The sequence below is a fragment of the Protomyctophum parallelum genome (genome assembly GCF_964188405.1).
Source record: "Protomyctophum parallelum genome assembly, chromosome: 2".
Taxonomy (NCBI): Eukaryota; Metazoa; Chordata; class Actinopteri; order Myctophiformes; family Myctophidae; genus Protomyctophum; species Protomyctophum parallelum.
In genome coordinates, this window is record NC_139699.1 from 13,673,303 (window position 1) to 13,813,408 (window position 140,106).

The 140,106-nt window shown below is 42.0% G+C and overlaps 6 protein-coding genes across 9 annotated transcripts in view; 1 reads left to right on the forward strand and 5 right to left on the reverse strand.

Annotated features, from left to right (window-relative positions):
• smyd3 (SET and MYND domain containing 3) overlaps nt 1-8,075 on the reverse strand; it is a 40,645-nt gene extending 32,570 nt beyond the window's left edge. The window contains exons 1-3 of the mRNA XM_083791729.1: nt 7,904-8,075; nt 1,037-1,100; nt 838-945 (exon numbers count right to left, since the gene is read on the reverse strand). Coding sequence (XP_083647855.1) covers nt 838-945; nt 1,037-1,100; nt 7,904-8,073 — 342 coding nt within the window. The 5' untranslated portion in view covers nt 8,074-8,075. The remainder of the gene's footprint in view (nt 1-837; nt 946-1,036; nt 1,101-7,903) is intronic.
• Nucleotides 8,076-15,926: 7,851 nt separating this feature from the next.
• ano9b (anoctamin 9b) lies at nt 15,927-41,388 on the reverse strand. Of its 3 annotated transcripts, XM_083791476.1 has the most exons (25): nt 41,197-41,388; nt 33,268-33,327; nt 32,484-32,609; nt 30,979-31,118; nt 30,568-30,617; nt 29,255-29,313; nt 28,731-28,810; nt 28,406-28,540; nt 27,730-27,823; nt 27,015-27,075; nt 26,285-26,367; nt 25,579-25,683; nt 24,784-24,948; nt 23,953-23,989; nt 23,627-23,738; nt 23,417-23,471; nt 23,169-23,266; nt 22,390-22,586; nt 20,880-21,032; nt 19,871-20,015; nt 19,592-19,714; nt 18,805-18,898; nt 17,192-17,304; nt 16,966-17,106; nt 15,927-16,034 (listed from the first exon to the last, which is right to left on the reverse strand). In XM_083791476.1, the coding sequence occupies exons 1-24, from the start codon at nt 41,215-41,217 to the stop codon at nt 17,076-17,078; spliced, it is 2,337 nt and encodes a 778-aa protein (XP_083647602.1). In that variant the 5' UTR covers nt 41,218-41,388; the 3' UTR covers nt 15,927-16,034; nt 16,966-17,075. The 3 variants fall into 3 exon arrangements, with proteins under 3 accessions (XP_083647602.1, XP_083647603.1, XP_083647601.1); XM_083791477.1 differs by lacking the exon at nt 16,966-17,106 and having other exon boundaries at nt 18,805-18,892; XM_083791475.1 differs by lacking the exon at nt 16,966-17,106.
• Nucleotides 41,389-45,733: 4,345 nt separating this feature from the next.
• Nucleotides 45,734-79,250, reverse strand: LOC310855088 (paired amphipathic helix protein Sin3a-like). Its single transcript, XM_083759966.1, has 23 exons — nt 79,055-79,250; nt 72,964-73,194; nt 72,234-72,419; nt 71,214-71,320; nt 69,467-69,788; nt 68,882-69,142; nt 68,527-68,679; nt 67,972-68,130; nt 65,010-65,096; nt 63,268-63,386; nt 62,460-62,670; nt 61,645-61,761; nt 60,003-60,241; nt 58,403-58,586; nt 57,628-57,899; nt 57,000-57,119; nt 56,388-56,674; nt 55,815-55,984; nt 54,821-54,994; nt 54,432-54,524; nt 53,847-53,941; nt 50,817-51,033; nt 45,734-49,180 (listed from the first exon to the last, which is right to left on the reverse strand). Exons 2-23 carry the CDS (start codon nt 73,168-73,170, stop codon nt 48,962-48,964), a joined length of 3,999 nt encoding a protein of 1,332 aa, XP_083616092.1. The 5' UTR covers nt 73,171-73,194; nt 79,055-79,250; the 3' UTR covers nt 45,734-48,961.
• A 6,185-nt stretch (nt 79,251-85,435) lies between these two features.
• On the forward strand, nt 85,436-86,233 carry LOC310876726 (UMP-CMP kinase-like; the record flags this gene model as incomplete). Its single annotated transcript, XM_083790348.1, has 2 exons — nt 85,436-85,451; nt 85,611-86,233. 2 exons carry the CDS (start codon nt 85,436-85,438, stop codon nt 86,231-86,233), a joined length of 639 nt encoding a protein of 212 aa, XP_083646474.1.
• A 17,972-nt stretch (nt 86,234-104,205) lies between these two features.
• taldo1 (transaldolase 1) lies at nt 104,206-121,413 on the reverse strand. Its single transcript, XM_083758089.1, has 8 exons — nt 121,168-121,413; nt 110,787-110,910; nt 110,526-110,633; nt 109,831-109,962; nt 108,701-108,876; nt 106,821-107,018; nt 105,574-105,719; nt 104,206-105,055 (listed from the first exon to the last, which is right to left on the reverse strand). The coding sequence occupies exons 1-8, from the start codon at nt 121,271-121,273 to the stop codon at nt 105,023-105,025; spliced, it is 1,023 nt and encodes a 340-aa protein (XP_083614215.1). The 5' UTR covers nt 121,274-121,413; the 3' UTR covers nt 104,206-105,022.
• A 3,619-nt stretch (nt 121,414-125,032) lies between these two features.
• On the reverse strand, nt 125,033-132,601 carry crabp1b (cellular retinoic acid binding protein 1b). 2 transcript variants are annotated; one of them, XM_083760001.1, is made up of 4 exons: nt 132,464-132,601; nt 129,727-129,905; nt 129,213-129,326; nt 125,033-125,255 (listed from the first exon to the last, which is right to left on the reverse strand). In XM_083760001.1, the coding sequence occupies exons 1-4, from the start codon at nt 132,531-132,533 to the stop codon at nt 125,202-125,204; spliced, it is 417 nt and encodes a 138-aa protein (XP_083616127.1). In that variant the 5' UTR covers nt 132,534-132,601; the 3' UTR covers nt 125,033-125,201. The 2 variants fall into 2 exon arrangements, with proteins under 2 accessions (XP_083616127.1, XP_083616128.1); XM_083760002.1 differs by having other exon boundaries at nt 129,711-129,905.
• Nucleotides 132,602-140,106: the final 7,505 nt, after the last annotated feature.

A 140,106-nucleotide genomic window follows, 5' to 3' on the forward strand; every position in this document is an offset into this window, starting at 1 on the left:
AGCTAGACGTACCATATTAAAGGTGATCCTAGCAGATAGACGTACCATATTAAAGGTGATCCTAGCAGCTAGACGTACCGTATTAAAGGTGATCCTAGCAGCTAGACGTACCGTATTAAAGGTGATCCTAGCAGATAGACGTACCATATTAAAGATGATCCTAGCAGATAGACGTACCATATTAAAGGTGATCCTAGCAGCTAGACGTACCATATTAAAGGTGATCCTAGCAGATAGACGTACCACATTAAAGGTGATCCTAGCAGATAGACGTACCATATTAAAGATGATCCTAGCAGCTAGACGTACCACATTAAAGGTGATCCTAGCAGATAGACGTACCATATTAAAGGTGATCCTAGCAGATAGACGTACCATATTAAAGGTGATCCTAGCAGCTAGACGTACCATATTAAAGGTGATCCTAGCAGATAGACGTACCACATTAAAGGTGATCCTAGCAGATAGACGTACCATATTAAAGGTGATCCTAGCAGATAGACGTACCACATTAAAGGTGATCCTAGCAGATAGACGTACCATATTAAAGGTGATCCTAGCAGATAGACGTACCATATTAAAGGTGATCCTAGCAGCTAGACGTACCATATTTAAGTTGATCCTAGCAGATAGACGTACCATATTAAAGGTGATCCTAGCAGATAGACGTACCACATTAAAGGTGATCCTAGCAGATAGACGTACCACATTAAAGGTGATCCTAGCAGATAGACGTACCATATTAAAGGTGATCCTAGCAGATAGACGTACCATATTAAAGGTGATCCTAGCAGATAGACGTACCACATTAAAGGTGATCCTAGCAGATAGACGTACCGTATTAAAGATGATCCTAGCAGCGAGGCGGACGGAGTCACTGGGGATCCTGGGTAAAAGGCTCCGCAGACACTTACACTCTCTCTTATGGGCAGACCAGGCCTGTTTCTGAAGAGATAGGAGAATGGTTTAGCGCACGCAGGCAGGCGCACACACACACACACACACACACACACACACACACACACACACAGTGTACCTGACAGGCAGTGTTGCAGTAGTAGGCCATCTTGCACTGAGAACATCTCAGCAGGGAGTCTCGCCTGAAGGAAGACACCAGAACTCATCAGAAATGTTCTAACCCAAAACGCAGTTTATAGTTAAGGGACGTAGTAAAACAACGACCTGGATGCACTACTGTACTCAGCATGTACAGTAAAAATATCATATTATTTTGCTAGTTTTATTTATAATAATCATTTCTTCTTCTGTTTTCTACATGAATATAACCACATTATAACCATAAATTATGAAATTGGAGTTAAATGCTGCAATTTGTAAAACATAAATGGCAAAACAAAATATGACTCCTAACGTGGTTGAAGTGGGACTCATAAAATGTCCCTGGGACTCATTTCTAAAAGAACATCCCTGCATCCTGGGACTCATTTCTAAAAGACCATCCCTGCATCCTGGGACTCATTTCTAAAAGACCATCCCTGCATCCTGGGACTCATTTCTAAAAGACCATCCCTGCATCCTGGGACTCATTTCAAAAAGACCATCCCTGCATCCTGGGACTCATTTCTAAAAGAACATCCCTGCATCCTGGGACTCATTTCTAAAAGACCATCCCTGCATCCTGGGACTCATTTCTAAAAGACCATCCCTGCATCCTGGGACTCAATACATTGACAACATGTTTACATCACTGATCTAAAAGACCATCCCTGCATCCTGGGACTCAATACATTGACAACATGTTTACATCACTGATCTAAAAGACCATCCCTGCATCCTGGGACTCATTACATTGAAAACCTGTTTACATCACTGGGAACCCCTTTTGGTGTTTTAAGCATTAAGTACTTTGAAAAATAGCAGATCTACAAGCTCATACCCAAACTTGTAGGTCTGCTATTTCTTTTAACTAAAATATTTGCTTCTGGGGGGTCCCTGGAACAAAATATATTCAGATGGGGCTCGGCGGCCAAATACAGATAATCTTGGGGGTCCTTGACATGAAATAGTTTGAAAGAACCACTGACATAGAAACATAGGGTTTTTCAGAATACTGTCAGGACATTCGTGACAAAATTTGACTGAGAGACTGCCATTTGAAGTTTTTCTTCTTAAAGCAGGGAATCATAGCTTCAAATTGACATATTGGTTGTTCAGTTTGGCCCACCAGTTTTGGAGATACGGCTTATAGAGTAATGTCTTGCAGAGAAACAGCAAGTTGAGAAAACAGGCTTGAAAGGTTCACTTCTGTGGACTCTAACATTACACCTAGCTACATGTTTAAGCATTTATTTCATATTTATATGTCTTCTGTTTAGCTGTTGAAAAATAGCAGATCTACAAGCTCATAGAGCGCCACCGAGTGGCGCGCCACGAGCTTGTAGGTCTGCTATTTTTGAGAAATCGTGAAAATGTGGCGCAAATCATTGAATATTTCAGAGCTAACATTTATTTTTATTTTTTTATATATTTTTTATCCCACGATTTTGTAACCCATTTTTCACCCCTGTGTCAATGATCTAATGTGATCCTGGGCTCTACACACCCTCCACCAACCTAGTCCCCATATATGGGGGACAAGGGGAGAGCAACAGACTTGAACTCATGCTTCCTTCATGCCTGAGTGTCCAAGTTGCTCCTTTACACCTGACGGCTGGCAGGGGGGAGTTTCCCTGGTTGGACGTAGCGTGTGGAAGGAACACGTTATTCCAACCAGTTCCTTTCCCCTCCATCAGGCGCCCCGGCTGGCCAGGGGGAGGCAGAGCGAACATTTTTAACTAAAATATTTGCTTCTGGGGGTCCCTGGAACTACATATTTTGAGATGGGGGTCCGTGGCTCAATAGAGATAATTCTGGGGGTCCTTGACATGGAAAAGGTTGAGCACCACTGACATAGAAACATGGGTTTTCAGAAAATGTTTAGGATTTAGAAGCCTTTTTTATCGACCTCAGTCCAAAATGGGTTAACAGACAGACCAACCAGGTCAATAACTACCACTTTCATTTCTACTTGCAGAAAAGAGATTTCAACCTTACTACTACTTTTTACTACTAGGACTTATCAGAGGAAATTATGTACAAAAAAGGTTTTTTTGCAAATAGTATGCACATTTATAATAATTATTAAAATAACTTAATCATTTACATTTGGGGGATATCTTTCACAATAATATATTTTTCACCCATAGATGTATGATTTCACCTGCTATGCAGCACAGTGAGGCTGAAACGACCAAAGAGACATGCTGCCACCTGGTGGTGGAAATATGAATCTGAAGTGCAGAGAGATCTCTGGGGAGTTTCACAGCATGAGCTGAAGCTCTTAAGAGTATATTATACTCTAAGTATATACTCTGAGTATAATACTATACTGAGTATATATCTCAGAGTATATACTCTAAGTCGAGTATATACTCTAAGGCTTAGAGTATATACTCAACCCAGCCAGCCACACACATAGCTCCGTAAGGGAGTATCTTCAAAAAACTGAAGAGGCTACTAGAGATTGGAGAACCTGATTTGGACATGATCTGATGCAGGACAATATTATGTCACTATGACAGAAAGAGAAGATGGGTCTGGCCACATTCATTCACCCCATAATCTCAGTGTAAATTGGGGAATATGTTGACAATAGTCGACAGCTCTGCCGATTAATAATCGATTAATTGAACCCACCCCCCATATTAATCAATATCAGATAAAACGTATAAGATTTTATATTATGCACATGCCATGGTCATGGTCATGGCCATGGTTATGTAACCATTATATGTTGAGTGCATGCTTTGATGGTTAGTTTTATAATCAGTTTTGATGAGTAAACCTTTGTGGAGATCTTCTCAGTTCTCATTGTATGCTAGTTACTGCCATTCAGGATGGAAATTGACATCCATTTGGATTTGGGGAGAAGTAGTTTCATAAGGGGCTGGTATGAAGTACTTGATATAAAGAGAACATGTCTAGTCTACACTCTACTCTACCTGCCTTCATTTCATTTGATTGTCTGTCTGGCAGGCACTTAACAAGCGATCGTTAACTGTGTCTGTTAGAGAGAGGGGCAGAGAAGAGTGGCTTTGCTCAACTTGATTTATACTTATATTCGCCACTCTGATGAAGGTACATGTTCGATATATCATGCAGCCTTACTTATTAGCCTATATTTTAGCGTGTGCAGGCCAACCTGCACACCATGGGGTGACAGACAGGACCTTCTGCACAGGCCAACCTGCACACCATGGGTGACAGACAGGGCCTTCTGCACAGGCCAACCTGTATACCATGGGTGACAGGGCCTTCTGCACAGGCCAACCTGCATACCATGGGTGACAGACAGGGCCTTCTGCACAGGACAACCTGCACACCATGGGTGACAGACAGGGCCTTCTGCACAGGACAACCTGCATACCATGGGTGACAGACAGGGCCTTCTGCACAGGACAACCTGCATACCATGGGTGACAGACAGGGCCTTCTGCACAGGCCAACCTGCATACCATGGGGTGACAGACAGGGCCTTCTGCACAGGACAACCTGCTCACCATGGGTGACAGACAGGGCCTTCTGCACAGGACAACCTGCATACCATGGGTGACAGACAGGGCCTTCTGCACAGGCCAACCTGCATACCATGGGTGACAGACAGGGCCTTCTGCACAGGACAACCTGCATACCATGGGGTGACAGACAGGGCCTTCTGCACAGGACAACCTGCATACCATGGGTGACAGAAGGGCCTTCTGCACAGGACAACCTGCATACCATGGGTGACAGAAGGGCCTTCTGCACAGGACAACCTGCTCACCATGGGTGACAGACAGGGCCTTCTGCACAGGCCAACCTGCATACCATGGGTGACAGACAGGGCCTTCTGCACAGGACAACCTGCATACCATGGGTGACAGACAGGGCCTTCTGCACAGGACAACCTGCTCACCATGGGTGACAGGGCCTTCTGCATAGCTGCCCCTGATCTGTGGAATGCTCTCCCCGCACAACTGAGAGCGCCACAGTCAATCAACTGCTTCAAGAGAGGACTAAAGACCTACCTATTATTATTATTTTCGACTGAGGTCGATAAAAAAAGGCTTCTAAATCAAAACATTTTTCTGAAAAACCCATGTTTCTATGTCAGTGGTGCACAACCACTCATAACAACGAAAAGTCGAAAACAACAACAAAGTATCTCATAACAACATGTCTACAGTGGATTTTTAAGACACAAAAGCTCGGCAGATTGAAAGAGGATAACTCAAGCTTGGCCTAGAGCTGCAATGAGTTTAACGTTGTTTAATACAAGCAGATCGCAAACGCAAATTGGATGAGTGGGGAGTCAATGGAGGGTATTGCAACTCTACATTCATCCCATTATAAGAAATAATCTAGAGTTGCAAATTGCGGCTAAGTATATTCGTACGTGTCTTCCGTGAGGAAGAAGCCCAACAAACCCACGGTGAGGCCTTTAGGAGGGCCATTCAAGCCTCAAGCGGAGCCTGCGGCACCACCAAGGGCAAGGTGGAGCCTGCGGAACCGTTGCAGCTTGAGAATCCACCATTCCTGAATAAAGTGCCTGGTGCTGGGAGTCTGGTGCAACGCACAGGGCCTGACCTGGTGAGAGCAGGAGTAGACCTGGTATGAGGGGCCCGGACAGGTGTCAACCCACAGAGCCTAGTCCTTCCATGTGCCAGAATGGTACCTCCCCGTCCCGGCAGAGTAGTTCAGGAGGAACGGATTGTGTGGCCCTGGTTTTTCCCTAATGGGACTTATCGAGGGTAGCTACTGGGACGTAAGTCCAGACTTGATCACTCCCGGCTGGGTCACCTGAGTGAGGGGTATGATGTTGCGAGACCCGAAACCCCGATGACCTTGGGATACATCACTGAGGATACGTCCCAGGTGCATCCATTTATGTATGTATTTTGTTATAGTACGTCTCTTAATGTTTTGTAGATTCTGAAGAGCAAAAAAATCACATATGGAGTCCCACAGGGCTCTGTATTGGGTCCAAAGCTATTTATTATGTACATAAATGACGTCTGCGATGTATTGGAACAAATGAGCTGCGTCTTGTTTGCTGACGACACTAGTCTGTGCTGCTCAGGAAAACACCTAGATCAGCTCTTGGTTACAGTTCAAAATTAGCTTACAATATTAAAGAAATGGTTCGACATTAATAAACTGTCACTAAATTTAAATAAAACTAAATTCATGATTTTCAGTAATAGATCAATTAACAGAGAGGCTAAAATTATGATAAACAAGTGAGTGTTTGAGAATAAATTCTTAGGTTTAATTATTGACAGTAAACTTAATTGGAAACCGCATATAAATAATCTAAGGACAAAATCTAAAACCATTTCTATAATGTATAAAGCTAAACCTATTCTAAACCAGAACTCACTATATATGCTGTATTGCTCCCTCGTACTCCCATACATCAATTACTACAAAACAACTATCCAGCCAATATTTCTACTTAAAAAGAAGAATTGTCACGCAATCTGATTATTACGCACCAACCAACCCATTATTCATTCAATTAAACACCCTAAAACTCCAAGATATAGTAGATCTAAATACCGCAATAACAATGTATAAGGCACACAATCACCTGCTCCCGAGCTGTATCCAAGAGCTGTTCTGGCCTAGAGAGAGCCGCTACAGTCTAAGAGGCACTTCCATTTTCAAACAAATAAATACTAGAACAAACATCAAAGAGAGGTGCATATCGGTCAGAGGGGTCAAGCTGTGGAATGGATTAGATGATGAACTAAAAAACTGTAGTACAATGAATAAAATAAATAAATTGTATAGATCAAAAATAGTAGATACATATAGAACATTGATATGATGTTTTGTTTTCTCGTTTTGTGTTTTGTTTTGTTGTTTTTGTTCTTTTTTGTCTTGTTGCTGTTAACTGTATTGTCCTGTCTGTCTTTGTTTTTGTTTTATGTTATGTTTGTTTGTTTTGTTTTCTTGTTTTTTTCCCTTCTGCTGTTTGCTTTGTTGTATTATTTTACCTATGAAAGCCATTTATTTGTTAGAAGGGTAGGCACTATAAGCTTAGGCTTCAGCCTACACCTTTTTGGTCAATGTTTCTTTTGCAAAAAAAAGCAGGCACTGTATTGAGTTGTTTTAATGACCAAAGTAAATAAATAAACTAAACTAAACTTTTGATGAATTGAACAAGGTGGACCCTCTTGTAAACAAGTGTAATGCTATATGGTGCTGTCCACTCACAGTTAACAGTTTTTTAGTATTGAGTTGTACTTGAAATGTACTGTAATTCTGCAAACTGTTAATAAATCAATCAATCAATCAATCTGTTGTCTGAGACACAGACAGCATAGTGTTGTCTGAGACAGACAGAGACAGACAGGATGTTTGTCCTAACAGACTAAATTATTTTCGCTCTATATGCCACCAAAATGTGGAACGCCCTACCAACAGTCATTAAGACATGTGAATCCCTTGACTCCTTCAAAACCGCTCTCAAAGGGCACCTACGGACGGCTGCAATTCGAAACTGGCCCCCGTAAAATCTGAATCCCCCCACCGCCCCCCCCCCCCCACCCTTTTCCCCCCACTGTATAAGTTTATTTTCCCTTTATGATGAATTCCTGTTCTGTTCTTTGACTATATAGAAGTGTCTATTTGTACGTCTCTAAATGTTTTGATGAATTGAACATGGTGGACCCTGTTCTGCAAACTGTTAATAAATATTTCAATCAATCAATCAATAAAAGTGATATCAAACGTGTGCAGCTGCCTCGTTACTTGAAGAAATAACAGTTACACAGACAGACAGTCTTACAGACAGACAGGCAGGCAGGCAGGCAGGCAGGCAGACAGACAGACAGACAGACAGCCCCACAGCCTGTCTCACCGTGTGAAGCAGTGGTGACAGACATGCTTGGCCAGCCTGTTGGACACACAGCTGGCGAGCGGTTCGGCGGCGTAGAGCAGCTCTCCCGCTGCGATTCGCCTCGTCGCCCGCAGTCCGTTCCCTTTCGCTCCCGGACTAGAGAAACGTTCTACTTTAGATCTACAAGACATGGTCCTGGTGGTCCTAAAGCTCTAGAATGGTCCTGGTGGTCCGTGTGGTGGTCCTAAAGCTCTAGAATGGACCTCCAATGTGAGTGATGCACGCATACGCATACATCATAGAGTTATTATTATTATAACTCTATGGCATACATAGATAGAGGGATGCATGCACGCGAAATCCACTGTTTACTTCCGCGTCGGACGTCCGATCAGCGTCATGACGTCACAAACTGCCCTAGCTCTGGTCCATAGTAGCCTGGGGTAAGGTAAACCCCTCAATGTGTCCAGCAGGGGGAGTGGTTTTACCAGGCTCTAAGGTCCATAGCTCCAATGTTTATTGTTATAAGGATCCCCATTAGCTTTTGCCTTGACAAAAGCTAGTCTTCCTGGGGTCCGACACAGACAAACATTTAACATTTAACAAAGGCAATACTTACAATTGTTTACAAACACTAACTCAAAATAAAACATAGTACAAGAAAATATAAAATAAGAAAATAAAAAACATAGGAGAAATAAAAAACATAGAAAAACATAGCAAAACAATCACTTTCAACAAATTATACATTTGAATAATTATTTTTCCCAGGGTTACTGCAGTATGGTTTACAATCATAAGGTGTTCTTTTATTAACTTGATTTTAAAGATTAATTTTAAAATCAAGTTAAAAGAGTGTGTTGCATTTAGAGCAGCACATTGGCCCCCGTCAGATTTTACGGGGCCAGTTTCGGCTAAACTAATTATTACAAGGTTTCTTCGACTATGCATGCACCTCTTGGTACGACAAAGAATAAATCAGGCCTCAGTGCGCGCCTTCACTCACTCTTTTGTTGGCCGTTCGGGGCGATATGGACACATTTTGATTGATTGATTGAAATATTTATTAACAGTTTGCAGAATTACAGTACATTTCAAGCACAAACTCAATACAAAGACTGTTAACTGTGAGTGGACGACCCAATTAAGCATTACACTTGTTTACAACAGGGTCCACCATTTTCAATTCATCAAAACATTCAGAGACGTACAAATAGACACTTCTATAGTTAAAGAACAGAACAGGAATTCATCATAAAGAAGTAAAAAGGGAAAAGAAACATATACGTTGGGGGGGATTCAGATTTTACGGGGGCCAGTTTTGAATTGCAGCCGTCTATATAGATATATAAGATATATAAGGAGTCAAGGGATTCACATGTCTTAATGACTGTTGGTAGGGCGTTCCACATTTTGGTGGCATAGGAGCGAAAACTAGATAAAGTGCCAATCGGCACAGGTCTCCACCAGGATTCTTCCTCAGCCTAGTGGGAATATGCGTGCACAGTTTCATCGCAATCGGACGCTGCCGAGTTGTGGCCATTTGCTACTCCTGAAAACTGTAGGAGCCAATCGTGGCCAATCAGGATGGAATATGAGAAATCAAACAAACCTGTGTTGATCACATGACTATGGAGATCATGTGTACCGATTTGCGTGACATTTGGATAAAATCTGAAGGAGTAATAATAGAAAATGTGTTTTACATATGTGGGCCTCCTGGTGGCGCTATAAAGAGCAGATGTGAAAAATTCCAGACAAGGGTTTTTCCTTGGCCTCTAGGGAGTTGGCATACAAAGTGATCCACAGATTTGTGCAGTTAGAGGTAAAAACACTTTTCGGCCAGTTATAGCGCCACCTTGAGGCTGAGTTGAAATTGTTCATGTGGCATTTCGTCCTCGGCCTAGTGGGAATGTGGGTGCACAATTTCAAGGAAATCACGCGATGTGTTCATGATTTGCAGCATTTTGTTTGAAACTGAGCACTCCTGTGAACTTTGGAAGCCAATCTTAACCAATCAGGATGGAGTCTGAGAAATCTGAAAGACCGGTTTCGTTGAATGGCTGTAGAGAGACTGTGTACCAATTTGCGTGATGTTTGGACAAAATCTGTAGGTGTACTGTGCAAAAAGTTGTTTTGCACAAAGCGGCCTCCTGGTGGCGCTATAACAGGCCGTTCTGGAAAGTTTGGGGCAGAGGTTCATCGTTGGCATCCAGGGAGTGTGTGTGCAAAATTTGGCATCGACCGGGTTAACGGTGGCCGAGATTAGCTACTAACGGACGGACGGACACACGCACACACACACACACACACACACACACACACACACACACACACACACACACACACACACACACACACGGACGGACGGACGGACGGACGGACGGACGGAGTGCAAAACATACTCTCCCCACATGCCTTCGGCCTGGTGGAGACAATAATTTAGTCCCTTGTTTGTGCCGAATCTGGGTTGTACATTGTTGCCTCCTCCACGCAAAAATAAATAACTACGTTATTGGAAGCTATATTTCGTAGCACATTATGTTTAAATCAAACAAATGTCCTTGGGTCTGGAGTTGGAACATGTTCTGTGTCTGCTCTCTGTCTGCGTGGAGAGGGACATGTTCTGTGCCCACAGATACCTCTCTCTCTAGTATTAATTCAGTGTCTCTCACCCACAGATACCTCTCTCTCTCTATAGTATTAATTCAATGTCTCTCGCCCACAGATACCCCTCTCTCTCTCTAGTATTAATTCAGTGTCTCTCGCCCACAGATACCTCTCTCTCTAGTATTAATTCAGTGTCTCTCGCCCACAGATTCCTCTCTCTCTAGTATTAATTCAGTGTCTCTCGCCCACAGATACCTCTCTCTCTAGTATTAATTCAGTGTCTCTCGCCCACAGATTCCTCTCGTACACACACACACGAACGCACGCGTGTCTGTCTATATCTCTCTCTCTCTCTCTTTCTCTCGCTCGCTCGCTCACATGATGTGCATACACGGCGCACACGTCTCTCACTCGCACACACACACAGGCCAGGGAGAAGGGCCTGTACAGTACAGTACAGTACCACTCAGTTCAGACGGGTCGGATTTTCATTTTTTGTCGTCAAAAGATCATGAAAACAAATGTTTTGCATGGTTTTGAGTGTGTGTATACCATAGAGTTATATAGCCTACTCTAAGGTGTATACCCCCCAATTTGTCAGAATCAGAAATGAGTTTAATGGAAGGTTAAGAGAACAGAATATTAAAGGACAACCAACCAATGGGAAAGGAATAGATCAGTGCTTATCTTTTTTATTTATTTTATTTACTTTTAGCTCTTACTAGCATATTTCTGTTAGCCTAAATAATGACAATTCACCTCAAATTAACAAATTAAACGAAGCCCTTTAACAGTCAATATTTCATTTCAAGTGATGACACAAATAAATGAGCAGACAAAATTGGAACTGGAACACTATAAAAAAATAAGTTGATAAATTAGAATTTTCTCCTGATTGACTGAAATACTGTCACCTGAAAATGTTTATTAAAGAGCTGGAGAGACCAGGAGAGCCCTGCAATTGAACAAACACTCTGTCTATGGCAATGATTAGAATAGTGATTAAACCTTTAAACAAAAAACTTTTAGTTTTAACAAAAAAACATTTTACTGTGTAGTGTTTTTGTGTTTTTATATCAAAAGTCATTTTTCTTTTTTTAATTACTTCCTGAAAATGAAAATGTGCTGCGTGATGATGTGTCGAGACCCACATCGATAAAAGCCAATACAATTGAAGCTCACCAGTTTGATTCCCATGCTTCATTGTTGTCCTCCTCCACAGCTGAATTGTATTTTGTATTGTATTAAAGGGACACTCCACCTTTTTTGCAACACTGGGCTCATTTCCTTCCTGGACTACAATTCCCATAATGCTTTGGTGCACTTCTCTTCCTTGTGGATAGGCTGAGAGCTTTGATTGATTGATTGATTGATTGAAATCTTTATTAACAGTTTGTAGAATTTACAGTACATTTTAAGCACAAACTCAATACAAAGACTGTCAACTGTGAGTGGACGACCCAATTAAGCATTACACTTGTTTACAACAGGGTCCACATTGTTCAATTCATCAAAACATTTAAAGACATACAAACATTTAGAGACATACAAATAGACATTTCTCTGTAGGTAAAGAACAGAACAGGAATTCATCATATGGGAAGCAAAAAAGGGAAAAGATACTATATACAGTGAGGGAAAATGGGGTGGGGGGGTGTGGGGGATTCAGATTTTACAGAGGCCAGTTTCGAATTGCAGCCATCCGTAGGTGCCCTTTGAGAGCGGTTTTGAAGGAGTCAAGGGATTCACATGTCTTAATGACTGTTGGTAGGGCGTTCCACATTTTGGTGGCATAGGAGCGAAAAGAATTTAGTCCCTTGTTTGTGCCGAATCTGGGTTGTACATGGTTTGTTGCACTCCCTCTGGTGTTGTGGGTGTGGACTTCGTTTACATTAAGGAAGTATTTAGACAGGTACATGGGTATCTTGGTGGTGTATCGAATCTTGTGGACCAGACCCATTGCAAGATGCTGTACTCTGTCGTCGACCCTAAGCCATCCCAGCCTGTCAAAGTGGGCAGGGGTGAGGTGGGTTCGGGGGGTGAGGCCAAGTAGGAGCCTGACCAGTTTGTTTTGAGAGGTCTGGAGCCTTGTTTTAAGGGCCTTTGAGGTGCTGTGGTACCAAGAGGTGGATGCATAGTCAAAGAAACCTTGTACGAGGGCTCCTGTTAAGGTCTTCAAGGTGTTTTTGCTGACCAGTGAGGAGATCCTGTAAAGGAATCTTGTTCTTTGATTGACTTTTTTGATTACGTTGGTGGCCATTTTATCACCGGAAAGATTGGCCTCCAGGATGGAACCTAGGTAGGTAATTTCATCTTTTCGTGTGATAATATTGTCACCCACTCTAACCAAGAAGCCATCTGCCTTGCTGAGTTTACTATTTGATCCGAAGAGGATGGATTCAGTTTTTCCCAGGTGTAAGGATAGTTTGTTATCAGCGAGCCAGGTGCAGATTCTACCGAGTTCAGAGCTGAGGGTCTTTTCAACCTGCAGTTTGTTCCTGTCCGAGACCAGCAGTGCTGAGTCATCTGCGAACAGGAACAAGTTGCAGTCACAAGCTGAAGTCATGTCGTTAACATAAATTAGGAACAGTAAAGGCCCTAGTATGCTTCCTTGTGGGACGCCACAGCTCACTGGGAGGGGAGGGGACAGTGTTCCGTTCACCTCCACCATCTGTTCTCTCCCCTCCAGGTAGGATTGCATCCAGCTCACTGATGTGCTATCAAAACCAATAGCTTTAAGCTTGTTAACCAGTATGGAGTGGTTCACGGTGTCAAAAGCCTTTTGGAGGTCCAGCATGACCATGCCGCAGTATTTTCCAGCATCCACCTCGTGTTTGATGTGGTCGCTCAAATAGAGGAGGCATGTGTCAGTGGAGTGGGATGTTCTGAAACCAGATTGGAACTCGTACAGCAATTTATTAGTGGCAAGATACTTTTCAACCTGTTCATAGACTATTTTTTCCATCACTTTCGAGATGGAGCTTAGAATAGAAATAGGGCGGTAGTTGCCGGGTTCTAATTTACTCCCTTTTTTGTACAAGGGGGTTACTTTGGCCAGTTTAAAATCTTGGGGGACCTGTCCCTGTTTGATGGAGAGGTTAACTATATGGGTGATGACTGGAGCTATGGAAAAGGCTGAGTCTCTGAGAACATGTAGTTCAGGAAGTAAACAGTGTCTGTCCATGACATCATGGACAAGCTTGAATGGATCTAAAATATCTAAAACCACATATTACACGCAAAGACCCCAGGAAAGTCTTCTAAATCTTCTAAACGCAAAAAGGGTGAAGTGGCCCTTTAAAAACAAAAGTTAATTGACCTGCATCCTTAGAGCTGGGAGCAACAGCCTTGACCTAGAACTTAAGACAACAGCACCACACGGTGGACACTTACAGGAAAATGAAGGTCAAATCTGCAGTGTTTTGGAAAGTTTCATATAGGCCTACAACTAAAGAAGCAGCAGTGGTGGAAAAGGTACTCACATTTTACTTGAGTAATACTGCAATATGCTAAAAAAATCCGAAATTCAAAATGTACTTGTTTTTCAAATGTATAATCCTTTGAAAATAGTAGATCTACAAGCTCACAATGTGTCACATCACGATGCATTGTGAGCTTGTAGGCTAGATCAGCAATTTTCAAATGGTCTAAATGTATATGACTGAAGTAGGTAATAATTATAATGTAGGCCTATGTTTTGTAATAATCAAAATCTATAAAGAAACTAAAGTTTGCAAATAAATGTAGTGGAGTACAATATTGCCGTCTAAGATTTAGTGTAGAAGTAAAAGTATTGAAAATTTGGAGTTACTCAAGTAAATCAGATGCTGAAAAGCAGATGGATGAGGTTGACTCCCCAAAAAACCCTGCCAAGATCAGCAGAGCTTAGCGTTTGGGAAGAGTGGAGAAGAGATCCAGTAGAACTAAAAGACAAAGTAATTGGTTGTATCAGGGTGCATGTTGCACTCTGAAAAAAGCAACACATTGGGCTGAGCTTGTAGATCGGCCATGTCTGTCTGAGAGGAGGAGTTTTCATTAACGTGAAAACAATGGCTTTATAGCATGCCAACTTCCCAGGAAGAGAAAGCCTGCAGTTTCTATTAGCTTGGAATCTCCATCGATGAGGTCACTGGTCTGCGGGTTCTTTTTGGTTATTAGTCCTGAGCCAGAGCTCCAAAATTGGAGTTAATTATGAATTGAGTGGGAAAAACTATACCTAGGCTATATTAAATTGTTTAGAGGATCAATATAAGTAAATGAATATATGATAACCCTTCCACAGTAGTAGCTTTTTCAAATGTTTTGCATATTTTCCTATATAATGCCTCATTTGCATATTGAAACGTTTAAAATGTGTAATACAATAAATCATTGTCTTCATGCAAGTAGTTTCATGGTGATAACAATCTAATATAGGTATGGTTTTGCCCACTCAATTCATAATTAACGTTCCAATTTTGGAGGTCTGGCTCATGGACTAAGAACCAAAATGAACTGAACCGATTCCCATTGGGAACCAACCTGTGGAAAAGGGGTCCGAGTGAGTAGACATTGCTGTACCAATAAATATGGTTTCCATGCTTTTCAAATAAAATCAAATAATTTTATGGTACATTCTTATGATGAAAAGGGCTGAGGTGCTCCTTTAAGTAAAAGTACAATATAGAAAATACCCTGTCACGAGTAAAAGGCCTGTATTAAAAACTTTACTCAAGTAAAAGTACAAAAGTATTGGCATCAAAACATACTTAAAATACCAAAAGTAAAAAGCACTTTAAAAAAAAGTTCTTTAAAAAAGCACATTAATTCACAATTTCTTTTTTCAAAGATTCGGAAAAACAACAGATCGACAAAGCTTGCGACGCGTCTCAGCGTGACAAGTTGTGAGCTTTTAGATCTGCTATGTTTCCCCGTGCAACCCTTATTTTGAAGGATCCAAAAACCGGAACTGAATGAAGCAGAAATGCAATCTGGGACCAGGAAAAATCTTTGATAAAGGCATTTGAAAGGAACAGAAATAGTGGGTGTGGATGCATGCGGCAATCAAGATTATTTTTGTTTACATCATCACCTAGCAAACCAGTGCTAATGTAGGTAGTATTACGATTCGATCGATCATAACCACTATCGAGGACCAATAATTGACAAGATCTATGCCAATGGCGAGTGCTCAGATGAATTCAAAAGACGTAGATCTACGCCAATGACGGCAAGTGTGATTAATGGGTCGCAATCTTAAAATCAACCGCTTTGGTAGCGGAACTAGGCCTGGAGAAACAGAGGTGTGGTGACCGCAACAAAGTGGCATTTTGACATGTGTAGTTTCAGTCTTTCAACATGCAGAGGCAACAACTGTCTGTCTGTCACAAAATGGCCGGCTGTTCCTGTGACGTTCCGGAAACAACGGTTTGTGTTCAGGCTCCGTCCACGTTTCTAAACACGCCAGTCTGTCAACGGACCAATCCCAGAGTGGAGAGAGGTTGGACCAATCGGAGTGCAGGTCGCCTAGACATCTGTAGACTTCATTTCACGCTTCATTTCACTAAACACACACACACACACACACACACACACACACACACACACACACACACACACACACACACACACACACACACACACACACACAGTCTTATAATGGATAAGAGTCTGACAAATGCAGACTGCACTTTGATAATACATAGCATAGCATAATAGGTATTAGCCAGTCAGTCTTTTTCTCCCCAATTTGGTCGTAATGCCAACTGATTTCTCCCCACAAACATTTCTGTGTTGTCACTGCTATTGTATCCTACTCACTCACCTGCCAGTGAGGAGCCCTCACCGGGAGGACATAGAGCCTGCATCCTACTCCTCCCGCCCAACACTCCCTGCTGAGAGGCTCCGCCCCCTGCCCATAGGAGCACGTGCAGTGACAAACATCACACTCCTCTCCCGCCCGGCTACCCTCCCCCGAACACAAGCCAATAGGGTATATTGTCTTTAGGAAGCCAGACCAAAATACATTTTACTCTTATGTACCTGTACACGAATAAAGTACAGATGTGCGTGCACCTCTTGACCATTACACGAATAAAGCACAACCTTGAACCTTGATATGCACAGCAGTCATTTAGGAAAGAACTCTTCCTACTTCCAGACCCCTTCCCTACTTCCCTTACAGGTGTTACCGATGATATTAATTAAGGCTCTGTTCCATTTAGTGTACAGCGATTCGCAAACCAAATAACCATTTTGTACACTATCAAAGTTACACAATACACACCCATATGGGGCCATTTGGAACCCACTCAAGGACACTATGAGACCCACCCACTGGTGTAGCAGAGTGTTTCCAGTGAGCCAACATGCACAATAGCAGCACCCTGACTATGTTTGACCAGAATGGAACAGAGCCTTAATTAGTATCATCGGTAACACCTGCGAAGGAAGTAGGGAAGGGTCCCGGAAGTAGGAAGAGTTATTCTATATACCCCATTGTTTGATGGTCGACAAAGCGGATGCACCGCGGTGGATTCAAACCCACAACTTCCGTAGTGGTCGGCAGGCACTTTACCACTGTGCCACCCGAGTGAGTGCCCAGTCAGTCAGTATCCATCCATCCATCCATGGATCTAAAGAATAAAGTTATTTAACACTTCTCCTTCAGTCGAGTCAATTTGTTATTATTACATCATGAATGTATTTAATAATACCAACCTTAGCTCCTCCTTCAGGCGTGTCAGTTTGTCCTGCAGTTTGCAGTTCTTCACTCTAATTGGACTGTTGGGTACGAACCAGGCAGCGATGAACTTACACACTACCACCACATGCTGGCGATAGAGAGAGAGAGACACAGGTTAACTTATAACCACCAATATGCTTGTGGTAGAGAGACAGCAATCTCAAGTAGAGGGTCGCTGGACCTCACTTTGTGAACCACTACAAATAATATGTAAGCAATACTGTGTATGCACGATTACTTTTGTTTTTATCCAAAACCCCAATGTATTGCAGCTTTTGAATATTTCATCATATGGCGGCCAAGTCTATGGGATTTCTTTATCTTTATTTAGAGCACTTATAACATCATATCCTCAAAGTCCATAGACTTGGCCTGCAAACGTTTGTTTAGAGCACTTTAAAGAGCACTTTAGAGCCAGCCAAGTCTATGGACTTTAATGTTTGTTTAGGGCACTAAATGACGACGTAACACCAGGGGCGGCGAATCGGCGATATAGGCGAGGCAGGCGAGGCAGTCGCCTCAGGGCCCGGGAGGGTGGGGGGGCCCGGCCGGCCGCTCCGATGCGTGGTAGTAAACTGTATACTCTCTCTCTCTGGCTCTCTCTCCCACAAACACGCTGTTAAGTTACCGCAACTAAGACTACATTTCCTGTCGATAATAAGCAGTGTAAAATGTAGTTCATTGGGAGTTAAAGGGAGACGCTTTATTGTGAAGGGCCCTTCACGGCGCACGCAGGAAATAGAGGGTTTAACCTGGGCTGCACGTTAGAGTACTAAAATAGATGGATTTGCTCCGGTCTGTCCGCTGTGGCTGTATACAGTTGTTAGCCCTGCTCTGCAATCGCCTGATAAAGTTGAGTTTTGATTCTTTGAACAGTCATAAACAAGGCATAAAATTACCACAGGCAAAAGAGGGCAAGATAGATGGAGTAAGGTGGAACACAAACACAACAGCAGCAGCTCCATCCACATGCACTGGAGGTGAGTGAAGTCGCATGAAAGGAATACCAAGACAACAACAGTAACCTAATCATAAAGATGGACGGACATGCCCAAGTGAACTTTATCACTTGAATTGAAACATTAAGAGACTATTTAATCAACTTTCCCGAATCCCGAAGCTGTCCCATTCATCACAGCCATGTACAGACGGCAGGCACAAGTGAGTAGCATCTTGCAATCTTGTTTAAAAAAAATAAAAGCGTAATGGTGGGTTTCGGACGTGTCTACAGCCTTCCTAATAGACACAGACCGAGTAGATTCCAACCCTAGTGAGTGTGGCGCCCAGTGTGTCAGGCAGGGCCTATAGCACTGTTTCCCAAACTACCGTATGAGTTTGAGGGTCACGTTGTTGTGAGAAAATATGCCCACATTGTGAGCTTGTGTTTTCACTCGTTTGGATCCCGGGGAGACATAAAATGAATCTTTTGGGTCTGGAGATAAATTGTTTGGAAACAGTGTGTCAGGTATATAGGGGCCCTGTGGCACATATCATCCATACCACAGGTATATTTGGGCCTCAGTGTATATATATCATCCATACCAGGTATATACGTAGGGGCCTCAGTGTATATATCATCCATACGTACCTCAAACAGAATGACGAAAGCAAAGCGCACAGCCAGGATGGTCCAGTACTGAGACGTCAGAGTGTAGTCCTCGCTATTCCTGTAGTCTCTATAGCTGCGCACACACACACACACACACACACACACACACACACACACACACACACACACACACACACACACACACACACACACACACACACACACACACACACACACACACACACACACACACACACACACACACACACACACACACACACACACACACACACACACACACACACACACACACACACACAAAAAATACCAAAAATCTGTACTTTTTTCATATAATTTCAATCCACCACACAAGTAATACAGTGAGTAACAACATAGGTAAATGGAACCTGTAAACTTCAACTTATAATTAGGTTCACCTGCTATTCAGCCAGCTCTTTTTTTTCTTCTCTATCTGACAAGGTAGAAACAGTCATTAAGACATGCAAATCCCTTGAATCCTTCAAAACTGCTCTAAAGGGCACCTACGGACGGCTGCAATTCGAAACTGGCCCCCGTAAAATCTGAATCCCCCACCCACCCCTTTTCCCCCTAACTGTATATGTTTCTTTTCCCTTTTTTACCTCCTCTATCATGATTTCCTGTTTTGACTGATGAATTAAAAATGGTGGTCCCTATTGTAAACAAGTGTAATGCTTTATGGTGTCGTCCACTCACAGTTAACAGTTTTTGTATTGAGTTGTATTTGAAATGTACTGTAATTCTGCAAACTGTTCATGAATCAATCAAAGGTGGTGGATGAGCTCACCTGCACTGGGTGACGTTGGCTCCCTCCTCCGTGACCATCTGAGCGGGCAGGAAGTCCTTCCGTACGGCCGCGTGCGACATGAAGGCTGTGGCCAGTGTGTCGTTGATGTAGCCCTCCATGCAGCTACACACACACACACAAACTTAGTGACATTTTAGTCATCTGAAATGTTTCCTGGTTGTGAGTTGATGTGGATTGAAAAAGTGGTCAGTTTTACTAGGTCTAGAGACGGTCTAAGTGGTGTGTGTGTGTGTGTGTGTGTGTGTGTGTGTATATTACTCTGAGGTGGAGGTCCCATTAGCACAGGGTCCGTAGCGGTATCGATAGACCAGACGTGGTATGAAGTCAGACGACCACCCGATGACCAGACCATTGGCGATGACCGCCAAGACCCCGATGGCCTCCAGAACCTTGGTCCAGATACCTGCAGGCCAGGGAGGAAATAACACATTTAATGGAGTAATACACCCCAAAATATTGCCTATTTTCTATCTACACACCTCATGAAGCCCATTATTTGGCCAACAATTTGATGATAGGCAGAGTCTCCGGTAGGACCCTCAAAGAGTCTCGTACTGACCAATGGCCCGGTCATATTTATGCATGTATATGAGTAATACAGAGTCCACTGTACCCATATTGGTTGTTATGATTCTAAGGCATGGGCTCCACTGAGTGCATCGCGTTGCGTTTGGACAGCGTCAAAATTGGTGATGCCATCCAAACGCAACCGTTGGCAGTGGAGCACTGATTAAAAAGGGAACATTCCCTGCGTTGACGGACGCCCGATGGCTGGCCTGAGTAACTGTTAGTGCTTTGAATGTTTATCTTGGAAAGCCATGGTGAGTAATCAAAAACACAGCCTACCTCTGTGTTTCTGTGTCTGTCTGTGTGTTTCTATGTGCAGGGCGTTGCTGAAAATGAGCACTTGTGCTCATCTACTACCTTGGGTAAAAACTTCTAGACTTCAGGACGGTCCTGAAGTCTAGAATACTTTTATTTTATTTTTATTTTTTAATTATTATTTTTATTTATTTTTTACCCAAGGTAGTAGCTGAGCACAAGTGCTCATTTTCAGCAACGCCCTGCACATAGAAACACACAGATAGACACAGAAACACAGAGGTAGGCTGTGTTTTTGATTACTCACCATGTCTCCTTGACAAAAACAACATCAGGTGTATTCGGGATGCCAAACACGCACACGCACAAACACAAACACACACACGCACAAACACAAACACACACACGCACAAACACAAACACAAACACAAACACAACGCCTCACCGATGTCGTTGGTCTTCTTGGGCACTAGGCGGCGCTCCAGGCTGACCATCTTGATGGCGTCCAGACGGATCTCAAACACATTGTTGAGGAGCGCCAACAGAGGAGCCAATGGGAACGCAGCCACGAAGATAGTGGCGAAACTAAACTGGACCACTGAGAGAGAGAGAGAGAGAGAGAGAGAGAGAGAGAGAGAGGAAAGGTAAACTCGATTCACTACCTCTTAGGGCCGATTCCTACTCCTATTTTAGAGCTGAATAAAAGTCGGTTCGGCTCTGTAGAGCCTACAATGTGACGTCATTTGAGGTTCGGGGGGGGGGGGGGGGGGGGGGTACCGTCCTAAAGTCGGCTCTTTGGTGCTACTGAAAACTTCTGACGAGCCAAAGTGGTATTTACGGTCCCGTTCGGTGGTGGCGCGCGGCCCTTAGCGTAGTATGAGTATGAATCGGCCCTTAGCCACTGAAAAAATGATTCCCCCCCCCCTCGTTTTAAGAAAGCAGAGACGCAAAAAGCACGAGACTTCTCTATTACTGCCCATGGAGGTGTGTGTAATCACATACCCAACCTGCCCATATGCTGTTGTATACAATACGCCTACTTGATGTTTTGTACTCATACCTGACGAAGACCCGCAAGGGTCGAAACGCTGTACCAAATAAAAATGTTCTGGGATTTCCTTTTTATTATTTTGTTTAGACCTATTGATCCTATAGTTTCAACGTACAGCTCGTTGCATAGTATATTGTTTAGACGATGCTAGGTTCATTGTTTACCTGATATCCTGTAGTTTCAATGTACAGATTATTTATTATTTTGACAGTATATTGTATTGTTAATTGATTTTAGACCAATGGTTCTCAAATGTTTTAGCCCGTGACCCAAAATAGAAATTTTATGTCGGGACCCTAATTAGTGAAAATAGTAGATCATACAAAGCTTGTAGATCGGCTATTTTCACTTTTCTTTCTGCATATTATGTATGTGTTTACCTGTGATCCTAGTTTACTGGGGTACTACACTACACTGTCTCTCTGCATATTATGTATGTGTTTACCTGTGATCCTAGTTTACTGAGGCACTACACCAGGGTACCCCAATAGGCGGCCCGCGGGCCATTTGCGGCCCACAGAGCGCCCCCTTGTGGCCCATGAAAGAATTTCCAAAAAAAAACAAAAAAACTTTTTTTTTTTTTTTTTTTTAAGGGTCCCAGATATAAATGGCATTAAATGGGGGTCAGTAGCCTATGCATGTCAAACTGGGCATCCTTTTCAAATGGGGTCTTGCCCTGAAAATGAATTTTCAGGGTAAGACCTCGACCTCGCGCGTGCAGACTCGGCCCCCAGCCTGGTACGCTAGTCAAAATATGGCCCTTGAGGAAAATTAATTGGGGAACCCTGCACTACACTGTCTCTCTGCATATGCTGATGTATGTGTTTAGCTTGCTTATTGTAGTCACTCTGGATAAAGAACGTCTGATAAACAACCCATCAGTGTGTCTGGTCATGTGACGTACCCATCTCCAGGAACTCGTTGAAGAGGCTGAAGGAGTTGACGTCAGCCAGGTGGTAGTTCCTCAACCAATCACGGAGCTTGCAGATGTCACATGGCTCCACAAGGCCGTTCTCGTCGCGGCACGCCTTCCTGTAGCAGTGGCCGCACTTCCTCTGCATCTTCGTGGCCGTTTTCCTCCGGAAGAAACTCTTCAGCCAACTGAGAAAAAAATGCATGTCTAAATACACGTATGCATACACTTAAGGCCTATTCATAGTCCAGTTGTGTAGTCCAAGATGTGACCACCGAAAACTACAACATGACGTCACGTCGCTCGCGGTGGTCACACAACAGACAACACACCTTTCGGTGGTCACCGCTTCACAGAAAACTGTGCTATTATATTATTATTATATTCAGAATATAACTTGTGACTAATCCTAACCCAAATCATGCATGTATTCCAAACTATCCCGATTCAAACGGTATATACCACCCCTCTTGCTTTGTATCTTTGTGGCTAGCTTCTATTGAAAATGAATGGTTATCTTCATGTCACTGGCTTCCATTGAACATGAATGGTAGCCTGGTAGCTTTCCATCTTCATGTCACTGGCTTCCATTGAAGATGAATGGTAGCCTGTAGCTTTGTATCTGCCTGTGTGTGACCAAAATGTTATTTTCCTAGACAGTCCTAGACAAATGTGTACTGGCACCTGTGTGCATTTGGACCACCTTTGTCAACCTTTGAGGTGTGAATAAGACTTTTGTTTTTGGAACCACATATTTCAGTAGTACTCACGGCCCGGTGTACTCAAAGATGTTGTTGAGAGTCTGTTTTAACAGCATGATGACAGCCATCTGGATGAAGAGATCTGTGAGGCAACCACTGGGATGACACTGAGGAGGAGAGCAGGGGAGAGGAGAGGATGAGGAGGGGAGGGGAGGGTGAGATAAGAGGAGGGGGAGAGGAGGAGAGCATAAGAGAGAACATGAGAGGAGAGAAGAGGAGGACGGGAGGAGCGGAGAAGAGAGAGATATCTAACTCACCTCCTCTAGTCTCCATTTAGAAATGCGTACGTAGTTCCCTGGATGTCCATTGATCCTGTAAACACATGACATACTATCATTGTACAAATTATTAGTGTACCAATTCTGTGACCACTTTAAGTAACTTAAAAAATTAAATAAAACAAATTAAGTACAGTACTACGACTTGAGTGCATGTACTTAGTTATAGTTTCCACCACCATACCGTACCTGCCCAGGAAGAAGGCCACGTAGAAGAGCGAGGAGAAGAGAGTGAAGAACTGGAAGGTGAACATCTTCACCGTGAAGCTCCTCTCTGTGGCGGCGAACGACCGAGTCCCCTCTGAAAAGACACAATGCAGCAATCAGACATTAGAGGTCACTGTTTGACGTAGACGACCAACAACATTGGCATGAAACAGTGTGGGAACCATTGACTTAGAAGGCAGAATAGAATCGGCCTCAGGTCGGGTAAAGGGTAAAATGGGTAAAAAATGTTACACAGTGAGAAAAAAGCTGGAGAGGTGATCAACATGTTTTGTATTTCTCAGACTCACCAAGTTCGCACAGCTTGAAGGCTACCCACCTGTTCACCTAGACAGACAGGAAGACAGACAGAAACATCATCCAGTGAGACACGTTTAAAAATAGGAACGCACTTCTCACACTCAGGGCCAAATTAGCCATTGGGCCAGTGGGGCCGTGGCCCAGGGGGCCTTGGCTCCCAAAGGGCCCCTGGCCCCAAGGCCCTTCAAGGAAACTGGATCGCACAGAACTGGTTTTGAGGCCCTGAAATTGGCCATTGATTTAGTAAAATGTAGGTAAAAAAGATGATAAAAAGTATTAAAAACACAAAAAAAATACATTTTTTTCGTGCTCGCGCACTATGGGAGCCCCAAAAACATTAGCGGCCCAGGGGCCCTCGTGGGGGTTAATCCGTCCCTGCTCACACTACTTCTCAAGAGTATTGTGCAGGTGCATTTGTTTCCATTTTGGTCCGTGGGGGGTTACGCCGCTCTTCGCCTTCAGAGGGAAAGAAATCACACTTGTGTGAAGTGAGCGGTGCCTTTCATCACAATGATGAGGTCTGATGATGTCAACAACATGATGTCACAGACATTTCGTGCTCAAACGGACATTCCATGCTCAAACGGACAGACAGACAGACAGACATACAGTACAAAGCTATATGCATTGGATCGGCTGCACCGCTCCAAAACTGTAAATACTGAGCTCCCTGCGGGACAGGCCAACTGTCGGTGCAGCCACCTACTGTAGCTGCTCCGCCCACAGTACGGTTCCGTTCCGTCCCCGGTGTAGCCCAGCCATCAGAGTCACAGGGGTGACCTGGATGGCGATGTAATGGTGATGTCATAGTGATGTCATACCCGGGTCATGACCTGGATGGTGATGTAATGCAGCACGGCGCCCAGCATCACTGCCATGGTGTTGGCGTGGTCCCTGATGAACTCTGACTCTGACTCTGACAGCAGGGGGGCGCAGACCACCCGGAAGACCACCAGAACATGGGCCAGACCTATGATCAACACCAGCTACGCACGCACGCACGCACGCCCACGCATACGCACACACACACAAACACAAAGACAGCTAATTTAATTTGATGCTCCATATCCATACGAGTAACATTTCAGGGGTGATTTGTTATTTTTCTAACACAGTTCTTAATATAAGGGGATCTAAAATACCCCTGCGGGGATTACAACACAGAATATAACCCCACCAACCAGTGAAATAGCTCCCTCAGCGGTGGCCGAACGGTTTGCGGAGCGGTCTTGATATCGGCAGGTCGCTAGTTCGTATCACCGGACCGGCACGTTAAAATGACCACCGCTGAAGTGCCCTTAGGACAAGGCATTGAACCCCTACCATGAAATGTTCTATGAGCAGGGCCTGGCTGTAAACAAGTTCTTGAGCTTAGTCCAGTTACCCTGGGTAGTACCTTTCCTTTCCTCTGACGGCAGGACTTCTGTGGTCTATTGGTATTATCAGAACTACTTACAGTAAATGCATCAAAGGAGATAACTGTGTACAATTTCAGATCTTTTTGTAGAACCACCATGACCTACCTAAGGTGTGTGTGCGTGTGTGTGTGTGTGTGTGTGTGTGTGTGTGTGTGTGTGTGTGTGTGTGTGTGTGTGTGTGTGTGTGTGTGTGTGTACCATTGACGTGACCAGCACTAGGACCATGGTACTGCGTAGGTAAGAGTGTTTAAACTTTTTTGGTTGACATGCTGGATCGTTGACCACCTCCAGGATGAGTTCCTCCTGGAAAACACACACACACACACACACACACACACACACACACACACCCTATTAAGATCACATAACTGAATTTCTCTCACCCTCCGTTGCGTAGTACTTCTTGTGTTTACGTTCGACTCTGTAAGGCACTTAAGACCTGAGGCCTATTTCTACAAAATAATGTCTTCTAAATCCTAACAGTTTTCTGTAAAACTTATGTTTCTGTGACTGGTTCTCAAACTTTTTCAAAGACACACAAAATTATTATACAGTATGTATTTGGATTTTGGCCGCTGACCCCCTTTTCAAAATAGTTTGTTCCAGGGACCCACAGAAACAAATATTTTATTTAAAAATGTTCCCTTATATATATATATATATATATATATATATATATATATATATATATATATATATATATATATATATATATATTCAAAGATTTGCATAATTTTGGTAACTAATGTGTCTTGAGAAAAGTTGTTGACATAAAACAACATCACAGTGGCAGAAAATTAAATATGTGGATGTGATCTACCAGTGTTAAATCCTGAAGAAAAAGATGTTATGCAGACAGACAGACAGACAGACAGACAGACAGAGACAGACAGATAGACCGTACCTCCTCTTCACACCAGTCATAAACCTTCCATTTGGCCACATATAAGGCTCTGTGTCTCTTCCATAATTCTAAGAAAAATGTGGCTGTGGACAGAACAGACAGATTTTGAAGAAAACTTAATATTTAGTTTTAGTCATATCTTAGTCATCTGAAATGTCTAGTTTTAGTTGACCAAATATCATAAGGTTTTAATTGACTTGAATGCTGAAAATAGCTGATTGTGAGCTTCTATTTATAGAGCTCAACACCCGAGCGCAACCACACATAAAATGATCTCCTCACCACTACCCTGACGTTTTAGTCTAGTTTTTTAACTGTTGACGAAATTGGCGATAGTCTGCGAACATTTTTCGTCATAGTTTTAGTCGACGAAATGGAGGTGAGCAGTGTACAGGAAATAATGAGTGCACAGAACCGTGACACTGAACCTCATACTGAGCTATGTAAAACCAGATGTAGGCCAACTGGTCAGATATCACATCAGATGAACATGTTATCTGATATGCAGAATAACACTTAAGCCAGGTCATTATCGCTGCACTGCACCTTTGAGCCAGCAGATGGTGCTGTCTCTCTGTAAATGCAGACATGGCAAGGGAAGTTTATGTGTGCTTACACATCAAGCAAAGGAAATAGAAATTATACAATGACATCAGGATGCATAAAACAAAAGATGTAAAAATAACAAATAAAATAATAATAATACATTGATAGCCAGTGACACACTCACCCCAGATGGCCATAAACATGGCGAATGCTACAGTGCCTTCGTTGTCAAACAGAAGGCTGACCTGCATAGATGAAAACGCATGGTGTCAGTGACAACACTACACACACAAGAGGTCATGTACACTAACACTACACACACAGGAGGTCATGTACACCAACACTACACACACAGGAGGTCATGTAAACCAACACTACACACATTTTTGTGTTTGTTTTTTTAGGTATTGAAAAGTTCTTAAAAGTCAAATTGTCACTTTACTGTCCTCTGGGGACCCTTCAAAATTCTCTACAGGCAGGTGTTCGGGTGAATTTAACCCGGGTTTAGTGGTAAAAGAAAAATCCCATACTCCCACAATGGGCAGTTGATTAAATTATCACTGGACCATTCTAACAGGAATGGTTGGAAGTTCCCAGCTCAATTACTATTATGTTTTTGTTTTGAATGTTCCCCTTTCCCCCCATGCCATGATGTTTTTTTGTTGTTGTTTTATTTGGTGAATTTTTGTGAATTTTATGTTGACATATTAAAGAAGAATACCTCAAATTTCCACGTATTGTTTAATATTATTTTGATGAGAAATATAAAATATTCCCAGGTTTAGTGATGGTGTGACAACATAATGGTTTAGTGTTCTAGTGTTAATGCAACCACGTGTGTAGAAGGGGGAAAAAGGAGCGGGCCTACTACAGGGCCCTGGAGGACTCCTGTCCTGTACCTTGGCATATGTACAGGTGTCCGACAGCTTCCAGACGTTACACCTCTTATCACACCTGGGACACATGATGATGTGTGTGTCGCACACCTCCTTTCTGAACACACACACACACACACACACACACACACACACACACACATGAATAATTGTGGCCTCCTGGTGGCCAATACTGTAAAATTTGGAAGCCAATGTTTTTGCCGATTTGCAGGATTTTTGACAAATCTGAAGGAGCAATATAAAAAATGTGTTTTACAAAAGTCGGCCTCCTGGTGGCGTTAAAAAAGGGAGATGTGAAAAATGTAGGTCAAAAGGTTTTTCCTTGGCCTCTACGGAGTATGCATGCAAGCTTCCTGCAGATCGGTGCATTTATAGGTAAAAATGTTAATCTGCCTGTTATAGCGCCACCATGAGGCTGGAATTGGCATCCAGGGAGTGTGTGTGCCGTTTTGTAGCAAACAGGCCAACACTGCTGGAGATTAGCTGGTAACAGACGTACGTACAGGGTGCAAAACATACTCTCTCATTTTACCATTTACAAAAGGGAACCGTCACTGGTAGTGTATATTATAAAGTGTTTGTGTGTGTGTGTGTGTGTGTGTGTGTGTGTGTGTGTGTGTGTGTGTGTGTGTGTGTGTGTGTGTGTGTGTGTGTGTGTGTGCGTGTATACTGCACGTACATTAAAGGGTTGGTATTGAAGAAGGCCAGTCCGTACAGAAACACGACCAAACCCAGAACAGCAGCAGGAACCAGTAGCTTGGTGTACCACCCCAACCACAGGTAGTACAGAGCCACCTTCTCCCCGAAATAACTCCTACGCACGCACACGCACACACACACACACACACACACACACACACACACACACACACACACACACACACACACAGAGAGGTGACAGCGAGACAGTGACTGACTTGACATCCCAGACACTGTTGTTATAAAAGGTGACAGTAACTAACTTGACATCCGAGACACTGTTATAAAAGGTGACAGTAACTAACTTGACATCAGAGATGGGTTGTCCCGCAAACAGTCCAGACCACCGGGCCCACTTCTTCTTTAGATCCTTCTGCTTCCTCCTCTAGGCACCACAGAAGAAGAAAACAAACAGATTCAATACATACACACACATCAAATGCTCTTAACTAACCACTTGAATCTTGGAGGGTTATTAACTTATTATCATCATCTTATTATAGAGCACCGGATCCAGTCCGGGTTTTCTTCCCAATAAAATGGACAAATCAACAGGAAGATAACATCTGGGTCACGTTTTATTCCCCCATTCTGAATTCCCATAGATGCGTTTCATATTGTATCATATAAGAACTGTGTTAAAAGAATAACCAAATGAGTCCGGAGGTTTTACTCATATGGATATGAAGCATCAACTGATGGTGAGGAAAACACTGACAAAATATAATAACATTTCCGACAGAAACAGACTGTATCTGGCGACTGTGACTGACTATTGCAAACGATACAGAACCACCTTCCTGACAATTATGCTCATTATTATTCTCACCTCATGCAGACAGAACATGGTCTCAAACACATCCTTCTGCAGCAGTTCTTTTAGGTTCTCTGAGAAAAACACATGGCACATAGCAGATATTCAGCCTGGTGGAGGTATTAGCCACTTGCTTATTCTGGGGGAAATAATCTGTGGAAAATCTACAAGCTCACTAGTCACAACACGGCACGTTGTGAAGCGTGTGTTGTAGATCAGATATCTTCTGTAATTTTTCAGACTAAGTAATCCGTATTACCAATAAAAAAAACGAAACAATAAAACAAACTAGAAAAAGTGCCCTTCCGGGCACAGGTCTCCACCAGGTTATCCACAGATCTGTGCAGTTAGAGGTAAAAACACTTTTTGGCCAGTTATAGCGCCACCTTGAGGCTGAGTTGAAATTGTTCATGTGGCATTTCGTCCTCGGCCTAGTGGGAATGTGGGTGCACAATTTCACGGAAATCACGCGATGTGTTCATGAGTTGCAGCATTTTGTTTGAAACTGAGCACTCCTGTGAACTTTGGAAGCCAATCTTAACCAATCAGGATGGAGTCTGATAAATCTGAAAGACCCGTTTCGTTGAATGGCTCTAGAGAGACTGTGTACTAATTTGCGTGATGTTTGGACAAAATCTGTAGGTGTACTGTGCAAAAACTTGTTTTGCACAAAGCGGCCTCCTGGTGGCGCTATAACAGGCCGTTCTGGAAAGTTTGGGGCAGAGGTTCATGGTTGGCATCCAGGGAGTGTGCGTGCAAAATATGTCATCGACCGGGTTAACGGTGGCCGAGATTAGCTGTTCACGGACACACGGACGGACGGACGGACGGACGGACACGCGGACGGACGGAGTGCAAAACATACTCTCCCCACATGCCTTCGGCCTGGTGGAGACAATAAGAACTAAAGTAAAAACTACAGCCTTTTCCAGAAAATAAAAATCACACCCGTGTGAAGTGAGGCGCGGGAATATTAAAGTCTAACTCATGTTGATTAGGTGATGTAATGGAGCATTAAACGCCATTAACAATAAAGAGACAATATGACGTAAACGACATTTGTAATGACGGCTATGGACGTTTTTAGCCCAAGGAGTGTTTTTCGTGCAAAACTAATGCTTGCAATGGATTCAGAATCATCTAGTTTGACACATCACATGCTACTTGAACTACTAGAACAATTTTCCTTATATAGGTTGTTAATGGTAACCCAACTTCCAGCAGCGGTCAAAAATTCCTTTTCTTTCTTTCTCTCTCTCTTTCTTTCTTTCTATCCCTTGTTTGTCTGTCTATCTGTCTGTCCGTCTGTCCGTGTGGTGGGGACTGACCTCCAGTGTTGATGAAGGTGTGGTGCAGGATGAAATGTACAACTCTTATTCTGGAGGAGACAAGGAGACACATTAATCACTTTAGGACATTTGTAATATATTTCAAATAACAAATAAGACCATTAATGTGTCAAAAGTAACCAACAAACTATATGAAATTGTCAAACAGTGGAAAAGTGTCAAATATTACTTAAGAAAGAGGCATGAAACTTTTATGTACAGTAGATTTTGTTGAAAAAATTTGTTGGCGGGTCTTGATGGAGTTGCCTGATTGTACACTGCGTGTCGCAGTTTTGTTGACAAAATTGTCATTATATTTAGTCATAGTTATCATAGGTTCGTTTTTATTTAGTTTTTGTCATTTTAGATGACAAAATGAACACTGATTGGTGGGTGCATATTATAACCTACCGTGTAGCGTGTGGTACCGCCCCCTTCTGGTCGTTCCTCCAGTTGCAGGCGTCAGAGACCTTCAGCAAATACTTGTATTGTTCAAACACATCGTTGGGAGCAAGCACTCCATAGAACACTTTGTCTTCATGAAGAATCGTCTACACACAATTACAATTTAGGCATTTAGCAGGCGCTTTTAATCCAGAGCGATTTACAATAAGCAAGAACAAAAACATGGTAATACATCGTATACAATAGTCATCATGAATCATACGTAAGCTAAGAACCTAACAGTGGTATATCTAACTATATATGCATGTGTATACTATAGAGTGCTATGTGTAGACAATACTAGACATAGCACTCTATGCAAAGGCTCAGCTTACGTAACTTAGATAGCATTTTATGTAAATGCTATCTGAGTTACATTAGCTGAGCCTTTGCATACGCTTGTAAGGTCGTCGAGGCTAGGGCAAGTGCTATGGCTAAAGGCTCATACATAGTCTGGATTTTCGGTGGTTAGGTGACCACTACAACATGACGTCACAAGCCGTGGTGAAGAGCAAACCACCGCCACCGCTCCAGCCCTTCTCTCTGTTTTTACTCACCACCGCTCAACGCTATTTCAGCTCCGGTGGTCAGCTCACCACCGGAGCGGTGGTCACCTCACCACCGAAAATCCAGACTACTAATAGGCCTTTAGATGGAGTCTGAAGAGGTGGGTTTTCAGACTACGGCGAAAGATTGGGAGATGGTCTGCAGTTCTGATTGCAATGAGAAGTGCATTCCATAGTTTTGGAGCCAGAAGGGAGTTTGGGACGTGAGGAGCGTTGTCCCGGTGTTTCTCATTATACAGGTATACTGTAAGTCAAAAGGGAGACATCGAAGAGGAAGGATGGATGGGGAAGGATCAACATATGGAATGTCAGAACAGGTTCTAACATATATCCATATATTATATGGATATCTAAGGGTTTGAGGTCAGATGTAGAGTTTCTGGCCAATATTGATGACATCAGGGATCTCCATATATTGGCTTAACTGCGACAGCAGCTCACAATTACTTTGACATCAGGGGCTCCACATCTCCATCCCTGATGATGTCACATGATGTCACGAGACCTGGGCACCATATGCAGCTGCGGTTGCAGCCAATAGCACCGTCGTTTACGGTATATTTTCGGGACTGGAAGTTAAAAGATGGCGGATCTGAATTTGTCAGGAGAAAAGGGCTTTAAAGCAGTCTCTTTCGTCCAGTCCATATTTTGTATAAGTCTATGATTGAAACTTGAAGCTAATCTTTGGTGAAAGGTTAAATAATGTGAAGATAGCCGATCTACAAGCTCACAACGCCTGTATATAGTCTTACAATGTATGTTGGTTTGTTTACCGTTGAGTGAAAAAACGATGTTGCACATTAAGCTAATCGTCTGGGGACCCCCCAAAAAACATTTGGGAAGGGGTCCCGACCCACAGCTGGAGAACTGTTATACGATGGAGGATAAGCACTGCTTCAGACTCACGGTGACTTTCATGTTCTTCTTCTGCAGCTTTTGGATGAAGTCTTTCTGCCGCTGAGCCTTGAGGGATTCCACCTTTTCATCCAGCTTATCAGCAACCAGCACATAGTCATATGACATCTGTGTGGGCTGACAGACAGAAAGGCAGACACAGACAGGACATGTTATTACCCAAAACGTATATTATACAGAGAACACGTGTCCTGAGAGTCGTCCCAGCCTGGAGAATAGACTTTTACCAACACAAAACAGCCTTTGTTTGGGTGAGTAGCGAAGTAGTTTTCTTTATTTTTACTAAAGTCGGAGCCCACACACAGCAGTGGACTTTTCTGTCCATGTGCAGCAGAGGAGCTCCTGGCAGGGGGTTAGAGAAAACATGCTACCACTCTGGACCAGGGTTGGCTCATTTGGGCCACAGCCAGAGCCCTTTCTGGTGGTTCTGGACAACCGCCTATCATCTGACCAACTCGACAGTGGGCACTGCACTCCGTCGTGTCGTCTACAACATGTGTGGCGAGATACGTGGATTACACTCACAGAGTACAGACACAGGGACTCAAGGAGGGGGGGGCTAGGGGGGCTTGGCATATCCCCCCCCCCCCCCCCCCCAGAAACCCAATTGACTGACTTCTATGTTCACCAAAATGAATTAGCCCCCTCTCTAAATAGCCAGCCTCCCCCATAGTCCCCCCAGTCACAGTTTTCTGGAGCCGTCACTGACATACATACCACAGAGAATCTGTGTATTTATTTATAAGATATTATTTTGTGTGTGTGTCTGTCTCACCAGAACAGGAAGTAGAGGTTGTCCATCTTTACGTCTGTCCCACAGCTCGATATCCTCCTCCTACAGATAGACAGACACAGTCAACACAAATGATAGACATGCTATTCACACACACACACACACACAGAGAGTGAGTAGCGAAGTAGTTTTCTTTATTTTTACTAAAGTCGGAGCCCACGCACAGCAGTGGACTTTTCTGTCCATGTGCAGCAGAGGAGCTCCTGGCAGGGGGTTAGAGAAAACATGCCACCACTCTGGACCAGGGTTGGCTCATTTGGGCCACAGCCCTTTCTGCCTTTCTGGTGGTTCTGGACCATCTCCTATCATCTGACAGACACACGCACACACACACAGGCACACGCGCACACACACGCACAACTCTTTTTTTTTTCACCCAGTGTCAATTAACTATGGTAATCCTTGGCACTACACTCCCTCTGCCAACCTGGGGAGAGCAACGGACTGAGCTGCTTCTTTTCACCTGACAGTGGGGAGTTTCCCCGGTTGGACATAGCGAGTGGAAGGAACAAGTTAATCCAACCAGTTCCTTTATTTATAGATTTATAATGATTCTAATGACTGAACAAGCCTTCAGTCAGATTATATAGTGTTATCTCTTTTGGGTGGAATTGAATTGAATTGATGTCCAAAACCGTAAACAAACACAAACAAAGTTGATTCAGACAATATAGAGCATCACCAAAACTCATGTGGTTATATTTTTTCATAAAAATGTTAGATTCCTGTTGATTTTACTATTTGAAGATCTGGATCCGGATCCACGGATCCAGTCCGGGTTTTCTTCCCAATAAAATGGACAAATCAACAGGAAGATAACATTTTTATGAAAAAATAAAACCACATGAGTTTTGGTGATGCTCTATATTGTCTGAATCAACATTGTTTGTTTACGTACTAAAAGAGTGACTTTGAGAGCTGTTTTAGCTACAATGTAAGTCAATGAGGAGCATATTTTGAATTATCAATTTCTAATCACTGGAGCAGTTATTTTTTATTTCTTGTCCACATTTGGAGTTGCATCATGGCAAAGTAACTACACAACCCAAACCTCAAAAAAACTGGTCTTACCCTTTAATTTACAAAAAAAACATAAAAACGTTTGATAAATTGCGACACAAGATATGTTCATTCTGTATCTTTAGCTACTTCAACCTTAGCATCGCATCGCTATTCTGAATCAGAAATAGCAGATCTACAAGCTCAGAGCGTGACATAACATGACACGTTGTGAGCTTGAAGATTGGATATTTTCGCTACTTGTGTGACAATGTAGTATGAAAGAGATAAAAAACAAAGTCTAAATAGGGACAAGACATGTGAGGTTTCTGTCCTATTGTGGTGATAATGGACAAACGTGTGTTTATCATAGGAACAGTTATTTTGCATTATCATTATGCAAACACCACTTGAATTCAAATGTGTTCTATACCACATGTGGTAATCCGGCACTAACTGAGGTAATATGAAAATGATGGTGAGGTAATTCTCTCACTGAGCTGACAAGAACTTCTCGTTCTCATATAGTATAGTGGTGGACAAAGTGAGTTTAACGTTGTTTAATGCACTCAGATAGGACTTCTCTGTTTGGATGTATGGGCTGTCAAGGTCCCAAAGTAGTTTTCTTCCGCCTCTTTCCTGCATAACTTCCGGGTATGATGACCACACGCATACCCTCTAGAAGGTCAGCCTTATGTTGCTTACATCACTGTGTACGATAAAGTCAGCCTTATGACAACATCAAGCCCCCCATCATTTGTCAACAAAATCAACTGTAGATATAGCTGACTAAAATCTCATATTTAGTCGACTGAAACTAGACTAAAACTAAAGCTTTTCAGATGACTAAAATATGACTGAAACTGGAGAAGAGTAGGACTACACTAAATCAAAATGTGCTCTCAAAATTAACAGGAGTAAATCATGAAGACCATTCTGGTAGGAATAAGGAATAATAAATAAATAATAATAAAGCATAAACTAGGATATTATGCATTATGCATAGTCATGTGTCATATCCTTGTCTGGAAAAAGTAATTTAAATCACAGTCATAGTGTGGTCTTTATCCATTAGAAATGGATTATTATTGCATCTTTGATGTATTTACAAACTGAACTCCCTGGGCAAACAGTAACTTCTAGGAAAGTCTGGATGGCAATCGAGGAACGTCGTGACGCTGGAGACTGGAGACAGCAACCAAGGAAGCTACAGAACGTACAAATGAGCAATACCACCAGAGTCTCCCGAGAGGAGAGGAGGAAGAGACTCGCTAGGACAGATTCAATGACAACAACGACAGTGACACAGACACAGAGACGGCTCCCTTGACTCAAATACACCGAGTAGGCTAAGGCCAAGTGTGGACAAGGATCCTAGGCAGGAAGCAAACCATAGTCCTAGAGACCTCTCAGTGCCTGCAATCCCAAAAGAACACACAAGGCAGAGCCTCCTGTTGGCTCCGGCATAAGACTGCACCTGGCCGGCAGGGCACTGCTCCATGGATGCAGTGCCCTGTTGGCCGGGTGTGGCTGATGCGACAGCTGGTGCTGGTTGCGCCTCTGTGATGGGGGAAGCCTGGATGAGAGGGGCAGTGATTTGGCCAGTTACTGCTAGACCCGCCAACTGGAGAGTGTAGTGGTTGAGGGTTGAAACACAAAAAGGTTGGAGACCACCTCTCTTCCAGGCCAATGCTTTATCCATTAGGAATGGATTATAATCGCATCTTTGATGTATTTACAAACAAAACGGTCTGCTACATAAAGTCATTGTGAGTTTGCTTTTTTTTTTGCAATTATTTGAAGTGGCAATGGTGCTCCCAATTATATTTTAGGTCGCACAGATTAAGATTTCAAGCCCTGCGCTGCGTGCAGTAGAAATGTGTGTGGGAGGTCCGAGATTCAAATCCCGACTAGGGCATAAAAGTTACAGGTTGCAGCTTTAACCCATGAAGACCTGAGGCAGAGTCTACAAATGCCTGAACATGTTTTGTGCCAGGGATGTTATGCTTTATAGAGCAGGATAAAGCATTTGTGGTTTGTTTTTTCCAGTTGAGGTTCAAAACAGCAAAAGGGTAAAACATGCTTATGTTATGCAACACCCAAGATTTGAACCCAAGTCTCCTGTGTGGTGGGACTAAACATCTAGGGATGGAAATCCCCCACTTGGCCTGGGGGGAGTCTGATATTTGGCTTTTGGGATTCAGGATGAGATTCTCTGCTACCCCCATTTGCCCTAGTTTTTGATTGGCGCTAGCCCCTCCTATAAACAGCTATAGTGTAGATTCTGTCTTAACACAAACATTAAATGCCATTGACAATGAATGGCGAATTTACGTCATATGTGTCTCAGTGTGGTTCTAAAAGTGGAATTGCCCCAGGGGTCCTTGGGGGGGTTCGGGAACCCCCAGGGGTCCTTGGGGGGGTTCCCCAGCAAAATGAGTTAATATAGCATCACAATCAGTTTAAGCAACCCACTTATGACGAGAACCCCTTTTGGGGTAGTTGTTGCTATGTACCGTCGTATGGTAGCCTATGTAGTTACATAGCTTTGTGTGCATGTCTGTCTGTCTGTCTGTCCGTTTAGCATGGAATGTGCTCAGCTGATTGGCTGAGCACGGAATGTGATGTATGATGATGATGTATGATGATGAGATCACCGCACCTCACCTCACTTCACACAGGCATGATTTTTGAGGGGCGCTAGGCGCTAGCCCCTCAGGTTTAATGTTTGTTTTTAGTTCAATGTTTGTTTTAAAAATGCCATTGACAATAAAGAGAATTTAATGTTTGTTTTGTCACCGTTTGTTTTACATCATCATTACATCACCTATTCATAGCAATTAACATGAGTTAGAATTCCCTCATCGATGTTGTAAGATGATAAGAGCGCCCCTCACACAGGTGTGATTTTTAATACATCATTATTTTATAGTTTCATTTTTAGTTATGCTCAACTATGGGCGTTCATTTACCAAAAAAAACACAAAAAGTTTGAATTTGGAGATAAGAGGTTTTTGCCTTCCTTCTAGTTTTCTGAAAACCGTATGTTTACTATACATAAATATAATCTCAAATGACAAATGCTAATGAAATAAACTGGTTTATAATGTTCAGTGAGGTTAGAAGCTCTCTCATGCTTTAGTCCAACAGGTCCTGACTCGCCCCGAACTGATAAACAAAGCTCACTTTTCATCTCTTTGCTTCTGCAGTTTCAGCCTTCTCCAGCAGTCAGTACTGACATCACAATTTACAATGTAGTCATTTATCAGACGCTCTTTATCCAGACTGTCTTACAATAAGCAAGATAAACACTTACACAGAATGCAGAGAGACAGTGTAGTGTCTCAGCAAACTAGGATCACAGATAAACGAAGAACCTGGCATCAGTCTAAACAATATACTATAAAAATAATAATCTGAAGGTGAAAGTATAGGATACCAGGTAAACAATGAACCTCGCATGGGTCGAAACCAGCTAGGGTCTTCAACGTTTTTCAGGTCAAGGACCCCTTAACTTCTTAGATAACTTAGTTAGTTCTTAGATAACTTATTTAACAGCTCGGAAATTAATGTTTTTGTTTGTTTTGTTTACACATGATCTTTTCTGTTAATATGTTGGATTTATGTATTTAACCACTTAAACTCTCAACAGCTTTCTGCAACGCCATGTGAGCTTGTAGATGGGATATTTTCGGCTAATGTCCTCCTCAGAACAAGGATGCTAGGGTAATAACAATCTGTTGAAACTACAGGATACCAGGTAGTGTACACAATGAACCTACTATATACTGTAGCATCAGTCTAAGCACTGTAAGCAACATTGTGGTCAAGAACGAAACACCTAAAGTAACAAAAACATGAGAACCTGCTTCCACAGGTCAGTAGACCTGTGGAAGCAGGTCTGGAATGTCATCCTTTCAACCCATTTATGACATGAGGCCCTTCATAAAGTGATCTACTGTGAGACGTGAGGCCCTTCATAAAGTGATCTACTGTGAGACCACGGTGCCCTTGATGCCACTGTCGCCCCGTACAGTGTACCAGCTGATTTCACCCTTTTCTCCTTTGCTTATATAATTTCCCATCAGTATGGGACAATCAAGACAAGAGGTGATCAAGAAAAAATATCTAATCACCCACACACAAACATGTCGGTCAAAATGTTGATTGAGAGATACCTGCCAACCAGTGCCAATTATGCTTTTAAAGTGACGGTACACAAATGAACCAGTTAACAGTTAGAAAAGTACTTTATTTGAAGGCCGTAGTAAAATCTAGTGCAAAGGGTATTTTTTGGTTAAATAAATATGCATTTTATGTTTATTTAGCTGAAGAGACATGGAGGGTTTATCGTAATTATTACAGTACTGTTATTGCACATTAATGAATAATTGTCAAAAATGCAAAAAGATTTTAATTTAATTTTAGATGGTGGTCAGCCACAAACTCACATCGGGCCAATAAGAAAAATTGTCATCTCACTTCTTTCCACAAAATGTTAGAAAAGGCTCAATACTGGTCTTAATACCCGCTCAATAAGCAGGATCGATAAGTTGCTCATTATCAATAAAAATTAAGGAGCTCCATCCCTAGTCCCGGGCCAGGGCATGGACCCCAGCATATCTTGAGATGGGTCCGCGCCCGGCGGCCAAATACATATAGTTTTGGGCGTCCTTGACATGAAAAAAACTGTATGCACCACCGATATAGCAACATAAGTTTCTCAGAAAACTGTTAGGATTCGCGCCACATTGTGAGCTTGTAGATCTGTTATCTTTACTAGTTTGGGTCCGAGGCAAATGTCTCTTTTGGGTCTTGACTCTTGAGCTAAAAGGTTTAGGAAGAAATTCAGTATAGTGTGTATAGTTTATTTTTATATATATATATAATATATTATAATATAGACCTATATACTGTTTAGACTGATAATAGCTTCTTGGTATATCTATGGCTATGATCCTAGATTACTATCTATGCATTTGTTGTACAGTATTACCTCGTGTTTACCCTGCTTACTGTAAATCACTCTGGATTTAGAGCGTCTGCAAAATGCCTAAACGGTAAATAATTGTGAAGTACTGCGTGGAGTGAGTCACTTACACACTAGGTTATATATAAATAGCCTTTCACTACTTCTAAAATATAACTGTAAAGAATTTATAGCAATGGAGGTACGTACAGTAATAAACCATGTTATCAGTGTTGAATCCATGTCAGGACAGAGTCAGACTGAAGCTTCCACACTGGACCTTTAGCCTGGGTGTGTCAGACAGACAGCACACAGAACCCGTTTACCTGCATGTTCTGCAGTATCTGTGACTGATATTAGCTGTTTACCAATACACACTATTCTATTCAACCCTAAGAAACTAGGTTTTAGGCAGTACTGGGCATGGAAGCAAACACACACACACACACACACACACACACACACACACACACACACACACACACACACACACACACACACACACACACACACACACACACACACACACACACACACACACACACACAACCTTATACAAAGATCTCTCTCTCTATCACAATCAATAAGATGCATCCCAATGTATCATATTTCGTGAGATCTAGTAAACACACACTGACCATGGTCTAGTCACTCACTGAGAGTTTACATGTCTCCTGGTATGGGAACCGAGATAAAACAAGCTCACCCAGGTAGTCAACCAGGCTAGTAAGATCTTTGGAGACAAACAATTCCAACTTCAGGACATAGGCTATACAACCGCCAAAAAGCAATTCAGATTTAAATCACTCCACCCTCTCCGCCCTGAATCTGACCCGTTATTACCATCAGGCAGGAGGTTTATAAATAGTTAGCTTACACATGTTTCATGATAAATGCATTTTATGATGTAGGCCTATTCCCATGCTTTTTTGTTCTTGCTTAATGTAAATCGCTCTGGATTAAGAGCGTCTGCTAAATGCCTAAATTGTAAATTGTATAAGCATGTCATTAGCAAAAAAAGGGTTAAATACAAGACTTTGTTTGTGCCAACTGTAGTGGGCATTTTAAATAAGAAAATGATTAAATAGCTCTACCACCCCCATCCCTTCAGCCCATGATCACTGTTACTGCATTATGGGAATGCATTTAGCATTTTGAATGGACAATTGTCTTTCTCTTTTACCTTTATCTTATCTATTTCCACATGCGATTTAAATGCAGTAGCCTAATGTAGGATTAAACTGGCCAAAAACATTAAAATATAGCGTTTGAAATGCCTATAATGCAATAGGTGTGTTCAAACAAACAGTTCAAGCACATTGTCTTGTGTTACAAAAACTTTTAAAACAATGATCAAACAAGACAATATAGCCTATAATGCAATAACAATAATGAATTGTGTCAGAAACAAGAGCTATAGGCAACAACAACGACATATCGATCTTAAATGCCACAGATTAAATTAATATAATTAATTAATATAATCTGATAGATATAGCCAATATGGTTCACATGACGCTCGTACTTCAAGAGCCATGTTTAAGGGCTTTTTGGGTGGATTAAAAACAGCTGTTAAAAGGCGATTTAAAACTGGTTGGGTATATTGGTTACATTTGAACACTATATATTGGTATTGGTTACATCTCACAGTTCAGATCTGTCCGGATTTAGGTTTAAGGCTTTTAAATACAGAACTTTGTAGTTGTTTTAAATGGTCAGCTATAAGTAATGACAAAAAGGTGAGTATGTGAATACCAATGATAGTACCAATGATATTTCAGGATATTGTTACATTGTTTCGGTACTTTGGTGTTTAAACTTTAGCATTCCTACTTCATCTAGTGTAAACTCTAAACAAACAATCTCTCTCTCTCTCTCTCTCTCTCTCTCTCTAGCTCTCTTTCTTTGAAATCGAAATAATAACAATGGAAAACAATTCTTACCTCTGGAGTTTTGAAAAACATTTCGGGTGTTTTGGAGTGGACGGATCACATGCAAAGAAATAAGAAAGCAGCACTCATCATAATGATAAAAAATAAACCTAATAAGGTCATATTAATTAATTAATTGGTCATAATGCCATCATAGTCTGCTATGCTCCGGAATGTTTGAAGACTTTTTTATTAGAAACAACTTCCGCGTGTCTGTTGACAATGTGTGAAGCGTACACATGACGTCACGCATGCAAATATACCTGCTGCGGTGAGTGTGATGATGATCTCACATCTCACCTAGACTAGACTGGATGTGACAACAGCGACACTTGGTGGATGCAGTAGGAACTGCATCACTTATATTCTTCTGAAGAGATCATTCGTTGATTGTGTGACTTGGAAGAAATCGAAAATGAAATACATTTTGTCCATTATATTTTTGTAAAATGTAATTTATTCGTGTTACGTCAGTTGGTTGGTTGGTCACCCCAGGCCATGACCATATTATGGTCATGCACCATGACATCACATGACATCATGACACCAGGGATGGAGATCCCTGATGTCATCAATATTAAGCCCATATATGGGAATGCCCATATATGGAGATCCCTGATGTCATCAATATTGGCCAACAATTCTACATCTGACCTCAAACCCTTAAATCTCCATATATGGAGCTGACCTGTTCTGCAGTGGGGTAAAAGTATAATATTTGCCTCTGAGATGTAAGGAGTAGAAGTATGGGCCTACTAATATGTCAAAAATGGAAATAATCAAGTAGAGTACCTCATAATTGTACTTAAAAGTACATGCACTTGAGTAAATGTACTTGTAATTTCCCCATCACTGGTCAGCAAACTCAGCATGTGAAACTGTAGTCACTGGTGAGCTCCGACAGAATGAGCACACCATCATTTTCATATTGTCCCTCAGCTAGTGATAGATTACCAAATATAGTTGTGCATAACACATGGGAATGCATGGGAAGCCAAGTGGTGTTTGCATAATGATAATGCAAAATAACTGTTCTGTGAAAGTTGTTAATTATAATGTTTCACAAAGTGCTCCACAGTGTGTGAACTCAACTCTTATCGTCTCAAGTGCAAATGATGAATGTTATACAAATAATCTGACAGTTTAACACAGAACACTCAAGCAGTGAATAGAGGCCACTCAGCCACTAGGACAGACATATACCGTATGTATTTTGTAGCCTACTTTATTGGAGTATTTCCAATCTCCAGTACTTTACTTCTACTCGATCCACTACATAAAAAAAGTGAGCGACACCCACAGCCACAATACTAGAGGGAGCAAGAACAACAATCTGGTTACTACCACCCACTTATAAAACAAATGGAATGTCTTGACCCCTTCCCTCAAAAAATGCATATCACTGGCATCATGCTGTCTATTCCATGCTGTCTATTCCATGCTGACCTCATCACATTTATGACAGCTATGGCCGAATTTAGCCCAATGAGTATTTTTCATGCAAAACTAATGCTTGGAATGGATTCAGAATCCTGAATAACCCCTAGTTTGACATGTCACATGCTACTTAAAGCTTAATGGAATTTTGAAATGATTGCCTTATAATAGGTTATCAATAGGGCCATCTTGGATTAAGGCAAATTTAGGGTATTAGCAGTGAGCAGATTATGGTAGATTTTTTTAAATCCTGGCTAGTAGACCTAATGTCCTGTCAGAATCAGTTGAAACAAAATAACACTCTGTAGTGTTTGATTTTTTTGTGATGATATTGAATGTAGTTAATTTTCAAGTGTTTAAAATAAATAAATAATAATAATCAAAATCTACAAAGTAACAAAAAGCTTTCATATAATTGTACTGGAGTACAATATTCTTCTCTGAGATGTAGTGGAGTAGAAGTAAAAATACCTCAAAATTGTATTTAAGTACAGTTGCTGGTAATTCATTCAATATTTCGAGCAGGGTCGAATAGCTGGCGGTCTTGTTGGAATTTATACATCAGGGGGTCTTCAATGTTTTTTTTTTCAGACCAAGGTCCCCATAGCTGAGAGAGATGAAGCAGGGAACCCCACTAGATACTAACTGTATACAATCATGTTGCAGATTGATGTTCATACATACCTACATAGACTTGTTTGATATCAAATTAATGTTTGTTTGTTTCTTAGTTCACACATTATAATTATGTTCTATTAACATGCTGGATTCATGACATGTTGATGTGTGTATTTTCAGACATTTAAACACTTATTAATCTCTCAACGCTCTCGAAAATAGCAGATCTATAAGCCCAGAACATGCTGCAGTGCGACCTGTTGCGAGCTTGTAGATTTGCTATTTTCAGCAAATGTTCCCTGCAAAATAGGGGGCAAAAACATTCCTTTCACACAAACAATTGCCGGCTACCCTGTAGTAGCTTTAGTGGCCTAAATAGTTTGATCATGTTGAGTCTAAACATCATGGTCATGGTGACAGCCAGGGTCACACAAGGCCACACACAGGGGTCCATTTAGCAGAGAAATGGCACAAATCATGAAGGCAGCTTCTATCTGCCTCAAATTCGTATCAAACCAGTGGTTCCTAAACCTCTTGTAGCTCGAGAAATTTGACATTTTACAGACCCCCACTACATATTACCCCCACTACATATTACCGCCACGGACAAATGTGTCCAAAATACTTGGTCTTATCCTTGGCACATTCTAGATTTTAGACGCCATTATAATGTTCTTATTTTGAGATTCATGTTGCAGCCCATTACTGAATGTTAAGTCTCCAGGTCTCTTCAGAATATGTATGACACTGATTCATGACACTATGGCACATTAAGAGTCCAACTAGTAACCTAGTGGTTCTCAAATGCTTTATTTGCAAGGACCCCCTTGTCTTGACTTGGAGAGTGTACAAATGGAAGTGGACCTGTAAGGGTCCATTTGGTTCCATACTTCCATTTGTACACTCAAGAGTTACAGACCTGTTATGGTCATTATAAGCTAGCTCTCTATGTGTTTCTTGTAATATTATTGTCCCCTCGTTTTGTATGTCTGTGGCAAAAATGGAATTTGGACAAAAATGTCCACAAGCCAGCATGGTGATGACACTGTAGTCAGTTGGAGAACACACAGACACAGCAGGCTTTCCCACAAACACTGATAGAAGTTTACAACATAAAATATTCATGACCTTGTGCTGAACTATATAAAGCGGAACCATCCGTTCTGCTACATTCTCACCAACTCAACCACAAGACCAAGTGTGAGATATTAGGATGAAGGCTGCGGTTACTCTGCTGCTCCCCCTGGTGGTGCTCTTGTGTTTGTCTACTCTATACAATGTGTATACCACTAGGACAGTGGCTCAGAGTAAGGTTGGCCAGGAAACTCAGCATGAGGACTTACAGTATATGACTTGATTAGAGGTAACACACTTTAATAGTGTAGATGTTTCTACTGAGAAGCAAATTCATTCATAAACCCATAAACTATAATAGATGGTTCTGCTGAGAATAACATTATGCTATGCAGCCTATAGTCTTCTCAAATCTTAAGTTTTCTGGAAAAAGTAGGCATATAGCTAAAATCTCAAATAAAAGATGCGTTCCCAGTTTCAGATAGCTAGGTTAAATGCTAGTTTACATTTTAAGACTTTAATTAATCTGATTAGTTTTGTTTTATTTTACAACTCTTGCCGAGATTTCTCAACTTCTACCACATATGCTGCAAGTCCTGTTCCGTCAAGGGATATAAAATGAGGCCTCTGGGCTGGCTGTGGCTCACACACAGGGCATTAGGGGCATACTTTAGACTAGAGTATATGGCTGTGACATTGCCAGCATGGATACAAAGGTTCTGGGACAGAAATAGGCTAGCTGATGCCAACTGTACTAAATTACTGTATGCAAGTGGTCCAACAACAGTATGCAACTGCAAGGTCAATAATGGAAGCAATGGCAAAAAAAGAAAAGGAAAACACTATACCTACTTTCTCCTTTCTCCTACTGTCTCTCTTGAATGGTTAGAAAGAAAAGCAGGTGCGCTTCCTCTGGGTGGTGACCTTGGTTTAGGCAGTGGTTGCTCAGCTATAAATACTGGTACAACTTAAATCAAATACCACTCAAGTGGGGAAAGTGGCTCAGATGCAATTTCTCATATATTGAGAACGCTTACCTACGCGTTTCGGCACTCAGTCTCCCTCAGAGCAACAGAGCTCCTTGAAGCAGCCCTGAGGAAGGCCGGATGAAGTTAAGCGTTCTCCAAAAAAGAGAAATTGCATCTGATCTGAGCCAGCCATGCATCATTTATTTTGGAGTGCCGCTTTTTCAACTTTGATTTGATTTCTCTTGAATGGTTGGAGGGTTGTCTGGACTGTCTTGTATTCTAAAAGGGAGAAAATAATAATGGTAGAGGGCAGCAATTCACACATTAATGGCATGACAAATAAAACTATTGTAAAATATATTTTACTGTGTACTTAAATACTTTCCACCACTGATTAACATTATAAAACAGTGTCAGGAATGGGAAAAACAAATAAGACAAAAACATGTCAGTCTATTCAAAGGATACTTTAATGCCAAACACCCTATACTACTACACTAATGTACAACATCATAAAAGTTAAGAGCAGACAACAGTAGACACATAGAATGGGTACAAAGACTTATGTACAATCCAGCTCCCCCACGGCTTCCTGTGGTTATTTCCGATATTAAACGGTAAATATAAAAAATAAAAACCAAGTTATAAACGGTTCAAAGATTGTCTACAGCTGTTTATGTTGACAGTTGCCTTAAAGGAGTTCCTTCAAATTGTTTAATGAAATGTTTTGTATTCAACCACATATGAGGCTATTAGTGACTTTCCTGTTTTTGCTCTTGTATTAAATATCTCTGCAGAAAATACCTGAGACAAGTTCACGACACATTGCAATTGGAGGATGCCTTGTGAGCTTCTGGATTGGTTATTTTCTGCCGATAGCTTTCCCAAAAATATAAATGCTGGGGTTTATATCACGTATATAAATCAGCAGTTTGGGAAGAGCGCTGCTGCCAATGTATTCTCACACCTTAATGTTTAGTGTATGCGTTCGCCGACAACACTCTCCTGACCTTGTGTGAGTCTGCTGTATTGCAGGTTGCTTGTGTCGTGGCCAGTTTTAAAGACAAACTGAGACACTGGTGTAAACAGATTGTATCATTACCTTAGTGGTAAGGGAAAGAAACATGCTGTGATGCTCCTCTGTCGTACCAGACACCACGTCGTCATGTTGCAACGTGGCAAGAGCTCCCAGATTGGCAATTTTCTCCTAATGTTCGCCCATCAGAATACGCTTGCTAGGATTTGAGAGTGAGAATGTCTTGCTCTGTTGGCAAAAAAGTACAAACTTTACTTCACGACAGTTCATGTAATTATTGCTTCTTGTTCTTAATGCCGCAAGTGTACGGAGAGTTCATGGCTGACATTCATATGTACTTGGCTGGAAATGCTCATCATATTGGGGGGATTGTTAATTTAATTTATTTATTTTGGGGGGTTTATAATTAGTTTTTACAAAAACGAAAACAGAACTATTTGACAGGCATTACATTGTGAGACCATAATGGCTCTAGATTTGACCTTACGGGATTTCATGACCCGTCCCATCGTCAAGTTAACTTTACAAAATATAGAGGCAAAAATGTACATATCAGTAAGAGAAAGAGAGTGCTGGGAAAACATATTTCAAAAGCATAACGTTGTTGCTTGGCTACATTCAATGATCATAAAACTACAAAACGACATAAGACAGAGGAGCGAGGAAGAGAGAGAGGACGCCACTGCCTCGCAAGTCGCAACATGTACAAAAACACCATTTCATCAAAGAGAATGAAAGAAAACAAAAAGTTCAAACTAAACAAAGACATCAGGACGACACGACGACAACAGACCACAAAGGAACAAAGAAAAGAAAACAGCCTCTAATAAATGAACATCCTTTGGTAAAAACAGTATTTAAAATGTTTGCATTTTCTTAATATATATTTTTTTCTGCAACCTCTAGCTAAAGATCGATATAACTAGCTTAGTTAAAGTACGCTGCTACACACATCAATAAACATATCTCATTTAAAAAAAGAAAAAGTACTATCTAAACAACCTATTTACAAGAAAATGTTTGGGAAGTCAGAACTTATTGTACTCGATACACTTGACTGGCATCTTGTGTTGTTTTGCCATAATAATGTACCCAGCAGTAGGTAAGCAGAGATGTGGGTATAATAGTGCACTATTGCCCTCGTCACCGAAAGGAAAACATTCACAGACTGTACAATTTACAGTTAGATGCCGAAAACAGCACATCCGTGTTCTTATAGGAGTGGTTCTCAACCTTTCCTCCCTAATAATCACATTTGAAATGGTAAGCACTTGTAGGAGTTGATTCGCATTACATTTAGTTTTGACTCCGTTCCTCAGATAAATATTGTGAAACTAGCCAATCTACAACCTTCACAACACCTAGCAACTGCGAGGCGTTGTGAAGCTTGTAGATTGGCTAATTTCACAATATTTGACCCTTATATTAGACAATTTGGCCAAACTATTTCTTAGGTATTGAAAAGGCCTTAAAAGTCCTGAAATAGTCACGTTACCGTCATCCCAACCCACAGGTTGAGAACCACTGTCCTAATAGAACAAACACACTTTCACTGATGTCACGACGTGGAATTGTTACTGGATCCACCTTTACAGCCTAATTCAGTGGTTCTCAGAACGTTTACATTTCAAGGAAGGGGGGAGGAGGTCTATAACTCTCAGAGTTATAGACCGGAAAAAGTTCCATATATATATAAGGGAACCCTGAGGGTCCCTGGCCTGGACCAGACCGGACCCCGGACTCTGAGAATCACTGGTCTGAATCATGCCCCGTAAGACCAAGCAGAAAATCGGCGTTCAGCGATACAGTGGGGTTCATGTCTCGCTCTCTGTACAAAACTCGCCCACGTTCACTAGGCGCTCCTCGTGAAGCAGGGTAAATTCGCAGTCACTCGTGCGGGCTGGGCGCTTTTCTGTAGGCAGGGTTGGGATCCGGAACTTGAGGAACCGGTTCCAACATTGAGGAACCAGGAATCGGTTCCATCAGTTCCAAATGTAACCGTTTCTGGAGTCTGTAGTCAGAGCTGGTATGTGGACTTCACTGTCTATTACACAATACCGGTGGTTCTCAAACCTTTTAATTCCAAGGACCACCACAACTCCGAGAGTGTACAAATGGCACCAAATGGACCCGTAAGGGTCAAAATCTTAAAGGACCCCAACCCTGGTTATCGGCACCGAAAGGCGATAAATGTCCAAAGCTCCTTGCTTTTCTCTGTATCGAACATTCTCATTAAGATCTACAAGATATAGGTGCATGTGTCCGCCATGCTGCCTGGATAACAGCTATTTAAATTACTAGAACATTGCATGCCTCACAGATTGACTGCGTTATGGACTTACTTTCTGAATCTGTCAACAATATTTATATATTCAATAAGTGGCAAATAAACACATGGTGAGTCAGGGCTTTCATGGAAATCCAACCCTCAACCCATCCTCCCTCCCTCCCTCCCTACCTCCCAAGCTTTTGGCAACGGAGTCCAGACAACGACAACAGCATATCAGTCATACATAAGGATAAAAATGCTTCGGCAGTCTCTTTGCTGCGTTTTTGCTGCCACCCTGTGGTTGTAGTTTGGTGTGTGATTCCGGGCGATGGAAGTAAAAAAAGAAAAGTCACGGTGGTCGGTGGCGATCAGCAATTATAGTGCTCCATACTTGACGCGGTACTTGTTAATGTTGTGGTAATGCAGGACCTCGGGCGTGGAGGTGGTGGTGCAGTTCACCAGGCCCTCGCGGCCCTCTCCCATCAGCCACTTGCGGTTGACCGCCGCCATGTCGCTGGTCACATGCTCGTCCGCCCACCGGTCGAGGAAGCGCTGGAACCGTCGGTGGTAGCGAGTGTTGACCCGCTGCTGGGACTGGAATAGACAAAGAACAGTGAGGATCACTGATTAGGGGTGGCCAAATAGAGACATTTTATTAACCGGTTACCGTTAGTTAGGTAACCAGGGTTTTTCACGTCCCAGTCCGCCCGGACGGATGAATTAGCAGCCACAACGTTATGTGCCTTATCGTGAACACATGCACTGTGATGCACACTTTCCCAGTAGCCTAAAGGTGTTTCAAGACCACAAAATAGAATGAGCGGGTCCATTGGTTACACTTCCAAAGTTTTATATCTGTTGTAGCATAATATAATCCACCACTCGAGGGAGTGGGAAGACAGCTACAGATCTTGCCTGGAAAAGAGTGAGCTGGTGCGAAGGGATTTATTTTTTTACCAACCACAACCAAAGTGAAGCGATTGAAGCAACTGGAAACAAATATATAATTATTCAGGTTTGAACGCACCTTCAGTCCCCAAGCCTCTAGCCATACTGATAACGTCATGGATTCACTCTCACTTCCTCCCCGATATCATAGCGGGAGGAGGCGTGAGTGAAGCCATGTGTGTCAATAAGACGGTTAAATTAACGTTCCACAATAACTCTGTGGTAAGTCCAACAGTCAAGCCACATGCGTAAACTCCAGTAGCTAGTTCATGTGCGTAAATACTGTGACGCAGACAAATAAAATGATAAATACATAGAGATATGCAATGACAGTTAAGTTGACCAAAGTTTGACGAAAGCCTGGTGGCTGGTGACTCAACATTGACTGGCCTCAGCTCCGCATAGAAAATAAATGATGACAGTGTTATTTGATTTGTATCAAAATATATAATAAATACAACATTGGCTAATTGACGTGGTGACTCAACAACTGCAGGATTTGGATGAAGAACACATGGATAACTACCACGGAACATGGCCTCTCAACAGTTACAATGTGTTCGCAAATGTTGCTCCCTAAAAAGTGAAACATGTCCCCTTTTTGATTATGCAGCTGGCTTTAATCCAAGTTGTGGCGAGTTGATTGGGCCAAACCCGCTGGACTAAACACAGTCCTAAAGGTCAGATTTTAGGAACAAAGTGGATTCTCCCTACAGTCTCGGAAGAACTAAATCTTAGGGGTCATCCTTAAAGTGTGGACCTTTCATTGACACTTCAAACTACAAAGATCGATGTTGCCATATGATGTTGCTGTGGGGCAGAAACCACTAATCTGCATATTTTAACATCAAACAAACTGCAAACATTCATCAAAAGATGCTTACGACACACACTGGGAATTTAATTGCCTAATACCATCACAAATGAAGAGCTATGGCAAAGCACACAACAAGAACCAATTGAAACCCAAATTAAACGCAGGAAATGGGTGCTGGATGGGGCACACCTTGAGGAAACCACCCTCCAACATAACCATGCAGGCCTTAACCTGGAACCCTCAGGGGAAAAGAAAACCAGGAAGACCCAGAAACAGCTGGAAAAGGTCTGAAAAAAGAACATCTTGGAAGGAAGCAGAGAAGATCGCCCCAACACCAAACCAGCTGGAGGAAATTCATGAATGACCTATGCTCCCCAAAGAGCAACAGGGTTTAAGTCAAGTAAGTCATGAGACAATATAACTAAATACTTTCCCGGTTTGAATGTGTTAACAAATCACGCCTACCTGATGAGCCCGCGTCAGTGCCGTGTGTCTGTACATGTAGTCCTCTGACTTGCAGACATACACCATCTTGTATGAGTTGAGCTTGAACATGCACTCCATCTTGAGCTCGCCGCCACCTTCCTGAGACTTATCCGTCGAAGAAGAACCCTTGGTCAACATCTTCTCCTGCTGCATCTGTTCCCACCCTCTCTGGCACTTCCTTATCCTCCGTAAGTTCCTACGTGACCAAGGAAGCAAGATAGACCGCCATAAGTATGCCAATCCGACACCGGGAGGAGAAAAAAATAACTTAAATCCACTTGTGCAATTTTAAAACCCCAAACATCAAATAATAAAACGCCACGTTTACAGGGAAAGTTCGCACTTAATGTCTAACTGTATGCTACTGTATTCTGTGCTTGACATTATGTACGATTCAAAATTTGGGCAAAACAAATAAGTAATACATTGATTTGACAATAATAATAATGGAAAAAGGATTTGAGAGGACTGTCCCTTTAAACACGTTTTTGGTCTTTTTTTGGGGGGATACCCATCATGCATAGCAACTCACCGAGAAACAGAATTAGAGATAGGGAGTCAAATCATTCGTGGAAAATGTTGATCTATAAGGAGCAGCAGAGGCAGCAGTAGTAATAATATTTCTGTACAGTGCACTTCCGTTCTGGTTCAAACTCTTTAAAAAATATTGCTTTGGCAAAAAAAACCAAAAAAACAGATTCTCTTTTTTGTCGGATTTTTGAGATCCAATTTGTGTGCAAGCATTATAAAAAAAAGTGGAATTAATTCACCCCGCTTTTTGAATGAAAGGTTTAAATGTGTACTTACCGCAGACAGTACAGGTGTGAGCGAGGACTGTGAGACCGTGAAGCATTTTTTTGTTTTGTTTTTGCATTCAGGGCTCCACTTTAAAAAGACATAACAGTGAGGCCAATTTCAAATAAAAATGGGAGAAACAACATTTTTATATTTGCTGCCAAATGGAATAACCAATCAATCCAAAAGAGAAGGTTATGAGTTGAGAAAAGGATAACTTTGATGCTGGACATACCGTCACTGACAATGTACAGAGTGTTATGGAGCCATGCAATGAAGACCAAACTGAAGTGTAAAAAACAAACAGCTGGATTTTTTTACACTGCTGCAGTGCTGCTGAAAGGGGCCGTTGTTTTGTTTTTTGCAGAGAAGGGGTACGTCTAGTCTTGTGCTGCTTACCTCTCATAGATTTGATATATGAGGGGAAACAAAACATAAAGCAAAATGCAGGTGAAACCACTGATAAATCATAGTCAGTCATGTACCAGATTTATGCAACGGTGTAATTTGTTTTGAATTTTTCTTCCCCCTGTGTCTTTTTAACCACTTGAACCCTTTTTGCATCCCTATTCTGGAGGTGGTGAACATCCGGCGGAAATAGCCAATCTACAAGCTGGTGTGTAAGCTTGTAGATCAGTACCTAGTATACAGCCTTGGGGGACCCCCCTGTTCAACTAAAGTATATAGGGTTTAAGTGGTTATAAGAATTAACACAAATCAAACGTCTACTGAAATGTTTATGATAATGGACAGCCATCTCAAAAAACTAAAACAAAAAAACAAAACATGTCAACAAGCATCGACGACCAAAGACAAACGAGGCTTTGATGTTAACAAGACAGTCATCATCGTCACACAACCTCCATGCAACGTTGTCGAGGAGAAAGAAATACACCGAAAACATTTCAACAATACAATTCAGACCATCATTTTATTTACAAGCCCTACTTCCTTTCTCTCTGTACAAGTGTTGCTGTTCGTTCGTGTGCTTGGCTTTCCTCGTTAAGACTTATTCTTTTTTCATAATACTCATTGTCGTGAACTTGTAGAAAAAATAAGGAAAAGAAAAAACGTCACCCCACCACAAAGAGAATAGTTGCAACGGGAGTGCACTGTATTCCACTGCAAATTATTATTACACACATCAAATAGAGCACTCAAACAAAATGGAACATTTGAAACATTTATATTTGTCTTAAACAGTGATTAAATAGTCACAATACAAGATGTTTTTTTTTTCATATGAATACAATCACAAACATAGGGCATGATTTACGGTAGCTAAGAAAACCAGGACTTCACTTTGTATTCTTTTACTCATAATTATGGACAAATTCACTATAGAAAAATGAATTAGAAAAAGGGCCATCGCCATTCAGTCTCAGACCAATGTCAAAAGTAGAAAGATTACTGTTGTGACAAAAAGAACAAAAAACAAAACATAAAACAAAACAATAACAGACAGAAGTGGAACCCATTTGTTTTTGCTTGACTTAAGCATCTTGGTCTCCAGCTACACCATAAAAACATATTTGAAAGCAACACATTTTTCTTTTTTTTTTAAATATATCTCACTGACTCAATTGCAATAATTGTGTCCAGCTAAGCTCAAAACTTCCCCCAAAAACACAACTTGTGAGCCAAATACCAATAAAAACTCAGTCACGATCATAAATAAAGAGTCCCGTTAAAAAGGAACTAAATCTAAGCATAAATAAATTCCCTATTTTTTAAAAGATGACCGTTTTAAGTGCAATCCTCAAACATGAAGGACGAGGAGTTCAACTGAAAAAGACGGACAAAAGAAAACTCCTCAAGTTCACAGCCTATGAGAACCCCCCTCCCTCTCCCACCCACACACCCAGCAAGCGTTTCACCTAAAAATCTGTGGAGCTGTGATCATTAAAGGCCTTTCCAAACCATCCGATGGTGGTATCTGTCCGTTAAAGAGGGCAGGACGCTCAGACAAAAAGATTCGTGATTAAACTGAGAGGATTCTAACGTTGGAGCTTGTGCAAAAAGAAAAAAAGGAGGGGAAAAAAGGTGTCACTGGTTCTAGAGCTCTGAGAAATGAGCCGATATTTGGCAGCTGGTTTGGGCGCTCACGTCAACGTTTTTGCCACACACACATGGGGCTGGCCAGTTGACTGAGAGCCTTTAGGGAAGATGCTTAAGGTTGTTTCACACAAGAGGGACACACAGCTGGGGCCTCACCTGGGGAGGAACACAGGCTTCTGGGCCAGGTGTTCACGCAGCTCGGGTGACGCAGAGTCTGAGTTCAGGTATCTGTTCACATAGTCAGACCACCTCTGTTTGGGAGGAACAACAATGGAGGACATGAGTTAGTGTTGACTACAGGTCATCCAGACCACTAATTTTTTTTACAAATCACAAATCAAAGTAAAAATCTAAATTTTAAAACAAATCTAAGCAATTCCATTGATTAAAAAATAATAATAATTAAAACTAGTGAAAATAGCCAATCTACAAGCTCGCAACACGACCCCATAACAGCAAGGCCTACGGAAATAGAAGTGGGTGTGTTGGATTCAGCTCTACTCTCAGGTATCTGGTTTGTCGCCGTTTGACCTTGCTAGCCTGTTATTAAAGAAAAGCGTGCAACAGTGGCCAAAATCTGCGATCAGAAATCGCCGAAAGTGATGCTTTGGCCATTTTCTCTGGTTCAAAGCTTGTTGGATGCGTGACTTTGAGGGCATTTTCAGGGGGCCTCTGGCGACTCCTGGGGGCCCTATGTGGCTGCATGGTTTGCGTATACGACGGGCCGGCACTGGTTCTAACCTCTGTGTCTGCTGGCTCATCAGAGTTGTCCTCTTCTGTGTCAAGCAGCTCCATGGCCAGAGTGACGCTCCCTCGGCTCTTCAGAAACATCAACTGTGAACAAAACAAAAAAATCTAATAAGACCACTATGCAACATCTAAATAGGGAATTCTATCGTCGCCATTGACGTCTGAAGCATAATGACTATATATAAAGGGGTTGCACGCTGTGTCTGTCCCGGAAATAGTCAATCAACAAGCACACATAAATCCAAGTATAAAGTATGATTCCAAGTATAAATCCGGTTTAAGAGAAAGGTAGGGGATCAGATTATTAGCCAAAGGTAACACCCAAACCTTCCAGCAGGGGGACATTACATACACACAACGGCAGAAGGTGTTAATGGTACCTTGAAGCAGTTCTCGTCAGACATAAGCTGCTCTGCTTTGCGCTGGTAAGCCGACTCTGCGGTGGACCTGGATGCCTGGGTGGACAGGGCGCCCCCGGTGGCCTTGTTGGTGTTCTCGGTCAGGTAGAGGTCCGTCACACGCATGCAGATGTCATCACTGACTATGTGTTGGAGCTGAGAAAACATGAAAAGGATTCTAGATGCCGTTCACTGCATTTACTGAAATGTAATGTCGTCTCTGTAGGGTGGAAACCTGCATGTCTAAAACAGTTGAATGAATGGATTTGACGCTGTAGTATGATCGGATAGAGTTAAATGTACGATTACGAAACAAGGCAAACAGTCAAAACATGGGGAAAAGAGGTTTCTGCCAAACAGCAACGATATAGAGCACTGAAGTCTGATTTATGAAACATACGTGGGTCACCATAGACTTGTTTAATATCACGACAAATAAGAATTGTGTTCCAAAAATAAACAGTTGGACCATGTGTTTATTTGTAAAAAAAAAAAGAAAGAAAAGAAAATGAGGTCGTCGTGACCAACGTGATGAGGAGGGCAACTACACTCCTCTCTCTCTCTCTCTCTCTCTCACACACACGACTCCACCTCCAACACAGACCGAGAAGCAGCAGCACAACACACACGTTCACACAAGCCCCTCCATGCAGAGGCTGAGGCACACAAATAGATTTTAGCTGTGCAGTGTTCAAACAATTTATGTGGGATTTATGTTAAATATGAGATACAAACAAACGGACGACAGGTCCATTTGGTTCCACCTGTACACTCGCAGCGGCAGAGTTCAATTTAGATTACAATGTAACATTACAGAGCACGAACGGCACGGGGAGATCATAGAGAAAACCACAGGCATGATGGATGGGGTCACCAAAACAATAAGAGGTTTCTGCCCTACAATGCAGTGAGTGTTGAAATACAGTGGCCCTCTCTATCATCCAATGATCTAGCACATCCATGGAGTGGTACAGACCTGCCTGACGATGCTCTGGATGAGCTTGTCCATGGTGAAGGCCATGTAGGCGTGGATGGTGAACATCTCCCTCAGGGAGTCCTCGTACTGGGCCGGCTCCATGTTCCCGTCCAGGAGGTTCCGCACCATCTCCAGGAAGGCCGAGTAGTAGTCCTCCACCTCCACGTCCACTGGGGGGAGACAAAAACACGCTTTAGTTTCGGTTCTGAGGCGCTACATCTCATCAAATGGTGGTTCCAATAGGATATGAAAAGGGTTGAAAACCACTGCTTTAACCCATTTTGACCTGAGATCAGATTCTAAAAATGTCTTCTACATCCTGCCAGTTTTCTGAAATAGCTATGTTTCTATGTCAGTGGTTCTTCGATTTTTCAAAAATAGCAGACCTACAAGCTCTTAGCTTGTAGATCTGCTATTTTTCAATAGCTAAAGCATAACATAACACCAAAAGGGGTTCCCGCCCAAAATGGCTTAAACGTTTGTTTATGCACTAAGACCACTTGATCCGACCATACCTGTGAAATGAAAAGATATGTAAAATATTAAATAAAATAAAAAAACACTGCATCTTACTGGGCTCTTTCATCCTCAGCTGGACGGCCGGGTTGTCACTCTTCTCCCGCTTGAGGCCGAGGACCTCGCGCTCCCACTCGCGCTCGCGGGCGTCCTCCTCGATCTGCCGCTCGGCCTGCGCGTAGATCTTCAGCAGCCGCGCGCACAGCATCTGGTGCAGGCGCACCAGGATGTACCAGTTGTTGTTGACGTAGAACATGTTGTAGGGGTCCTCCAGGGCGCGCAGCTTCTGGGCGCCCGTGTTGGAGAAGAGCAGCTTGGACTGCTTGCTGGTCCCCGTCGTAGGGCTGTCACCATTACACATTTAAGTTGACACACTTATAATGGCGATTATATAACGATTTAATTGTGTTTTTGGCAACTGAACGTTGGAATATATGAAAATAAAAACGTCTGTGAAATACCCGACATATTCATTACATTTACACTATAAAAAAAAATAGTGAAAATAGCTGACACGTTGTAACCTTGTAGATCTGCTATTTCAGCTATTTTTTATGTCCGGAAAACTCTTTCAACATGGAAACGATTTGGACGATGACAAAATAATTGCAATTATGTCAAAGAAAGAATTGCAATTAGACGATGATGTAATAATTGTGCCAGGCCTACCCCGTGGTGGTGGTGGTGGTGGAGGACGAAGAAGGCGCTGAGCTGCTCCCCAAGCTGATGCTGCCGCCCGGCAGCCCGTTGTGCTTCTTGGTGGCGGTGGTGCCGTCTTGGTCCGTCTCCCTGTTGGTTAGGGCCGTCGGCAATTTAGCCCATGGTGGGGAAAGTACTCAAAGTATTTACTTAAGTGAAAGTATAAATACTGCAATGTGGAAATACTCTTTTACAAGTAAAAGAGTTCCTGATTTTACACTTGGCTGCATGCTGAAAATAGCAGATATATTCACAGAGTGACGTGTAGATTGGCTAATTTCAGAGCGCAACCAATCATAAAAAGACTCGTCTTTAATTCTACTGGATCTCTTCTCCACTAGTTCATCCCCATCACATTTTAGTCTAGTTTTGATTTGTTGACGAAATTGTCAGTATATTAAAGGTGGTTGCACACTGGAAGCATTTTTCGGAAAACAGACAGAAAAACACAAAAAACAACAAAAAGAAACACGCCCAGTGTGCAGGGACCTTTAGTGTTAGTCATCATAGTTTAGTTTTCCTCAGTGAAAAAAGGTAGTCGAACATTTTTCGCCAGTTTTCAGTCGACGCTAAAAACCAACACAGCCACATCACATACCCGTCTGCCGCTTCCTCGTCCTCCTCATCGTCCTCCTCCTCGGCGTCTGAGAGCTCACCGCGCCGCGCGAACAGCATGTCGGGAACGAAGTGGTGGATGATCTGCTTGATCTTGTACTTGTCATCCTTCTGGATGCCCACCTGCCGCTTGACGTGGTGGATGATGAGCGAGGCGGCATCCTCCAGGATCTGGCTGTCCTCGTACGTCAGCGTCATGTGAGGCCCGCTGGGCGGCAGAGAGGACGGCGCCTCCTCCGACGCACGCTCCTGGCGCTGGGTGGGGTTGTCACAGTTAATACATAATCGCTTAATCGCTTATTAGATTTTTTGTTAGTTATTTTGACAATAGTCTCCATGTTGAAAGATGTTCATACATAAAGCAGAAATAGCACATCTACAAAGTGACGTTTTTTAAAGTATAAAATGTATACAAATGCTAGACAGAACAGTGTGAGGCAATAAATGAGCAAAAAGAGCCCAGCTATTTGATAACATTTAAGTTAACGAATGACACAATTCACAATGGTGAATAGTGTTTTGGCATATGAATAAAAAACAAATACATTTTTATTTGCCTTTCAGGCTTCGTAAGAACAATTGCATGGGTCATATGTAATATTTTGATACTTTATTAAAAAAAAAAAAAAAATAGGAAAATAGCTGATCTATTTTCTCGTTTGAATTTTTTTTAACATGGAGACAATTATGCAAAATACCGACACAAAGGTTTAACCAGGTACAAAAGAAAACAGTCTTAATAACAGTGTGTTCCTTACCTCGTCGTATATCGTCTCAATTTCATTGAGCAACGTCTTGGAGCGAAACACTTTGGTGTCGTTCTGTTTGAAGTTGATGCCCTGGTGGTCCAGGGACTTCAGGTAATACTTCTCGTTCTGCTCCCTCCAGATCTTGTTGAAGCCTCGCTGGGCTTCTCTCCACTCCTCCTCCTTCACCTTTAACCTGAAGACGGACACCAGAAATACAACATGTCACCAAACCTTTAAGCATTGTTATACTTTAGCTATTGAAAAATAGCGGATCTACAAGCGCTACGAGCTTGTAGATCTGCTTTTTTTCTTCTTCTTTTTTCGTGAAAATGTGGCACAAATCTTTGAATATATTATTTCCAAGCGAACGTTTTTAACTCTAATCTTTGCTTCTGGGGGGTGCCTGGAACTACATATTTTGAGATGGGGGTCGGCGGCCAAATACAGATAATTCTGGGGGTCCTCGACATGAAATAGTTTGAGAAACAGAAATATAGGTTTTTCAGAAAACTGTCAGGATTTAGAAGACATTTGTAGAATCAGTTCTCAGGTATAAATGGGTTAATACAATGTGTAATGTCACACAAATAATTGCGATTAACGATTTAATCGTGATATTGGCATTGGAAATTGGAACATTTAATAATATGAATATAAATTAAATTTCTGTTGCCTTTTAGGCTTCGTAATGAAAAGGTGCACATATGACAAATAACTGAAATATACCGTACTTTAAAACATTTTAGCAGAAGCTGATCTACAAGCTTACGAGTCCCGAAATCTCACATGTCTCCCCCCTGCTCCGCTCCCTCCACTGGCTCCCGGTCGCTGCCCGCACAGAATACAAAACTCTGATGCTGGCATTCAAAGCAACCAAAGGTATGGCTCCCCCATATCTTACAAGTATGATTGAACCCTACAAACCCTCCCGCGCACTCAGATCAGCCAACGCAGGGAAACTGGAAGTACCCTCACTAAAAACGCCGGGCCAACGCTCCACACGTCCCAAACTCTTCTCCCTTCTGGCTCCAAAACTGTGGAATGCACTTCCCATTGCAGTCAGAACTGCAGCATCACTCCCAATCTTCCGCCGTAGCCTGAAAACCCACCTTTTCAGACTCCATCATGGCCCATAGCACTTACCCTAACCCCTTAGATAGCATTTATGTTGGCTTAGATAGCATTTGACACAGACTTATAGCATGTTATGTAGACAGCACTATAATTGTATTGTATATAGTTATAGCACGCCATAGTACATATGTATAGCATAGTAGTAAATATGTATAGTTTATATGTATAGTGTATGTATAGTTTCATTATATAGATATTCCACTGTTACTTTCTTAGCTTACGCATGTTTCATGATATTGATAAATGCTTTTATGTGATGTATTCCCATGCTTTTGTTCTTGCTTAAATGTAAGTCGCTCTGGATTAAGAGAGTCTGCTAAATGCCTAAATTGTAAATTGTAAATTGAAATTCCACTGAATGCATATCATTGTGGGTGTCTTTGAGATGAAAAAGTTTGAGGACCACTGATATAGCAACATACATTTTTCAACAGACGAAATCAGCCTCAGGTCTTAATGGGTTAAGCATTCTGACCTCTTGAGCACTATGGGGACAGATGCAGCTGGGTTCTTCTTGAGGCCGTCGATGATGTCCTGGGCCTTGTCGCCGTATATCCTCTGGATGGCCTTGCGGTGGATGACCTCCGAGCAGCCGCCCATGGTGTTGTCCAGCTTGAACCGCAGCTGCTCCTCTGCGGACATGCGCGACAGCCTCCGCTGAACAGTCTCCAGCGCTCGTATCGTGGCCAGGTTCGTTTCCAAGACCACGTCCAGCTAAAGGGGTGAGGTGAATTATAGGCACTTAGTTGCTGGGAACATCTGTTGCATCCAATACTGTACTCCTGCTAGCTGTGTGTCCAAATTAAATTAAGTAAGTAAGCCTTGCCGAGCCATGAGGAACAGATGTCCCATGGGCCTAGGAGCTCATCTCCTGTTTCTGTAGCGTGAGGCAGCTTGAAGTAAACCCCCTGGACATGATGTACAAGTACACCCCCTGGACATGATGTACAAGTACACCCCCTGGACATGACGCTAGTACGTCGCAGGGACCCAATCCAACTTTTGATGCTTAGTGCCAAGCAGGGAGGCACTGGGTCCCATTTTTCAGAGTCTTTGGTATGACTTGGACCGGGGATCGAACCCCAACATTCCAGTCTCAGGGCGGACACTTGAACCACAAGGCCACTGAGCTGATCATAGCGATAATTATTACACCCTATGTACTGCACTCATCTTATCCCAGATAAGTAGTGTACAGTTAACCAATGGTCATTAGGCTCATTTGTGTGTCTCTAATGGGAATCCTATAATAAACATAAATATGTGTTGTGCTGAAACAAAACGTGTTGCTTGTTATTTCGCAGATGAGTTCACTTTACACATAGATCTGTCTAGGGGAGTAATAAATTAGTGAGTGATTTCGCACACAGACCTAGTGGATATTATGAGCGTGTAATCTTTTTATTGGCCTACTCCGCAAAATAAATACAAGATCAGAAACATATTTGCTTGAGTCCACAATGTTAGTCGCCCCCCTCACAATCGGAAACGGGATACATTAATGAAATAATTAGCTGTGTAATTTTACATGCTGTAGTACCAGTGACAGTCATTGTGTGTTATCAATGCTGCTAATCACAGGTCCCTTCCATTCAAGCCTAACAGAATCAGGGTGCTGTTATTGTGCATGTTGGCTCACTGGAAACACTCTGCTACGGAACAGAACCATTAGTATCATTGGTAACACCTGTGGAAGGATTTATCACACTACAATTTATGTCAATATGGCTGCTGTGAAGAACGCCTATAGGTGATTCTCATTCAACTCAAATCCCTTCTGTTCTCACTATAATTGTTCTTGGGTTGCAACTGACAATCACTTTCATAAAATTACCATCAATCAAATTGATGGAAATTCAAAGTGTCCTCTGAAGCCCTAATTGCACCCGATGTGCAGGTTGATACTGTACCTTGATGGTTTCCTCCACCATCAGTGTATGAATGTGTGTGTGAATGGGTGAATGTAATGCGCAATCTATGTAAAGCGCTTTGGATAAAAGTGCTATTATTTACCATTTATTTGGGGGAGGGGGGGGATTATGTGATCACTCTGTGACTAATGTGACTATAAAATTCACATATCAGACAGTTTAGTGTCTAACTTCAGCCATACGAACCTCAAAGCGCTCATCCTCGCATCTGTAAATGTGCTCCTCATACTGCGTCTTCTTTGAGCTGACAAACGTTGAATCCTCTGACCACGATGGAAAGGACACCCAGGTGTCGTTCAGAACCTGAAAACGTGCCATTGTGTTAGGAGACTGCTGTTGCTCAGCTGATGAACTGGTAGAAAAACAAGTGTGTAAACACTCAGTGTGCATTGAAAAGCAGCAACTGAGTAGCTCACAGGTGGCAATTGAAAACCTGTTCAATTCAGCGAGTTATGATGATTAGGAGGCATTGAGGCAAGGCTTGCCCGGACCAATATGGAGGCTGTGTTTACACATTGCTACAATGAACAACTGTGGCCAATGGGGTATCTACCTGTCCATCTACAGTATATAGCACGTGTTCCATTCAGTGTTCATTTAGTCAACTAAAACTATGGCGAAAAACATTCGCCGACTGCCTTTTTTCACAGACGAAAAAACTAAATTAAAACTAAGCCGACTAAAACCGAGACTAAATATACTGACAATTTCGTCAACAAATAAAAGCTAGACCAAAATGTGAGGGTGGGACTAGTGGAGAAGAGTGTTTGGTTGCACTCAGGTGTTGCGACCTGAAAATAGCAGATCTACAAGCTCACAACACGGCATGCTGTGACTATTGCTGCAACCAAGTGTAAAATCTGGCATTGCGATGCCATCAAGCCCCGCCAAAATACATTTTTAATCAACAAAAACATTTCAGATGACTAAAATATGACTAAAACTAAATGACATTTTATTCAATAGACCATGTGACATGGGGGGAGGGGACCAGGACTGACCTCCTTGCACAGCGGGGTCCGTCCCGTGCACTTGGGCTGCTGGTAGCTTTTGGGCAGAGCTCTATAGCTGGAGCCCAGCCTCTTGCAGGAGGCGTAGTCGATCTCCATGGCGATGCCCTCGGTGGCGCGTTCCTTGGGGAAGCTCTCCACGTGGGAAGACTCTCTGTAGCCCAGGAAGTTCTTGAACCAGGTAAACAACTCCGGGAATTTCCTGTCCAATCAAAGACTTTGGATCAATTACTTTTTCCTCCAAATGACGTACAGAGTGATCACAGGGGTGACGTGACATTGTAATTGGCTAGCAAGATTAGTGGGAGGGGCCTATATAAGCAATTGCGGCAACCACACTTACAATTTTAGAATTACTGTTGTGTTGACTACTTTATAATGTCTGGTTAAATAATAGCATTAGCTCATTATGCATAGATTAAATGTTGACTACAAATCTATTTCCTCTATTCTGATGAAGGAAGAGCACTGAGGTTGAAATGAATGCAGAAGCACGAGTAAATATCCCTTTTTTCCGTTTCCTACAAGTATTTCAACTAAAACTATCAAAGAATTTCAGGAGGGAAAAAAAGGTTTCAAATCATGAAACTTGTTTCAAATGTAAAGTGTGTTACAAATAAAATGTATTATTATTAAATCGCCGAAATTAATTTTTTTCATTCTTTAAGTATCGACAAGCGATGTACGTTGTACTAATATTCACTAGTACGGGTCCCACGAAGAAATAAAATGTATCTTTTGTGTCTGGAGCTAAAAAGATTGGCAGTGCTGTAGTAGCGTGTATGTGAACAATACATACCCCAGGAATGGAATGACCAGCTGCACCAGCTCAGCACGGGAGATGACCTCCTGGTTGAAGATGAGAAGACAGCGCAGGAAGTTGTCGTACGCCTCGGAGCTCCGGAGCGCTTTCCTTACCTGTTCACACAAAGAGAGGGAGTTGCGGGGGCAGATTAATTAAAACATCTTGCACGTACAACAATAGAACATCTGCTAGCTCACAAGGCATCACATGTGCAACGCACTGTGAGCTTGTAGATCTGTGATGTTAGTGAGTGACACCGTCGTACTACAAATATTAACTGTTCATAGACTATAGTTCCGCATTTAACACTATTGTACCATCTAAATTAGTGTTGAAACTCAGTGGCCTTGGTGTGGGCAGCTCCATCTGTAACTGGCTATTTGATTTTCTGACGGGCAGGCCCCAGTGTGTACGCATAGGAGAGAGAAGCTCATCCACAATTCTCACCAGAACCGGTGCGCCCCAAGGCGGCTGCCTCAGTCCTCTGTTGTACAGCTTGTTTATGTTTGATTGTGTCGCCAGATATGAGAATAACATCATAATTAAATTTGCGGATGATACCACAGTGATCGGACTAATAACCGACTGTGATGAGAGGGCCTATAGGAGGGAGATAGAGGATCTAACTCTATGGTGCGATAACAACAACCTCTCACTTAACACCAATAAGACCAAAGAAATCATTGTAGACTTTAGGAAGTCCAAAGGTATCCACACCCCCATTTCCATCAAAGGGTCATCTGTCGACATAGTTGATAACTTTAAATTCCTGGGCATACACATCACAGACACATTCACATGGTCACTCAACAACGAGTACATCCTCAAGAAGGCGCAGCAGCGACTGTACTTTCTGAGGCGCCTTAAAATATTTGGCTTAAGTACAAAAGGACTAGTGAACTTTTATCGCTGTATAATTGAAAGTGTCTTAACTGGCTGTATCACAGTGTGGTACGGTAACACGACCGCTCAGGATTGCAATAGGTTTCAGAGGACCATTAAAACAGCAGCTAAAATCATCGGCACTACATAATTACCCAGTCTCCATAACATCTACACCACTCGCTGTATGAAAAAAGCCCATAACATCATGGAAGACACCAGCCACCGCGCAAATACCCTGTTCAAACTACTCCCTTCCAAAAAACGCTACCAGAGCATCAAGTCTCGTACCACCCGTCTCAGTAACAGTTTCTACTGCCAGGCAGTCAGGCTGCTGAACAGCTGACCTTAAACTGTATTGCACTGTTTTGTCACTTCACTTGCACTTTTCTTTTCCTGTTTTTTGTCTTTTTCTTGCACTATAGATGTTTGTTTATGTCCTGTGTATGTAAGACTGAGAGTGCTCTGAGCAAAATAATTTTCATTGTATTTATACTCTGTATCTATACACATGACAAATAAACCTGAACCTGAACCTTAAATGATACTACAAATATTAATTAATATGCATGAGGCTTCATTAATGGCAAAAATCTGCTGTCTCCTGGTTGAGTATCATTACATAATATTTATCAAACATCGCCCTCCTGTGTTCAAAAGGTGCAATGTCTACTCATCCAGGTTGGATCTCAGGTCAATGGATAAAATGAATTGAATATTTGTTAGCCTCTCAAGGAACCCTGATAGGCCCTGAATCGTACTTTGAAACTTGAGATGCTCAATCTTTAAAAATATTTGAGAATTCAGGTCCTGGGTGGAATGGCAACCTACGAGCGAATAACAATGTCACTGACCTTTTCAAAGAACAGAGATTCTGTTCCAGTGCTGTGTTTGCTGGCTTCAGCCATCGCATGGTCCTTCCCCATCAGTTTAGGTTTCTTCTGTAAGGGACAATGATGACATTTACAAACAAACAAATGTCTATGTCTGTTTTATTTGTTATTATAAATGACAAAGACATGTTATAAATATCATATCATGGAGAGAATGAGATAATGACATGTTCATAGTGATACACTAGACTATAAAAGAGTCCCTTGCCGGGCCGGCATTGATACTGCACTCATGAGCAGAACTACTTATGAACCAGTAGGTATCAGCTTTGCAGCTATAGATGTCAATGTCATAACTAGTTTTAAAAAAAACAGTAATTTAACTAGAGCCCGACCGTTGCCATATTTTTGGGTCCGATGCCGGTGCCGATTTTGGAGAGACCTACACCACCGATGCCGATACGATGCCAATGTTTTGGACCGATGTTTCGTAATCAATAATAAAAAATACATTTTAAAAACTTCTAAACTTCAAAATACTTTTTTTAATTCAATTAACAATAGAATACATTGAATACATTTAAATAAAATGTTTTGGCACATAAGGCATTTTTTTCTAAATTAAATGCACCCCTATATATGCCCTCCTATTATTAGTGTAGATGTCCGTCCTACAAAAAGTAAATTCAGTGTTATGTCAGTGTGTGAGCAATAGACATCATAATCACCATTACATCACCTAATCAACATGAGTTAGACTTTAATATATTAGCACCCCTCACTTCACACAGGTGTGATTTAGGGGTCCCCAAACATTTTCCTGTGAGGGCCACATAACTTTTCCCTTCTCTGATGGGGGCCGGGGTCAGTTTGTAACAGAAAAGGTGTGACGATCGCAGGGGTGCCTAAACGTTTTGTAACCGTTTTCCAGAAAGCCACACATACAGGGCTCCAGACTAACTTTTTCACAGGTAGCACTGGTGCCACCTACCTTTTCAGTTGGTAGCGCCACCACAAATTAGGTTATTATCATTTGGCTATATGAAACAGAAATGAGACACACCCCTTACCTTCTGCATGGGCATGTTCAACCTAATGGCCAATAAGGATATTTAACACTGAGGTGCCCACGTGCCCACTCTTCCTGCACCCTTTTGCAATGTGAAATGCCACCGAATTCATAATCCTTGACCACTTTGCTCCTGTCTTTTCTTTATATGGAATGAACATCTGAAAGCTGATGTGCTTTTATTGTGACGGGGAAAGTTTCTAAACGGCTCAGCCTACATGTGTTGAAACTAGCTGATCTACAAGCTCACGTGTGGTGGACACGACGCGTTGTGAGCTTGTAAATCTGCTATTTTCAGCATGCAACACACCACGTCGTATGACAAAGAATATACCAGGTTTCACGTGGGAGATGTATTTTGTTCGAGGCGATCATGTATGTAGCCTGGCCTGCACACAGCGCTACTCGGCGCAAAATAACAAGCTATTGGAAGCTATTTTTCAACAACAAGTTTACCGTGTTTGGGGTCGGGGACGAGGCGCAGTCCCCCATATGTTCTGTGTCTGCTGTCTCCGTGGATTCAGCGACAGCAATGCACAGCATCATCATCCCAGTTGTAAAATGTGTGCTACTACTGCTGAGTGTGCGCACCAACGGCTCCAGGGAAACTTAAGTGTAGTTTCGTTTTTTTCGGGGTTGATCAGTGAGTGCGCCGCCGCTGTTGAACTAACGTGTGTCGTGTGCAGACCGGTGCAGACAGACAGGCAGAGAGAGGGAGCGAGAAAGAGAGAGGAGGCGAGACTCGACGGAATGAGCGAGAATAAAGTAATATTTTATTATCGCGGTAGTAGGATATTGTTCAGGGGGCTGGGCCAAATGTGCACACACAACAGTCACACACAGGCTCACAGCATCACAGCTGTCATTAATGAATGGTCTTGATTGCCTATGCGGTCAAGTTTTATGTGAAATGTACAGGCTCACCGTCTTAGCTGCTGCTGCCACGTGCCTGCTGGCAACCAATATGCACATGACTTCCAATCAATTTGGAACAAGGACACTCACACAAGGATTATAGTTTTGCTGGGCAATTTGAGACAACGGTAAAACAATCGAGGAGTAAGGAGTTTACGCGCGCTCTCTCTCGCTCTTTCGCCCCACCCTCTCTCCCCTCTTTCTCTCTCCCCTCTTTCTCTCTCTCTCTGTCTCTCACTCTGTAGTACTGTAGAGGTGTGTGTGTGGGGGGGGGGGGGGGGGGGGGGGTAGTTGCGCTGCGCACCCGACAGAGTGATATACTTCTCCACTAAGCGGTGCAGAACCGAAAAGGTGATATACTTCTCCAGTACAGCGGTGCAGGACCGAGAGAGTGATATGTGCAGGATGGACTGTAGTAAACATTAAATACTTTTCCCCCTCCTGTATAAACATCGGGACATCGGATTAAATAAACACCGATGTCCGATGTCGCAAAATGACCCGAACATGACCGATACATCGGTGCGACCGACGGATCGGTCGGGCTCTAAATTTAACTGTGGAATGAGTGTCTACAACACGCAGTGTCAAAGACAAAAGTAGAGTTGTTACAATTATTTTGTCATAATCGTGTTGAAAGATGTATACATAAAAAAGCAGAAATAGCAGATCTACAAGCTTACGAGTCACTTTGTGACACATTGTAAGCTTGTAGATCAGCTATTTGTTCCGTTTTTTAAATATAACATTTAAAAGAATGTAATTTATTGGTATATTATTTCAGTTATTCATCATATCTGCCCTGTGCACTTTTTCATTACGAAGCCCAATAGGCAAACAGAAATGTAATTTCTATTCATAATGTTCCCATTTCCAATGCCAAAAACACAATAAAATCGTTAATCATTTATTTAACAATTATTTAATGTGTGACAATCAATGGTCAACTTAAATGTGTAATCGTGACAGCCCTACAAAAACGTCAAGATGCGCGTGTACCTTGATAGGGGGCGTGGCTCCTCCCACTCCAGGGGGTCTCCTCATTGGCAGACCGTTCTGGTTGAGCCTCTGCTTGGTGGCCAGCAGGGGTCTCTTCACGGTGCCCCCGTGGTCGTTACGCACAGACTCCGCCCTGTCCGCCGTCGTCTTGCTGAGCAGCTGTGGAGAGGGACACGTCTCACGTCAAATCTACTGTACTGTAGTGCACGGGTTCTAAACCTGGGGGTCACGACCCCTCGGGGGGGGGGGGGGGGTAATTATTTTGGGGGTTCCCCCGATTATTTAAAAAAAATGAATGGCTGGAAAATGGAAATTGAACGACAATTGACGGATTGAATCAATAAATCCAAACCTTACGTTGACGGAATTGACGGGTTGATTTATGAATCAAGCCTCAACATATCCAGGTTAATTGGCAAACTTAATCTGGTAAGATTAACAAGCTTTCATGAAACCGGTTAAATGCTGATCCAGGATATATTAAGCCAGGATATCTATTAAATCCCGGTTTAATCTCTAATCCAAGTTTCGTGGTCACACTTGTTGAACACTCACCGCTGAGCTGTTGGCGTCTGGCAGGAACTGTCCAAACTCTGACAGAAGGTCCTCCTGGTTCTTGAAGAGTCTGGCCACCTGAGCATAGACCTCCTGTTCCGTCAATGCTGGAGTGTAGTTGCCCCCTGCTTCCTTAGCGTTCCGCTGCTCCTTCTAGAAAGGCCACATGGAGACAAAGAGGTCAAGCGGACTCTGCAGTAAATCTGGCTTTGTACAGCATCATACATCAAAAAGCCTCTATAACATTGTGCTATTATAACTCTTATCAATTAAATATTGATTTTGTTTACTATTGCCAAATAAAAAGTTTCAGCACTGAAAAATCACTCTGAAAAATCTGTGAGTGAATTGTGACCTGATAGGTGTGGAGGATCTCCAAGAAGGCTTTGTAGATGTCCGGCTGGCCCTGGAAGCGGTTCTTGATTTTGTTGACATAGTTAATGGCGTGGTTGAACTCCACGGGCTGGTTGTTCTGCAGCGGCGGCCCACCAGCACCGGAGGGCGTGCTGCTCACCGGGGTGTGGGACTGGACCGACGGGGAGCGAGGAGAGGCATAGGTGGGGATGGAAGGGTTGTTGGGCTGGCTGGTGGGGGTCAGGGCTGGAGACTGCATCGGCTGTAGGAAACAAGAGAGAAGATGGAATCAAAAGTGATCAAAAAAGCCACTCAAAGAACAGGGTTTTGGGCAGGACAACAAAAGTGTCAACTCTAGCCGGAGCCTTCATTCAATGCCATTTTTATTATGCTCCAACATCGCAATGTCACTTAAAACTAAGATTCAGAGTTCCTCCCAAAACAAACTGATACGACTATGAGTTAATGTCAAAAACCACCATAACTCTGAGAGTGTACAAATGGAACTAAATGGACCGTTATGTTATCGTTAAATCCCCAAAGGATCCTAACGCTGTTTCCACCCATCAGGTACGTACGTACGTACCTTGCTAGTCTTGGCTGCAGTGGGTTGAGAGGGCATAGCCGGGGCGGTGGTGGTGGGTCCATGCGGGCTGGCCTGCTGCAGACTCTGGTGCTGGTGGTGGCTGATGGCTGGAACGGGCGGCCCGGTGATCGGGAGATTCTGCACCGAGATGCCGTGGGGAGTGATGTAGTGGATCTGACCCGGCGTGGTCACATTGACCAGATCGTTGGTCTGCACCTCGATCTTGTAGCCCGGTGGTAGGAAAGTGTTGAAGCCCATGATGAGATCTGGGTGGCCCTTGAAGAGCTGAGACACTCGACTGATCACCCCCGGGGTGTCTATGCTGTAGTGAGAGAGTTAAGGCAGTCTCATGTCAGCAACACCATGCTTTGTACACCGAAACGCCACAAAACAGAGACAGGAAAGGTGAGAGAGGGGAAGACATGCCGTAAACGGAACCGGGGTCAGCTCTGCAGTTGACCTCGGTTCAAATCTGACTATGTGCTATGTGCTCTTAGGGTCCTTGCACATTTCTATTGCACTGAAAAACAAAACATTTAAACAAATGAAAACGAACAAGACCTCTTACACACCTCTGACGGCGTGTCATTTCCCCCCAATCCAGTTCAACTCCAGTGATTTATTTTGGTTTAAAAGAAAAATCATGTGCAAGGGCCTTAACTGGGTGAGCCACCATGGTGTCCCCAACACCTGTCTCACAGGACAGACAGTGACTTACTACGTTGCAAAGACACTGGCAGGAATGTCTCCACTAGCATGTAAACTCAGCTTCCTGTCTCTCTACATTCTCATATCTAAATAAAGCAACAAAACTAAACAAACTTGCTTTAAAAATGTCACTGTTGCTTGGTACATATAACAGACACATTGTCACACAAAAGATGTATAGACTCTGAGGCCTCTTTTAGACAGCGACCATCTCCAGATAAAACGTCAAAGTCCCGTTGCGGGACTTTTTTTATTGACCCTTTACACGAGAACGCACACTTTATGAAAACACTATAATGTCGCTAGGTGGCGGTAATGGGCTGCCAAATAGACCAGTCACCCACTATGTACAAGAAGAGCCAGCTCCCCCTTCACACAACCCTATCAGGGTTTTGCTTCCAGAACACAACGTGGTTGTGGCCGTCGCTCGCTGTTTTCTATAACGCATCGAGGTGACACAGGCTAGCAGGCAGCACAGAGCATGCAGGCAGAGCGCGCCACAGGATGGTTATATATTTTATAATACATTAGGCTACATAAACGCTGCTGCCGCCTATCGCAAGGCATTTTATTTACATGGTTTAACATTCACCATCGCTGATGAGCAGCACTTTGTAGGCGAGGAGGGAGGCTTGTTCAGGAACTCCATTATATCATATCTGGCTCTGCATCAATGTAATAAACATATGCGCTGTGAACCAACGTGAGCCATGATGTCATAGGTTTTGCGGAATCACCGTTTTGCCTGTTTACATGGAGACGGGATAAAACGGCGTTCTCAAAGATTTCCACTCTGGAAGGTGGTTTCACGTTGTTGCGTTTTCACCTCCATTTATACATTTCAGACCTGTAAGGGACGGGTCCATTTGGAACCCGATCAAGGAACCCTGAGAGTCCCTGGGACTCACTTTGAGAAGAACTGAACTATAGACAGAAGAATGAATGCCTGAACTCTCAACAAGTAACGCTTAAGCCTTCAGTGCATTAAACTGTAATTAACGATGACTTATCAAGTTCACTACTAAAACACAAAACTGACCTCTGGGATTTGAACTCTTTCATGATGTCAAGGAAGTCATTATAAACTTGAGGCTGGTTCCCAAACTGTAGCTTCACTTGGTCCAGATAGGACAAGGCATCTTCAACCTACAAAATAAAGTGAGCTCAGTTAGATTTATTTTGTGCATGTTTTGTTTTTTGTTTTTTTTTGCAATGTCATTATGTGAACAATAACACAGCTGTCCCGAGGTTCCAACATTTTTCCAGCTTCCTTTACGTTTGTGTAACCGTTACCTTGTGAGACATGCAGCAAACGATCAGAGAAAAAGCAAATGTCCACGAATATGTTTTTATTAAATTATAACTAAGTTGTGTTTGGCGTAAAGTGCTGGCAGAATGTTGATAAAGGTTTCATGTGACTCCCAACTACAAAGGAGGAAACATTATCTGACCTCACGGTTTGAAGTTCTAAATGTAAAGGTTCTGTGTTGCAAGTAACATGTTTTTCGAAAAGTCGAAATGAAACGCGATAAAAATGGATGTTGATAAATGATCTTTGAGAGGTTCTCCTGATTTGATTAAATTGTTTTCCTGACCTCGAAAAATAAAACATGTTTACGAAAGAGCTGGAGAGACGAGGAGACCCCTACAGAACAAACACTGTAGAAATGATTACAGAATGCATTACATGAGAATACTAATATGGTCTCTGTCAGGTGGAATACTCATCTGTCCAAAACTCTTACTTTTCAGGATTCAAATTCAAAAATAGCAAAGGTAGCAGATCTACAAGCTCAAAACGCATCACGTCGTGCTTCAAGCTTGTGTCTCTGCAACTTTTGATGCTTTTGTGTGATGCTGTAGTTAGTGTAGTATGATTAAGTAGGGCATTAATTTACGAAAAAACAAAGGTATGGAGACAGCAACGATATGTAGAGCTTTAACCTTTGAAGAACTTTTTACAAAAATATATCACAAAGCATGTTAATTGTATTAACACATTTACATCAGAACAATGTCATACTTGAAAAGCAAAAATGTGAAAGTAAAAAATAAATACCTTCAATCGTTGAAACTGCTGTCCTTGGGTGGAGGTCATGGGGTTGGGAGGATGGGGGTGACTCTGAACCACCGCGGGCCCCGGTTGGGACTGGACTGCCGGGGTGTGGGAGTGGGGTGCCACGTGGGCCGCTGGGCTACCGTGTCCGTGTCCATGCCCCCCTGAGCTCTGAGGCATCGTGGGAACCTGGACAGAATGGCGAGGACCATCGCTTTAACGTCAAGTTGAAAATTAACGCCATTATACCACTGCTATAGACTGTTCACTGAGACCCCTTTTCCACCGGTTGGGAACCAGTTCAGTTCAGAACCAATTCTTAGTCCATGAGCCAGAGATCCAAAATTGGAAAGTTAATTATGAATCGTATGCAAAACCATACCTATATTAAATTGTTTACAGGGTCAATATAAGTAAAATAATACATGTCAACCCTTCCACGGTAGTAGCTTTTATTTATTGGCCTAAAATATTGTCTATATATATACATTCATGAATCCACTTGCTGACCAGCTGTCACTATTGGGCAATTTTTTTAGGGGTTTCTTGTGACCCTACCATTAACATCCTATGGCAGGCAAAAATATCAAACTTTCCTTTTGCTTTACGTAGCATGTAACGTGTCAAACTAGGGGGTTTTCTTTTTTCATGATTCTGAATCCATTCCAAGCATTAGTTTTGCACAAAATACACTCCTTGGGCCAAAATGGCCATAGTGTAGTGTTGAGTGTACCTGGTAGCCCTGTGGGATGGAGTACTGGATCCCGGCGGAGGGCTGCATGGTGTCAGAGACAGAGACCGCCTCCAACACAGGGGTCGGGGCTGGAGCTAAGACGCGGGGCTGGAAGCTCTCTGCTGCTCCTGGTACTCCTGGAAGACGCCGGGCCTGCTGCTGCTGAGCTGGAAATATGGGTTCCTGGTCCTCCGCGCGTCTCTTCATTGTGTACTCATGCTCAAAAAGGCGCTAAGGATTGACACAAAGAATGGGAGGATTTTACTTTTACATCCCCGAGTCCAAAGGAAGACGTTGTGTTCTCTGAATTCATAAATGGATGGAGTCTTCACACATCAAAACATAATTTTGTGTGAAGAAGTTTAAGATGAGTAGGCAAGCGTGGTGGAAACTAAGATACAAATAAAATAATAAACATTCACAGGAAAGGTAGGTAGGACATCATTACAAAAACAAGTTTCTATGTCCAAAGTAACATTACATTTGTACCATTTCTACCGTTCTATGTAAGAGAGAGACATGCATCTATTTTTGTTTCATTTTAAAAAGGAACCGGGGCTAAGTTCATGTAAATGTGATCATAAAGACCATTAAAGAATAAATACATAAAATAAATCAAAACCATGGCACAGAAAACACAACCTTAGAGGGAAAGATTAAAACACATGAGCATGCAAATCCCAATATATGAATTTTGTATCACATGATACTGTTGGACTGCACGATTGATACTCAGTATAGCAATTAACATCCTATCAGATTCTTTTCCACATAACACATGGTTACAAATACAAAATTCACCATTTTATCAGGGTAATAGCTCGCACGACTCCAGTTGCTTTTAAACACTCTGATCTTTACTGGGTGCACGGTCGGGTAAGGAACATTTCTCAAAGAGAAAACCAGCACTCACAGAACTCTCGTTTTAAGGCACTTTTAATTATTCTTTTAATCAGTTGGTCAAAATGGACTCCCTGTGGCCTATACATCCCTAGAATTAACAACTTGGAAAAGTCACTGACAATTCTGACAAACAAAATAATTTCAAAAGACTTTTCTAACCGAACTGAGATCTCGATTCTCAACTACTAAAAACAGTCTAGTTGTTAGTAGTCAATCATTACATTATTCAACAGCGAGCTGCACTGTACCGTAAAACACTGAATACGAAGGATGCAGTGTCATAAATGCAGTGTTCCATTGGAGCACCATGGATGTCTGAGTGTGTACTTACTTAATAACTAATTTGATAACTTTATACTTATCTTATTGTAATCGAGATTCTCCTATATTTGTAGGGAATCGTCAGTGAAGTCTATAAGGGCTCTATTTGGGGAAGTCTCATAGCTTAACGATCTGTATTTCTCTTTAGGACCTGGGGAGGTAACAGGGCTTGTCACATTTGAGTTTAAAGTACCGGTACTTTAGATGCCTCCTTTCTTGTACTTATGATGTACTAAATGAATACCCTTCTATTCTCTACACCTCATATAAAGTTGATATGACGTCATGCTGCGATGTAATGCTATCATCCATTTCTATGACAACAATTATACCAATCTACGAGCTCCAAGAGTGTATTGAATGTGACCCGTTTGAGCTTGTAGTGTAGATCTTCTATTTCCTCAATTCTGATTTTTTAAAGAGGTAACCGTCCAGGCCCACAATTTTGTTTTTCAATATTAGACATGGACATGACGACGATTAGGCAAAAATGTATTATCTCAAACTAGAAAAAGTGCCCTTCCGGGCACAGGTCTCCACCAGGTTATCCACAGATCCGTGCAGTTAGAGGTAAAAACACTTTTCAGCCAGTTATAGCGCCACCTTGAGGCTGAGTTGAAATTGTTCATGTGGCATTTCGTCCTCGGCCTAGTGGGAATGTGGGTGCACAATTTCACGGAAATCACGCGATGTGTTCATGATTTGCAGCATTTTGTTTGAAACTGAGCACTCCTGTGAACTTTGGAAGCCAATCTTAACCAATCAGGATGGAGTCTGATAAATCTGAAAGACCCGTTTCGTTGAATGGCTCTAGAGAGACTGTGTACCAATTTGAGTGATGTTTGGACAAAATCTGTAGGTGTACTGTGCAAAAACTTGTTTTGCACAAAGCGGCCTCCTGGTGGCGCTATAACAGGCCGTTCTGGAAAGTTTGGGGCAGAGGTTCATGGTTGGCATCCAGGGAGTGTGTGTGCAAAATATGGCATCGAAAAACTTGTTTTGCACAAAGCGGCCTCCTGGTGGCGCTATAACAGGCCGTTCTGGAAAGTTTGGGGCAGAGGTTCATGGTTGGCATCCAGGGAGTGTGTGTGCAAAATATGGCATCGACCGGGTTAACGGTGGCCGAGATTAGCTGTTCACGGACACACACACGGACACACACACGGACACACACGCGGACGGACGGAGTGCAAAACATACTCTCCCCACATGCCTTCGGCCTGGTGGAGACAATAATTCTGACAGTTCAATAAACAATTAGCCCAATTATGATGTGTTGGTAGCGGCTGCGATACAGCCAAACAGTTGGAGAAATTGCAGATTGATGCTAAAGTGAGCCAATGAAAGAGCTATATCTACAAGCTTATGAATGAATAAATTAATGTTTATTTCGAACTCTTTTAAATAAAGACAATAAAAATACAAAATATACAATAATACATTAAAAGAAAAAAGGTTAAAACAAAGGCAAAACAAAATATAGTACAATTGTTCGAAAAGGTGTAGGAATGAAGCCTAAGCTCATCTGGTCCTACCCCTATTTATACAATTTAAAAATAAACATAAATATGTCAAGGTTCCCTTTATATATCTATTTGTCTATTTATTTATAGCACAAAGTGGACGCGTTATTTCGACACGTCATGACATGCGTAACATGTAAGCTTGTAGATAGCCTATTTGCGTTGCATGACATGCTGCCATAGACATGCCGACTATGGAATTCAAATGACTGAAATCAGTCATGGTGACTGAGAACTTTAATCCATGAGGATGTGATCGATGTGATGAACTCTGTTCATTCGAGCAGCACTACGCATGTCTGTGTGTGTTTGTTTTCTCACATGAAGGCTTTCAAGTCAAGAGTACTGATCAACATTGACAGATGACCACTGTTGTCTCTCTGACATTTGCAAGCAGAAGCTCCTAACCTGAATGTAATGGACTGACTGACTGGGCTAGTTCTTGGTGCCAACTGTCACACTTGGGTGAGACGTCACAGAAGAAGAGTTGCTGCGATAGATGTGAAATTGGAATTCGAGCGATCTTTATTTTTTTAAGATATATTCATTATTATCGTTTGATCATGTCATGTGCAATGCTGTTATGGACACTGCCCAGACAGTAAGAAAAACTAAACTATTGATAGTAGGCATTTCCATTATCAAAATATTCTATGCTTGTACTATTCCAATCAACAGCATAAAATAGGAAAAGCAATAATGGTTTTCACTTTCAGGAAAAAAAAATCGGCCTTGGTGAATGGCAAAGCAGGGTGGGTTGGGATCCAACAACGCAGCTTTGCATGCGGTTAGGGACCAACACGCTGTCGGAATAATGGCACCGACCCAGATCCCATGCCCGAAAAGGTTGCCCACCACCCCCTGATGTGCACTGATAGAACTACTCCTCACCACCTACAAGTCACTGAACAACCTGGCTCCCCCCTACCTCTCGGCCCTCCTCGAGCCACACGCACCATCCCGCTCCCTCAGGTCCAGCGACGCGCCGACGCCGGCCTCCTTGTGATCCCCCCGGCCCCCACACATGTAAAGTGTCTTTGGGTATTAGAAAAGCGCTATATAAGTCCCAGATATCATTATTATAGACAGAATCCATAACAATTATGTACACCGACTGCTTCAGATTGGTCGCTAATAATTTGGAATACTACTTTACAGATGGAGCCTTGCCCTCGAATTATGTACGCTACATTTACAACCGACTTGAACCTCTCTTAAAGTCTCTCTCTTGTAGCAAAATCATAAGAGTAACTAAAAGGAATTGGACAGCCATGGGTGCTACATGATTCTTGCTCAAATTTAGAAATGAGATCGCATAGGTGTCCGAATTTAGATCGCAATCTTTTTCGATCAATTGTGCTTAGTGGGGACTCCACACCCTGACAAGCACTTACAATGTCCATGTCTACAATTGTAAGCATTCCACCGCTATTGTAGGGCTCCACAGATAAATAGTGGGAAATACCCGAAATACAATTGTAGAAGTTACAATGCTGTTGTGAGCTTGTATATCTATTTTCACAATGCTTGCTATTTCTTATGTAATATTTGACAATTTGGTATTAAAAATATCTTAAGTCTTTATAAACCCTGCATCCACTTGTACTGTGGTGGTTTGTTTACTGTTGGACTATTCAACTTTGAATAGTGCAAATAATAGCCTTTGAACTTGTAGATCTGCATCTGCCATTAGTGTAGTAGTAGTGTATCAATACACTACGACTACTTTATAGATGGTCCCTGACACGAGTACTCTCCGTAACATCCAATACACAACTTTACAGACGCTCCCTAACACTCCGTCATAGGATCCGACGGCCAGCGGAGGCATTCAGCTCTGCTGTGACTGACTGAGAGTGTGCACTGCTCACTGTGCTGTGCCTGTGTGCCAGAAAGAGAAGCGGTAGGTCGAGTGAGTGTGTGAGAGAGAGAGCCGCGGCTGTCGAGTCGGAGGAACATCCGATCCCCGGCCTCAACGAAATGCTCTCCGTGTTCGGATAACATCCATCCGAACCGCTGGGCCTCAATGAACCGCTGTCCGATCGGAAAAATCCGAACCCGGGCTTCAATCTACCACGAAATAAACAAGACGGACATGTCTGCTGCGCTAAACAGCAGCAGAACACCCAGCCAGGCTGAGGCTCTCTCGTCCCCTCCCCCCTCTCTCTCTGTGGTGTATGTCTACGCGACTCTGTCTCTGCCTGTGCTTGAATGCTTGCTTGGAGCTAAACCGCACTCAGCTGTCCGATCATAGCTGACGTCGCCCGGCCTCTCGAGTCGTCTCGTTCCCTCCCGCTTATGTCTGCCTCAACGCTTGAGTGCTTTTGTGTTGAAGGCTACGATCTCCCATTAAAGCCACGAGTGTGTATTATAGTGAGTTTCATCATCATCGCCATTCGCCAAGCAGAACTTTGAGGAGCTTTCTTTTGCCCACAGAAGCGACCATCAGAGCTGAATATTTTTTTTAAAGAAGAATACCACCAGTTACTTACGACCCCCAAAATAAACACCACCAACCAAACACTGTCTGTCTCTCTCTCCTGATAATAACAACACACATTCAAGAGCGGAGTCCGGACTGTCTGGACGGACCCCTGGATCACAGCGGGAGGAGGGAGGGAGCTACACTTGTTTACGTTAAGCTTAAATTATAAGTCCATCGTTAAGGACGACGTCAATCGCCCCGACAAAACAAAAGCACCGATCTACAGGGCAGCAGCACCGCGACACCAGGGAGGGGTGGTGGTACAAGGGTAAAAAAATGTATATAATGTCAGTCAGTACACAAACCACCCCTCCTCCCCCCCCCCCGGTTAGCGGTAGCCTTCTCAATGCTAATGTTAGCTTGACATTTTTGAAGGTAAAATAGCAGTCGGGCTGACCGGGAGGGAGGGCACACAGACCAGTTAATATGGAACATTCATGTTTTAACGGGGCAGGGCTGTGACTGCAGGGAAGGCAGCAGGAGAATAAAACAACACAAACACCAAGCAGACCGCTGATAGAAACGTGGTGGTGAACAACTCTCTCTCTCTCTCGTTACTTCACTTACAAGGTTAGCTAGCACCGCTCCAGCTACATGGATCGGTTATGGGTTAGCTAGCTGGGAGGTTTGTTAGCATTTAGCATCTCCGGCTCGGTTAATAAAATAAGACACATTCACCGCAGAACCAACACGTCCTGTTCGCTTCAACACAAAAACACGACATTTCTCTTGAATTGGGCCAAGCAAGCGCCGACGACGTGAATGTGAATTAGCAATTCGTGCTAACCGTGGCTAGCTGCAGTCATTACATATACCCACTGGCAGGTACTACCGATGCTAGCACAACATGCTAACTTACCTTAACGCGAGCCTTGCGACCAGCAGCAACAATGCGTCCGCGCGGAACACTTCTTTTATATTTTCTTATCGGTCACTTGTTGACAAATTCAGAGCATGTGTGTGGGTTCGGTAGAGGGGTAAGTGCTGGTAAAATGAAGGTGAGCGCGCTAACAGCAGTTAGCCGCACCGCTAACAACAATCTGCTGCTGGAACAAACCCGAGCGACGTTCCTTCAACACGGAGGGCGTGGCGACGGTGGAGGGCGGCCCCGCCCCGTACTCCGCCCACCGGCGCCGCCGTTGGCCGGCCGCTTAGAGCGTCAGCCAATGGCAAAGCCGTACGCGTGGCGCGCGCACGGTCCCATAGGCCGGCGGCACGCTCGCGCCAAGTACAAAAGAAATGATGTCGCCTCCTGCACATATAACTCTATGCTCCTGCACCAGTGTACATGTTCAAAACATAGACTGGGTTAAAAAATAACGGTACATATTTAATATAAGTTAAATTAAATGTGAAAAGAATATATATATTCGATATTATTATAATCTATATTTAAACATTGTGTGTGTGTGTGTATATATATATATATATATATATATATATATATATATATATATATATTTATATATATTTATATATATATATACACACACACACACACACACACACACACACACACACACACACACACACACACACACACAGGGGACTGAGGGGAGGATTATCCAACGGGCCTGTTGGGCCCAGGCCCAGGGGCCCCTGAGCTAGGGGGACCCCTGAGCTTGAGCGTCCCGCAAAGAGGCTGAAGCTCAGGGGCCCCCCCAAAAAGGTGCAACAGTGAATAACAGTGACGCACACAGTCCTTGTCACTGTTATTAACAATGGGTTTATTCATTTGTGTCAATAAAATAACTCCAAAAGACCTAAACCATCATGATACGGCACATTACTGTGTGTTTAAAGTTTAAATGTCATAACAATTATGACATATAGGCATGCGATATTCAGAATTTACAGCAAGGGATTGCTTACAAATAATAAACAGCCAAAAACTAAGCTAAATGCATGCAAACTGAGGGTTTTCGTTTTTGGCTGTTTATTATTTTTAAGCAATCCCTTGATGTAAATTCTGAATATTGCATGCCAATATGTCATAATTGTTATGCGTGCATGTGTGCAGACAGTATGCACCACGTCGGGAAGAACAAAAAAAAAAGCTCCGGACGGGTGGGGGGGCCCTTTTGCATGACTGTGGCCCAGGGGCCATAATTTCTAGATCTGCCTATGTATATATATATATATATATATATATATATATATATATATATATATATATATATATGTATATATATATATATATATATGTATATATATATATATATATATATATGTATATATATATATATATATATATACACACGCACGCACACACACACGCACACGCACACACACACACACACACACACACACACACACACACACACACACACATAAGAACTTTATGGTCTTGTTCTTAGGATTGTGGTGTAATGCTTGTGACAAATAATCATCACAACTTGAAATGGTGAAGAATTCAATTAAAAAATCGTCAATTGAACACGGATATGCACAACTGAAAAACACTAGCGTGTTAGTTTACAGTACACAATACAGTGTCTATGTCTACACAAGACACGGCCACACTGGAATAACTAAACAGCAAGGTATATGTTATGTGAATGTGTTGAGTTCAAGATTGTGGGCAGCAGAATTGCTTTGATGTTTCATGTTTGTTATAGAGGAAGTGAAACAGCTTCAATGTGACAGCCTCTTCTTAAAGGTATATTCAGTGATTTCACTTAATTCAAATATCACTTATTTTTTGTTTTGTTGTTATAATCCTCCCTACTATAGAGTGTGCTGGCCATATAAGGAGTTCCTCCCTGTCCCCAGTTAACCCCTGGGGGTCAAAAAACCTTAGGTTTCGTTTTTGAATCTCTATCCTGATTGGACGAAAGGCTGGGTCCCACAGCCAAAAACGAAACCTATGGTTTTTTGAGTGAAATCACTGAATATACCTTTAACCACATGTCCCTGTATGACCCAGTGTTCATCCTGTATTCGTCAGCTATTTTCTGTGAAGAGATTTGAGGGAAAAGAGGAGGGGGGCCTAGGATAGAGCCCTGACAGACCCGGTCAACTCTAAGCATAGGGTTTAGAAACAGGTCAAATAGAATTGTAGAATGCCATATGCTGTGTGATTGTGTGAATTGATCTCTGCTTGTATTCTCTTTCTACTGCTCTGCTATGCCACCGAAACACCAATATCTTCCCACTTCCCACTAATGCTCTAGCTGCCACCAAAATGTTTAATTCCCTGACACCATCCATGAAAAGATGATTAACACGTACTGGTTTCTTTCATAATTGGCCTGAAAGAAGTTTAATAGCACCTATCAAGAAACCAAAAAGGGAGGTAAATGTAATTTCCAACCTCTTTTGTACATATTATATAGTGTTTTGTATTATTGTGTCCCCAGGACTTATTTGGTGTTATCCTTTTAGCCTTAATGTCTGACTCCACGTGCTGTTTACATTTCTGACTAATAAAGTATTCAATCAATATCCATCTGCAGAGGGACCATGATAGCATATTGATGTAGCAGAAGTGCTGGCTGTGTGTATAATGTTAGTATGAATATGAAACCTACCACTGTCCTGCAATACAGTGGTGGGAAAAGTACTGTACTTTAATTGACTTGAGTATTTTCATTTCTTAATACGTTTATGAATCGTTGCTGTCGGCCAAAAACCTCTCCAACTTTTTTATTTTATTTCTTTATTTGTTAAATGAATGCGCCTTCTTGATCATACTAGTACTACACAACGTCAATAAACTAAAGCATTAAAAGTTGCAGATCGGCAAAGCGTTTTGAGCTTGTAGATCTGCTACTTTTGCTGTTTATGAATTTGATTCCTGGAAAGTACGTTTTGGACATAATGAGGATTCCACCCGACAGAGACGATGTCTAATGCACCAGTTCAACTTTAACTTTATTGTCTCAAGTTTACTGGAGTGAAAGAGTGGGTGAAATTCATAGTTGTATACAAGTTTGAAGCTCCTAACATTTTGCAATTTCAAGAAAAGCGTATGGTACAGGTATAAGGGTAGAGAACAGAGAAAGAAACAAAATAAATGATCATATAACAAGACACACAATGTCAAATATTACATAAAGTGCATGGTCAAAACGTAATAAAATGAGGCATAATATTATGCTTCTTGTGCAAGTAGCGGCAACATTTGGAGCGTTTGCATTTTTTTTACTCCACTACAATAATTTGACACCTTTAGACATACGTAGTTACTGGCACATTTAGAATTATGAATACAACACTTTATTACATGTTATGATAGCTAATTAGCTATTACATTACATTAGGAGAGAATTATGTATATTAGCATATACATTTTAATCAGTGTAAAATGCATTAAGCTGCACTATGTAACTTTTCTCTTCTACCCCGGATTTGAACCGGTTTCCTGCACAAGTGTTGACATTTTTGTTTTACCATTGAGCCTGCCTGCTTTCTCAGGGGATGAATGTAATCTTGACCATCAGGTCAAAACCTGTGTCAGATCCTGTGTCTAGGTGAGACATGACCGTTGACCCGATCAATGTCTCAATAGAAGAGCATGGAGACAAAACACAACGACCCCAATTATTGTATAAGTTATATTGTATTATTAACATAGATCCGCTTTAAATGCGTTGAATCCAAAACATGGGGAAGCAGGGGAAGTTCAATTTTCAGCATAATGTGAAATAATTATTTGATTTTAACTTTCTCATACACAATACATAATGATAATTTGTTTTAGCCTAGAGTGTAAATGTCTTGAAGCGGGCCTATTCAAAATGACATCATTACTGAATGAGTGGACAAAAAAAGCTACCCTGTGTGTGTGTGTGTGTGTGCATGTGTGTGCTGTCTGTCTGTCTGTCTGTCTGCCTGCGTGCGTGCGTGCGTAGCATGATACGATGGGCAATTGTTGCTGCTATTCTTTATTATTAAATCAATGTCTCTATTGTTTTAATATTTCTGATGGGTTGTGACACGCAGAAAATGTGTAGGGATCGGACTTGAACCCGCGACGCGCTGTCAGGCTACATTGAGCATAGGTGTTCAGACATCTGATATCCATGTTGTTTTCAGTTCAGGAAGATGCATATGGAAACTAGAAGAACTGCTGCGGTGATGTTGAAGACCACTTGAGGAGCTGGAGGAAGACATAAGAGAATAGCATTTAGGTGTGCATGGATACATAGCCACTTAACCCTAGAACACTAAACCGAGTGATTTTCACACAGACAATTATGTTTGTGATTATCATTGCGAATGCCAGTGAGCCTTTACTATGAGAGCCAGCAGAACATGTCTGTCTGTCTGTCTGTCTGTCTGTCTGTCTGTCTGTCTGTCTGTCTGTCTGTCTGTCTGTCTGTCTGTCTGTCTGTCTGTCTGTCTGTCTGTCTGTCTGTCTGTCTGTCTGTCTGTCTGTGTGTCACGCTGTAACACCACCTGCCCGCAGCTGTATCACACACAAAAACAAGCTGTATCACACACAAAAACACACACACACACACACACACGCACGCACACATGCACGCACACATGCACGCACACGCAAAAAAAAATACCCGGGTTTAGTGATGGTGTGACAAAAGTTGGGTTTAGGGTTCTAGGGTTAAGCTCTATTAGTAAAATAGACAATCTACAACTACAAGCTTACAACGTGATGTGATGCGACGCTTTGTATTGGCTATATTTCACCAAAAGTGCATTATTCAAGAGCATATTCTAGGGGTTTATTTTGTTGAGTAGAGTTGACCAAGGGTTCTCAAACTTCTCAAACATTTGACAATTTGGCCAGTGTTTAAACAGTTTTTATATAGTATAGTTCATACGGTTCGTTGATCACCTTTGATGCGGTAATGGTCTATACCGGTTTACTGTTGACTGGGAAAACAATGTTTATTAATTTTAACAGAAAATATTTAGTCAAAATTAGTGAAGGGCACTTTTATCATTGTACGGTACATACACATTTCTCAATTCATTGTCAATGGGAATTCAATGTTTGTGTAAGACAAAAATAGACGATTTGCTCAGACACTATGACGTTAAATTCTCCATTCATTGTCAATGAGAATTTTATGTTTGTCTTAGACAAAAATAGCCGATAATAGCTGAATATAGGAGGGGCTAGCGCCCATCAACAACTTTAAGCAAATTATTTGAGGACCCCCCAACACAACAATCGTATGGGGATCCACCTGGGGGTCCCGACCTACAGGTTTAGAATCAGTGGAGTAGCCGATGGTTTCAATACACAGGACACCAATGGAAATAAGCCATAGATAGTGCTTTCTTTTAGCATCGTTTTGTATGGAACCGTACCTCTGTGCTTTTTCTGCAAACTGAAGTATTGAATCAATCAATCAACAAAAAACACTACATGTGTCCTCTCAAACCAATGGCTTATGTCACAAGTGTGTGACACATCCTCTGGAATGCCTGGCGTGCATGGGAACGGTGTGGCTCCAAAATGGATCCCCGGTCTTCTAGCGACTATAGTGTGTGACATCTGTCAATCTGGATGACATACTGTACATCCATAGAGCATGCAACGGCTCAGAGTGGCATATAACGATGCCGTGAGGTTACTCCTACCTGTTCTTAGGTGGCACAGTGCCAGTCAGTTGTTTACCTCTATTGGTGTGCCCACATGTGATGCTTTATTAAAGGTTTTATGACATTCATTTTCATTTATTTTTATTTTTTATTTTAGGTTTTATGACCTCAATTACACCCAAAAAACCTGAACTTTGAACATTCAGTGGATTTTCTGTGGTCTGAAGTTTTCTTTGAGGTTTGGAAGCCTTTTGAGCTACAATGAAAACAGGCAACACAGTGAAAACAGTGACATCTGCTGGCAAATCCCATTGACATGTATGGGATTTGCAGGATCTTACACAATCACACAATCACACAACACAATCTGCCGGCAAATCAGAGCACCTGTTTGAGCCAGAAAACCCCAGATCACAGAAAATCTACTGAATGTTAAAAGTTCATGTTTTTTGGGTGCAATTGAGATTAGAAAACCTAAAAAAAATAAGAACAATTCCAAAACCTTTTTTTTTAATGTCACAATGATGTATAAAAAAAAAAAAAAAAAACTTGTATATGCACTACTGTGACTACTGTACTTTGTATTGTATTAACTGCTCGCTTTTATCCTTTTTCCATGTTGTTTGTCTTTTTGTTTTTTTGTACGTTGATCTTATGTGATATGGACTATTGTCTGAAATAAAGATTATATAATACATCATAGATTCTATGATGTATGACTCCAAATATGGGCAAGGTGTCAAGTGTGATCATTAAAAAACCCATTATGCAGACTTATATAATGATTTAGTTCAATATTTCTCATTCAATCTGCAGGTTGTTCTGGTGCTGGTTCAACTTAATGTGTCAGTCCTTCCGCGTACTGTTGGGTGTACTTTCTGTCTTGTTGTGTACATTCACAGCCCAGAAGAGGGTCATGTCGTCGATGATGGCGAAGCCGCAGGTCGTGTTCGTTCTGGGGGGGCCTGGCGCGGGGAAGGGGACCCAGTGCTCCAGAGTGGCGAAGAGCAACAGTAGCTACACTCATCTGTCAGTCGGAGACCTACTGAGGGCAGAGCGAAGCAGAGAGGGCTCGGAGTTCGGCCAGCTCATCGATAACTACATCAAGGAAGGCAAGATCGTTCCCGTGAAGATCACCATCAACCTCCTAAAGAAGGCAATGGAAGAGACCATGAAGGTAGACGAGCAGGTGTGCTGTTTCCTCATTGACGGCTTCCCCCGCAACGAGGACAACCTCCAGGGGTGGAAGAGGGTCATGGACGAGAAGGCAGACGTCAGATTTGTCCTTTTCTTCGACTCCAACACCGAGGTCTGCATGGAACGCTGTCTTGAGAGAGGAAAGCGCAGTGGGCGCATGGACGACAACCGAGAGAGCCTGGAGAAACGGATCCAGACCTACCTGGAGTCCACGCAGCCGATAATCGACCAGTACGCGAGGGAGGGCAAGGTGCGCACCGTGAACGCCTCTCGCAACGTCGAGGAGGTGTTTGTGGAGGTGAAAGCCATCTTGGACAAAGAAGGCTGAGTTTCAACAATGAAACAATAAATCTTTCCCCCTGAGATACAATACACCGAGAGAGAGTATCCGTTTAGGACAGATTGAAAATAACTTTAGACTTTAGACTTTTAACTGTAGGCGTGCTGCGGTGCGACAACTTGGCTGACAACACTGAAGAGCTCAAGAACCTGATGTAGGATAGGAAATTGTGGAGGGCAGCGATCCAGGAATCCCGAGTTGGTGTTGGCTAGACCTCACTCTCGCAGCAACTAACTAACTTATACTTGACATTTAACCACTTGAACCCCATCACTGACCAAAAATATCAGATATACAAGCTCACAATGTGCTGCGTTGTGAGCTTGTAGATCTGATATTTTTGGTAAAGACATTTGGTGTTGATGGAAAAAAGAATGCACCATGTCCGTTTTACCAAGTCTAGAGGGTATAAGTGGTGGGCCCCTTTTGGTGTTCTAACCCTTCTGGACAGGAACCCCTCTTGGGGTTCTGTACAGTATGCACAGTATTGAAAAATTTAATTTTTTTGATGCTGCTATATAACTATTTGAAGTTTTTCAGAAAACTTAGGTCAGGATTTTAAAGCGGTTTTAGAATCGGCCTCAGTCCAAAATGGGTTAACTGAAGTGATATTGATCAATTCCATAAATTATCAAACTATATTCCGCGACAGCCCTGGAGTGGACTTGTGTCACGGACTCACGGCATCCTAGGTTGCCATGGCACTCACTTTGTGAACCCCTGCTCTCTATAATACACTTTACGAGTTCATTCATATTTATTTGCCTTAATTTACTCATTATTTTTTGGGTGGAATCTATTTTATAAATTCTGCACTGCTCGCTCAAGAGTATTTATTACAATATGTGTGACTGAATTGGAGGTAATGTAGAGCAGTGGTTCTCAGACTTTTCAGGCCACGACCCCCCAAGAAAAATCATTATTTGAACTAGGGATCCCCCATAATAATCATATTTGAACTCGGGGGACCCCACCCTGACAAGCACTTGGAATTGTAGAAGTTGAGGCATTACATTATCTCAACTTCTACATCGTCTAACTCAGACTCGGGCTCTTCCACAGATAAATGTTGTGGAAATACTCATCTACACGCTCACACTTTATTCCGCTTTCTCGGGTAATATTTCACAATTTGGCCAATGTATTGTTTGTAGATAATTTTTTTGCAGTATTAAAACTGATTTTAAACGTCCTTCAATTGTCACTTTAGAAATGTGCAGATACCCTACGCACACACACACACACACACACACACACACACACACACACACACACACACACACACACACACACACACACATATAATGACTGAGAAAAAACAATGTTACAAATCATCTGGGGAGCCCCTGCCCTGACCCCCCTGGTCTTACCATGTGAAGCAGCTGTAGTAGCGGTAACGGTTACGGTGGCTGTAGCAGCGGTAACGGTTACGGTGGTAGCGGCAACCGTGGCGGTAGCGGCAACCGTGGCGGTAACGGGAACCGTGGCGGTAACGGGAACCGTGGCGGTAACGGGAACCGTGGCGGTAACGGGAACCGTGGCAGTAACGGGAACCCTGGTGGCTGGGATGGTCGGAGCCGGGGTGAACACCAGGCTGACCTCCTGCCTGAGGGTAGGTGGGGATCATAGGAAAATGTCATGATTACCGTGGAAAAAATAATTGCGATTAACAATATTATTATAGTGCTTAAATCTTAAAATGCCACTTTTGTTTAACTACTTGAAACCTCAGCATCCCTTCTCAGGGGGAAATGTTCGCCGTTGAAATGCATTGTGAGCTTGTAGATCTGCTATTTTAGGCAAATCGATTTGCCAAGATTAAATTCTCGGTTTTCATAGTAAATGCGACTGTAGGTCGCATTTACTATGAAAACCTGCATCCCCCACTGTCAGTTAGTTATTTAGTTACACCCCATATGTCTCCATATATGGTCTTGCCTCGTGTCATCACACCTCCATATATGGTCACGACTCACGTCTTACTGGTGTAGAGTGAAATAGGAGCGTACCAAATACACTCTTTACAGGTCTGTTTAATCATGTATGGAGGGTTTAAGTGGTACTGCAGTTCCTCAAAAGCCAATTCTTAGTGTATGACCGTACTTGATGATTCGGCTGAAGCTGATGTAGGTGTCGTCAATGGAGGTGTTCTGGCCGCACTGGCTGAGGCACGTCTTGTTAGGCATCATGGTGACGCACAGGAACACGGTGCACTCCACGAACATCTGCAGGCATCAGATGTAGATGTTCACCCAAAAGATTACATATTATCTTATCTATCACTTACACACCAGGGTCTAAGACTATGTGGTTAAATTGAAGTGACATACTGTAGATAAATTCCAAATGTTATGAAAGGCAATTCTGGACTTGTGGCAACCTACAGTATAGTCCACATGGTTCTCAACCTTTTCAGGCCGTGACACCCAAGATAAACACTTGAACTGGTGACCCTCCCCCGCCCCACGCTGACAAACACTTGGAAGATAAATACTATCTCTAATTTTGCCTCTTCAATATTTGGCAATTTGATCAGTTTGTTGATTACTTTTGGTGCAGTACGTTTTTTTTCCCTTTCTTTTTTTGAGGTATATAAAAGTCCTTTAACCCAAAATAAATGAAATGAAATAAAATAAAATAAAAGTGAGACCCACCGAAAAGCCCTTTGCCTGTATGGTGCTCATGTTCAGACGGTACACCATGTAGTCGTTGGATGAACTTGTGGGTTTACTTGTGATGACCTGCAGAGTGGTATCATTGGGTGAACACCTGAAGGAACAGAGAGAGAGTCAATCTCTCGTCTCCAGGTGAGGTTTTTTTGTAAATGAATGTCTTACTTGATCGTACTACAGTGTGACACACAAGTAGCAGATCCACAAGCTCAACACATGCACCACGCTTTGAACCTGTAGATCTGCTGCTTTTGCCATCTTTCAATTTGAATTATGAAAAGTAACAGTTTTGGGTGTTTGAGATTTTCATCAATCAATCAATCAATCAATCAATCAGTTAGTTCACTAACCCTTGCTTATTGATCAGAACAGTAGAGTTGGCCATGTCCTTCGTCTCGGACTCCATGCAATTCTCTACCTTCAGCTCGGCCCGTCTCTCCTTGCAGCCTGCCATGGATAAGTGGAGGTCCAGGTAGTTCACCTTGGACCCCACGGCGCCTCCTGCCGTTGTGGGGGAGCTGGTGGTGGTGGTGCCGTTCCCAGACCCCGAAGACGATGACACATCACGCAGGACCCGCGGCGCCCGCCCCACTTGGGCGTGCTTCCATGTGTGAAGGTGACGGAGGTGACTGGGCAGTTGTGTGTCTCTGCACCAGTGTTCATTTTGACAGCAAAAGTTTAGTTTAGTTTTAGTCATAGTCATTTAAAAATATATATATTTTAGTTTTACTCATATTTTTGTCGCCTGAAATTGTTTAGTTTTAGTCTAGTTTCAGTAAACAAAATATCATAAGATTTTAGTCGACTATATGTACAGTTGAATTTGTCGACACAAATATATTTTGGCAGGCCTTGATTTTACGTCTTGGTTTTCACGCTGAAAATAGCCGGTCTACAGTACAAGCTCACAACTCGTCACAGGACAACACGCTGTGAGCTTGTAGATCTGCTATTTTCAGACCGCAACACCGGAGCGCAACCAAACATAAAATTACTTGTCTTTTAGTTCTACTGGATCTCTTCTCCACTAGTCCCTCCCTATAACATTTTGGTCTAGATTTCAGTTGTTGACAAAACTGTCAATTGTCTTAGTTTTAATCAATCGTAGACGAACATTCCTGGCCGTGGTCTTAGTCGACGAAATTAACACTGACCTGCGCATGGGTCCCTCTCCCGGGAAGTGGAACTCCATCGAGAACGTGAAATTAGTGCCGAACACTTCAGACTCTGTGGGCATGCTGACGTTGACGTTGGGTCCGTGAGCCACGAGTTCCCGGATCCGACAGGCCAGAGGGAGCACCAGTGTGGGCCGGCGGCTCACCATGGTGAAGGCACGCACGCTCTTCAGGGTGTTGGTGTAAACCAGCTCGTTTCCAGAATGCTGCGGCAGGCCAGGGGCACGATAGGAAGGCACGGGTCAAGATTAGTCAAGGTCGACCGCGGAAACTAATTACATTTACTTAATTACTGTACTTGAGTACAATTTTGAAGTATTTGTACTTTACTTGAGTATTTCCAATTTGAAATTTCCAATACTTTTTTTACTTCTACTCCACTACATCTCAGAGACAAATATTGTACTTTTACTCCACTACAATTATTTGAAAACTTTAGTTACTATAGTTACTTAGTTTTTTTTATTTCTGCCATTTTCAGAAATATTTTCGAAAACTTGAAATTGGACATACTGCACAATGAGTACTTTCACTTTTGGTACTTTAAGTACATTTTGAAACCAATACTTTTGGTACTTTCATTCAAGCAAATTTTGAATTCTGGACTTTTTATTTTATTTTTAACTTAACACAGTATTTATACATTGCAGTATTGACACTTTTACTGAAAGGTAGGGTAAGTGATATCTTTTGGTTAAAACAAAAGGGGTTTTGTTAAAGGGATAAATCACTACATTCTGATAGTAATTATTGCTATAGAGCAGGGGTGCCCACACTTTTATGACTTGAGAGCTACTTTCAAAATGACCAGCTCAACAAGATCTACCCACGAACAAAAGAGTATACGTATACCATTGCTGAAAATAGTTTAAATATGGAATAGTGGCACTGGCGTTACATATACGACAAATGCACTTGGAATGGGAAATAGAGGTGGAGAATTGGAATAGGTAGGGTGTTTTGTAGGCTATTTAATTTGTAAAGCTATACCAACGTTTGTGCACAGCACAGAAAACAAAATATTGCATTGTGGGTTTGAGCTGAGAGGCCAATCAATCAAGTTACCTTAATTCAATTGGCATGCCAAACATATATATTTGTTTACTTTCTTTAGGGGCATGTCATGTGATCTACCTGCACAGCCTTTGTGATCTACTGGTAGATCGCGATCTAACTTTTGGGCACACCTGCTATAGAGTTTAGTTTGTTCAATAACAGGGGTCTCCATTTCTCTCCAGATCTTTACAGATAAAATACATTTTCAGTTAGGTGCCAGCTCATTTCTTTGTGTCATCACTTACAATTCCACTTATCCACTAATCTGTATCCTGAGTGAGTTCTATATCCTGTCCTGATTGTATAAAATTGGTATCCCCACCTGAAAATGTATTTTCTGTCATTTTGGACTGAGGCCGATTCTAAAAAAAACCCTTCTAAATCCTGACCTAAGTTTTCTGAAAAACTTCAAATATTTATATAGCAGCATCAAAATTTGTAAATCTTTGAATACTATACTGTAGTGTACATAATCCCAAAAGGGGTTCCTGTCCAGAAGGGTTACAACACCAAAAGAACCCCAAAAGGGGTTCCTGTCCAGAAGGGTTACAGCACCAAAAGAACCCCAAAAGGGGTTCCTGTCCAGAAGGGTTACAACACCAAAAGAACCCCAAAAGGGGTTCCTGTCCAGAAGGGTTACAACACCAAAAGAACCCCAAAAGGGGTTCCTGTCCAGAAGGGTTACAACACCAAAAGAACCCCAAAAGGGGTTCCTGTCCAGAAGGGTTACAACACCAAAAGAACCCCAAAAGGGGTTCCTGTCCAGAAGGGTTACAACACCAAAAGAACCCCAAAAGGGGTTCCTGTCCAGAAGGGTTACAACACCAAAAGAACCCCAAAAGGGGTTCCCGTCCAGAAGGGTTACAACACCAAAAGAACCCCAAAAGGGGTTCCCGTCCAGAAGGGTATACAACACCAAAAGAACCCCAAAAGGGGTTCCTGTCCAGAAGGGTTACAACACCAAAAGAACGCCAAAAGGGGTTCCCGTCCAGAAGGGTATACAACACCAAAAGAACGCCAAAATCCCACCTCAACCACTTTGAACTACATTGCCCCAACAGTATTCTGATAGCTGATCTGTAACGGCAGATCACAACATATTGTCTGTGTGTTCTTTGTGACCTGGGAGTTGTAGAGGATGATTTTCATTGTGTTTTCCACTGTCCACTATACCATGATTTAAGAAAAAAATCAGGATAAGAACCCAGATTTGTTTTGGATGTCTGTGTTAGATGTTGTATGTTAGAGTGGTTGTTCAGTAATGAAGTTTTTGTTTTAGGAAAATTCATAGAGAAGGCATGTAACTGTTTATGTAGTGTGTGTCTTGTAAGGCCGTGCGGGCTGGGCATCTTATGATGTACGACACTTTAATAAAAACTCGATCTATTTATCTGTCTGTCCATCCGTCCGTCCGTCCATCCGAACTTATCCAACAGATGGCCGGCATATGAGCCCATATAAGCTGTGAGGTGAGGGCTGGTATGCAGTGAGGAGGGCTGGTGGTCCTCGAGGGGAGACGATAAAAACTTCTCTGCCTCTACGACTGACTGCCCTCAGTTCGATAAGCTTGGGCAATGACGAATGTCCAGGTAAATAACTGAGTTAGTTAATTTGTGAAATTAATTAGATTGAAAAGTGTAACGCAATAAATGCATGGTTAGAATCTAACCGTTAGATGATCCACTCTGGTATCTGATTAGCTGATTCAAACAAGATGGAAAATAAGCCCTATCTAGCCCTATCTACTGTAGCCCTATCTACTGTAGCCCTCTCTAGCCCTATCTTAATGGGGGGAAAAACAACTTACATACATACGTTAAATGTATCCGCCTTCTGTTCATTTATCTTTCCATTCCCACAACAATATACAGAAAACCATGGCATATTTTGGACATTGCATTTGAACAAATCTTTAAGCTGTGATTAACCTGATTAAAAATTGTAATTGTTTTGACAGCCTATACATTACACACTATATAATTATACAGAGCCACTTTATTTTTGTGCACGGCAGCCAGTGCAACTAACTATAAATGAGGCATTACCACTATCTTGGTTCCACAGCCGGTCAGGGAGATGTGCGCGGTCAGGTGGGTGCTGTTGTACGTGACAGGGCAGGTGGCGCTGTTGAGCTGCAGTTCAGACAGGATGATGTTGGGCAGACTGGTCACTGGGAGCACCAGAGTCATCTCTGTACCCGCACACGTCAGCACTGCATGGATGGAGGAAGTACCACACGGTTTAGAGTTTAGATGAAGGAATACCACATGGTTTAACTTTAGAGCTTAGATGCTGATAAATATACAAGCAAATGAAAAAAGCCTCCAGACAAAATGAGAGAAACATGGGAGAGTGTAAAACATTTTGAGCTGCATGTAACTCTGTTTAGTTGATTTTAAACACGAGAAAAAGGGTGCTCGGCTGGCACAATGCTGAAGTGCCACAGCGGAGGCTGTTGGTTCGAATCCACTGTCGTGCATCCGGCTTTGTCGAGTGTCTATCTATATATTTGGAGATTTCTGTATCTGTCTATCTGTTACTTTTGTTCCCATATATGGAGTTGTCTGATGACATGAGTATATGACAGCGGTTGGCTCATGTGCCATGACCATGAGCCACGGCCAGAGCCTTTTCTGGTGCTCCTGGACAACCACCTGTCCAACCGACTCGATGCCAGGCATCGGGTCATCTGCAGTGTGCGTGGCATGTGAAGTCGGTCGGTGGAAGATACGTCAGATACGTGGATACAGATATTCCTTTCATTTTTTGTAAGATTATTATACTACAGAATTATTGCAATGTACCGCATCACTGACCTGTTCCTGCAGGAAGAGTTTCAGGCTGTCCTAGAGAGAGAGAGAGAGAGAGAGAGAGAGAGAGAGAGAGAGAGATAACAAAAAATATTTGTCTTGTAAAATGTTTGCTCAAATCCTATATGATACAGTTTTACTGGATGTACAATACATCAACCGAGGATGTTACTGTGTATGAATCATACAGCATTATTCAGAACTCTTTAAACAGACGTCAGGGATGTAAGTGGTAGTTTGTCAAGCAACGTTCTCGTGTTGCTTTAATGTGAAAGATGACTTACTCTGGTACAGCCCCAGTAATGTGAAGATGACTTACTCTGGTACAGCCACAGGCATCGGTGCTCAGACTGCGTACTGTAAAACACAAACAGTGGAACTTCATCGTCTCATAATAAATATACTCTGGATATTAGCCGTGCTATATCGCCATTGTCGCGTGGAAACCTCATGCACATGTGTCCAAAACCGTGACTTTTCTTTTAAGTATAGCAGATCGACAAGCTTGAAACGCGTCGCTTGAGGTCTGCTACCTTTGATGCTTTTGTGTGACACTGTAGTATGATCAAGTAGTAGGGCGTTAATTTACAAGAAAAATACAACACAAAAGGTTAAAAAAAAAACCCCAGAGATAACAGTTTTCTGCCCGACAGCAACGATATCTTAATTATAAATAATACTGTTGTATAGAGGGTATGCGCGTGACATCATCATTAAACCAGGAAGTTATGCAGGAACGCCTTCTGAGTGGCAAAAAACTACTTTCTGGCCTTGACAGCCCATACATCAACACAGAAAAGTCATATCTGATTGCATTAAACAACATAAAAATAAAAAAAACTCACTTTGCCTGTTGCTTTGCCACTCGATTATTTTGCCACTCGATGTGCCATTCACTTTAAGCATGTGTGTCTGTGCACACAAGGTGGACCCTCTTGTAAACAAGTGTAATGCTATATTGGGTCGTCCACTCACAGTTAACAGTCTTTTGTAATGAGTTGTGCTTGAAATGTACTGTAATTCTGCAAACTGTTACTAAATATTTCAATCAATCAATCAATCAATTAAACACAAGGTCCCACAGCGCCACCTACTGGTTGGTGTTGGCAGAGAAGCAGATGGGCAGCAGAGGGGCCAGTGAGTTTTCAAACTCACCACGAACCCATGACAGGTTCATGCTGGCCATGGAGCCTGCAGTACTGAGGTCTGACCTGAAGAGGGCAGGAGGACCCACCACCGCTATCTCTGAAACACTGGCAACCACAAAAAAATCAATACTACAATGTACTCAAATAAAAGTCTGGAATAAAGTAAAAGAACAAACGTATTGGCATCAAAATGTACTAGTACTAAAAGTAAAAGTACCAATTAATGTTCCATTTCAAGTTTTCAAATGTATACGGTATTTAAATATCAGATCTACATTCATTGGTATGAATAAAATTATATTTAAATAAAAAACCCACACTGGTATGAATACAATTATATTTAAATGAAACCCACAATAATTGATAGTTGCAGCCCTACAAGAGTCCACCAACATATATCGTTTTACTGGTTCAACTTGATCTTGAAGTCTGTCGTGAAAACAACGCATTTCATTGATGCATTCAGAAATGCATTCAGGAAGGAATACCTCTCCACTGTCTCCAGCTGTGAGGTGAAGCTGATGGTCAGGTCGATCTGCTCGTAGGGCAGGATGTAGAGCACTGCGTTGTCCCTGGGAGTCTGAGCGGAGGCCACAGGCACTGCACTGCACGCAGTGGACGACTGACGACCGACTGAAACACAACACAAAGAGCACCACGCACGGATGGATGGATGTACAGCTACATGTGTTCTCCCTGCAAGGTGCCTGTGCCTGGGGAAAAATATATTAAGAAGTAGTGAATATAGCCGGTATACAAGCTCGCAAACCCGGCACAAAGCGACGTGTTGTGCACTTGTAGATCTGCTATTTTCGTTATAGTTTGAGTCTCGGGGCAAATGTCTAATCTCTCTTTTGGGTCTCGACCTGAAAAGTTTGAGAAACGCTGACATACAGTATTATAATAAATAATTCAATATCAAAACATATGATCCACATATATCATAATGAGAGAGTGAACAGACGTACCAGTGAGAGACATGTGTACATAGCCTGGTTAATAAACCAGACTAATATCGCACGGACCGCGGGATATTAGTCTGGGAAGGCTCAGCTTGGATTTCATTTCCAGGGGGGCGGGTTGAAACATTTTCTCTTTGACGCAATTGGTCAGAGCTACTGTCAGTCAAAGGTCTCAAGCATTGAAAGTCACTGTACCAAAGCCCGCCCATATTGCATACCGTGTCCCGATTGGCCGCCCCATTTCTCTGGTGTAGGAAATGGGCATACAATTGAGCCTCTCCAGACCGTAATCCGCAGGCGGGCAAATTATTTTTTGCCAACGGCTGATTCGGTCTGGTTTATTAACCAGGCTAATGTGTACAGGCACAGAGCTGAGGGCCTGGGTGTTCGTGATGAGAGAGTGAACAGACGTACCAGTGAGAGACATGTGTACAGGCACCGAGCTGAGGGCCTGGGTGTTCGTGATGAGAGAGTGAACAGACGTACCAGTGAGAGACATGTGTACAGGCACCGAGCTGAGGGCCTGGGTGTTCGTGATGAGAGAGTGAACAGACGTACCAGTGAGAGACATGTGTACAGGCACAGAGCTGAGGGCCTGGGTGTTCATAATGAGAGAGTGAACAGACGTACCAGTGAGAGACATGTGTACAGGCACCGAGCTGAGGGCCTGGGTGTTCGTGATGAGAGAGTGAACAGACGTACCAGTGAGAGACATGTGTACAGGCACAGAGCTGAGGGCCTGGGTGTTCGTGAGGACGTATGTTTTAGGAGCAGGATAAAAGTCCTCCACCATCACCACCAAGGAGTAGTGACCCTCCGCTGCATCTCCGGTGAACGTCACCATGCAACGCTCCTGCAGCAGTGGAGAGAGAGGAACACTTTTTAAAATACCTTAAAGCCAATATACTTTGTTTGGATTATGCACTTTCCTAAGCACGTTATAATGCTAATAATGCATTATAGACAAGGAAAGGATGCATAGTAAGTGTTACCGATTTTTGGTAGGTAATTATAAACATTCGGGGATGGTTTGACCAGCGAGCGATAACTGTCAGAGTAACTGTAGCTGTAAAAGTCAAACTAAGAAGACTGACCTCGTCCAGTTCTATAAACGTGTATTGAGCACAGCTGGGACACTCTCCCGGGGAGGCGAAGCGGCAGCGCACCTTGTCTCCATCCAGATCCTTCACGTGCAGATGGAAGTGGTGCAGGCAGTTCTTACGGGCCCTGGACAGGTCACACACAAATCAAACCACACGATAGTATAGTGCAACATAACGGATTCATCATGGATATGATGAACCTCTTGAAGTCCACAGAGACTTCAAGACTCCACAACATCTGGAAATCCAACACCTACAGCCTCAAAACCAAGATAAGATACGCTTATGTAACACCCTGGTCGAGCCGGTTCTACCAAGTGCGACATGAGCAAAGTCAACTCCTTCCAGATGGACAACCCCAGGGAAAACAAAAGGAGGCCAAGCTAAGATCACCTGGCACAGAACTGTAGAGGCTGAGCTGCTGGGTCTCTCCTGGGGCACGGCACAACTGGTTGCCAAAGACAGTGTTAGGTGGAGGAACATTATCGATACCTTATGCCCCATTGGGGGCGAAGGGCATAGGTCAAGTAAGTGGTATTGTGATTAATTTGTTAAAATACGTGTTAAATACCTCCATGTCATGAGGAACTAAAGCCCACAAAAGAACCACTGATTTATGTGTCTAAACCAGAAGTACAGGAAGTTGTCCAGCAGCTTACTGTAACTTCCTGTAACCCTGTACTTCTGGGCAGACACTTTTGTCAGTAATTCTTGTACAGCCAGTGTTGGGAAATATTACTCTCCTGAGTAATTAAGGTATTATTATTATTAAGTAATACCTTACACTACTCGTTACTGAGTAAAATAATATTACAGTCAATGGTAAATAAATGGTAAATGGTGCATTTATATAGCTTCAAAGGCGCTTTACAGAGATTGTGCATTACATTCACCCATTCACACACACCGATGCCGGAGGAAACCATGCAAGGCACCAACCTACACATTGGGAGCAATTAGGGGTTCAGTGTCTTGCTCAAGGACACTTCGACATCAACTCTGGGGAGCCTGGGATCGAACTGGGAAACTTGCGGTTCCCATCCGGTCACTCTACCCCTGAGCCACTGCCGCCCATAAGTAATAGATTAGATAGATATTAATAGACAGTAATAGATTACAAATAAATCGTCACTGTTCAACACTGTGTGCAGCCTAATAATTCAATGCATCCCATTCACGTAAAGATTAGGGGTGTTAATCGAACTAATCGATTATATAGGCCTACATATTTTTTTATAAAGTAGTAAAAAGACCTAAAATAGTATAGCTTCTAGTATAGATGAGCTATTTTCGCTATTTTTGTCGGAATGGACCTCAGCTCTACACTGTTAATTGGTTAAAGTGTGTATTACCTCAGAGGAGGTGGCAGAGCCACATAAGGCGGTTGGTTGAGTCGTCCATTATTAGGCCGGACTGTGGGTGTTGCCTTCAATGACACGTAAAATGTCACACTGGACCTGTTCCGTAAAACACAACACATTGAAATGATTTATTTTAAAACTCTAGTAATGTTTTCATCTAGGTAGTCTCACTAGACTAGACAGATCACATCAAACAAATAATTTGATGACCAGTGGTGTCAAAGAGTTAAGGCCCTGTTCAGAGTTGGCAGCCCAAATTCAATCCAGATTGGAGTCGGATTGCTTACATGCAGTCTGAACAAGGCCAATGCTGCGTTCACACTGCCAGATACAAAAGATACGAAGCTATACAACATATTTGAATCTTTGTAGCTTGAGGGGTGTATCTTTGAATCTTTATGTTGCTAGTTTCCACTGAAAAAGAATGGTAGACTGTATTCTTTCTTTGTAGCTGCAAGTCAGAACGGAATGCAACATAAGGAAAGAGATTTAAAACTGATTAGCAAAAATCTTTTTTGCTGGTCAGACTGCATAAAAAAATCACACCTGTGTGAACTGAGTGGTGCAACTCCCCCCCCCCCCCCCCCCCACCTCTCTCTCTCTTTCTCTCTCTCTCTCATTAGCAGGCAACAGTGCAGCCAGGGTCCCAGACAGCCAGCCAGGGACACACATTGCTGGGCAATGGAGTGGCCGCACCACTCAAAAACATCGCCACTCCTATGTGGATAGGCCACAAATCAGTTTTGGGCTGCCAGCCTAAAAAGGGCCTAAAGGTCCTTGTAGACTGCTCAGATGTATTGGTTCCCGAAAAAAAAGGCATGGTTTTGGGGGGTCCCCAGATGACGGTAAATGACAATTAAAATAAATAAATAAAATAAAGTCAATAAAATAGACCATTACTGCATCAAAAGTAAAGAACAAACTATCCTATAAAGACTGGTAAAACAAATTGTAAAATAATATAAGAAAGAAATTGTGAAAATAGCTTGCGAGGCATAAGGCCTTGTAGATCTGCTATTTTCCCAATATTTATCTGTGGAAGCGAGTCAAACAAAATATAATGCCTCAACTCCTACTCCTACTCCAAGTGCTGCTCAGGGTTAGTGGCGGGTCCCCAGTTCTAATATGATTATTTTGCCGGGTCCCCAGTTCAAATAAGATTATTTTGCCGGGTCCCCAGTTCTAATATGATTATTTTGCCGGGTCCCCAGTTCAAATAAGATTAATTTGACGCGGTCCCCAGTTCAAAACAGTTGAGAATCACTGGTCTAAGGTACCGTTTCTCAACGTCGATTCCGGGGACCACCATATACATTTGACAAATACGGGTCTATAACTCCGAGTGTACAGGAACCAAATGGACCCTCTCAGTATACCTAAATTGAGGACTTTAGTGTAGATTGGGGTCGCAGAAATAAAAACCAGGGTCCGTGGCCGAATGCTTATCAAACTGGAGATCCTTGAAATAAACGAAAAATAATAATAAACAATATAATTGGTTACCCTAAGGTGACGGTGGCGTTGTAGTGGCTGGGAACAGTCTTCTGCCACTGGCGGACGCACCAGCTAGAGGGCAGAGCTCCGCTCGTACGTACGGACGTACGATAGACCATACAGTTCCCACCTCCCGCACACACCCCTGACAGGTCCGGACACGGTGAGGGGGCCGCTACGGTGAAATGGGCCATCACCTGGAACAACAGATTAACATAGTAAATTGCTATCTCATGAAGCACAATGCATGTATTGTATTTTGCATTGATTTATATTAGTAATGAAACCAAAACAAGTTAATAGGTTCAAAAGTGATTATGAAAATGTGATTGTGTGTTTATGTTTATTCAGCTTTCAGCCTAATCACAGGTTTAAAAAGACAGGTGCCATTAAAAACACAGAAATTACACAAAACTTTAAAAAAAAAGAAGCAATGCCTATCTCTTGCATCCACCTCTTGGTACCACAGCACCTCAAAGGCCCTTAAAACAAGGCTCCAGACCTCCCAAAACAAACTGGTCAGGCTCCTACTTGGCCTCACCCCCCGAACCCCCCTCACCCCTGCCCACTTTGACAGGCTGGGATGGCTTAGGGTCGATGACAGAGTACAGCATCTTGCAATGGGTCTGGTCCACAAGATTCGATACACCACCAAGATACCCATGTATTAAATACTTCCTTAATGTAAACGAAGTCCACACCCACAACACCAGAGGGAGTGCAACAAACCATGTACAACCCAGATTCGGCACAAACAAGGGACTAAATAATTTTTGCTCCTATGCCACAAAAATGTGGAACGCCCTACCAACAGTCATTAAGACATGTGAATCCCTTGACTCCTTCAAAACCGCTCTCAAAGGGCACCTACGGATGGCTGCAATTCGAAACTGGCCTCTGTAAAATCTGAATCCCCCACCCCCCCCCCATTTCCCCTCACTGTATAATGTATCTTTTCCCTTTTTTGCTTCCTATATGATGAATTCCTGTTCTGTTCTTTAGCTACATAGAAATGTCTATTTGTATGTCTCTAAATGTTTGTATGTCTCTAAATGTTTTGATGAATTGAACAATGTGGACCCTGTTGTAAACAAGTGTAATGCTTAATTGGGTCGTCCACTCACAGTTAACAGTCTTTGTATTGAGTTTGTGCTTAAAATGTACTGTAAATTCTACAAACTGTTAATAAATATTTCAATCAATCAATCAATCAATCTAAAAATCAAATAACCTAAAACACAAAACCCATGTTTCTGGAATTTACACAGAACTTAAACAAAGCAATGCCTATCTAAAAATCAAATCAAATCAAACACAAAACCCATGTTTCTGTGTGCGTGTGTGTGTGTGTGTGCGTGTGTGCGTGTGCATGTGTGTGTGTTCTTGGCTAATCTTGTAGCTCCACTGATCTCCACTGATTAGACCCGGAAAAAGTCACAGATGTTTCATATTATGTTTTGAAATATTGAACTTTAATTCTTTAATAGGAGTCAATTGTGACCATAACTTTATTAACTTGGGGTCATATGGCACATAACTGTCATATTGTATGACTGACGTCATAGACAGGCCACATGCAGTCTGAGATCCGAGCCGTGGCATTAGTAGACCCTGTCTTGTTCATGAATGGTTGTTACATGGTTTAAAGGTGCTCCGGTCGATGGGCCACCGATTTAAATCTGCTGTTTTTCACTCCAAATGACTCGATCGAACAAAGATTTTTGTTTAAGAAAAGCCAGGCAAGTGATGGGAATCTTAAATTCCTTCTAACATATAAATTGATTATATTTTAGTGTTTTACTGTATGATTACGGTATGTGAAAACGATGAAAACATTCCAAAACACACACACACACACACACACACACACACACACACACACACACGACGAATAACAGTCCACACTAATTATCCATAGGACAGCTAGGCCTTTTCGGAGAGGGGTCAGAATAAATTATGGACTTAGACTGTTATTCGTCTCAACAGCTCAATTATGGACTTAGACTGTTATTCGTCTCAACAGCTCAATTATTAAACCTCTACTCACATATTGTCCTTGACTGCTGTCCAAGGGAACAACATGAACTACTGCCCCCATAGTAGAGCCTTCACAGGTGGGCTGTAACAGAGCTAGAACCAGAGCCCACAGCACCACGTGGAACATCTCCGCTCTCCACACAGGTTTCTATGGACTATGGATGTCCTCTGGGAATACATGGCTGGTTAATTACACATCATATAAAAACACTATATATTTGGAGATGCTGTACAGATGCAATTGTTTCATTCTTGATACCGATACCATTGTGTAATACATTTAAAAAAATAAGTCTGGGTCCATTTGGTTCCATTTGTACACTCTCAGTTATGGGGGTCCTTGCCATTAAAGGGTTCGAGAACCACTGATCTAGTAATAAATAAAACTTGCATTGTATCAGAACAACTGTAACTATATTCATGAATAGACACTAGTAATAAGTTAATAACATACTGCTGTAAATCCACTGATGTGGTAGTGTCTGATTTCTCAATATTAAGCGATTTTGGAAATATATAGGTTCATGATTTGTAGCAGTGGTGGAAAGTGATGGGGGGATAAATAGACGTACTCTCTTTTGCAGGAGGAATATGCAAGAAGGTACCCAAGGACCCACCCACCTCAGACTATTTGTAAATAAAACTTATAAGAGAAGAGTACTGCCAAGGCAGACAACCCCAAACACTCCAGGTTAGAGAAAATCCTTATAGGTGCAAAGCTCGATGATGCATTATAAGAACGAAGAAAATGCCAGCACTCAATGTCCTTTTTCCACATGATTTTATTTACCTCTGACGAGCAGACAACGCATTTCTGCCTAGTAGGCCTTCCTCAGCATCAGCGTTGACAACACTGAGGAAGGCCTACTAGCCCGAAACGCATAATCATGTGGGAAAAGGACCTATTGAGTGCTGGCATTTTCTTCATTCTATAATAAATAAGCCTTATGATTATGGCTATTTGCAAGACAAAACATTAATATGCTGGAGCAAGGTCATGTATACTGTATACTACTTAAAAGACTGCCAGAATATTAAAATTTACAAAATCTGTCAAAATGTTAAGCTGTGGTAAAGGTTTTTAATGGTTTGTGGCCACATACAATTAAACACAGTAACCAGTGCATCTCACACAAAAGCAGAGAAGAAAATGCTGACTATTTGAACTAATTAACATGGTACAACAAACTGCTGTTAAAACTATTTAAAATAATAAAATATATCACTGTGATTCATTGTCCCCAGCAGGTACTGTAGGTTCTGGCTGTTTTTGGAACTGAATATCAGAATATGCTTCCACTTAGTACTAGAAGCAGTATTTTTACTTCTACTTCACTATACTGATATACTGACTATACTATCTGATATCGATACCAGGTAAGAAATGTGAGTACTCCACCACTGAATATTACCACACATACCTTACTTCCCGTTTGTTGGTCGGTCACCCAAAATATCAAATTTCCCAATTAATAATCCCAAGAGTCTTGTTTGGTTTCCACTAAAAGCACATTACTGTAGCGGAAGTGTTCCTGATTTTCTTGTGAACACACCACTGACATACTGACAGGCAAGACGACATATTCAGTGGGTGGAGTTTCCTGTAATTATGGCAGGTATTAGAATGACGTTAGACTGGCTAGACCAGTGACATGGGAGTTCGGTATGATAATGAGTCAAATTACTAAGGGAGGTCTTAGTCTCCTCCATTAATAATACAATGTTCTGTTAAAAACACCCTTGCCATCGTGCCAAGTGTCCTATCCTAGACAGTTCTCCCTCCATCCTGGCCCCCAAGCCAATCAGGTTATCTCCAGGTCACCTTTTCTGATAGATGCCATTTATACTATGCAGATGTTGTCTTTTTTTGTTCACTTGTCTTTGTCATTTAGATTTAATCCCCCCCCCCCCGCTAGGTTTGAGGTTTACCCGAATGGTATTAGTGCAGCAGTAGTCTTTATATCGTTACGTAACCATTTACCTCGTTTGTCAACTAGAGTTCATGTCAACTACAGTTCATGACAAAGCATTTGATAAATCCCTAAATTTAAACATGGTCCACTTCACTGAAAGAAAGTTAACATAAGACATTTTGCCCCCTCAACAAGGAATGTTGAGAGAAAAAAAAAGAAAAAGACAAACTCAATTTTTCAACCAGGAATGTTTTAATTACGGAATCAATAAAGCGCATACAATATTTTAAGGAATGTTGTAATTAAATTTTTTCCATCAAAGCCTTGGTCACAAAATGTTGATCCAACTCCTGGTCCTCTAGTTAGCAGTCACACCATTACACCCCAGTAGACTGGACTCAATCTTATTCCACTGATTCATATCCTTGTTGTCAGGCAGAAAATTCTCATCGCCACTCTTTTTTCCACCCTCTCTCCAGAAATTAACAAGTTACTTGATCACACTAACAGCATCACACAAAAGCATCAAAAGTAGCAGATCCACAAGGTGAAACGCGATGCTACGTGCTTTCGAGATCTGATGCTTTTTCTATTTTTGAACCTGAAATGAAAAGTAACGGTTTTGGTCGCATGTTTCCACCCGACAGAGACGGTCTTTTAACAACATAATTCATCAAAGCATCAGCATAATATTAACCACTTACAGTATAAACCCTATATACACACTTGACCGGAGTCCCCCAAGGCTCTATACTAGGTCCCCCTCCCGTTTTCACCTTACATTAAGATGTCTTCGGCAAAAATAGATGAAGGGAGGGACGCTAGGGTTCATAATTATGGTTTTTTTTTAAAGCAAGAAATGCGAGTCAGTCCCAGTCTAGAGGGGTGAGGAGGTGGCTGTCCATTTGAATGCGCAGTCCAACCAAGAAGATGACTGTGTTAAAGAAGACCCCAGTGGTCCAGAGATCCCACCTTCTCAGGTAGCAGTGAAGACCTTCCATCTTCTAATGGCATCCAGCTGACTGGATCACAGACGCCAAGCATCTTTACTTGCCGTTCTTCACGTTAAGCATCTTCTCCTGTTGGGGACACAGAGGCAAAACATTCGGCACAGTTCTACACAAAAACGGCGTCATCATCGTCCTGCGTCCGTCCATGTTTTTTTTCCAATCAATGAAATCATCATAGTTTTGATATGGGGGACCTCATTATCAGATTGTGCCCAAAATACAGAGGCCAGGTCAGATAGTGGTTACATCAGTCTGTAGTTTTCATAAGTATTCCCCCCCCCCCCATTTCTTGCAAAGAAACTGTTTGACAAAAACAACGTGCTCCATTGACATGTGTGTATATATTTGTATATATATTTTTTTCTTCCTAATGAATACTGACTATATTGTGTACGGTATGTGCTGCTCGCCATTTTCTTTTCTTTTTTGTTTGTTTGTCTCGTTTTGTTTCTGTGCTTTTAGTTTTTCTTGTATTGTTTTTTATTGTATTGTGCTTATAATTCATACCTTTCATGATTCATCTATGTGAAAACGTAAAAATTCAATAAAAAGTTATTAAAGAATAATAATAATAAGCCCTCTCTTACTTTGATCATGGTCTCCAGCTTGATGGCATCGGCAGCAAACTTGCGGATGCCGTCAGACAGCTTCTCCACGGCCATCCTGTCCTCGTTGTGCTGCCAGCGGAACGCCTTCTCGTCCATGTTCACCCTCACCTCGTCACTGGTCTTGGCTGCACACAGACACACAGGGTACGTTAATGATAATGAATTTATTTATATAGCACAGTTCAAGACAGTCACAAAGTGCAAAAACAACAACAACGTAGTCACAGCTACAACAAGATATCAATGAATGACAACAAGGACAACATAAAAGCATACACACAAAAATAGAATACGGTATGCAAAAGGAAATTAAGAGAAAGCCTTAACGTAAAGGTGGGTTTTTAGAAGAGATTTTTAAATTAATAGGTAGAGCGTTCCATAGTTTGGGAGCCCGGATTGCAAATGCCCTGCCAACTTTTGTGATAAGATGGGCTGTGGGGGTCTCAAGGAGGGCTTTGTCTGAGGACCTTATGTAGGCTATAGGGAGCCAGCATGTCGGAGACATACTGGGGAGCCTGACCATTTACAGCTTTAAAAGTAAAAAGTAAAATCTATTCTATAACTAACAGGTAACCAGTGAAGGGTGGCTAAAATGGGGGTGATGTGATCCTGTCTTTTTTAATTAGTTAGCAGTCTGGCAGCAGAATTCTGAACGAGTTGTAGACGGAATATAGCCTTCTTACACAGGCCTGAATAAATCGAGTTACAGTAATCCAAACGAGACGAAATAAAAGCGTGGATTACCTTTTCCAAATCTGCGGGTGACAGGAAACTTTTGATCCTGGCCATGTTCCTCAGTTGAAAGTAGCAGGTTTGCACTACTCGTGTTACTTGGGGGTTAAAAGTGAGGCCGGAGTCAAAAAGCACACCCAGGTTACGGGCGAGTACAGGTCTTCGGTTAAGCCTGAGATCGGAAAATACCTGGGATCCGAACAGACAACCAACAAGCCATGGAACTATATTCAGGGGGATTTTCATGGATCAAGGCGCAAATACCTCGGCGTATGCTCCAAAGGTAAATAAACAATCCCGGCAGCCTCGGAATATGTCACCTTTTTATCTAAAGCCGTCAAGGTGTTAATGACCATGCAGCGGCACTGAAGCGGCACAAACAGCGGGCTACATTTAGGTAAGGAAGAAGTCTTATTTAATAATAATATACAACGTCGGCATTCAGTAATTTCATTTTGTCCGCGTACGGACACACCGATGACCCTGATCATTACCTTTCTTTTCATTGAGCATCTCTGCGACGGTGCCGTGGTCCTGGCTGAGCTCTCCCAGGAGGCCTGGGGAGATGGTGAGCAGGTCGCATCCGGCCAGGGCCTTCACCTGGCCAGTGTTCCTGAAGGACGCGCCCATCACCACCGTGCTGTAGCCAAACTTCTTGTAGTAATTGTAGATCTTGGTCACACTGACCACACCTAACGGCGGGATGATCAAAAGCAGTGTTGATTAATGACAGAAAATCTTTCTTTTGTTTTAGCCATAGTATTTTGAAGTTATATTAAGATATATTATCTTTAAAGTATCTAGTTTTATTTCAGTCTAAACTAGGCCTGTCACAGTGTCCGGTGATACCGCTGTTACCGGTGGGCGGGCACGCCACAGAGTACATTACTTGCACACCGATAGCACCGTTTTATTATAATTTTTAATACTAGACTATTTATTCTCTCGTGTACCCTATAAAACCCACTTCAGTTCATTTTCCTGTGGCACCCGTGTGCTTATAAGCAGGTTATCGATACTTATAATTATTATGAAGAGAACAAAAGTGATCTGCTCTTTAAAGGGACACTTCACCCTTTTTGCAAAAACATATATGTTAATGACGTTTAGAAGCTTTAGAACACTTTCCTGGGGGTCTTTATGTGTGTAATATGTGGTTTTAGATATTTTAGATTGTAGCTGTGAGCCCAGTGTCTCTGATGTCATGGACAATGGTCTCACTACCTTCCTGGACTACAATTCCCATAATTATTTGGTGCACTGCTCCTCCTTGTGAATAGGTGGAGGGCTGTCTTACTAAGACAACATGTAGTCCAGGAAGGAAGTGAGCCCAGTGTCCATGACATCAGAGACACCAGGCTCACTGCTACAATCTAAAATATCTAAATCCACATATTACACACATAAAGACCCCCAGGAAAGTGTTCTAAAGCTTCTAAACGTCATTAACATATATTTTTTTGCAAAAAGGGTGAAGTGTCCCTTTAACGGAGCTGCAGCAGGCAGAGCGGAGCTGTCTGAACACACACCAGCATGGTGTCAGATTTCACTTTCGCTTTGGTGACAGGTCTGAGCTGCATTCAGACTAGTGCATTGGATTTACAGTGAGTTTATACTTCCACAATGTTTTAGTGCTTTATCACAATAATCTGTAGCAACGGTGCGCTCTCAATTCATCCTGTAATGATATCCTGTTAGCGTCTTGATAAAATAAAATGATGAAAAGAGTTCTGCTGGATTGTTTATCTTCTAGTTGCATTTTTTGACCGTGCCTGCCTATACTGCCTAAAGCCTCTTTCTGGATCAATGCGAGGCAGGTCTATTAGGACACCTAGTGGTTGGATTCGGTGTTACCGGTTTAACCGGTGTTGAGAAGCACGGTGGAAACGGTGGGGAAATTCTAACACTGCGACATCTCTAGTCTAAATCTGAAAATAGCAGTTCAATTTGAAAATAGAAGTTCTAAAACGGTTAGTCCCAATCCTTGATTGGCTGGTTTCTGATTAGACCACATACTAAATGTGACTAATCTACACCTCAAATCAGTTTTATATCAATCCCAGATGCGTTATTTCTTTCCACAGTGATCCAGAAGCTGAACTAGGCATTGGAAGTGCTTGATTTCCTTACAAACCCTGGCCGTGTGGGGCTTCTAAGCACCACCCACAGGACTGTGATTGAGTGGCAGCAAGAGCCCCCTATTCCCTCGTCAACACAGCTGATCACCGTCGCAATGTCTCGGACGCTTTGCTAAGTAGCTATGCTAGCGTGATGTTCAGACATAGCAGCTAAATCTGGTTTTACATTGTGTTTTAGGAATTTTCATAGAATCCGTTAGTCATGGTTTCGTCAACATCTGTTCTTGAGACATTACCTGGATCCTCATGTGGTTCGTAGCTCTTGCGGTCGGTGTTCTCCTTGTACCAGTCGAAGATGCGACCGACGAAGGGGGAGATCAGAGTGACCTTGGCCTCGGCACAGGCCACGGCCTGGGCGAAGGAGAACAGCAGGGTCATGTTGCAGTGGATGCCATGCTTCTCTTCCAGCTCCCTGTGGCAGCGGTCACATCAAACAAACACCACAAATAAAACACAGCACTGGATGAAGAACAATGAGAAGTCCAGCACGCTTCAGCCAGCTCAAAGCACAAGTGCTCAACTTGGAATCGGCAGAGAGTACCCAAATAAAATACAAAACAAAACATTAAAAACAAACAAAACAAAAAGTTTCTCAGCCACCAGGAAGAGCCATTTCCTCATGTTCACTGTACATATTAGCCAGTCTGTGTGTTAGACATCAACTTTTCCCAAGCAAAAACATTGAGAAACAAAACTTAAGTGTTAGGTCAATAGTTATACCATTACCTAACACTTATGTTTTGATTCGCAAGCTTGTAGATCACCTATGGTCACAATGTCGGTCTCTTTCTATTTGACAATTTGGTATTAACACTTCCAGTGCAACGGAATTTTTCAAAATAAAGCGCTAGAGTGCCCAGCAGATGATGCAGATTTTACTCTAAAAAGCCCCGCCTTCCCGCCGTCACATCTGATCTCTCTTTAGAAGCATTAATATTCCAAACGAGATGCTTTACTTGGTTAAGTCAGAAATGAGGACAGAACATTGCCGTTCTGATCAAAATCATGGACAGTGACATAGATTTAGAGAGAATAGACCGTTCTTAGGCCGTAAACAAGGAAGTGAGCGGCTGCGCTCATGCAAGAAACATGGCGCCGAGTGCTGCACAAGGCGTTGCCTAGCAACAGCCCTCAAAAAACAAAATCGATCCGGTTATATCATTAACCGGATTAAGATGGAGTTCTTTGTGAGGCATGCCCAAATATGGAGTCTCAGACGTCAGAATGATGTCAGACTTCTTGAGTTGCGTGGATTACAGACGTATACACACCCGAACAGAGACTTGGTGCATTTATAGATGCAGTAGATGGTATAGTTTATAGTTTATTTATAGATGCAGTAGATGGTATAGTTGAGTGAACAGACCTGCCAGCCTGGATGCCTTCCCACGTGGAGGAGAGTTTAATGAGCACACGGTCCTTACTGATGCCTGCCTCCTCATACAGAGCAATGATCTTCAGCGCTCTGGAGATCATCTCGTCTTTATCATAGGACAGTCTGTAAGAAGAGAGGAAACCGCAAATATATAATCTTTATCAAAGCAAAGAAGGACACAGCAAATGTATGGAATCACTCATTCGTACTGTATGTACAGTAGATGCTTGTTCCAACAGTTCAATATAAACCTAAAAGAACTAACTAAATGTCTCCATGATGGCCTGCCGTCTAAAAAAAAAAAAACACTAAAAAGTTAATGAAAATATTAACCCATTCTGACCTGAGATCAGATTCATACGAGGTTTCCACTGGACACACACTGGTCTGATTAAAGAAAACTTTCTAAAAACAGGGTGTGTGCCATGCTCTTTATGTTCTGAACGATTACAAACTTGCCGACAGCCCACATGCTTGAATCAGAATTGTGAAGCCTCTACTTAGCCACCATTATCAAAATAAAGTGAATAAAATCATCATGATTAAACTAATTTAGTAAGTCACTCTGTCGGGTGGAAACCTCATGTCAAACTGTTACTTTTCAGTATTAAATTCCCAAATATCCAAAGTTAGGCATTTACGAAAAAACTAAGATAAGAGGCTTCTAGTAGTTCCTTTGTCCTGACCTTGCATCCACCTCAGTAGAGACCCTGCCAGGGACCTTCTTGAGGATCTCCAGGCCAAAGCTCACAAAAAGCTTGTCCATGGTGTTAGTCACCTGCACCTCCTCAGTCCTGGACAGAAAGGAAATAGGAACATTTAAATACAAGGAACATTTGATTTAGTTTTAGTCACATGTGTCATCATGTTTTAGTCAAAAAAGTTGATTGTTGACTAAAATATATTTTGGCAGGTCTTGATGGCGTTAAGTGATTGAATGCACATACCCGCCCTTTGCGATGCCAAATTTAATGGCCTGGTCCAGTAGGTGTTGGTAGGCTGGCATCTTGGAAGCAGCCAGGATGAGGGACGGGTTGGTTGTTGCATCTTGTGGTTTGTACTCGTCAATGGCTGCAAGATTTGCACATTGGGGAAAATAAGTTACGAATGGAAGACATAACCAGTTCATTGTTACATGATGTGTGCATCACTTTGTTTGCATGACCCCAAAGGGGCTAATGACTAGAACAGTTATATGTAGAACATGTATTATTCCCCAAAATGTATTCCAATCACAGCAAACTACACCACTCAGCTGATGCTGACACCAGAGCAGTTGAAGGAGCGTTCACCACACACACACACACACACACACACACACACACACAAACGCTACATGTCAAGTATGAGTGAAACACAGCACGTTGGCAGATTCCCATAAAAGGCCAGCATGCTACACATTCATTCAGGTTAATGTAGTGGAGCGGCAGTGCACACGGTCACAATGACAATTGTACAAGGAAGCAAATGCAGGAGCAGAACCAAGGTGGGCGTTGTCTTAAACAAAGCCTCCTGTGTTCCTGCTTATCGCACACCAACAGGCCATGTGTGGCCTTTGTGTTGAATTGATGGGAACCTACAGCTGCAAGCAGAAGTTCATATAGTGAGGTGGGCGCTGTAACCCCATGTTCAACCTTGATTCATATAAATCGGTCCTCACTACTGCTCATTATGAGATGGCTCATTTTCTGTCTACTCACTCTGGGTCTCAGCCAGGTGTTCAGATTCAGAAACCTGCCCGCTGCTAGTGACATCATCGGTAGGCAGGCTTTGTATGAAAGTGAGAACAATGGCTTCCGTTTCAGCAGGCCAGAAGGTAAGCACTGGTTCCCTATGGAGACACAAAGAGTATCCTTTGAGTCTCCATAGGGAATCAATGCTAGTCAAATTATTGGCTTAGGAATGCGACAAAAACCAAAACATCCCAATGTTGACCTACGGCTCTACAAGAGACATTGTAGCAGAAGAGCCAACAGCATCCTCAATGACTCATCCCACCCAGGTACAGTATAAGGTCAAGGCACTAAAGGTCATAAACGCAAGAACAAACAGACTGAAAAATTGCTTTTACCCCAGAGCAGTCATAGCTCTAAACTCTGACACTTTATGGACTTAACATGTTTGTTGGCTGCAGTGATTAGCGCTTTCGATTGATCAAAGTCATAATGATACTCACGTTAGCATCGGGTTGCTAGCTGGTGCTGTCAATAACGAAGGATCGCGCCATTAAGAATAAGATCATCGCCATAATCACCCAGTCTATGTTTCTTCCAATCGCCTATTCCTTGTCCCAGATGGCATTTTTGGTCAAAACAAGGTTTATTCCACGGCCCAGAGCAGATGATGTGACCCTTCTGCATCATGTTAAAGCAGCACCAAAGCAGCAAACAGAACAATGTTGCATCGTCACACACCCCCCAACATAAGATCACAACATCCGGTCTAGATTTTTGACTCTTCAAAATAAGAGCTGAACAGGGAAAAATATTAATAAATGCTAACGCTAAAAGTGTTAAAAATGTCTACCTTGATGTGACCGATCATGTTTCTAGTACTTTCCACTCGCAAAAGTGTAGATATTATGCAAACTCCTATGCAAGCAAACTATACCGTATGTACTGCATTTGACAAGAGTTGGCTAAGATCTTACATACAGACCAGAACATCTGTGGTCTAGCTCTAGCACATTCTGGAGTACTAGTATGGAGTCTGGACACAATACATCCTTTGTGCATTTAAACCAATATATAGTTTCTCTTAACTGGATTACAACTAGATATACCACATTGTGGTTGCATGCCTCTGCCAATCAGCTGTACGTTAAACCACTTGAACTCTGGTGTCCCTATAGTGGGGCAAATATTTGGCAAACACAGCACAAGCTACAATCTACAAGCTATCAACGTGTCACATTGCAATACGTTGTGATCTTGTAGACCTGTAATTTTCAGAGAATATATTTGGTTTAGGTTTAGGATTTACCTTAGGATTGCTGGCCTGGGAGAGCCCCAGTCAACCCGATATATGTTGTCTTTTAAGTGGTTAAAAGAAAATTAACTGATCCACTACATCAAAAAAGGTGAATCTATAACCGCATAATAATCACTTAACATGTTTGGGGTAATTGTAACGTCTACTTGGGCTTTTGTGAGTACCCAAGACAGTTAAGTTGCTTGATTCAGTACTTTGATATGATATTTTCACAACTCTACAAAACCATTGTAACTTCAAACTCAAAAGATTCATTCAATCTAATGTGTGAGGAGACCGTTTACTTTCTCATAATTTGTATTAATTTAACCGAAAGTCTTTTTTATTGATAACAACAATAGAAACTTTGTATACCCTGGGCGGGCGACACCACCCCCCCCCCCCCCCCCCCCCCACACACACACACACACACCATCTATTAGGCTAATGCACGCCAGACCACCGGTAGACAGCATTCTGAAGAGGAAACCAAGACCAAAATTGCACATATTCTCCATTTGGCCAATCTAAAGAGAAAACTTGACATCGAGGCCAGAATATTTGGCAACTACCGGTACTTTCTACAGAATGCTTGAGCAAACTGCCAGGTTTCCCAATGATGGCACTTCCACCATATCTACAAAACTGTGACTGTGTGAAAGGGTCATAAAATAAAATTGGATGTTAAACTCTCCATATAAAATACTTATAGCACACAGACAGGGTGTGCTGTGTGTACATGCTGTAGTATGGAATATATCAAACGGCAAAGGTTAAAAAAAGGTCACCCACTTGTATATGGGCATTTATTTATTATGCATTTTCACAGTACCTCCTACAATTTACACTCAGCAGAACATTGCAGTGAAACACCATGCTCTTTGCTTGCAAAGGGTGAAAACTAAGTTGTGCAACAAAAGTGCATAATGACTCAATATTAGCACATAAAAAAGCAGGTAATGAACATCACTTTACGCTGCCTGGAAAAGTGCTGCCAACTCGTGCTGAGCTCTAAATGCATTGAACTATGAAACCTTATCATTCATTACTGTCTGGCAGAAACCTCTTATCTCCATGTTTTAACTTTGTAACTGAACGCCCTACTTGATAATGCTACATCACACAAAAGCATCAAAAACTAAAATAGATCTAAAAGCTTGAAACGTGATTTTTATTTAAATCCTGAAAAAAGTAATCATTGAGGTTTCCAACCTACAGAGACTATATTATGCTCACTAGGTACCAATATTGACTTATGACCTTCTGTAGCAAAAGCACTAGTTCACATTTTGCAAGTAAAGAAGGTGCTTCACCAATGCTATACTCCTACTCAGCAGTGACCTACCGGTACTCAGGTCCACACAGAGCAACACAGCAAGCAGGCTGTGCAGCCTAAACTGAATGCTAAACTCCCATATTACTAGTTTCAATTCCTTGCAACTAGTCGCAACTCCTTGCAACAAAACAGTTTTAAGGTCAACCACAACATCACCAATGCAACGCCTTGCAACTTCCATTGTGGATAAAGGTTGCAAGGAGTTGCGTGTTGCAAGGAGTGGCAAATCATTGGTGCAGTTTAAATTAGTAATTCACCCCATTACTCAATTCACCCAAAACAAATTTAAAACAATTACACACCCCACGAAGCCTTGAATTTATGAAGATTTATTTTTGTCACAGCCAATAATTTGATGGATTTGAGGTTGACAGTCTCTAATCTCTATCGAGAAGTTTAAGAGTGGTCACTAAATGGTTTAATGAACTATTGATGTTTCAACCACAACAATGCAACCCTACTGGTTTACATTTCTATAAATTATAATACTTAAAGTATTCATATTCAAACAGCTGACAGGACATCGATTAGACAGTAACCACTATACATGAATTTGACCTCGCATGGCTATCTTATCAGCCGGGTGCCATAGCAACCGGGCCGGCACCCCCTTCCCTGACAAATTTATCCTTTGAGGCCTAGATAGACTTCTGTGTTTTGTATTTTTCCATTCCAGTACTTTTCCATACTTTGAGTACGATACTCCTCGGTCGTGCCACGTACCATTCTCCATTTTGTATTGTAGAGTATAAATACTGTCTGCCATTTTGGAGGCAGTAGAGAGAAACCCAACCATTCTACTAGACCCCACGGGGTCTAGGCTCTGTATTTGATTATTATTGCTGTGTTTGTGAATCCATGTTCTATTTCTCTCTGAAGCTATGATTATATAAAACGACTAAAAACCTCCCTCTGAAATGGACGTCTCTCTTTCTGGTGAAATAAGGTAATCTTTTGGTGATGGGGTAATCCTTCCTGTTCATATTAGCTATTTACTTAAAGTATTTTGGTCAAAGCTAAAGTTAAGTATAAGTATTGTAATGGGATTACTCCTAAAGTATGTATTGTGAGGCATCCGGAGCATTTTGGTTCTGTTCCGGAGCAGCTCGCAGCTATAGCCTCGGCTAACGAGAGCTATTATCTTTAGATTCAGTTAAAGGGGTTTTTACAGTCCTCCCCTGTTATTTATCTCATGATAGGATAAAATTCCTATCAAATTGGTCCTCTTCGAGTCTCCTTTGAAGTGCGTAAGTCTAATTTATTTAATTAGCTGTTACCGAAAAGGCAAAAAAGAATCAGATAAGGAAAAAAAAATTCCTTCTTCCTTTTTTTCCCCGAGAGCTCCGCTGAGTTATCTTCAGAGGGGTTTGTTTTTTGGTCGTTATTTATCGCTTCAGGAACATTGGATTATCCTTTTGGGACACAGACCAGCTATGGGGTTCGTGAATGCCTTCACGAACTGGACCCGTGGACCACGCGTGTCCATAAGTCTGCACCATAAATCTGAATCCTGCTTGCCTCTCCTACACATTCAGTTAAGTAAATCAATGCTTGATTTCTTTCTCTGTCCTACTGTTTTGATTTATCTGTTTTATCTCCAGTTGTTTTTGTCTCCCATTTCACCCCCGTTAGTTAGTTAGTGTGTGTGCGTGCGTGCTTCCTTTGGAATGTATGCGTACGTGTGCCTCTGTGTGTATGTGCGTGCTGGGTTTTCTGCGTGCATGTCTCTGTTTGTGGCGCTTACGAGGTTTCCATTGTGAACGCCTGTCAAATTAGTTCATTTTTTTTAATAGTTATTATCTGGCATTTTCCCTTGCCATACATCGTATCATAATAATCTACTTTTCTGGTGAATCTTCACCAATTTCCAGTGCACATAGCGAGTCATCGTAATGTTTTAACCTGATCGGAATCAGTGTCTTGAAACATAACATGTCAAGCCGGTGTGCACATAGTTCGGTAATGTTCTCTCTGCGTTCAGTGTCTTGCCATGTGGTAACCTGTTCTTCTTATGAAACATAACATGTGTAGTTTAGGATTCAACGGTCTGTCTGTATTCCATGTGCGATGTTGCCCTGTAGTGGCCCACATGTCAATCTATCTGTATCTGTTGAAAATCTGAAATACGCATACTTTTTCTCTCTAACTAGATCTGTCTGTTTGATACGATGTTATTTTTGTTTCATGACATTCACCAGTTCGTTCTTTGTTTGTTTTTTCTGTTATTTACAGATAAAAGGACTGCTGCAGGTGGGAGTCGGTCGGTGGACAGGCCGAGAATTTCAAAGCCCACAAATGCGATGGAGTCTGAAAAGTGTTTGTGGTGGATTGTGGACTTCGAAATTCCATTCTTGTATACAAGGTTTGACCCGCAGACCCGACTCCCCAGAGCAGATCCTCTAAATTCACTGGTTAGGCCCAACCCCAGAACAGTCTAACTAGTTGCCCATAGATTTCCCATTGGGAACAAATTTATTAAAATTTTTGTTTTCATGTTGATGTAAGTTTATGTTGTTTTCCTTTCCTGTTTGCTGATTTACGCTTTCCAAGCTACGTTTAATCACCTCCAATTGTATTACATTATTGTTGATTTAATTTGATTTTATAAAAAGGTTTTAGTCATTTCATATTTCCCCTAAATTGTTAATAATAGGAACATTTCCTTCTACATTTTATTAGTTTTGGTTTTTATCATCATGAGTTTGATTGGACTAGGCATTTAATTCACCCCGGAATCAACTTGATTCTATATTTTGACCTTTTTATGGTACTTAAGGGACTCCCAAAGACATTGTTGCGACATCGCGCTGGAGCGCATGCAGAATACCCCGTTTCCCCTCTCCAAGTCTGTTTGCAGAGATCGAGTGTATCTGTGAACCTGTCATTAGGGGGGGAAGGGGCGAAGAATCGGCTCCGACAAACGAGCCAAAAGAACTCTCGCAGATTCAGTTCTGACAACGAACTGATGACGAGCCAAAAGAAGAACTGCTCTAAAAATGAACATTCATGTGGTCAAATGACACATCTCGCCGGCCAGGTAGGCTGCAACGGTTTGCTGGGTTTGGTTGCCAAACTCCGAAGATATCTTCATCATCAAGAAAGAAAAGCCATTCTTTCTCTTTCCCAAAGTACCATCTAATTAAGGATTTTATGCCTAGTAAAGTTGAAATCATTGTGTTTTTTTTTTTTTTTTTCATTGCCATTCTGTTCCATTTTATCCATAGTATAAAGTAAAGTTTCCCCTGAGGTTTTGATTTTGTCAAAGGTCATATGATCATTCGCGCATAAAATGCGATGGGTTTGATAGATAATTTCTATCTGTTTATATTTTATGCTTGATTGACCATTTTCCTTTGACCTTTTGACCCTTTTAATCTGGTTGCCCCTGTGACTTCACGCTGTCTTTTGGCGCTTAGTTAGTGTTGTACAGTTTCTGTCTCCCTACATGAATTTGACCTCGCATGGCTATCTTATCAGCCGGGTGCCATAGCAACCGGGCCGGCACCCCCTTCCCTGACAAATTTATCCTTTGAGGCCTAGATAGACTTCTGTGTTTTGTATTTTTCCATTCCAGTACTTTTCCATACTTTGAGTACGATACTCCTCGGTCGTGCCACGTACCATTCTCCATTTTGTATTGTAGAGTATAAATACTGTCTGCCATTTTGGAGGCAGTAGAGAGAAACCCAACCATTCTACTAGACCCCACGGGGTCTAGGCTCTGTATTTGATTATTATTGCTGTGTTTGTGAATCCATGTTCTATTTCTCTCTGAAGCTATGATTATATAAAACGACTAAAAACCTCCCTCTGAAATGGACGTCTCTCTTTCTGGTGAAATAAGGTAATCTTTTGGTGATGGGGTAATCCTTCCTGTTCATATTAGCTATTTACTTAAAGTATTTTGGTCAAAGCTAAAGTTAAGTATAAGTATTGTAATGGGATTACTCCTAAAGTATGTATTGTGAGGCATCCGGAGCATTTTGGTTCTGTTCCGGAGCAGCTCGCAGCTATAGCCTCGGCTAACGAGAGCTATTATCTTTAGATTCAGTTAAAGGGGTTTTTACAGTCCTCCCCTGTTATTTATCTCATGATAGGATAAAATTCCTATCAGTCACTAAATGGTTTAATGAACTATTGATGTTTCAACCACAACAATGCAACCCTACTGGTTTACATTTCTATAAATTATAATACTTAAAGTATTCATATTCAAACAGCTGACAGGACATCGATTAGACAGTAACCACTATGCAGCCTAAGTGTAAATTAAACCATCTCAAACATACATGAACACTACAGTAGTCCACTTGAGTTCTCCTGCACTCAAAAATGAGTTTGTAGCCAAATTAAGGCAACTTAACAAATATTTTAGTTGTTAGCATGGGTGGATTTAATGGGGGGCAGGGGCACAGCCCCCCCGGCAAAAATAAATAAATAAAACATTTGTTTTGACCGACCAGTGATGACCGGCATCACTATGGTTAAGACTCTGCCGTAAAGCAGGTCGTCTGGGTGACTAACATGAGTTGTTGTGACTCTTATGTACATGCTGCTGTGTTGTTGCCGAAGCTTTTCAGTAAACTTTACTATTTTGATTATAATCATTGTGTGGACATTCGAGACATATTACAAAGATGCCCCCGCCAGCCCACCCCTCTGCAATGAACTAGCCTACTTATTTGCATAGTTTTCTAACTCGGAAAGTGAACTATAAGGCAACACTGACAGCAATCAGGTAAATAAACAAACTTGCAGGATTGCAGACAGTGTCATGTCAATGTCAGTTGTTGTAACTTGTGGTGTGCTTCTGACTGTAGTTTGTAATCATCTCTCTTATCATGACATGATGACTCGCTGTACGGCTGTAGTGTGTGTGTGTGTGTGTGTGTGTGTGTGTGTGTGTTGCTGTCCTAAATAACAATTTTTAGGGCATTGTATAAAAAAACAGCAAAATAATAATAAATAAAAGCTTTCAAAACAAAATCACGGAATTCCCCCCCCCCCCCCCCCAGACATCCCCCCCCCCGGGGTCAAGTTCAAGCTACGCCCATGGTTGTTAGGTTAGATTTCGGGATTCTATAAGTGTCTATACTGTACAGTAGGTGGGCTAATATATGTTTTATCCCATGATTTTGTAACCCATTTTTCACCCCTGTGTCAATCATCTAATGTGATCCTGGGCTCTACACACCCACCCTCCACCAACCTAGTCCCCATATATGGGGGACAAGGTGAGAGCAACGGACTTGAACTCATGCTTCCTTCATGCCTGAGTGTCCAAGTTGCTCCTTTACACCTGACAGGGGGGAGTTTCCCTGGTTGGACGTAGCGCGTGGAAGGAACACGTTATTCCAACCAGTTCCTTTCCCCTCCATCAGGCGCCCCGGCTGGCCAGGGGGAGGCAGTTTAGTGACCAGGATTACTGCATGTTTTTTGTGAGGGTACCTACGGGGAGAACATGCAAACTCCACACAGAAAGTCCCTTTCGCCAACCCCGCCTTCAGGTATGGGCACTGATGACGCGGAGGAGGAAACACGCCGCCAGCACCCACAGCGTCCCGAGCGGGAATCGAACCCAGGACCTTCTAGCTGGCGACAGCACTACCAACTGTGCCACCGTGCCCCTTGTGAAACCTATGATCTTAGTAGTCAGTCTTAAAACATTTGGCTCATTGGGCTAAACTTCTAGTTTAGAGAAATTAAACGGTTTCCTCATTTTGCAGGGGACCCCCTGGGACTCTCCTCAAGGACCCCTGGGGGTCCCCATACCCGAGTTTAAGAAAGAGTGATCTTCTAGAACAGATAACAGGCTAAATGGAGAATGAGGAAAACATTGTCTTATCATGGTGACTTGCAAGTTGTAAGGCATGACGCATGAGGAAACATGAGGCAAGGTTTGGTTTACATCACTGCTGAGCAAACCGGTAAACGCATTACACATGACTGTCATTGCGCGCACACACACACACACACACACACACACACACACACACACTTACTGGGGCCAGCTATCCACCACCCGTGAAATAAATTCTTTAAAATACAGAATTTAATTAAAATACAATCATGCAGAGGGGTCAGATTGTGCCTTGGAACAAGGTATCAAACAGATTTCGTATGTATGATAAGAAAGCAAAAGTTTTGATTTGATTGATAAACCAAACGTTTACAATTAGAGAATGTGCTCTACATTTCCCCAAATCCCAATAAACAATTCCTTCAGCATATGGAACAAAATAAAGCACAATTGACAATATGATTTCTTACTGTGTAAATAAATATCTAATCTAAAGCCTCTTCTGGCACCCAACAAAAAAAATGCCCATGATGTATATTTTTCTGCAAACGCATGGCATTGGCAGTGTGTGTGTGTGTGTGTGTGTGTGTGTGCGCATCATCCCCTGCCTACATGTAAATATGCCCGCTTAGAGGGCAGCCAGCAGGCATCACGTGGTGATGCAACTACCATTATCGTTACTTGTCTTACAGCATGTGTAATTTAGTTAGACATTTGTACCACATTATTACACCAGTTTGACACCAGACAGGCAGGCAGCAGCAGTCTAACTAGCAACTATCCTTTCCCGACCCCAATCATTATATCAGTTAAGACAGTGCAGAAAACAAACTTAAACGACATATGATATGACATTATCAACTTTATCAAAGTCTGTCAGGGAACGATAACGCCGGCCGGGCAATCCGATTATCAGATTTGAACATTATGTCTATTTTCGTCAACGAACCACGTGTGTTTTAGTTGCACCTGCACGACGCACGTCGTTGTCGCTTGACGACAAGAAGATGAACCACAAGCGATGGCGTCGCCGCGTCGGAACACCAAAAAACAGGACTCAATGTGCTCTCATCATATCGATCGATGATCTGAGGTTATACGGTAAAAAGCGGACTGGCGGTCGTTCACACTAACTTGCGTAACAGTCTCGGCGCGGTGTCGCCTGCTGAGCGGTTACGGCCAAAGCGGTGACCCGTCCGGCGCTGTTACCGTCCGTACGTACCGTTGAAGTCTCCCGTGTCCGCCACCACCACGGTGTACTTCTTCAGCTGGCTCAGCGCGGACTCCATCTTCCTCCTCTTGTCTGGTGACACCGACGTTGTCGACATCGCTGCGAGCGAACAGAGGCTGCTTTTATACACAAGAGACACGTGAGACTGGACGGAATGTCTGTCTGTCTGGAATGGATGGATGGATGGGTGGCTGCCTGTCTGTCTGTCTGTCTGTCTCCCTGCGGCGGCCACGAAAGACAGAACAGAAAGAAAAGGGGAACGGGAAGTTCAGTTGTCGGCAGTGTTGCCATATTCTGCGAGAGAAATAAGCAACCAGACCAGGTTTATGAAAACAAGCCCAAATATACTGAATAGGATTAGGCCACATCATGAGCACTGTAAATGTGGATTTCATTGACATTAAGGAAGTATTTTGACAGGTATCTTCATGGTGTAGCGAATCTTGTAGACCAGGCCCATTGCAAGTTGCTAGTGTAGGCTACTCTGTCTGTTTATGAAATTGAAAATGTTTGAGAACCACTGGTTTAAACAACATTTAGGAAGCAAGCCCCAACAACACTTTAGAAACAAGCCCTCCCTGCAAATGCAGATTAATTGAATATGCGGCCCCCAATCAATCAATCAATTATCAATCCCAATATTATATTTACAATATTTTACAATTGTAATTGTAATTTGGCGCTTATAATAAGCAGACTTGGCAACATTGGTTGTCGGGTCCGCGGCGCCAGGGGTCAGCTTCCTTTGCAGGTTGTTGATCCGGTCTGTCTTTAGAGTGGATACGGAAATTATCCATGCATGTATGTGTGTGTGGAAATTACCAAATATTGGTAGGCAGAGATTTATACCGGATCACGTTGTTTTTATCGGAATAGAAACCAGGCTTTTTACAGGTGCAGCCTGGCGTTGAGTGACGACAGGTTGTGGTTTTCAAACTGTGGGTTGCGACACGAACTCACAAGTCACAAGAGGAGGTCAGCTACAAATAGTGTGTGTGTGTGTGTGTGTGTGTGTGTGTGTGTGTGTGTGTGTGTGTGTGTGTGTGTGTGTGTGTGTGTGTGTGTGTGTGTGTGTGTGTGTGTGTGTGTGTGTGTGTGTGTGTGTGTGTGTGTGTGTGTGTGTGGTTGAGTCTATTAGGAAATGTCAAATGTTCCCATGCAATCGCATGTGTCTGCTATCTATGAGTTTAATATGGAAGGTTAAGAGAACAGAGTAAGGGCAACCATCGGAAAGGAATAGCTCCAGACGACTAGCATATGCCCTGTTAAGGGCTTGATTTAATTTTATATTAATTTTAATATCCCCTCACCCAACTCAACAGTGGTCCCCAGGTTGATTCTTAGTCAGGGTGGTGGTCCCCAGGTTGATTATTAGTCAGGGTGGTGGTCCCCAGGTTGATTCTTAGTCAGGGTGGTGGTCCCCAGGTTGATTATTAGTCAGGGTGGTGGTCCCCAGGTTGATTCTTAGTCAGGGTGGTGGTCCCCAGGTTGATTCTTAGTCAGGGTGGTGGTCCCCAGGTTGATTCTTAGTCAGGGTGGTGGTCCCCAGGTTGATTATTAGTCAGGGTGGTGGTCCCCAGGTTGATTATTAGTCAGGGTGGTGGTCCCTGGTTCATAATCTGTTGAAAACCCCTGCTCTTGAGTATTATATATATTATATAGAGGAATGTCAGGTGCCTTATTTGCGTGTGACTCACAGGTCAACACATTAGGCCTACATTTAGTTTGGGCTCCACAGATATTGTGAAAATAGCCCAAAAATATTGATTTACAAGAAGCTCACAATGCCTCACAATGCCTTGTGAGCTTCTGCTAGTTTCACAACAATGTTTGTCTCTTTCTAACATAATAGGGCCTGTTTGACAATTTGGAATGAAAAATGTCTATTAAGTGACTCATCACATTGTTGCTTTAGAAATGTGCAGATATAACCTTATACACTCATAGTGATACTATGATGAACACGTGGTATATGCTGCCGCTCCTACATATGAATGAAATACACTGTTTCAAGATTCAAGAACACTTAGTTATTAACAAGATACTCTGTAATCTCCACATTATGTCCCCCGAAAATATCTGAAAGCTCACTGTGCTGTAGATCGTCTGTTTGTAGAAAAGAGATATAGACATTATAAATGCACAAATGTAACATAGATGTGCTTACGTGATTTGGCGAATTACATATATATTTTGTATATTATGTATTTTTGTCACATCTGGTAGGTTTAGGTTTTAGGTTTATTTATTTAGCATGTAGTACAAAAAATAGACAATAACATATCAAAGAAACAAAAATACAATGCAAGGAAAGGAAGAAGCCAGAAGGCTTATATGGAATCATTTCCTGAAGGAAGAGGTCATTGGTTTAAAAGATTAAAAGTTCATAAAGAACAGTACATAAATCTACAAGTTGGCAAAGGGGGGCAACTGTGCAGTAAATAAATAAAAACACAGACTGCACAAAAAACAGAAATAAACAATACAACAACAAACACACAAAAGAAAATATAACGCATCAAGGTAAAACATGTAATCTACAGAGAGGAAAAAATAAGATATTTCTTTAGATGTTTTTTGAATATTGGCAAGGATAATGAGGATTTAAGTGAAGCATCTAGGGAGTTCCATAGATGAGGGCCTCTAAATTTGATGAAAGATTGATGTTTGGACGTGCGACAATAGGGTAATTCAAAATGATCTCTTTGCCTTGTGGGGTAGGAGTGAATGTCAGAAGTAACACGGAAGAAATTGTGAAAAGAAGATGGAATGTCTTGTATGCATTTTTTTAATAAATAATAATAAAGCGGGGCAGACGGCTCATACCGATTTGAATGTGAAATCATTCTCAGAAACCTTTTTTGAATGATCAGTAATTTAGTGAGATGTGATGAATATGTAGCAGCCCAGACAATATTACAGTAATTAATATGAGGGAAAATTAAGCTATAATAGAGTGTTAAATGACATGAAGGAAGAACAAAAGGGCAGCTTTTTCTCAATATACCAAGCATCTTCATAGACTTCATACATACAGCATCATTATGTTGTTTCCACACCAGAGCATCATTCAGCTTTAGATCAACAGTTCTACCCGGGTCCTGGGCCTACATGATGACTCACTGTGTTATTATTTTTAAATCACTAGGAACTGATTGAGAACTGGAGTAATTTTTTATCATTGATTTCCAATGATAACTTTTGGTATGCTACAAAATAACTTAAGGACAATGTTTCAAGATTCAATGCTTTGTTTCAGTTGAACACTTTGGCAATGTGACAGTGACCTCTACAGGACGTTTGGGGGATGCTTTGTAGTCAGTAGGCTGCTACTGTACTTCTGTGTGTGTGTGTGTGTGTGTGTGTGTGTGTGTGTGTGTGTGTGTGTGTGTGTGTGTGTGTGTGTGTGTGTGTGTCTCTCTCTCTCTCTCTCTCTCACTCTCTCTCTCACACACACACACACACACACACACACACACACACACACACACACACACACACACACACACACACACACACACACACACACACACACACACTCTCTCTCTCTCTCTCTCTCTCTCTCTCTCTCTCTCTCTCTCTCTCTCTCTCTCTCTCATTTATTTCAGAGAAACAGGGGCTCGCCTATATCCAAATGCCTGGTTTCTGGATCTGGACTGAACCTGGCGGGATGTCCGACCATTTCATTGCGTCCTGGATTTAGGGCGAGGGTTGTTACTAAGGTAACTACAAAACCCAAACTTCTACCAAGGTTGGGCTTGTACTGTACATACACAATTGTTTGGAAAGAAAGTTGTACGAACGGACATTAATACCAACAGTATTCACACAAACGGATCATCATTTTCATCATTTATTTCCAAAGGTGAACACAATTTAAATATAAGGAAAATTATAGTTATGTCCAGTTGTGTTTTATAGTTATGTTTGTGTAAACGATGCACTCTGAATATCAAATTAGCTTATAATAATGTTGCAACACAATGTTTTGTTTGTATATAGGAATATTCATGACTAGATGTAGTTCAGCTACAGCGTACGTAGACCCGTGTACACACCACATCATCAGCTCCAAACATCTGAAACACAAGAGAAAAAAACAAATTAAAATCAACAGTCTCATTTATTCTTTGGCCTGTACTGGTATGAAATCGTCGCTGTGGTGGAAAGTAACAAATTAAATTTTTGATGTACTTTTACTTTACTGGAGTATTTCCAATTTTCAGTATTTTTACTTATACTCCACTACATCTCAGAGGCAAATATTGTACTTTTACTACACTATAATTATTTTAATACTTAGTTACTAGTTACTTTGTAGATTTCGATCATTATCACAAAACATACACTTAACCAAAAATATCTACAAAAGCTCACAATGCTCAAATGCTCCTTTTTCAAACACCACTACCATTATCATCATCGTTGCAACACACACATCAACCCTGCTCCTCACCAGAAGAATGTGAGGAAAGTCCCCCGTTAGATGATGTACGTGTCATCATCAGTGTTACACTACAGGGATCTATTAGCTCTATTTTAGCCTCTCGCTCTAACACCACATGGCTGCTCTCTTTCTGTTCACAGAGGAATCGGAATGCTCCGTGAAAAGTGAAAACAAATATCATACCAAAACCCAAAAATGTCTGAAACCAGCATTGTGATACGTGTCGTATCGCTGTTCAAATGTATCATTACACGACACGTACACCCCTACTCTATAGCAATGATGATTACTGTCACAATATAGAGCTACTTAACACTTGTTGTAACATAAAAACATCACTTACACCCACTCCATTAAGCAAGAAATGGAAATATGTTGACATGACAAAACCGCAGAGAATACAATGCAATGTGACTTATGCTGGTACCAGAGCAAAACTCATGATCTGATCTTATAAAAATCTAAACCCTTCTCCAACAGATCCGTCTCATTGCACATGGATCCAAAAGACTCACACCCTCATCCTCAATAAAAAAAACATGTTGGTTCAAAGCCTTCTTTCTCTGGTACAAATCATTGTTGTTGTCGGGCAGAAACCTGTATCTCCAATTCTCAACATTTCCATTAAAAAAATAAAATCTATTATTAATGCTCTACTTCGCCATACAAGTGTCGTGCAGTAACAAAAATATCTGATCGACAAGCTACCAAGGCGTTTGTGAGGAACACAGGTTCCTTTTTTCAATATCCTGAATGGTTTTAGACATAGCCTACAAGCTTTCCACCCAACAGCAAGAAATCTGCGTCCCATCAGTAAAGAGGCTCTTGTTTGCAATGTTCCCCTGATTACTTTCCCACGGGGATTATTACTCAGTGTCAGTAAAAAAAAAGAAAAAGAAACACGACGTCAGGACCTGGACTCAAGCATTATTGGAACCAGGGACTGTTGTCCATCTGGTCTATAAAACACCAACGGGCCCTCCTGTTTACATGAAAGCACACGCAACCCCAGATGTGCTGGAGAAACTGTGACGAGGTGGAAGAAAACCATTAGCATGTTTTCTGGGGTTGTTCTGGAATTCATACCTTTTGGAATGATGTCTTGGAGAACATACAGGAGGTTCTGGGTATACAAATATTAGAGTCCTTTTTATTCCTATATCTGGGAGATTTACCAGATGAAATTACAGTGACAGGTACCTTGTGAAAATATTCATGGCTGCAGGGAAACAAAGCCGTTAACCCCAGAAACGTGCCCAGGGGGCCGGGCCGATTCCAGCTAGCCACCCCACGTCCGAAACGGTTGAGAAATGACAGAGTTACTGTGTGGGGGTCCCTCTACTGTACCCGGCCTCTACTGTACTGTACTGTCACTGTACTGTACTGTACTGTACTGGCACACCCGAAATCATCACATATATAGTTAATATGTGCGTGTGTGTGTGTGTTTGTGTGTGTGTTACGTAGGTTGCGCACAGGTGGTGAAAAACAAGCATGCTATTTTCGTGCTCATACCCACCCACCCACCCAGCCAACCACCCAGCCAGTGACCCAGCCACAGACATAGCTCCGTAAGGGAGTGGTTGCACCACCAAAAATGTGGAGATAAGAGGTTTCTGCTATATGTAAGTGTGGTGTTGGTGATGTGAGTGATCGGATGGAATGTAAGGTATGGTGTGTGAATGATGTTAACAGAGTTCACAGTCTCCATGGAGCTGTTAAAGAGGTGTCACAGGAAATGACCGTACTATTCTATTGTCAAACAATTCACTTGTTTTTTTTAGAACTTGGAAGTGTGAATTTCTTTGCTTTTACTTTTTTTTAAATAATACATTTAATTTTAAAATAAACCCATGACACACTATGAGTTAACTACAGTAGTACTTAAACCCTATATATATTGGAAATATATAATCTTTTGTAAAGTGAATGCTAATAAAGTAATCACTGCTGCTGAATGAAAGACATTTATTGGGTTCTATCACAAGCACCTCCTCATGAACATCCTGACTTGGCGCTGACTGGACTGGCAGCAGAGATGAGATGTTAGGGCGTGTCAGTGGATGAGCGGATAGTGTGTCCACCATACTGTAGCTGCATTGTGGTTTCATTCTGTGTGGAGATCTGTGCTGTGTCTCCTACACCCTCTCTGCCCAGTGTACGACTCCTGGCTATTATCCAGTCTGGGGATGGACAATATGTCGTGACATGAGACTAATCTAGGAGTTTAGATGTAAAGCTCACTACACACCATTGATTCGCCATGCAACCCCTTGCAAGATGCAACCATTATTTACCCAATGGCAGTTGCAAAGGAGTTGCATTGTTGCAAGGAGTTGTGACTATTGCATTGGTGCGGTTTGGCCTTTAGGCAACAGCAGCCATCACAGGGACAAAATGTTGTGTCATGATTTAATGACAAATGACCGTATACCGCATATATAGTCAAAATTGACGGTTTTCTACTTAACAACCATTTTAGTGAAGAGTGTTTAAATGTCTGCTTAATCTGCTCAGAGATTTTTTTATGTGACTGGTCGTCACTGGAGTTACTGTGTGCAGTAAAATTACACTACAATGAATGGTTTGTGTTTTGTAGTTTGTTTTCCAGTTCACATTAAAAACTACAGCAGATTAAAAACGTGGTAGACTTAAATCTAGCAAAGCAATGCAGCTGCAGCTGCAGCTAATCAAATTATATGGGTGTGTCCAGAAACACAGTAGTCAACCGTAATGTCAATATGCACATTAACAACATATATAACTTAAAATGTAACACACCCATTATTAATTAGATTATGCTGAACTGTTAAACAAACTACAAAATAAGCCTATAGGGTTTCACCCCCCCTTTAAAGCACAAGGCACAAGACAGACATGGCCCAACATGTTTATCTGTCCTCCACCTTTTACTGGTTATAGTTGAGAGGAAACGGTGACTAACAAGAGTCTCACTCATCATTTCAAGATGAGTTCATCTCCTCTACGTCCATTATTCATTCAGCACGGACCATGATTTGATGAGATTTAGCCTCTCAGACACAAACCTTAGAATATTTTGTTATCGTTGGTTAAGATCTTGTCTACAATTCCATGCTGTATTGATGTGGTACCATAGGAGAGATAACAGGCAAACGATTATAAAAAGTCTTCCTGCCCAGATTGGCGTTTAATTCTGTCCCATTTTAGGATCATTATAGTAATTGTAATTATCAATCAATCAATACAATACATCAGATTGTATTGTCACTTCCACAATATACACATGGGCATACAGGGGAGCAAAATACCGTTCTCCACAACTCATGGTGCTTCACATTTAAAAACAATAGACACATTAAAAAAGAGGCAAAGCCTTTTTACATTTTAAACATTAAGAGAGTAAAACGAGCAGACAACATTGGCAGAAGAAAGTGCTGATGCATTCAAAGAACATCAGAACATGGATGGCAGTTAAACTGCTGGTAGGGCTTGTTTGTTTGTGTGTTCCTCGACAGAACGGGGCGGTGGAGTATCTAAGGTGCAGGACCACCTTTTTACAGGTAACGTTGAGGTGAAATTATGCTTAAACAATGAGTCTATAACTGACCAGGATGAGTTCGTCTCCTTTCAGCTCTCGACTCCAGAAGGTCTTGGGTCCGTTTCCGTCCAGCAGGGTCTGTCTGCAGCTCATCTTGTTCTCTGTGTCCCACGTGGCCAGGCTCTGTGGACAACAAGCAGTACGTGGTGGAAAATGTACTCAAATGTTTTACTTAAGTAAGTACTACTATTGTGCAAATTTGGCTCACTGGAAACTTGCCCTACACAAGTGGCTCTCAAAGTGCCCTTTAGTGGGTTACAAATGGCCCGTATGGGTGTGTAACTGAGAGTGTACATAATGGAACCAAATGGACCCGTAAGGGTCCATGTCGTTCCATTTGTACACTCTCAGAGTAATGAGGGTCCTTGAAATTAAAAGAACCACTGTACACTAAATGGAACAGAGCCTTAATTAGTATCATCGGTAACCCCTGTGAAGGAAGTCAGAAGAGGCCCGGCCGGAAGTAAGAAGAGTTATTTTAAAAATGGCGTATTAATCCTGACTCACGGCGGTGGCCAATCACCTTGCACTTCCTGCCGTCGACAGTCTCCTCGTTGAACTCCTGGCCAATGAGGAAGTTGATCTCTGTGGTGCGCACGGTGGTGGAGGTCTTGATGTAGAAGTGCTCTCCGTTCTGCCTGATCTCCACGTGGGGCTTGGAGGCTGCCGCTACCGCCACCTTCCTCAGCATGGCGTTCACACCTGGTGGAGGGAAAATGTACTCAACATGTTTTACTACGTACTGCTACCTACCTCAGCATGGCGTTCACACTTGGATGCACAATAGTGAGAAACAGAGGAATAATTTCAGAAAGAAATAGGGGGTGACAATTAGCAAGAACAGTGGATCTCCAAGTTCGCATTGAGAGCTTGTAGATCCACTATTTTTTACTATTTTGTTCAGGGGCAAAAATAGATGTTTTTTACGTGCAGATCCCATCGCCTGTAATGACATTCCCAAAATTGGGATGTCACGTTGAAAGTGGTTAATTCATTAATGGTTGCACCATTGTAGATAATAAAACGCTTGTATAAATTATAACACGTGTCACATGTGGATGGATGAAATCAGATTAATCTGCAAAAACAACTCAGTTAGGGAAATGATGCATAGAATAACTTAATTTAAGGTTAAATGTGAAGACTAGACGGTGGCAATTCCAACAGCAGTGGCAGATTTAGCTGAGTTCAGAATCTAACCACTACCAAGGCTTCCAAACTGATCCCCAATTTAGGTTGTCCTCATTTCACCTCTGACGATAAGTACAATGTTCACACATTTTTGTATGCCTGCCAGGTGCCAAAAAAGCATGTTTTACAACAAAATACAGACAGTGCATCTGAAATCAACTTCTCGGGGGTGCATTGTTCTTAAAAACACTTAACCCCTATGTTGACCTGAGTGACCCAGGGCTCTGTACTAGGCCGGTAGGGCCCCCTCCTTTTTTCCATCTATGCCAAATATCTTTGGCCAAAATAGGCAAATATAAGCTCAGAGTCACAACACATCACAATGGCTATTTTTGCCAAATGTTCACCACCAGAATATATTAGGTTAGGTTAGGTTATAATAGTTCACCCTGTCAGGTGTAAAGGAGCGACTTGGGTACTCATGCATGAAGGAAGCATGAGTTCAAGTCCGTTGCTCTCCCCAGGTTGGCGGAGGGTGTGTAGAGCCCAGGATCACATTAGATAATTGACACAGGGGTGGAAAAATGGGTTACAAAATGTTGGGATAAAAGTTTAGTTAAAGAAATAATAATAATAAATACTATCTGTAACATAATATCTTGGAAGTCGGGGGCGTAAGAAATATCGCTGTTGCCGGGGCAGAAACCTCCTATCTCCATATTATTCATTTTTTCTTTTTTTTCTTCATAAATTAACATCCTACATGATCATACTACAGCGTCGCACAAAATCATCAAGTAGAAGATCCACAAGGTTGCAGATCTGCTACTTTTGAATTTGAATGCTGAAAAGTACCAGTTTTTGGACATACGAGGGGTTTCCACCCGACAGAGACGACGTCGCAGTCTAAATCTCTGTCATGTTTCATATAAAAGCAGAGCCTCCAGCAGCTGCAGTGGAGAACTGGAGATTCTAATCGGCAGATGTTGCAAAACACACATGAGGAGATGCAGTGACAAGGTGATGAGTGCCAGGAATTCTGCCAGAGTCTCAGTGTTTTGTTTTGTTTAAACTCTGCTGTCCCATCTAGACCTTGATAGATTCTGTCCCGCCAACAGAGTGCCTGGAGAAAAAGCTATTAACCCTGCCGGTCACGCTCTTACAGTACAAACAATTAGACCAGGGGAAGGCTCCCATTATTTCGTTTCCCATTCATCCTTTACTTCCAGTCTATCATTGAGATGCAACATCCATGCCCTGTGAGGCTTATATTAGACCTCCTGAGGATTTCAATCTTTGTGTCTTAATTGCCACTATATTAACAAAAAGTAATACACTGCTGCAGCAACAAAAACAAATTGTACAGCAGTATTATACCTGTGTACAACTATAACGTCCACCTTGGGTAAAATTTGTCAAAAGATAGGTTACTAACAATCACACATCGTTGCTTGTTAGATGATATTTCCAAGCCAGTCTGTGACTATCATTGGCAGTGGTGAAAAAGTACTCACATTTCTTTCTACAATACAAAAGTATTGGCATCAAAATGTAATTAAGTACCAAAAGTAAAAGTACTCGCTATGCAAGTTTTCGATGTATTCAAATCTTTTGAAAATAGCAGATCTACAAGCTCACAATGCATCGCATCGGAATGCATTTAATGCAAAGGAGTCTCCAGAGACATGGACAATAGACTGACTTTTTTAGGGTTTATAAATCCATATAACAATCATAAATACAGCTGGACGTCTCAAAAGTCAATATCTGAAACTCAATATCTATTCAATTATTCATTCATCTATTCATGAATAATGTATTTTCTTCTTTTGTACAAACAGCAGACTTGATAGTGATATTAACAATATTAATATTGCTAATTAAAAAAAAAATGTATACTGTACATACATTTCAACCATTTGGAGATTTGTTTTTTGATAGACTGATTTTTTTTTTAGACGTTTATTCAAAAATAGCAGATCTACAAGCTTGCGGGTAAATCTTTTTAACGTTTTTGAAAAAGTCGTGAAAGTGTTGAGAACTACTTATATTAGAAGGCATTTATAGAATCGGCCTCATGGGTCTTATAATGAAATAAAGTGAGAGATTAATCAATTGAATCATCTTACCGAGCGCTTTGAGCAGTTCGTCAAAATTCTCACTGCTTTTCATTTTCCAGTTGCCTGCGAAATTGGGCATTTTGTTGTTGGAGTGTCGAGGTCCTCTTCTTGAAATCTCTGCCTGTTCTGTCTGCCTCCTTCTCTGTCTCTTTCTGCTGCCTTTCAACCTTTCTCTCTCTCTCTCCCTCCCTCCCACTTTCTCTCTCCCTCCCTCCCACTTTCTCTCTCCCTCCCTCCCACTCTCTCCCTCCCTCCCACTCTCTCTCTCCCTCCCACTCTCTCTCTCTCTCTCTCTCTCTCTCTCTCTCTCTCTCTCTCTCTCTCTCTCTCTCTCTCTCTCTCTCTCTCTCTCTCTCTCTCTCTCTCTCTTTCTCTCTCACTCCCCTCCTCTCTCCACCATCTAATGATCCCACAGAGAGAGCAGGCCTCACCCCTTCTATCACTTTCTCCTTTCACACACACACACACACACACACACACACACACACACACACACACACACACACACACACACACACACACACACACACACACACACACACACACACTTAATGGTTTGTTCTCATTAGAGAATTAAACGCCCTTGTCTCAACGACCGTTTGTAAATGATGTGCACATATAAGTTCGGCTGGCCTCGTCTGGAATGTCAATTCTCTCATTAGCGGCATCAATGGAGAATGACTGCGGTGGCGATTACCTGGGCTTCTATGGACATGAATGAACCATGGCCTCTAGAAAAGAAAAAGTTCTCTAAAGAACCTCTTATCTGAGGCTGTTTGTTTGTTGGCTCTCTGGTTCGTTCTGATATAAATGTTGAGAGATATTTGACATCCTGACCAATGCATACTTTACCAAACTAGCCTTTTTTTGTTACTTTCCCCTGATGCAAAAAGGTGCATTGAAACCCCTCTACTACACACACACACACACACACACACACACACACACACACACACACACACACACACACACACACACACACACACACACACACACACACACACTGTGACACACGTACTGTATGCATGTACACGCAGACACACACTCGCAAACACAAAAACGTGTTCGTCCTACTACTATAGTAAGAGACTATACAAGCTCACAACACGTCACAGGCGTGACTGAATTATTCAGTAATCAGAGTGAATCAGGCATACATCCACCGCCTACCCTGACATCAAAATCTAACCTCAAAATACCTTATCCTAACCAGAACCTCTAAACCTAGCCTTATCCTAATCCTAACCCTACATTTTTGAGGGGCGCTAGCTGTAGTGTAGATTTTTGTCCTAACACAAACATTAAATGCCATTGACAATGAATGGAGAATTTACGTCATAGACGAGCAAATCAACTATGTTCATCATATACAAAGAACAATGAAGCAATAGACAATTAGAACAAATAGACATGTTACGTCATGATGACAAATTCTCTGACACAAACATTGATATCTTGTATATTATATACTACACCTCTAATGTTTTTTGTTTTCATGATGTACAATGATAAGAGCGCCCCTCACTCCCACACTGATGGGATTTCTTACCATAAATCAACCGTTTCTCTTGTGAGTACCATGCAAGGAAATTGTGCACTCACAAACAATGTTTATTTCTCAAATTCTACTATACTTGTGAGGGCCAAAGTCCCCCCACACAAGAACGCACGCACGCACGCACGCACGCACGCACGCACGCACGCACACGTCGTCCCATGAGAATAAGAGGTCCTCCCCTCTCTCAGCACACACCCCTCTAACCCCAGCCAAGTTGGATTTGTTCTCATTCTGACGCGCGTCCCATCAATCTTTTTGACAAAGTGCCTTCCGGACAGCGCCTGATAATTAATGTATAGAACGGAGCGGAGAGCACTTTGTCATCCCTCCAGGATGTGTCAGCTTCAGAACCCCCCCCCACCCCATCCACCCACCACACCGGGGGTCTCGGCTTGTTTGTCTCACTCATCAATAGATTTGTCTGTTAAGGCTGCGTTTACACTGGAAGAACCAAATCTCCATTTTATTTTTGCCTAGCCAGGTTGGAATCAGATTTGGTTTTGATCAACTCTGAACTAGCCTGGCTACGCGTCTGGCTTATTAGCCAGGCTAACTCTGAACAGCATTAAAACACAGAAACCACAGGTGGTTTGAGACGTGACTCAAATCTGATTTATAAAGATGTGTCTCTGTCTGGACACTCTGAAAGTGATATTACATAGTTTCTGAGGCAGAAACCTCTCGTCTCCATATCTACAGCGTTCAGTGAACAGCATATAAATGTAGTTCCCCGAGAATCACTGCTTTACATGGCTCCTATTGTCCAATCGGGCTGAAGAAAAAAAGGGTCTAAATAAAAATTGACTTCTTTCTAATGGACCCTTTCATCTAAATAGCATAATGAGATGTGACCTTTGGTGTCAAAACTTCCCCCTCAACAAGACACACACAACATGGCCCCTGGTTATAAGTAAATCAGTTGAATACATTATCTATTGAGATCGCACGTTCACATTATGGAATTCTGAACCCTCATCCTCCTCAGTGGGTAATTGATTCCCAGAGGAATATGGCTAAACGATGAGGACCAAAAAAAGCAACAATATTGCACAGATATTAACCACTTTCAACCTGGTGTCTTTATTTGGGCCATGTCATTATAGGGAACATTTAAAAGAATCATTGGTGATATGTACTATATTGTCTCTGTTGGAAACCTCATATACATATAGGCAATAAGAGCAGGTGGAGCCAAATACTGTAGTATAACTTGACTCTACAGAAATTAATGACTTGCTGTTATGAGGATAACATTGAGCATTGAGCTTGGTTGGTGTGCTAAATAATAGTTAGTAGTTATACTGTAGGCCTGCATTTTTCCATGCTCTATTGTTGAAGCTGCATATATTCTTTGATTCATTCACAATTTCACATTTTGTGACATTTCATACATTTTAGGGACTTCTACTCAAGTCAATTTGTTATATCCCACCCTTGATAAGTGAAGTAAAAATAAAACTACTGACTGTTTTACCCCATTTTGGATTGATGGATTCAATAAAAGCACACCTTTCCTACAAGCCCTCGTTATGTGTTACTACTACAATATGTCAGAGTCACTTCAAAGTAAAGAAGACATTCTATAGATATCCGCTTATTGTAGGTATGTGTTCAAATGACTATATCTCATATTTACATTCAGATATTGACATTATTTCTGTTCCAGAATGTAGAGGGATATCCTGGCTTCAAGCATGCCATGTTTTAAACCTCTCAGAGCTTCATATTGTGAATCTACATGAGTTTATATGCCTCAACCTCCAGACGGACAGGCTTTGTTTTTTAGTTAGTTTGAGGTGTATAACTTTATATATGAATTTCACCACATTTGCAGTAAAAAAATGTTATACAAACAATCCATTTCATGTATAGGAGGCCTTATAGATGAGGAAAACCTATGTTGTGTTTGGATCTACTCCAGAAGGAGTTCACAAACCACGTTCACAGTGGCACGGTGCACAGTGGCTCCTCAGCTCCCCTTCCGGTGGGTCTGCACGTTCAACCCAGATTCAGCTCAAACAAGGGGTTAAATTAATTTATCTCCTATGCCACTAAAATGTGGAACGCCCTACCAACAGCCGTTAAGAAATGTGAACCCCTAGACTCCTTCAAAACCGCTCTCAAAAAGCACCGTAACCTGCAGCTGCAATTCGAAACTGGCCCCTGTAAAAGTCCCCCCCCCCCCATGTTTCTATACTGTACCCTTCCCTTTTTTTCTAACCGTGTAGGGTAGGCCTATATGATTGATTTCTTTTTAGCATGTATATTTGTATGTCATTAAATGATGATGATGAATTGAAAATGGAGGACCCTTAGGCCCATAATTATACAGTATGTAAAGTCTTAGTGCTTTTTCTGGTTTTATCCTCGTGGCAGTTGACCAGTGACCTGTACTTTCCTTGAACTGATAGGCAACCCATTCTGCAAACTGTTACAATTTTCAATCAATTAATCAATGAATCAATCACCTCCGGTAGGGGTATGTCAACTTTTTGGGGCCATTGTCACAGTAGCCTACTTTCCTGCCTCTCCAGTGTCCGCACCTCTGCCCAACTTCTGTAACAGGAATCGTCAACCTTTTATTTAATCATGTTTTATTTCAAAGGACCCCCAGTATACGCAAGGACCCCATTTGTTTTGATTTCATGATTTATAGGCCATCTCTCTGTGACCCCGATATATAGCCTCTTATGAGATAGATAATAGTGAAACTTATCAAAAATAATAATTCATTTACATTCTATTGTTGAACATTAGCGTTATAAGGACGCTGTGGACAAGAGTTCTGTGTTCTTGTATTAGTTTAATTATCATTACCTTGGTTACTTAGTGTACACTTCATGTAACTAACTGTATTGGATTAATGTAGCCTATAAGCCTACACATGTGTAAATACGAATTGATTGATTGATTAAACAACGATGTGCTGCCCAATCCAAATGTTATTTATTATAAGTGATGTTTGTTTACCAAGCAGCCAAAAATCTGATTAATGATCATTTTAAAATTATACAAAAACATGGATTTTTGCACAGGATTTAAATAGTATTATATTATTATTATATGTACAGTATACAAGCATGACATGACTAAATACTTTACATATAGCGAGTGCGTGGTTCAACCTCTGATCGTACTGTCTGTCTGGCACTGCCCGTCTTTGCTCCGTAGTGGGAAATATTGCTCGGCGTTGGCATCTTAGAGTAGGTTGGCATTGCCTTGGGGGTAGTAAAGTAAACAAAAGGCCCGGGTTGCAAGTATAAGCATGTGGACCAGGGCTATTTTGCATTTGCAACTTGAGTCGGGGCTGACCCGGCTGGGCCGGCCGATGAACAACACGTGGAGCACGTTCCCGGTGCCGAGTGAAGATCTTCTACAAACACAACCCGTACCAGAGGAGACACAACCTCGACCTGATGTGCCCGTCCCGGATGAACAAGATGAATTGAAGAGGAAGAAGTGTGTGTGTGTGTGTGTCTGTGTGTGTGTGAGTGTGTGCACGTGTGTGCGTGTGAGGGACTGTGACTGTGTACGTGTGCTTGTTCCTCTTCTGTTTTTTAATGTGTGTGTGTGTGTGTGTCATATCTGCCAACCCTCCTGAGTCCTGCATTTTGCAGTTAACTCATTTTATTTGACAATTCCCCTGCTCTGTTGCCTTCACCCTTTTTGCGGTTTCAACCCGGTCAAAGGTCAAAGGCCTTTTTTAATGGATCCTATGTTTGTAAAGCCTGATACAAATATCAAACTCCCATACTGGCCATATTTATAAATCAGTTCAAGGAGCTTATTTTCATTCCCATAAGGAGCTTGGCAGGGTTGACGTTTCACTATTTTTGTACATTCTTTCATTTTGGATTTGAATGTATACAATAAATACAATCTAAATATCCTGTTGTGCAATGGGTCTTGTGTCATGCACTAGGCACTAGGGGATGCATGGCAAAACAGGGAGTCCACACAAGAGCATAAACGTTTTGTAATGATATTTATTATAGTAAGGTAATTAAAGAATAGCAAATAATGAAGTGTGGGATGTGAGGATATCAGTAATGTCTGCAGTGTATGGATGTGTGGAGAGTGGTGGGTGCGTGTTGTATTAGTTGGTGCAAACTGCAAAACATAACTTAAACAAAAGGGTGGTTAGGCCATTGAGCCAGGTGACAACCCGTAGCAGGTCCTGCTTGCAAGGTGGACAGAGAGAGTGAGCTGGTGCCAGGTGAGCTCCCTATATACTGCCCTTAGCTCCACCCACCTCAGGTGAGCACAATTGGGCTGACGGCCTGCTCCACTCTGCCGTCACAGAGGCTGCCAGCTAGCCTACAGTGAGGCAGAGGGGGCAGGGCCGTCACACTTACTGTACACACAGCTAGGCAGGGACTACAAATGTCACTCCCCCAAATGAGACAGCTGTCAAAAATTTGAGATCTTTCGAAGAAAAAAAACATATGGACCCCTGTGGGTCTGTGTACCCCACTTTGAGAAGCACCAGTCTAGACAACATAATCACACTCGAGTTTTATGATAACATAAAAATTCCACATGGCAGCCAAAATATTGTGGATAATGCGCCTTTAGTTCTTTTCAAGGTAAATTGCAGACAATCCACCAAGATTGAAAGTTTACAAAACAAACCTTCAAATAGGAAATTATTTCACATGACGTGTGATGGCAGTGTATGACAAAAAGCCAAAACATATATAACAGCAGTGTTGATTTCGTTTTTCGACTAAATTTTTTCACTGAGGAAAACTAAAAAAAAAAAGAAAAAAAATACTAAGCTATTATGACTAAAACGACAATTTTGTCAACAGATCTAGACTAAAATGTTAGGGAGGATGACTAGTGGAGAAGAGATCTGTAGAACTAAAAGACAAGTCATTTTATGCTTGGTCGCGCTTCGGGTGTAGCAGATCTATAAGCTTACAACGCATCATGCTGCAACACGTGAGCTTGTAGATTGTATTGTATTTTCAACATGCAACCAAGTGTAAAATCAGGCAGCCCCCCAAAAATAAATGTTACCGGTAATCGACTCAAATCTGAAAATTCAACACTGACACAGGGCAAGTCACACCAAGATAATACACATACATGGACATGAATAATATTTCAAGATTTATTTCATGGCCTTGAACATTCCTAGCCTGAGAATAATTTAACTATGACCACAGAGAGAATAAAGAGACTTTTCCTTCATGAGCTATAAATTAATATAGAAGTTTAAGACCAAGAAAGCTGCCTTTCACCAAACCTCAGCATCCACCCCGTTACATCTGGTAATATCACAGTCTATGCATTATGAAAACCAACTTATGTTATGTGCTGCTATGACACCTAACGTCTTTAAAAAAAAAACATGAAAATAATAAAAACGTATCAGTTTGTGCTTCTCTTAAAAGTGACCCAATATACTTTATTAATGGTACATAAAAACAATGTGATCAATGATAACCCCCACATGAAAAGGAAGACAACATATCTAAGAAATGATACAATCACATATTTTGGCGTGTGAAAAAGAATGCAACTATACACAGTTGCACTCACTACACAGTAAGAAAACATACAGTAGGACTGCATCTGCTGAACACTATTGAACTTCATTTGTCCAAAACTGTCATTTTTTTAGGTTTCAAATAAAAAAATAGCAAAGGTAGTAGAACAAGCTCAATTAAAAGTTCTGCGCCATGCTTAGTTCCAGCTGCTACTTTCACTTTTCTTTCTTATTTGAATCGTGAAAAGTAACGGTTTTGAACATATGAGGTTTCCAGCCGACACAGATGATTTGCTGGTGGTCCGGCACAAAGAAACCACACCCACACAGTATCGAGTACGACTACATCTTTTTTAAATTTAAATACATCAGCTGCATTATTACCCATTTAAATATTTTGTCAAAGCTTTTAACCCATTTTGACCTGCGATCAGATTCTAAAAATGTCTTCTACATCCCGACAGTTTTCTGAAAAAGCTATGTTTCTATGTCAGTCGTTCTTCGATTTTTCAAAAAAAGCAGACCTACAAGCTCATATGAGCTTGTAGATCTGCTATTTTTCAATAGCTAAAGCACAACATGATGCTAACACCAAAAGGG

Coding starts and splice junctions, on each gene's coding strand:
- ano9b (XM_083791475.1), bottom strand. CDS start 41,217: ATGTTTTTCAAAACTCCAGAG. Junction 30,618..30,978: donor GCGGTACCACACGCTACACG/GTAGGTTATAAT, acceptor TGTCTCCTCCAG/AATAAGAGTTGTACATTTCA. Junction 27,824..28,405: donor TTCAATACCAACCCTTTAAT/GTACGTGCAGTA, acceptor GTGTGTGTTCAG/AAAGGAGGTGTGCGACACAC.
- LOC310855088 (XM_083759966.1), bottom strand. CDS start 73,170: ATGAAGAGACGCGCGGAGGACCAGGAACCCATATTTCCAGCTCAGCAG. Junction 65,097..67,971: donor GAGCCACGCCCCCTATCAAG/GTACACGCGCAT, acceptor TGTCCCTTACAG/AAGAAACCTAAACTGATGGG. Junction 51,034..53,846: donor AAGCCTGTGTTCCTCCCCAG/GTGAGGCCCCAG, acceptor TTGGTCACGTAG/GAACTTACGGAGGATAAGGA.
- taldo1 (XM_083758089.1), bottom strand. CDS start 121,273: ATGTCGACAACGTCGGTGTCACCAGACAAGAGGAGGAAGATGGAGTCC. Junction 108,877..109,830: donor GAAGGCATCCAGGCTGGCAG/GTCTGTTCACTC, acceptor CCGCTGCCACAG/GGAGCTGGAAGAGAAGCATG. Junction 107,019..108,700: donor CGAACCACATGAGGATCCAG/GTAATGTCTCAA, acceptor TCCCGCCGTTAG/GTGTGGTCAGTGTGACCAAG.
- crabp1b (XM_083760001.1), bottom strand. CDS start 132,533: ATGCCCAATTTCGCAGGCAACTGGAAAATGAAAAGCAGTGAGAATTTT. Junction 129,906..132,463: donor CGAACTGCTCAAAGCGCTCG/GTAAGATGATTC, acceptor TCCCTCCACCAG/GTGTGAACGCCATGCTGAGG. Junction 129,327..129,726: donor TCGACGGCAGGAAGTGCAAG/GTGATTGGCCAC, acceptor TGTTGTCCACAG/AGCCTGGCCACGTGGGACAC.